Raw genomic sequence first — 121,896 nt, 5'->3', positions numbered from 1 at the left:
CAAGTAAGAGGAATTAAAGTATTTCACTTCACTTGCAAACTTTTTGGTGCAGTTGATTTGTATCTCTGTGGGTCTGGGGGGCAAAAAGGACCATTCCTTCCTCGCACACTTCCAGAATGAAGCTGCTTGCACAGGAGATGGAAGCCATCATAGACCCAGCAGAGCACGTTATTGTAGAACTGAAAAAAGATGAATGAGTCCAATGCTATGAAATCAGGAAGGTTCAATGACATTGTTTGTGTGAAATGGAAGACTATGTTTAATTATATTCATGCCAGGGTGATGAACCGATTATGAGGGAAGCTTACAAGACAGTTCTGCCAGGCAAATATGAGGACTTTGGCAAGTCATTTAGTCAGCATTGTCCTCACCTGTCTAAAGGAAGCAATATCCTAGTGTCTCAAAGACACAGTGAACTACTTGACTTATATGTTAATACTTGACATGCTCTGAAACTATAATGTGCTTATTACCATAACCTTTAAACAGATATTTTATTAAACATGTTTTTAAATAGTGCCGTTTAGAGGATGGAATTAGCAAGCAAAGTTGAAAAGCAAAGTCAAAACACAATGAACAGCACACACTGGTTATTCCTTGAGGCTGCTTGTGTTTTAAAGACCCCCTCTCAGAGCTGCTCAGTACTTCCCACTGAACACGACAGTGTCCGCTGGTGATTGACACTCAGCCATTACACAGTGCAGTTTTGTCAGCAGGAACTCAACAAAAAAGCAAAGCTGAACAACTTTGGATAAGTGTGCACTCCTGAAAATGGCCATAATTTACTCAAGCCTCTTCCATTGATACTGATAGGGGTAACATTTTAAGATAAGCCTGCAGAAAAAAACTGTAATTTTCATTTTTTTTTTTTAACTTGTTTCTTTCCCTACTGCTTTTGTGGGAAGAGGAAGCCCCAGGCATCTGACTGCAAGCCCTCAGTCACCCAGTGACTCTGACCTACAGAGCATAATACAGAGCAATCACACCTCAGTGGGGTAGCTATTCAGAGACATTTGAGCCTATACAGGTGAACTGGGTTCCTTGCTTTTTGGGGTTATGATTTTTGTTTTTCTTTTCATCTCTGAATTCCTCAATCTGGACCACATTTTTTGTCTTCTCTTTATTTCATCTTTATAATTTCATGTCCTCTTTGCCTTTGTCTCTCCCCTCCCCTCCAAGGGTTCATCAGTCACCCTTAGCAGCCCAAGCTGGGAAAGGAAAGCTACTTCAAGGTCACTGTGTGAAAAGTTCTAATGCTTTTCAGTGAAAGGGAAAGGAAAAGCGGCTGCAAGTGGCTTCCTGTTTCTACTCATTGTTTAGGGAAATTCCTTAGGAAGGAAGGAGAAAGTACGCATGGGGAGAAGGCTGTATGGCCAGAGGAAGGAGGAAGGGCCATACACAAATGGCAGTCCATAAAGATAATATCCCACAAGGAGAAAAGAAACTTATTGGCATGCTAATAGATGAGCCCAAGTTGGAGAGAGATGAAGGAGACAGGTGCAGTTCTCCAGAGACAAGTAGTTCCCTTGAGGCCAATCAACCATGAAAGAGGCTGGCCATCTTTGACAGATACCACAGAAGGGAAGTAGGGGATCTGCTACAATAAATCCAAAATGTGTTTCCTCATGGATTTTCTCTGTGGTGTTGGAGGAGCAGGCTGCAGGTAGTAGCTGCTCCTCAGCTCAGCCCTGACACGATCACTTGAGCTACCCTGTGCTTCTCCTCATGCTATTCAGGTGGGTAGACAGAGGGAAAAGAATTTTTGCCATGGAAGCAACTTTGTAATGTGCTTCCCCTTCCTCCTCTGCTTTCCTCCCAGCTTGTAGGTTAGTGATCTGCAAATGAGATGCTGACACCAAAGGAGCAAAGGCAGAAGAAGAGCTGACTGCATCCCACCACCAGGCGCAGCATCTGTCTACTAGCACAGGCTTGAGAAGCAAGTCCGTTACCTGATCTCTAGAACTGCTGCTGTCACCCATCCCTCTCAATAGCAATTCCTGCCATTAACCTTAGGTTTACATGCACTATTTTTATTCCATATTTAAAACAAAACTATGCTAAACACATATTCATTCATATTCAGCCCTAACTGAAGGCTGGATTAAGATGCGCACACCCAAGGGTAAAGCTAAGTTACTACATACTATTTCTTGTTAGCAGAGTATTTTGTAACTCTGGTATCCCTAGGTTTAGGATTTTTGTTTTCTTTGACTATGTGGGCACAGGAGAGGCAAGGGAAGTGTCACATTTTTTATTTTTATATTGTTTACAAACTACAGACTTGCAATAGAGCCTTTATATATCATCTTTCAGAACACATTTTGAGTACTGTTGCTGTTGAAATATTAGGTTTCAGTATCTATCCACCTACAGTCACTTACAATGACACTACTGTTCTAGGTACTGTACTAGCACAGAATAAAAGATGACCTCTATCTCCAAGAATGTATAATCTACAGATTACACATAGAATTACACAAATCTTTTCAAATATATATTCTTATATTATTGTTGGAGAATTTAGATAGAAATCTTTTTCCTCAAGTGAGATTCCTATAGGTGTCTACAGCACAACAGTGCCATTAAGAGGAAACTGTTAACAGAATACACTGATTTTTTTTTTAATGTAAATATTCATGCACAGCCATAGAAAATACAGATTATTTTTGTCACAGAGGGAAACAATGTGAGGGATTAATAGTGTGGACATTCTTGAACTTTCATTTCCTCTTGAGTACTGTGATGTTTGCTTTCCAATTTTAAAGCATCCCTACAGCAACAAGCCTCTCATTTTTAATTATCAATTCCCCACAAAGCCATAGAGGTAAAACATATCCGAGTCAAACAATACCACCCAACAACCCTATTGCACTGTATTGCAGGGAGTCTATGGAGAGATTGCAACACAACAAGAGAGCTAAAAAAAGACAACCCTGGAACCTGAGATAAGGAAGCACTGAGAAAAACAGCAGCCACAAGTTCTCATGGGATGAGGCTTGGCTGACGCTAGAGCAAGAAATACATGAAAGAAACAAGTGAACCGCACCCATGAAGTGACAGCTTCTGTTCAGTGATAAAGACCTAGATAGGCTCTTGCAAGCTGGGTCTCTGCCTTGGTTATTTACACCATTCAAATAGGAAAACCTCCTAATACATAAATAAGAAGTCTGAAATCAAGTGGTTGGTGATCATCTATTCAACCTTCTGTATAGACTTAAAAAACAGTACACCAACCACATTCTGCAAGGAAAATTTAACCTGGGATAAAACCAGTTTCTGACTGAAAGGTTATTAATAAGCATATTAGTGCAAGGTGATGGACACAGTTAAAACATAAAATTTTCAGTCCTGGTATCTTTGCCCCACCAGTACTTTTGGTGGTAAGGCAAAAGGATCTTGCCATCTCAAGTTTGTATTTGCTTATGTATCAATTTGACTCAGTCAAAACTAGCAATACATAAAAAGTAAAACATAATAATACAATTCAATACAACTATAATCTGTGCTGTTCCTCTAACTGATGCACTGGGGCTCTATAGACACAGCATGAATCAAATCCTTATTTCAGATTATTTCCCTTATCATTTCAACATCACCAAGTACACAAATGAAACACCCTGATCTCTCTTTAAGCCAGCAGTGTACTGTAAAGTCAACTGTGCACTGGTACTCAGCAGACCATTCACACCTTCCATAGCTTTAAGGGCTAAATGACTCCATTTTAGTGAAGTTGTCATTATCAGCAAGAACTTATGCTTAGATATATTCCTGTAGATCCACACTGGTCTGCTGATGCCTAGCGAAGTTGAAAGTAATCTGAACTTTGTTGGAGAGGCCTTAAAAGACTCTTCAGTGATGAAAGGAATTTACTTGTATTAGGCATTCAGAGGGGTGGGTCACACACTTATTTGTTCCTATGCTAACGAACACATACAGTAACACACCAACTGCTTTATCTCTCCAGACAGATAGTTACAGTCTGGATTCAGCTCTGCTCCTACCTTTCTTTTGCCTGAACCACCTGACCATCCATATATAAACCCCTTAGCCATCCACATATTTTTGTTTTGAACCAGTGCTAGGTATACTGGAGTAAGTCTCAGCTGTGTTTTAGCTTCATTTGGTATCTCTGCCCTATACAGGGAAGAGGTGGGGATTTTTTTTAAGCAGAGACCTACAGTTCCTTGCCCACTGTTTCACTGCAGAGAGCAGGAGAGCTCTTGCTCAAATATAAGAGAGAATGACCAAGAATCCTGGCACACAGAACTGTGTGGATGTCCAGCCGTACAACCATAAGAAAAGTCACAAGAGATGAGATGCACTTATAAGAGAGTGGGAGCCCTAGGAAATTAAATTAAATCTAAAAAAAACTGTTTAGATCCAGCTCCATGCACTGAGGCTTCCTGTACAGCATAAACATACCTTTCTCTGGATATGGCTAGGTAAACTGCCACTCTTACCTCCAGGAAAACTAAACTCAGGAATTAAAGGTTTTGGACACTTACTCTTGATAGCCCCATCTGTCTGCTGGATCATGCAGTAAAATTAGAGTACTGACTATGTTACAGGGTGAAACTAAAAAGCAAAACAGCATTTGAAAACAAGCCCTTAAAGTACAAAAAAGTAGTGTGATTAGTAGACATGGTACAAAAAATGATGAGAACTGCAAGATGGGCAGCATTATAAGGATGACATGATTTAGTATGGAGATTAATGCCTTCTAAATAGGACAGGATTGAAAGTCAATACTTCAGTTTATTGATTTTGGCAATGATTTGTGTATCTTACATCTTTCAACAGTATGAATGAAACACTATATGGATTTACTGATGAAAAGCAGGCTTTTTGTTTGTAATTTGAAAATTAATAAAAATAATATAAGCAAACTGAAAATAAGGCAAAAATTTAATGCTCTTCTCACAGTTCATCAAGGCAAGTTTTAGGCCCAGAAACTAAGGAAAACCATGAACCATAAATACTATTTACGACGGATCTGGTTTTAAACAAGGCAAGGGAAAGATAGAAATATGACATTCAGCAATCACACCTTTGAAATTTAAACCTTAAAGAACACTATCATGTTTTTGTTCATTTTAGGCTATATTTGAAAGTTTCAAATGTTTTCTCTTTAAAGACCCAACTAGCAAAATACATTACTTCTATAGGTACATACAATGCATGCTTAAAAATTAATCAGTTTAATTCTTCACTGTGTATTGTGTTTATGGCCCAACCATGATACTGTCCTCATGCAATGCCCAGTATTAATTCTAATCTCAGACTGCTCTCTACTGGTAATAAATTATGTTAAAACTCATTAATATCTACAAAACCAGAGACATGTAAAGAACTGCAACTGTCATCTATCATATCTTCAAATCAGTGCAGGAATGAAAGCCTTAAGAAGGTAGCATGAATTTGAAATTAAAAGTAAAATGCAAATGCTTAAACTAAGGCTTTATATTGACGCATGATGGCCTTATTGCTGCTCACACTGAATGTAATACCAAAAGCATGCAGCTGTCCCTGAGTATTTAAGAGGGGCCTTGTCTTTTGAGCAAATAATTCTTTCTGCACTCAACCAGGATGGGACTTGCAAGAACAAAACATGTTGGCTGCAAGTGGAGAACACAGACAATTTGGTTCTTGTGCTACTTCAGCTTTTCTTGACAGCCAGAGATGTCTGTGAAAGAACTTGAACTTGTTCTTAAATTTTACTTCTTTTTTTTTTAATTACAACTACTGGGTACAACATGAGCTATTGATTTCTTCTCACAGTTTCATACGTTAACAAATTGTCCCATAATACCGGAAAGCACCAGTCTAAGGCTCTAATGTTCTTCAACAACTGCCCAGACTTCGATCTACTTCTTGATAGATTCATAACGTACCTTCTGTATTGCTCTCCCACAACTTTTTTTGCTAAGACGTTTAATTAACCATTTTTAACCCTGGCGCATATATTAATATTTTGTTTTGTTGATCCTCGAGGTCTGACTCTATTGCGATCATTAAAATAAGCCAAAATGTAGAATAAAAAAAAAAAAAGGAAGAAAAAGCAGAGAAAGCAGGTCACAGAAAGTCCCACAAAAACTGGGTTAGAATACAAGTACTGGCTGATTTGGTGCCTCCCGCTGTGTCAAATAAATAAAAAAAGTGCGATAATTGCTTGCAAACATATGGATCCCAAGAAAAAAACCTGAAAACTCTTGTTGGTCTGGAGAGTTTAAAAGCACTTCTCATCATGGGATCTTACTTCCGTTGAATTGAATTGGATTCAATTCATTTCATAGTCTAGGAAGAATTTTAATGAACTAAATCAGAGTTGCTTCATGAATCTGAAATAATTTGGACAGCGTTTGGGACCTTCTTAAGTTGTGAGAACCTACCCCACACACCACAGCGTTATGTGACACAACCCTTTCCAGCAATAGCATTAGCAGGATTATCCCAGAGATGCCCCCCTACAGCCAACGGTCTCAATAGCTGTGCTAGAGGACCCCTGCTCAGGTGGATGCTTTACCCCACAGTGCTACTCTTAGCTGTGTGCAGGGAATCAAAATCAAGGCTGGATCTTACTATGGAGTTGAACTGCACTTCCTAAACGGAAAGGGGCTTCATCTTTCTGGTCACTGAATTTCAGAGGACTGATAAACACCAGCTATCACCCTGTTGAAGCAGCTGATTTCAAAACAGTTCTTTTCTCTGGTGTCATTGTAAGAATTTGATGATTATTTCCAATTTCATAGACAAAGCAAGACTCTGAACTGTTCAGGAAACATGGCAATATAGAACATGCATCTCAGCATTGAGTTACACAGTAACCCATCACAATACCAATGAAGAAGAACACACTGGTGGAAAATTAAACCCCAAACCCCAGATATTGCTCCAATCACCAGCCAAACAACTCGGGTTGGAAAATTTACTGCCCAATTATTATGTGACCAGTTATTGGATACAATTGACGAATATTTCCTCCACTTTCCTTTGCTGCAGAGTTGGCACTGCTCTTCTGCCTTTTGGAAGAACTGGAGCTCTTGCCAGACTGCTTGGCACTACTCTAATTGACAATTTTAGGGCAGTAAATTAGCAGGGTTTTTCATGTTGTTTTACTTCTAATTTTAATCAGACATACAGCCGCTTGGCACACAAAGCCACACACTCTTCCATGCAAGTTCACAGTGCCTCCATAAAAATACGCTCATTGAAATGTAACTTAACTTTAAAAGAGTCACACAAAAGCAATGTGCTGACTAAATATGCTAGTACGGTGCATTGAGAGACTGTGAATTCCAATTTCAGCCATGCCAGTCATTTGGCATTAAAATATGCACCAGCTGTGAGTGTTTGGATCTCGATAAGTCAGAGTGTGCTGGAAAGCTGACAAGATACTGCTGTGAAAATGTTTCCAGCCTCTAATCTCTGCTGTCTCCTCTTTTTCATATTTTGCTACCCATGTTGGTGTATAATGCAGGGAGAAATAAATGCAAAATCCAAGGAAGATGTGCATGGGGTTACACCAAGTATTTATAGAACTTGTGAGATAGTGCTGCCACTCACACAGCTCTGGACTCTTCTTTGAGGAGGTGTTTCTGGTCAACCTTTCTAAATTGCTAATTTATTTTCCTGATATGAGGAAGAGCTCTGTATTGGTAAAACTCGGAGATGTAACACTAGGAAAGGGAGGGATAGTGGGAGTGAAATCCACAGAGAGCCCTTCAAATTGGGACACTAGCTGCTGTCAAAGTTGCTGAGAAATGAGTCTCAATGAGGAATTATTTTTGAACTGATTTATCAGTAGAGCATATCACTCTAAACTCCGTTTTGAGCAAATATTTCTTTCCCTTCTCTATTATTTATTCATATCCACATTAAATCTCACACACATGCTGACAGATTCTAACCTGCTGAGGAGGGCAAAGCTCTATGCTTCCCATCTGTTCTACTCAGCCAGCAAGATGCTCCAGATCTTATCCTGCCTTTCTAGAAGGAAAAGCTTCCTCCCTTGTTGCAACCATCTTCCCAGCCACACAACAGGGGTAAGGGAAAGGTGGGGAAGGCTGTAACTTCACTTCAGAGCCTGAACCTTTTGTAGCAGAAAGCTGAAGAAGGACTGCTTAAAAGCAATAAGCCACTGCTTAGTTTGCAGCAGTGCTGCCTGCTCTGAGATTGAGCTCAGTACTCTGTAGCAGGTAACCACTCCATTATCCTCCTCACTTCTCTGCTAGTTTCAAGGAATACAGAAAAGGACAATACACAGAACCTGAGCAGGCTGGCAGAACACACAAAACATTCAGTCTAACCCCAGTTTCCCCCCCTCCGTTGCTTTGCAAGTAACAGGCACAAAGGAAAGGTGAGGGCTGGTGAGTAAAGGGATAGAACAGCAATGCCATGGCTGAGGACAGCCCTGCTCCACCTGTGGGAGAAGGACAACCTGCAGTAGGGCAGGGGGCTGATGTAGGATCTATAGGACTGCTCCATGCCAATTTAACACATTCGAATTCTTTACTACCAAGACAAGTCTTGAAAGCTGGCAGGATTCTGGCTTCAGCTGAAGGATGGTTTAGTAACATAAAGACCTCATAAAGTCTCTAGCCTGGGGAGAATTTCATCCGTCAAAGTGAGGCAGAGAATATCAGAATCACGCATTTATCCAAATGTGCAACAACATTCCCCCCTCTGGAGCCATCCCTTGTTATTTCCATGAATGCAGCTTCAGGTAGGGAGCACCCCCTCCACCCCCCATGTACACACACTCATGCTATTTAATATCAATTAATATTTTATCAAAATTGTGAGCAGGACACTAATTACAGAACCAGGCATTAAAGAAGACCTGCTACACTAGATCCTTTTTCCCCAAATGAGGTCCGCAGGGGAATAATGTAAATTAAGGTATATGCACAAAAAATCTGAGCCAGCCAAAGTAGTGTTTTATAATCCAAATATCATTCCAGAAATGCAAAGGTCACTATACATAAAACTGGGCAAAACTGAAAAGAAGTCATTTGATAAATCAAATACATGAGGTTCCACCCCCCCCTTACTGTAGGAGGTAAGAAAAGCCTTATGGCCAATGTCTGAAAGTAAAAAAGCCATCAGGTGCAACAGTTACATCCAGAGGAGTTTCCTGTTTCGAGTCAAGCTCACTGCAGGGAAAACAGAGCAAACTAATTATGGTGTAAATCCACAATGAATGATGCAGAAATAGTATGCAATGTAAACAATAATTTGGAAATTCCCAGTTTATGTCAGCACTGATCTGTTTTATACACTCTAGAAGTGTAACTCAGAAAAGATACTATTGTACTAATGAGACTTCTACTTTTTAATCAAAGAATAAATTAAAGCATTTCCAAAAGCATGCCAGCCTCATTAATTAGTTCCATTAAAATGTAAAAGATGAGTACATACACTTGCCTCACTTTGGGCTTGCATCTCTTTACCTTAAATATCCTATCATGTATTATTACAGGCTTGGCTAGAAATAACATCTATTATTTATATTCCTTGACACCTCTCATTAGAAGATCCTGCATTCAACTGTTTACAATTTATCTCAATTGTAACTATTTGGGCTGATATTTTCTCAGTGGGCATCTTAGAGAATTTCAGCCAAAGCTTTTCTGCTTTTGCCAAAAACGAGGTGAGGGAAGATAAAGTATTTTAGGATTTTATTAAAAATTCTAGCAACTACTTCTTGAACATTAAAACCCCCAAATTAATCCATTCCAGAAAATACATTTTGAAAAGATTTGACATCTAAGAGAAGGCTACTTCATCCTGTCCCTATTAAAATCCATCAGTGGTTAGGAGGTTATAATCCATTCCGTTTTTCACAAACCAATTTATGCAAAGGTGGATGAAGTCTTTGATCTTCATTCCTTGACTGCACCAAATTAAAAGCAGGAAAGAATGAGGGTGGGGATACTGCTGACTGCCCACTCAGGAACAACTCTTACTATAGGCTCCCTCTTTTACAAGGTTAGAAGCTCCATTTGCTTGTGGCAAAGCTCATATTTCCCCATGCAGGGGATGACAGAGCACTGGGTAGCTTCTCCTAGCTGAAGTGAAGGAGATCTCTTTGGATTTAGCCATTTCAGCACTTTGAATCAACTGATACCTCCAGTAGATATTAGGATAATGCCTCAGGACAGAATCACTATATATTCAGTTCTCTCTTTCAGAAGCTAGACAGTCACTCAAACCAAACACCTATATGCTATTTTCTGAAATGTCTTTGGATGGCCATCACTCAAAAATGAGGAAATGCTAAATTTAAGCTTGTCTCTGCAGCAGTAAGTCATTCCTCTTTTTGTAGGAATTATCTTAGTCTATTTTCCCCATAGGGCCAATTTCATCCAGTGAACAGCAGGAATCACATTCACTAAATGAGCAACAATTCAATAATTTCTCCTTCTGTCACTATTCATTACTGGTCTAGAGCCTTATTTTTTGCATACTATTTAGACCAACTTCTAAACCCACTACTGTTTCTGTGTTTGCCAGTGCAGTATCAGACCATTTCCAAGACAGTTATTGACTTACTTTCAGTTTCCCTGTGAGATATAGTGGTTTAATATTCTCATTTAGTAGTGGAAAACTAAGGCAGAGTCTTATTTTGTGTGGGGCATAATTTGAAGGAAGAGTTCTAAAGTAAAAGCCAAATGAGTACAGGGGGAAAGAAAGCCCTATATGTTTAACTACTGATGACACTCACAAACTGGAGAATCGAATCCACATCTAACACCACATTTCTACACACAACTAATTGAATCTGCAAAGACGTGTGCCCTCTTATCTGAAAACACAAGATGCCAATAACACTTGTGCACCAAGGCTAAAAGTCTGGTTTGCAAAACTTTACCAGCTTGTGAGGACACATGCTCACTTGTAGCAATGAAACGTATTGATGTTACTAAGAGGCAGTGTTGCACAAGATCTACTACAGCCTGATAGACAGTGGTCTGCCAGCAAACATGCATGGGGCAATTTACCAACCAAGCCCTCAGCTAAGCTCCCACCCAAATGGGCACTGGAGTGGTTTGGTCAAAACACTGAGCAACTTGTTCTAGCTCTATCTGCACATTCTAATTCAAGTCATTTTTGAAGGCTGCCCTGGCTGTTAGGACAAGTCTTGCTGCAGCTCCAGAGCCCCTCCTGGCCCATGTAGAAGCACATGCTGCAGGCAGGGCTGGAGCAGCTGTGCTTTTCATGAGAGGCAATTCCATTAAAGTAACAGCTGTGAACAGAGCAAGAATTTGCTTTACTGTGACTCTATTTTCTGTGATTTTATCTACTTATCTTTACTGAATAAAGCAATTTCAGTCTGATTTTATTGTCTCATCGGTCAGACTTAACAGGTGTCCCAGTTGCAAGAGTTACCAGTAGATGTGCATTTCCTCTGAAACGGCAGGAACGAGTTCAGACCTGTTTGCTTCTATATTAAACAAAGGGATTCTTTAGAAAGGAAGAATCAACAAACAAATGCTTGCTTATTACAGCATTAGCATTAAACATTAATCAAGAGGCATGGCAAACCCAGGCCATTGTTATTGTAAATGTAGAAAGTGTATAAAAACGGAATTTCTCAGAGCGAGCATATAAAACTCTCTCCTTGTGATACTAAGCCCTAGTCTGTGTGGGCTGACAGTACCACCACATTTACTGCATACTGACAGCTGAATTAAGAAGTGTAACACTACGATACAGAGGTGTCAAGATTGCTGAAATTAATACTGGGATGTGTGGTGTTTAGCTTGTTGACTCAGCTGACTTAGGTGTGTTAGAGAAGCAGTATCATATGACAGCAGAGGCACTGCAATTTAACATAAAGTAAAGCTATTTCATTTTGGAAAGATTTCTGTTGCTTTCTTAAAAAATGTATATTTTATACTAGACTTTTAGCTGAAGATAACAGTTTCCTGCACAGGCATATGTCTGTTATTACAGACGGGGAAAATGCAGCAGAGATGGAGCTACTCAGAAGGAGAGCAGCCAAGTGAATGATTGAGGATTCTGAATTATGATGATCTACCCCCATTCCCCTGCTCTAACCAAGAGACAGTAAGCCTTAGAAGACAAAGGCTTTTTACTGTTGCAGTAAGTGGTATCCGTTCACAGCTCCTCCTTGTCACTGAGCTGAACAAGAAGATGACAAAGAACAAGGCTATAAGAATAGATTCCAGAACCACCTTTATTGAGAGCATATGCCTTCTGCTTGTTATTATGCACCAGAGCTAATGACAGCACTCCCATTAGCCGCTCAAGGACACACCAAGTCATTGTGCAAGTTCTGTACTCAGGGTCTCCATGGAACAGGATTCAACTGGAGCAACTAAGAAAATGTTGCATGACAGCAAGCCTTTAGGGATGTGCTCTGCTACCATCAGACTGTTGTACCACGCTTACTAAAGGGAAATTGGGAGAAATTTTGAAGAACTGGAACCAGTCTGCAAAACTGCCACTCTTCTTTCTTACTACATGGAGAAGACACATTTCACTAAAAAACCTCTTAGAATTGCCTCTGAAAAACATCCTTCTGTCATTCTCATTTTCTAAGATGAACTTGAGTCAAGAATGTAACCATCTAAGGAAAAGATGAGTAGGGCTTGCTCCCACAGAAATTAGGGGGCTACACAGCCTGATCAGGTATGTCAGGAATGTCAACACAGATTTGTTAAACACAGACACATTAACACAGGATGGTTTTTCAGTTAATCTGACGTGAAGAAGATAAGCAATTAATTACTTGTTTCTGCTTTATACAGCTAAATACATTATACCATTATACCTTTCTATCTATCTATGGCTAGTTTTACATATCCCTACCTATATTTAGGTTCGGCTTGGATTTTACTTCTTGGTTGAAAAATATTTCACTGAGCTACCAGTTACAGCAAAAGGAAAATTACCAAAAAACCTCAAACATCTGAGGCAGCCACGTGTTTAAGCCCATCAGAACATGCATACAGATACTTATTTGCCAGGCTCTGCAACGTTCACATTATGGTTTTAAGGTCGACAGTCATTACAGTCATGTTACCTGAACATCTTGCTTTTTACTAAAGTTTCCATGCACAAGCAATATTAACATCTGTTTCAAGGATCTCTGCTGGAAATGTAGCTTCACACAGCCAAATTGCCTATGCTTCCACTGAGGAAATGGCTATTTATTTTATGCAGCCATCTGGGCTCTAAATAGTATGTTTTGTCATTTGTGGTCTTGTTTTCCAGCATTTCTTGTATGAAATTTGATTCCTTCATAACTTATTTCTTCTGTAAATTACTTTTTTTTTTTTTTTTGTAATCAAACTTGTGAATGAATGTTTCATAAGACACAACATCAGTTCCAATTCATAAATATTTTGGATCCAGAGCCAAACCCTAATCGCAACAGTTTTGATGGCCCGTGTTTATTTTATGTGGAATCATATGTAAAAATAATCTTTACAAAACCCTCTCCCAGTCAGATGAATGACATATATTGTTACAGAATTTAACATTTCAGGATGATGCTGGTCAAGTTGTTCGCAAGCTTTGAACATAGAACCTTAGTTCCCACCTTTTTAAACAAAGGGACTGATAGTAACAACTAACTGCAGAAATAGGTATTAACAAACCTCTAACTACAGTTTACTATTTTTGCTTGGATTATGATAGAAATGCAAATACTTTCCCTCCTCAGATTTCCTCTTAATTGATTTCAGTCTGAATGCTACATGTCACAATCCAGAAAGTATCAGGTATCTTGGAAGGCCACTTAATGGAAATGAGAAATCCTAAAACACAGATGAGAACAGTTGACTTTCCCAATCCCTGCTTGCTGTAGTCACAACCTGGTTTGTGTTACATCACAGAGCTCACTGACACCAGGGAACCAAGAACAGGACTTTGGGCATCCTCAAATCTACACAGATACTCACCAAACATTGGGAGGAACACAAATTACACCACAAACAAAGAGACTATAGGGAAGCACATGGCTAAGATAGACAATATAAGCTCATTCAGTTTACTTTCCTTCTCCTAGTCTAGTCACCAAGCAGAACAAGCAGCCTGTTCTCTCCCCTCTTCACCAGCTATGCTATATCCACTCCTATAAATCCTAAACACAGGTTTCAGACCTCAGAAGATAGAGAAGAGCATACTGCTATCAACTCCCTAGAATTGATAGGTTTGTTCCACTTACCTTGACCATCACTTTATATTTCTTGTCTTCTTTAAAACCTCTGCATAATCCATACTGCTTCTACTCTCCTATCTTGTTTACCTTCTTTTCACTCAGGTGCAGGTGGCCTAATCATCAGGTTCATCATCTTCACCTGGATCAGCCCCTAAATGGTAAATGGCTGCTGGCAAATGTTTTCCATGCAGCAATTTCAGTCTCCACCCCCCAGCTATTTCTGCAAACCTCTTCTTTTAAGAAAACTTTCACGTAACCAATATACCTTCAAAGACAAGGTACCAAGGATTAATACAGAAAACCCAAAGTGTGTTATATTCAAACAGAATGCAACAAGGAAGAATACACTGAGTAACTTAAGATTATACTTGGTATCCAGAAATTCCACAGAAGTCCTTAATTCAGTACCGGCCTTCTCTGAAGCTGTCATGGGGTTTCTTTTTCTACAAAGCACCACTCAAAGTGTACTCTTCTAACATATCAAACTACAACCAGGATGGAAGGAAAAGGCTACCACAAACCCAGGGAAATGTATTAATAATAGCTTTGCCTTACACTGCTGCCAACAGGTCCACAGCATTTGTAAAGAGACAATCAAATCTGAGACAGAACCCTTTTCAGCTGGTTGTCTGAACTAATCAAGAAATAATTCTTTCCTCTGAGGCTAAACTCAGATAGACCGGCAGGATTCTCCCCTTGCTCAGTAGAAGTAAATATGAGTAAAACAGGTCTGAGGAGCTTTGCCACTTTAGAAATCTTGGCTGTAGAGGAAGCTCTACCTCCCTTCAATTTAGCCTGTGACATAAGCCACAGGTCTCTTAAGTGCCTCAGTCCTCTCATTTAACTGGAGTCATTTTGCTCAGGAAGGTGACAGCTAGGAGGAGGTTAGTGTTCAGTGAGCATCTGCGTAGATGATCTAGTTCACACACTAGAAGACAATTAACAGCTAGGTGCAATGTGAAAGGCACTAGTTGGAGATATATATGACACCTGGTTCAGGCAAATGCTATTCCCATTCACTGGGAAGCATGAGCAAATTCTCCCTAAAATAAAGTAGTGGAGAAGCAAAGACAAGACTCTGTAGCTGACTGCATATGTAATTTGAGGCCAGGACTAGAAAACACCTTCCCTACCCTGTAATGCTGAGTAAAACCAAATTTTATTACCAGTTATAGGGGCGTATTAAAGCAGTCTGACCACATGACATACTAAAAATAATGATGGTCTACCCCTCTTATTCACAATAGTCATTGCATTGCTATCTCTAAAACAGGCTTAATAACAGGGTGGAGATTGAACAAGAAAGAAAAATTTGTATACCTGTCTCACCAGTTACTGTTTCCTATATGACCAGGATACTGATGTGCAGAGAACTGGGTAATGGAGAGAGAATGAAAGTGCAGAAGGTCATGCTTAAACAAGAGGGGACTGAGGTCTGTGCTTACGCTATGCAAAAGCAGCAGTTTCCTAAGTAGGGTAAATGCATTCAACGTGGTACAAAAGAAAAAAAAAAGAAGAAAATATTTTCCATAACATTCATTTTCATACCATTCATAAAATAAAAAAAATAACTAAACCCAGTGTTTATTCCATTATTATTTCATCCTTTGTAAGTTTTTATTTTTGTGTATGTTTTATTATGAAGGGGGCATATAGGGATGCTGGGGATGGACTCTTCATTAGGGACTGTAGTGATAGGACAAGGGGTAATGGGTTAAAACTTAAACAGGGGAAGTTTAGATTGGATATAAGGAGGAAATTCTTTCCTGTTAGGGTGGTGAGGCACTGGAATAGGTCGTCCAGGGAGGTTGTGAATGCTTCATCCCTGGCAGTGTTCAAGGCCAGGTTGGATGAGGCCTTCGGTAATATGGTTTAGAGTGAGGTGTCCCTGCCCATGGCAGGGAGGTTGGAACTTGATGATCTTAAGGTCCTTTCCAACCCTAACCATTCTATGATTCTATGATTCTATTCTATGATTCTAAGGTACATAATATATTAGTACAGGAGGAGGGGCACATGCACAAAAATATACAGATAGGGGCACATGATAAAAAAGTCTGGAAACCCAAAGGACTGGTCCTGTAGGTAGCACATCATCAGCTCTAAAAGTAGAAGTAGTGCTGAAACAGCAAAACAGATAGAACTGATAGATGTTAGAGTAACTTCTACTTGCACTACTAGCACTAGGACCTGAACATCCTGCCCTGAACATCAGCCCGTACGGAGATCACAGTAAAATGGACAACTCTCTGGATGATAAAAATACAACCACAAAACAAGGAAAACTCAGTTTCTTGTTATGCCTCTTGCTGCCATTCCAAATAATTGCATAAATCTGAGATTCATGCTGTAATGACTCTAACCTGTCAAGATGAGCTACAGATGATGTTTTAAACTTTCCACAGTATTTCATGCAGACTTTGCAAATTCTAAGTATTTCACAGCATGAAGCAAAGAGAAAACCAATTGCTCTGAGAAAAAAATTTGTTGAAGAATATGAAAATTGTTGCAGTTGATTATACTTTGGGTTTATCCCTGCATTCTTACAGGTGTATATTGCCTAATTGATAGACCATAACAGTTCATTTAGAGCTGTTAGATGTATTACATAAATATGTGGTTAAGAGCTCTTTAATGCACACCAGTGTCACTGCAGGCCGTATCAGCTGCTTTGGAGCTGTCAGCCTAGTTTGTCACAATCTATTTTAGTCTGAACAAAATCTCAACTACTGCATAGTTGCAAATGCACAATTTAAGCTGATTGTTTGGTGCCATAGCTGAGCACTGTTTGAGCATGGGAGGTGAAATACTGGAGCAACTAGGAAGAACAGGCATCACTATCATCAGACAAATCACAAGGGACTCAAATTCAAAATTAATAACGGAGATGCTTGCCATGTGTTTGAGAATGAGAGAGGATGGAAGACATTATTTCTCTGTTTAGCTCCGTACTCAGCTACCTTAAAAATGTATGAGGGATCATTAATGCTACATTTATAGTTAAAAAGCAAAATTTGCTTGTTATCCCACCTTCCCAGCTCAACTGCCTGCTGCCAGAATGCTGGGAAAAGGGGTGCAGCCCAGCTCATCCATTGCAGCAACAAGTTTGGATTTAACCAGCACATTGAGAGCTTCCAGCACAGGAACTCAGTAGAGAGTGATGCCACCTTCTCCTGTCTCTTGGCCTTTTAGCACATAACATTAACTCTCCTCTGCTCCGTAAAGACAGACAAGTGGTTGAGAAGGTCAGATATAGGCACATACTTTTACAGGTAAGAAATGTATGGAGTTCAGGAAGTAAATTTCAACTGTTTTAAAATGTGGGCAAAAGCTAATATAAATGCTCAGAAACCCAGCTGTCTGTCTCTACCAGTCTTTCTGCTCAGAATGTGATTCTCTGTAATCATGTCAAAGAGACTTTTGCTAAGCACGGAGGGAAAAGTGGCTTCCCTTGGCGAGGGGAGGAAAATGCCTGTTGCTGCAAGCTATCCATCATCTTAAAGAAGTCCAAGATGTACTAAAGCTCCCTAAATTTTTATTCCTCATAGAACCAGATAAGACCAGTGTTTTCTTGACAGGCACTCCTCCCATGTCAAAATCTACTTACCAGTACAGTTTTGCAGACATCCACCTGCCTGATAAGTTCGATAATAAATAAACACCCATTGTGTCTTTATAGGAAATTTTTCTTTTTCTTGCTGCTTTTTTCTTTTTCCTTGCACACTTGGGGAAAGATACCCCCCCCCCCGCTAGGAAACAGGCATTTTGAGATAAGACCTTAAAATTGATGATTTTGAAAGATTTCCCTATTGCCATGCTGTTCTGCTCCTGCATTCCTGTGGTGCCAACAGATGAAGTTGTAAGCCTGCTCGCCTCCCTGCATCTAATCCTGATACTACTCAGCAGCAGGGAAGGTGGGCAAATGTTCACTAGCAGTTGTTGGCAAAAAAACACAGCAGGATTTAAACTGGATGATGCCACTGCATGTGTAAAACAACCATGTGAGCAAATGCTTCTATACTAGCATCCTCAACCAGTAAAACAGAATTTGCTGTTAACCTTTTGCTTCCTAGCTAGCTGCACTGATGAGTTATGATTAACTGTAGTCATGCTTCATTTAAAAACCAAAACCAAAATAAATAAAACCACAACAAAACCAAAACAAGCTATTAATAAAAACATACAATAAATGCTTGCAGTAGCTGCTGCGACAGGCTTTCAGGTTGGTCATATGTGGTCACATATAACAAAAATAAATTGCAAAAGCCAAATGAAAGTAAGATGCTGTTGCGTTCTGGTAAAACGTTCCATGTCTCTTTCACAAGGTTATTTTTCCCATGATCTCCCTTCTCTTCCTTCCAGCTTGCACAGCCTGGTCTTTAGTTGAAATACCCCAGCCCCAGATGTTTCACGGTTTAAAGCATAGTTGTTTTATAGCATTCTAGGACTGTTATGAATGAGGAAGACCATAACAGTGATTTGCCATGCTTACCCACTATTTAAAGCTAGATCTCAATCACCTACTGTATCATCAAAATAACTGGTCAGCACCATCCCAATAACTGTTTTTTCCCCAGGCTCTCAGGTTTCCTTGCTTTTCATAACTGTTCATACAGACCATGAGAGCTCCCTCTCCTTCAAACTGAGCTCTATCATTCCTTAAAGCTATCAGTTTTGTATCTGAAAAAAACCCCTAGGAGTATCAGCTAACAATGCACCCGATGTTAGGAACAGGAATTAACTTTTTCCTGCCCTTCCTTGAAGAGCATGGGAAAAGATTCATCACATAGCCAATCACAGTTCTTACATGCTTAGCTACTGCAATTTGCAAGGACATGTTTATTTGAAGAAATTGCTTTTCAATAATACTTACCTGGAGCATTTAACTGAAGCAGGGCTCCCCTAACAGGAAATGTATGCAAGAGCATTTTGTAGGCATATTATCTCCCCAGATCTCCTAGCTGTCCAGTAAATCCTAAACACAGGATGCTTGTTATCTGTTCTCTTTTTGTTGGGTTAGTTCCTCCATCCTACATTTAGATCATGTGTATTAGTGCTGGATCAAGTACCTCAAATAAGAAAATGGTAAAAGCTTGGAGAGCCAGTAAAAAGCTTAACAGGAGGCTGTGCAGAAGTGCAGTGCTAAATGGCAGGCCAAGCAGATGCATCAATCAGAAAATTCCTTTTCTAAAAGTTCTTTTATCAGTTCACTTCAACTCAGCCGATGAGCTGCACTAGGTGGAATATTGAACAGCTCCAGCCTTACAGACTCAAAAATCATACACTTGAAAATCAGGGGGACAGGATGCAGCAGGATGATAACACTCGCAGCCACGCTCCCTCTTAGAGGGAAGCTTTTTGTAGAATTGCCATCATCCTCCCCACATTGTCTTAGTGCCAGCTGAAACTACCAAACCCACAAAGCTACCAGGATAGCAATGGTGGTGGATATTACAGAGACAGGGCTGCTGCAGAGTGAAGCTCTGTTCCACTTACCTGTACACAGAACACACACACACACGCTCAAAAGATTTATCCGCTTGGATGGGAGATATACATAGGATAGTGGATTCTGTGAAGAGGCAGTGTAGTAAGAAACATGTCTTTTGGGAAGGCACTTGGAAACGGTACAGTGGAATGCAGAAGGAGAGTACAGCTGTGGATGGTTTTTCACTTTCATCTAGCAAAAACATTTTTTATTTCTTCCATTTTTTTGTGATAACAAAAAAAGTTTTGGAGGACAAAGATCAGAAGCAAAACTGAGCTTGACAGAGCCAGTCGCTCCACTGGGACCTGGCAGGAGAGCATGAAACACTTTCTCCAGGGAGACTTTTGAATTTCATTTTAGCCGTGCATCCAAGCTTAGGTCGGCAAAGGATCAGAAGATCCTAAAGTTTCAAAATTGCATCCTTTACACAGAGACAAGCTGGGAAAATATTTGTTGAGCAATGAAGTACATTCCCCTTCTCTATCTGCACTATCTTGCATTGCATGAATCTCAGCTGGGTGAAATAGGCCTCAGAACTGAACCTCAAGCCTTCAAAAAACATGAGGCAAATCCCCAGTCACAGGGATTTTGCTTAAATACAAATCTGTATTTGGCTTTGGATTCTTGAGCTTTACGGTTCAAGTCTGTTCTCTCACTATAACTCTGAAGTTTGGGTTTCATTCTATTGTGTTTATTTTTCCAGTTCAATTCTCATGACTTTGAAAGCTTTCTAAAGGTCAGACCAAGGGAAGCACCAGATATTGCCACAAATGCCTGCAGTGCAATGCTAGCATTTCATATTGCTTTAAAGCTTTCCAAAACCACCTCTTAGTTTTACAGACTGTGGTTACAGGTGCGAGTGCAACAAACCCTTTGGCATTAGACATGGTGCAGGCTCCGGGTGGTGTGATGAAAGAGCTGTACTACTGCCGAAGCACTACCACAGCTCCTGTCTCTAGGGTAGCAGCATCCACTCTCAGACACAGCTATTCTGCATTGGGACAGGTTGTTTAGCCTTGTATTTATTTAATCTTTGCGAATATAAAGCGGGATGCTCCACTGAGGGCTCTTTTGTTTCAACGTGTTTCAGTTCAATAGGAGGGAGAACAGACCTAAAGCCACCAGCAATGGTTTTTATACTTTCAAGTCTTCTAAAGCCTTGTCATCATATGCTGTATTATGTTCTCTTTTTTCCTGAGTGACCATTGCTCTATTGTACACTATCTGCCTTTTTGTGACTTGATGAACCACATTGTAAAAGGTAGAAATCGGTAACACTCTCCTGAAACCAAAACCACTGAGGGAAAAAGATTTTCCTGCAGCACCATCTTGTGGTCTCTGATTTTAGTACTGAAGGTGTCTCTCCGTGGGACTGAGGGTGGAAGGTTTCTGCTTTGCTGACTTGGGAACTGCACCCAGCTGTGAGCAGCTTCTCTCAGTAGCCACAAAGGCACTGTGAGAAGCCTTATAAGAATGCTTGTGCCTTCTTGCAGCTAACCTGGGGCCCTAATTGAGATCTTTGAAGGGATGGAAAGGACAAAAGAAAACCGAGTTTGGCTCAGCAACATGCAGTTTGGTACAGAAGATACACACCAGCAGTTTAAGCACTGGGGAGACAACATGGGTAATGCCATGTTCAGATTGTTCTGTAGTATGCTAAAGTCCAGGATTAAAAAAAATAAACCAAATATTATGAAAGGGATCTGGATATTTAATAGTGGAAGCATGCAGCTGATCAAAACATCCACATTTATGTGAATCTTGGTACAGTTAGCATCACAAACAGGCCTGTGAATGAATATCTGTGATTTGATCCCAAGGTGATAAACTTGACCTGCAATCATAATGAAACAGCTACTATAGCATTTGAGGCACAGATAGCAGTTATTTATGCAATACACATGCTTGACAGCTGTTGATTCAAGGAACTGTATAGCTACTATAGAAATTAAAATTTAAAATCAGAGCTTTTGTCATCTCCAAATGAAAAGCAAGATTTCCAGCTTTTTAGAGTATCTTTACAACAAACCTGCTACATGGAAAAGGGACAGGGCCCAAGTCCATGCACAACGCTCTTGACTACTGTCTCACTAGGGGGGAATATAAACCCTCTCTTTTCCTTCTCCTCTTACAGTGCATATATTTTGCTTATGGTCATCGTGTTCTGGTGCTGCCAGATACAGTTATTGCAGATGCATTGATTGCTTACTGTTAAATACAGTTATCAGTATGCAGCCCTTTGTCAGAATGTTATGTGACACTGAAAGCAGTTGTGCTGTCAATGACATGGAAACAGAAGGAATTTATTACCCTCCAAATCAAAATCATGAAGCACCATATGAAAGACTTTCTCCAGAGCACAACTCTCTCCATAATCACTATCAGCCACGAGGATCTGTGTGGTTTGTTACATGCACATATCAGCTGTGACAGTGCCCCTAAATTCATGTAGCAGGAAGCTGGTTTTGTCTGTGTCAAAAATGTCTATATGCATACTTCACTATTCCTAAAAATAATATCAAAGAACAGTAAATACATATCGGACTTGGAAAGCAAACAAGAGCCCTATTCAGCTTCCATCATTCTGCTGCTCCACATTAAAAACATCATAATACATGTGCTTCCAAAATTATAACCAAATTATCTGTCATACTACTGTCAATGGTTGCAATATCAGGCTTTAAAGCTCCCGCATATAGCTATGTCTGATCATCAGTAAATACTCTGACAACTATGAGACTGCCCATGTGCATATTCCACCCATATGATGCTTGGATTTTAAGTGATGCTATTTTGGGGACTGATGAAGAGAAGAAACATGTATTTAATGGGGAATCCTGGAAGTACACAGAGCTTTGAAGAATCACTCATTTTATTTAAGCTCCAGCTTAGAAGCACAGCTCCATTCCTCCCAGTTGTAGCTCCTGGAAATGCCGCTACATGGAGTTCAGAGACCCAGAGAAAAATTACCAGTGATTGCATTATTATGGGCAATACTGATTTCAACTGACATTCTTTTAGATGCTCGTTTTTACTTTCCACTAATCTGCTGAGAACTGTTACATGTTTGCTTCTGTTATTTTTGTTACACTACAGGGAAACTGAGAGAAATTGCATTTGGAAACCACCTCCCTTGGGAGGCAGGCCATCCAAAGCTCACGAAGTCTTGAGGTGCAGTGATATACCACATGGAGAAACAGTGACAGAGAAAACACTAACAGTTTCCTTGAGTACTTTGTATTTTTGCCAGATGTATCTTTAAAGCAACTGCCCAACAATGGGATTCCCAAGTCCTCTGCAGCCTGGTAACGAATTAACCATTCTCCTCAGCAAGAGTAGCACTACTGTGCTATGGTGCCATCCAATCCAGATGAGTGAAACAGAGTAAGATTGCCACTTTCTACCAATTTAATCAATGACAACATTCTCTTAATCCAGATAATATTCTAAGACTGACTTCTAAATGGAAACAGGCAATTAACTGGTATTTTTATATCCCTCCACTGTGATGTTGTATCAATTAGACAAAATAGGCTTTATTATTCAAGATTGCACGAGCAGTTTTGCCTTTCAGTGTTATTAGCTTTTCTTGTACAGGAGATAAAGAATAGACATACAAGAACTAAAAATTAAGACCTTCTCTTGCAAAATCAATAGCATTATCAAGGGTTGACCACACTGTATTACTTTGATACTAAGCCAAAACATCTTTCCTAGGACAAACTCAAGTAATCCTGTTGTCCTGCTTGAGGTCTTCAAGATCAGGTGGATGTTCCTCTACAACAAAGTAGATAAAAACCCCTATTACTAAACATCATTGTAACTACATTTAGTGACATTTTACATTTTTGACAAAAAATACTCTTCCCAAAATATTTTCTTATTGTATAATGACCTCACTGACACTTTATTTCATTGTTGTCTTTAGTAGGCCACAGTTTGGCATGTTCATGTGAAGCAAATAACATTTCACATTCAGATTACATTTATTTCAGTAGTCAACTGGTTTTCAGCATTGAGGAAGAATGCCAAGATGCAGAGCTGTGCAAGTATGTTAGCTGTAAAACATCCCTATGTATACAGAAGGACAGATCTCTTACTGGCTGTAAATGGATCTGCATCTCCTCAATGTGGCGAAACTTTGCTTTTCCACTTTCTGATGCAACACAGTTTGCACATAGGAAAAGGAACATTGAAATGGCAAAGGACTCAAATCTAGGACTGTAATATTGCCCGTGGCTTGCTCTGCTGTCATTCATCATCCTGGGTCAGCAATCAATCAGTACTTCTCCCACAACACCAATTGAAGGTGGTCCCTGAGAAACAGTGCCTTTTGATAAAGTCTACTGGACTGGGAGGCAACAGGCATTTAGTAGTGCATACATTTAGTATTCTATACAGAACTGATAGAATAATCCTAAACTGAAAGAATGGAAGAAAACTCCAAGGTTAGCTTACATTTTTTTTGTTGCTGTTCTTATGGTCCTTATTTCTTAAGTCAATCTTGTAAAAGGCCATGAACATCTTCAGTATGTGCTCTTCCCTTCACAATTTTCTCTACTCTGCGGTTTGCCCATCGTAAACGATTGAGACATTGGCTGCAACATATTAAAACAGCTGAAATTGGCTGACTTCCAAAAAAGGAATTTAGAGGAGATCACTTAGATTTTAGCTGTGAAATCCTAGCTCAATGAAAAAACCCACAAACCTACAGTTGATTTCAGGGGCCATCACAAGATTTTACCTCTAGAACGTGGGCAGATTAAAGCTAGGGAAAAGCTTATTGAAATGCTTTTCCATCTCTTACATTTTCATCATGAATTTCAGCTCACCTTCCAATTCACATAGTGCAACCATGACCAGAAATTTCCCCAGTAACTAGTAAAGCAAATTCTATGATCTGATTCCCACAGCTGTACTAGGAATTCGGCCAAAGGAAATGAAGACTTCTCTAATTCTCATTCTTTTTTAAAAGATCTACATAACCTTATTCAAATACAGCATTAGTGAAGTGCACCTGCATTTTCCTAACCTTCAGTATCTTAACTGACCCACCATTGCATGCTAATGAAGACTAACACAACAGAAATAACTTAGTGTAGCACAGTTACAGACATAGCAAAAGCACCAGAGAGCCCAGCTCAAGAAAAGAGATGTTATGTTGACAGCACACAAGAGAAGCTGCCAATTTCAGGGAATGGGCACGTGCAGACTGCTTTCTGCACAAAAAATACCATTGGAAAGAGACAAATACACAGCTCATCAGTGTGGAATTAACAAAGCCTCACTAATCCAAGAAATTACTAGTGCTGATCAAGTCTGGCAAGGGGAGGAGTACTCCACTCTTGATCAATTTTAAGGGAATTCCATGCATCTACATGTTCTTAATCTGGCCATGTTATGGAATTACCTCTGCTGTCCTAGTCCTGGGCATCTCTTAACAAACAGCCAACAGCCACCCCTAACACAAGCGCCTGTAAAAGCTTTCCAGTTGCCAAGTTTGGCCTCTCTCCCTTCCTCTTTTTATACATATATATATGTGTGTGTATATATATATATATATACACACACATAAATGAGTATAGATAAAATTAATTTATAAAATATAAATTATATGTATATTTTATATTATTACATATACTTTAAATGTATATAATTCATATACATTTATATTAAAATTATGTATTTTATATAAATTTATATAAATATAAATACAGGACCCTATGGGAAACCTTGGAATTTGCTCTAGAAGAAGCACAGTGGAACTACTCAATTATCCCTCTTGTTTATTGATAACTCTAGAGAACAATTTTTACTTTTGTGTACATTCACTGCAGTACAGTTTGGCATCATATGTAGCACCCTCTCAACAAGGACTGTACAGCATTGAAGTTAAAAGAATTTCCACCCAGAGAGAAGGTTTGAGGCTCATTAAAGGAATGCTTTTCAAAGCCATATCCTCTATCAGTTGTCTCTAAAACTAGTAAAACTCAAAAGTTACACTCTTATAGGATTGGTCCTTTCCTCAAATTCAAATATATGGTGTTGCAAATTAAAACCATTCAGCATCTGGTTAATTACTGCATTGAAAAAAACAAAGCAAAAACCAAGTCATAGCTGAAAAAAACCCCACAGAAATGATCATTTAAACATTAATGTGAATTCTCTTAAAATGAACACATATTAATTCATTTTCCAGAAAATTTATGATAATTTCCTGTTAATTCTTTGCCTCCTGTTTTCAGAGTCACTGATGACTCAGTGCAGCTATATGTATGCTGAACATCAGCTGTTGAGCACAGTGTAAGATGTAATGTGGAGATTTTCACAGCAGGTTTTGTCTAAATGTGGAACTCCACAGCAAATAGCCATCTGCTAGTCAGCCACATTAGTAAAGTCTATGTGTGTGCGTGTATGTGTATGTGTATGCTCCCACACAGACTACTAATGTCTTAGCAAAAGTTTAACAGAAGAAAAAAAAAACTTTACAAAAAGGACATATTTATATAATAGTTTGTATAATATATGTCATATTTACCAAGCTACAGCATTAGTTATTCAATATCAACTACCACCTTAGAAAAATAAAGCACAGTTTCAGTTCAATAATTTTGATGATGTGGAGCTTACATTTTCCCATTATCATAACAACATATACACATGCCAAAACTCTTCACAACATCAAACACTTAACTGTTTGCATTGCATTCACAGGCTGTAATGTGCCCCATACATTAAAAAAAGATGCACTGCACATTAGAAGCATTAGAGATAGTTAATTTGCTTTTCTCCCAGGCATGCTCCCAGCTCAGCTCTCATACTCCTTTTAGGCCTACTACTTTGTTCATTCCTTCTGTGTCTTACTGCATAACTCTAGGTCTATTCCACAAAGACACATTCCTACTGACCGCTCTTTACAAACTGCTTTTCCAAATTCATTTATTCCCTGTTACCTTTCAGATAACTCATTCCTTGCGCATGTCACTTTGCAGAAGTGCCTTAGAAGGCAGTGGTTAAAGGACCATTGTTGCCTCCCTCCTCCCTATGATTTTTGAGGGCTAGGACATGTGGCAGAATGTTTTCTCACTTGTTTCTGTTTAAATGTACATTACAAAATGAAATTGACTTTTCCTCAAAACTTCCTTTTTTTTTTCCCTCCTTTTTCTTTCTTTTTTCTCTGTTGTTCTGGGTTTTCTTTACACTCAGGACACAGTGTCCTACAAACCTATTTTGGTTTGAATAGGTTGGGCTGCATGCAGTGTTCTGAGCTGCCCAACAGCTTGATTTGCTCTTAAGTCTCATTTGCCACCTTTTTTTGCCCACACCTGCCAGTTGCTGGAGTTGCTTTCAAACAGAGGAAAACGGAAAACAACTTCCACTAACACAGATGGATATACTAGCCTTTGGTGGGGAACAGGGGCAGAAAGTGGTGGAAAATACAGGAGAGTCAAGGGAGCAAAAGCCAAGTCTTCCATACCTCAGGATATTGGCCTTCATGGTTTACATGCAACTTCTCAAGCCAAGGAAGTAAGACTAAGTACAATTCCTTTATAACTGGGTCTTCAGAAAGAGTACTGGGGCAGTAACAAGCTTTTTTTCTTAAGCCTAACTGATGCTGTTTCATGTAGCTTCAAAATCAAAGGACTCACTTATGTTTGCACATTAGTTTCTTGCCTTTTTCCCCCAGTCTTTTCTCCCCAGCTTCAAATATGTCTGTTATCCATATTTTCTGTGTTTAGCAGCAGTACATTAGAAATTTGATCTGGTTGTGCTCTCATGCTTACCATTTCTGCAAAATGGCACAGCAACAGAGTGGTAGACACCCCATAATTACAAATCCTCCTGCCACAAGCACAATCAGTCGAAATGTCAGTAGCATATCTGTAGAGTCAGCAGAGGTTTGCATTAGATGCGAATCATTCCATTTATACTGGATGTGAATCATTCCAATATATACCAGATACATATTGAGGTATAGATGACAGAGATTAACCTCTAAAACAGACATGCATATATCTCAGCTAACAACACAATGAAAAAAAGCAGATCTTAGAAATGAACTCAGGTGAGAAAGATCAAGTCTCAAATTTGACATGCATTTGAACAGCCCAAGTTTGCTTAGTTTCAGAAGCAACTGGGTTTTCAGTGAGCCCCAGGCATAGGGGTGGGGGGATAACACAGTCCTTTAGAAACTTCTTTGCATCCTTAGGAACAGAGACAAAATCATGCAAATGAATGCTATCTACCTACTTCAGTTCACAACTTTTGCAGCATTTTCTTAAAGCATTTTATTCCTAGTGAAATTCAAGACAAAACTCCCAGATAAGAACCATTTGAGTACATAGCCTGTGACCATCTTACAGAAACACAAGTGCCATGAGTTTAGTATCTGCTAAGCACTTCTGTTTTGTCAACAGATTGCTAGAGACAAACAGCATGTGCTCCCAGGGCAGTAAATGTCTGTATTTTCTTTGGACATATGTTGTACATCCAGGAGCACTCTAGTAACTAATTAATCTATGAGCAAATAATTCTGTAAAATAGTCAGCCCTTGATATTTATGCCCAAACAATAAAAGCTTAACTGGAATGAGGAATCACAACTGAATAAGCATGTTTAATTTTAACATATGCTTGAGCATGTGCCCTTCAAATGAGCAGAAGCACTGTAATTTTCACTGTACAGCTTTCCTTCTTGCTATAGTGCAGCCCCTGGGAAACCTGTTGCAACTGACCCTGCTTGAGTAGGGAGGATTGGCCTGTATGTTCTTGAGAGGTCCCTTCAACACCAATAATTCTGTGCATAATAAAGAGCCTCTAACTTCCTTGTATTTTTCAGTTTTTTGAAGCAACTTCACTGTGAAAAGCAACTTTCTCTACCAAAGCTGTATAAACAGGAAAAATGTTAAGATTTAATACAACCCTTTCAGTGAAGCAGAGACTACCACAGTTATGTGCAAAGGCAGCACATACAAAAAAGTTTGCTGCATTCTTTCACCTGAGAGAGAAGAAAATCCATGTAGACCAAACCTATGCTCAAATTAAAAAAAAACAAGGTAAAATACTATGTTCAGGCTAGAATTTGAGAACCGAGCCACAAAAAGGGTTAGCTATTAAGAGATTTCTGCAGATCTTGTTGATAAACCTTCTTCCTGAAGCAAGGTTACCAACAAAATGAGGTCAAATTGTGCCTTTGCCTAACCAGGTCTTGAAAACTCTCCAACAATGGAGACTCCAGCACCTTTCTGATTACTTCTGATTGTTCTAGAGTTGCACTACTTTCCTGAAGAATTTTTTCCCCCACCTAATGTCCAAGCTAAATTTCCCAAAAATCAATTAGTGCTAATTCCCACTTGTTTTATTATCTGGTTCTACCAAGCATTTGTGGCTTGCTCATCTTAGAAACTGCCCTCCTAAACAGGCTTCAGTACCTATTAAGCAACCAATTAGCCTCCTCTTCCCCAAATTAAATACATCCAATTTCCCCACCTTTTCTTGATAGCATTTTCACAGAGCCACTACTACTTTGGATTAATCCCCCCTTTCCACAAATAAAGTCTTCATTCTTTATAACATATTTTACTAGGTTTATTTGTATCACATTCTTTGATTGTGCTGGGGTTAACAAGATATCCAGATAATTCTTTGAATCAATTATTTTCTGTCTTAATATACATACTCAGAAACAAATGCAAGCTTACTCTTACATTGAAGAGAGTGGTGACATGAAAAACTTAAGGGAGGAATAGAAATGAAAATCACATTGTCTGACCAGAAGCACCATTTGGCTATGAGGTAGTTACCTACAGAAATATACTTACTGTCTTTAAATGGCGTATAACAAATTGGTTCATAGCTGGTTTGGAAAGGACAACATTTATTTTCCAAGCATTTAGTTGTGTTAAGGCCCACTCCTACATGACAAGGAATTAAGGTTTGTCCTTCTCTGTGACGGCATGCTTTAAAGAAAAAGAAATAATATGTAAGATCTCTATTCTAGGAACAATGCTCAGAGGGAAGTTAGCATTTTAAAGTCCCTAGTATGTTTTCATAAGACAAATCTGCCTGAAAAAAAAAGTATAATTGATTTTCATGTATGCTCTTTCCCCAAAACTAATCTTTATATTAAATTTAACAGGAAAGCTAAAATGTCCTCCAAAATCTTCTGTAATTTGCTTTTCTTCTTATGAAACATTTACAAAACCCAATCTAACCATCGTTGTACAGGTTTTTTGCATTTAGGTTTGCAAAATCAATGGGAAAGACAATTTTCTGAGAGGACTGTTTAATTAAAAAAGAAAACAAATTTAATATTTATTATTTTTTTAAGGTTCCAGCAAACATACGATACATTGCAGCAAACCATCTCTGTTTGGCACTATTTGCATGTTTCTGCAGGCACCTGAAAAATCAGCTTGTAGGACCAAATGCCCAAGATATTCAATCAGTTACTGATGGTCTCAAACCTATCATCCTGTATAGCAGATGGTTTTTCACTCTCCCAGCCTCTGCCTTTACTACTTGGGTGGTGTGGCTGGAGCACTTGCTGGTGAAGACCAGTGCAAAAAAAGTCATTGAGTACCTTAGCCTTCCCTGTGTCCCAAATAATCACATCTCCCATTTCCTCCTGGAGAGGGCCCACGTTTTCCCCACATCTTCCTTTCATCTGTAGAAGCTTTTCTCGTTGCCTTTGACAGCCCTGGCAGATTTAATTCTGTCAGGGCTTCAGCTTTCCTAACCCGATCCCTGGCTGACTGGACAGTTTCTCTATACTCTTCCCAGGCTACCTTAGTTTCACCCTCTGTAGGCTTCCCTTCTGTGCTGCAGTTTGTCCAGGAGCTCCTCGTTTACCCATGCAGGCCTCCTAGTATTCCATCCCACAACCTCCTTTGTTAGTATGCATCACTCCTGAGCTTAGAGGCAATCCTTGAATATTAACCAGCTTTCTCAAGCCCCTTGTCCCTTACCAGGGCTTTATCCCATGGTACTCTACCACACAGATCCCTTAAGAGACCCAAGTCTGATCTCCTGAAGACCAGTTTAGACAGCTTGCTATGCACCCTCCTTACCACTGTGAAGATCTCAAACTCCACCATATCTCCACTTCTCCTTTCTATCTGTGATCCAATTACAAATCTTGCCATTTTTGTACATGCCAAACCACTTCCCTATTTGAAGATATCTTTCTTATTGATATTAGCAAATCAGCATTGCATTTTCTGTCTCAATTTTATGAAATAATTAGTTCTTGGCATTTAACTTCAGTAGTCCAGTCTAAGCTAACGGCACTGGATCCTTCCCTAGCCAACAGTGAGTGCCATGGTGCGGAATCCTTCTCTCATTTAGGATGTGCCAAATTGCTCTTTTTGTCCTATGTGTATGTGGGAAGACTAGAGAAGTAGTTTAGATCAAAGGTGGATCCTACAGCAAACTGTACAACATTTCTAGTGCAATTACATCACTGACAAAGAAGGGATTTGTAGGAGGGTAGTAAAGCAGCAGAAGCAAAATTTCATTGCTCCAAAGGACCATGTAACAATACCATTTTGAAGAATCTAGTGAGTTTTACAGTATCAGACTGGGGGTTTTAAAAACATTAAATGCTGCCAAGTAGGAGCGGGAGGATGAACTAGAAGCAAGACACAAGAAAGGGAAAGGGACAAGAGAAACAATGCTGCAGTGATGAAGTGACACTTACTCACTGGCCTGAAGAATCTTAAGAAAGGCTCAAATGCATCTTTCAGTTTCGTAAGTACAGGGGGTGCCACTTCATTTTTTTCTAACACATGCTGAGGTAGTGGTGCAAAGCCTGAAAGCTCATAATGATTAGCTCATTACCATCAAAATATCCATAATTAATTAAATGCAATGACATTTTCATACTCATTATCTTTCATTATGAAGGCATTTATAGTCATTATAAATCATTGACTACAGAAGGCTAGCAAGGTTAAGCATAGATGTCTTTTTGTTGCATTCACTTCTATGACTTCAAATTGCTTCATGAACCACAATGAGTAAAGAACTAAAGCTATGAAACTTTAATTAAAGAATCCATTCAGATAGGAACTGTCAAAGTAAAAAGCCTTACTGTTCACATACAAGGTGCAGGTTACATGAAAACCATATTGTATCTGTAGAAGTATTTCTCTTACATAGGCAAGCAGAGATTTTAGCCTTTGCTTTAAAGATCATTCCCCAGTTGAAACACAAAACACTGGGAAAGGTAGCTTTATCAGATACAGCCAAACATGCTTCTATACCAACATCTTGTTTCAGACAGTAATCTACAACATTTAGGTAAGAGCAAAACATCCCTGAATATAGAGGTACCGGAGTATTTTCCCAAACCCTAGTGATTCGTGGCTCTGGGATGTCTCAATTGCCTTTTATTTTTACTTAAATAAAAAAAAGGCCTCAGTAAACCTTGCTGCCTCACTATCTCTTTTTCATTAAACCAAAAGTGCAAATCACAGTGGGACTCCACTGGCAATCAACCATTGCACAATGAGGGAAAAAGAAACCAAGAAACCCAGTATTCCTATTTGCTTGCCTTTTTTTTTCTCCTCGCTATGAGAAACTTACACCATCACAACTTTAATAGATTTCAGTTATGAAGTTTACTGAAAGCCATTTCATGGTTTTATAGCTCCCGCGAACAGAAGCAAGATCATGGCCTAACTAAAAACTAAAGGTGTTGAACAACTTCAGTCTTTTGGATTATTTTTCAGCTAGCAGCATCAGGAGCATGAATTCTCTGTCCTGGGGCACAAATTGCCTCTGCTGTGCCATACAAAACTCCCTTGGGGAAAAAAAAAGGCATCAGAATAGGAAGAATTTAATGTATGTCAAATAGAGAATCTGAAACCTGATATAACAGAAATGTGACCAGCAAAGTTCACACTAACAATTATGTCACAGTCCCCCTGTAATCAAGAGAGAAGAACAGAAAATTTTAAAGATTTTGTAAGGATTTCTCAGGAAGTTTGTAAGATATCACACAATCAGTTAGGTAAGAATTATGTGAAAATATTACCACGGTGGTCCTGCACATGACTCTGAGTTTAAAGTGATAAAAGTCCCACACACAGGTTTGACGGAACACTGCCAATCAGCTTCAGCTGCACCACATACTTATGAATCACATTTATATCTATATTATAGCTCACACATAAACTCACCCCATGAAAACATTTCGCTTTGCAGCAACCAAGAGCCTTTCACCAAGATCTGAAAAGGTAGTCTCTGAAGTCTGGTTTCTCAATGCATAAAGGATCAAATGCAAGCTTAATGTGTGGGCTGATCCTTTACACACACGTCACAGGACCAAATTTAGCTTCTGGTGTGAGCGCAATTTATCAGCCCAAAATCTTTGCTAACTCTTTCAAGCCACCTGATGCAGTAAGCAAATACATCAAAACCCAACAGATTGAAAGAACACCCTTAACTGTATGAGAGAGATAAAAAAAGAAAAAGGGGGAAAACCCAGAAGAACCTATAATCAAAGGTAAAATAAAAGGAAGATAAACTGCCAGGGATCAAAAAAGCAGCATGTGTTGCTCATACAGATAAACAAAGAGGGAAACAGACACTGTAGTTGGGGAAAAGCATGCTTTGTTGTATTTAAATGTCAGGACTGATCAATCCCATCTGGAGTAATTAACTGTCTAATATTTTTCAGTATTTTCCAATCATTACCAAAAGAAGAAGATAGTAAACTTCTTGCTGCTAAAATTAGTTGCTGGTTCTGTGAAAATGCATTTCCCCTTGCAATACTCACTTGAATTGATGCTAGAAAGCAGTATCAGTACCATATAGTTCCATGCTAGACGGGTGCAAATGAACAGCATTACTGCAATAAAACCAACAGTAATAATGAGGCTATGCATTAAAAAAAACACTATTGCTCTTGTTACTCATGGATTAGATCATGCCAGCAGACTGCTGTACAGAGCAGGACTCCCTTCTTTTGTACTAAGGAGGCTAAACCCAGTTAAATCTTTTTTTTGCAAAAAGTGATTTTAAAGAAATTACTCGCAAGAGCTTAAAGGAAACATCCAGTTAGGAGACAGCAGCCAAAAAACCCTCTCTCTGAAATGTCTGAGAGATAGACACCTAGCACCCTAAAAAGATCAATTTCAGCTAAAAATTTTAATTCAAGTTTTATGAACAGAATCAAAATTGAAGAAGTAAGAATTGTTAGAAGCTTACAACTGAATTCTAGTTTAGCTTGTTGAAATAACAATTAGAAATCAGAACATATGAGATTCTCTGGATAAGAGTTTATAAAGGTGGTTCAAAATGATATTATGGATAAAAACTTTTAGAAATTCCCAGTATATGCACAGTAATTTAACAGCAGCTTTAAACTCTGTTTTTGGTTTTTTACCTCCAACCAACCCCCAAAGATTGCTTTGCCAGATGCTATATTCCACTTTGCCTGCTGCTCCTGTTGTTACCTCTAGAAAGATCTTTTTATCATTATCACGTGTATTTAGTTAAGACAGTTTAAACCTAGAGATTATTTTGCTAGGACTGGTGAAGGAGAACAACCCCCCTTTCCAAAGTGCTACACAAGGAAAAAGATGACATTTTACAAAGGTATTAGTCTTTAAGGGGTCTGATTCCTCTCACTCCTGCTAAATGAGGAAAGCTTTCCTGCCATTAGAAGGCACCTGCTCTCCAAAGCAAGATACAGACATGCTCTGTCCCACAGAGCAACTTTGCTTTGGTAGGTAAATGTGAAATTATTTCTTAAGAGGACAAAAATCATGTTTGCCAAGATACCTATTAATGTCTAATGCCATACAGGACAACACCTCATGGGAGAAATAAAATGAGATAAAGAAACAATTCCAGTTTTCCGCATTACATACTCCTTTTGCTGTCGCCTCTGCTACTCTTGGAACAGGAAGACTACAGCTATCCAGAATACAACTACAGACTTGTTTCACACAACATGGAATCAAAGCTCATCACAATGAGCTCCCTGTTGCTATGACGCAGCTCAGAATCAACAGTACCAATGTGATAAATGCATCAACAGCCAGGCCAGAAGAAAGCTGCACACGCAGTCTGAAATAAATCAGTCCCCCTTCCTTCCCAAGACAGTTACGTCTCTTAATCTTTTAATTCACTAAATTTAAACCAAATTTATGCTACTACCAATCACATTTCAGTGCGCAAACACTACACAGTTGCAGGCTAGGCAGTAGATACCTCAGGACATCAAAATACACTCACTCCTCAGAACAAGATTTGGTTAAGAGATCTTAAGTTAGCTTCCCAATAATTTATTAAACATGAATTAATCAGGTAATGGGATCACCCCACAGATTCACCAAGTATCGGCGCATCCTAACACAAAGCTGTAATATTTCAGTTTCTTTTCTGGAGGCTCTTTGCACAGACTAGGCACAAGGTTTTACAAATACAGAAACCTAAAGTGAACTCAGATGCCCTAAAAATCAGCAGTTCTCCTAGAACTACCTAGAACAACTTCTGTTTCAGAAAAGAAGTATCCTATAAGAGCCATCTGATCTGGTAAGAAACCTTGACCAAAAGCTATGTTTTTGCTATGCATTCACTATATATTCACATGTAAATGTTGTGGTTGGTTGTTTTTTTCTTTGAATAACAAATTTAAATGGCGATTCCTTTTAACCTAATTTGCATGCAGCATTAGCTCACCGATATAAGCAACAATGCAGTGTCCTCAATTTGTTTCATTCTATATGCAGACTAGACACAGCCACTCTCAACAGCACCAATAAGAAGATACTTAGAAATGTGCCTCGTATAGAACAAACATTCTTCATTTTCTGAAGCATATGATTTCACATGCAACTTAAGATCTTCCATATTGCTTCCTCTCTTGGAACACTGCATATAGTGTGATGCACTTCTGATACACAAATAATGGACTTTTCGGACTAACAAGACATCAAGAAAATTGCCCCCACATTGACCACTAAATTTTCTTTTTATTACCTTTTGGGCTGGTTACTCTCCTTGTTTTAACTCTACTCTATGCCTAAGGCTCAGCCTAAGTCCACTAGCCAAAAAAAAGAAAGCACATCAAGTAACCCAAATCTCCCTAAATGATTCTGTTACACCCTTTCTGCAGCAGAGTTGAGCTCCTGGTCCTTTATACGGACTATGTTAACGGGATTTTTTTTTTCTTTGCTTTAAATTAACTCCATGGGAAATTGGTTTCTTATATTCTGTGCAAAAAAAAATATTAAGAAAGTCTTGTTCTATTGAACCCTGAGCAGAAGCACAAACCAATCACCTATGGGTAAGTTCTTCCCAGTGAGGGTGGTGAGGCAGTGGCATAGGTTGCCCGGAGAAGCTATGGCTGCCCCATCAGTGGCAGCATTCAAGGCCAGGTTGGACAGGGCTTGGAGCAACCTGCTGCAGTGGAATTGTCCCTGCCTGTAGCAAGGGTTGGAACCAGATGAGCTTTATGGTCCCTTCCAACCCAACCCATTCTATGATTGCTGATGTTTTTTATTATCCACTTCCATACAGCACTCAAAGCACACAAAAATTACTACTTTGAAGTCTACTGCAAAGAAACTTTCAACAACATGAAGTGGCAACTATTTGTATTTATGGATTAGTAGAAATTATTTATCTTCACAAACTGCTCAAGATTGATGACCGCCATAATCATGAAAGCAGGACTGACACATGGGATACATTTTGAAAAACTGTTAAAAGCAGTAAAGAAGATCCATCCCTTGATGCACGCCAAAGATCCAGAGTCTGCTGCAGCAGACTCAAACTGTTGAAAATTAAAGAGGTATTGTAGTACCACACTTAAGCCTAGTCAAACTTTGGCAAGGAGAACTTTGCAGATTAAACTGGAATTTATTCAGACCACTAAAGAACTAACCCCACTGCTCACAACACGGGTAAAGCTGACTTACACTGTCAAGGAATTAAAAGTTCTAGTCACCCTGACTATTATGGATGTGAACACAGATGGAAAAGACATTGACTAGCATCACTTAGGATGAAAACCAAAGTACTGATCTTTAAAGTACCCACCAAAACTAGCATCACCATCTCCCCCCATCAGGTATTCAACTACAAATCTTACTGTTTCTGGAAATACACAGAATCTTTAAAAATACACAGGATAACAAAATTTGAGATCCACCTTTCCTCTTGCAGATTAATACCAAATGCCACTTACCATAATTATACAGCAGGGTTCCTGAAGTGACTGAAGAACTCTCATTGGAACCTAATTAATCTATTGCCTTTTAATGTCAACACTGGAGGGTTCTGCAGGGAAACATACTGTAGTTCAGGAAAGCAAGTCATCTTTCACAGTAAGTCCTCCCACAAAGAACACATAGCCCATGCTCAGTGTCATACAGTGCTTAATTTTGTTTCTGGATTGTTGAAAACAAGCATGGTGTACAGTACTTAATATTATAGACACAAATGGCTGAAAAAGCCGATACAGAGATAAGTAATTTAAATAACTTCTGTATTCAAGAAACTAAACTTAGTTGCTTCTTGAGCTCATGAACGTTCAGAGATTTTTAATCTGTGTTCCAAAGAAGCTGTACACAAACATTATTTCTTTTCCCCCTTGCTAAGGTTTTATACCAACTCTGAAAAATCTTAACTTCCCACCTTCATTAACAAAAACACATTTAGTACAGAAAGAAAACACAAACTTCCTGTTTTTTAAGCATTTGTTAATTTATAGGCTTTGAGCTTAACCCTATTGAATTTAGACTTCGGCATCATCCACAAATACCTCTCACTCTTTTGAAAGTACTTTATTTAAAAAATAATTTTAATTCATTAGACCATACTTTATAAGTTACCAATAGGATGAACCTGAACTTAAGCATCAGACATTCGTTGCACTTTCAAGTTTTGTAACAACATGACTTTTCAAAATAAGATTGTACATTTAGATTCACAGTTTAATTTGTTGAAATTTCGTAACATTTAAAACCACTGCAATATGAATTGAAAGGGATACATGTTAAGCACACAAATACTGAAGGTCATAACCCCAAAATGCACTTGAAAATGGAATGCAGCTAATGAGTCAGACTGGTTTAGTAACTTCACATTTTAACCTAGTTAGCACCTTAGTGAACTCAACCACTGAATGTGAGAAATACAGTGCACGTAGTGTGACAACTCAATAGGTACTGTACCATTTTATAATGAGATTGTGTTTTCTTGAGCATTATGTGCCATAGTTTTAAAAACTGGTAATATTTTAAAAGTCTTCTGAAATGTGTAAACAAACAATGGCTGCCATTAAAATCTAAATAAAGGAATACTTTTTTTCCTACTTTCTGTAAGTTGAGATTTTTAAAAGCAATCATTTATAAGGATTGCATCAACATCAGTTAGCAGAGGAAGATCAAACTTTATTGAAACTGCTTGCATACAAAATATATTGCACTATAACCAAACAAATGTCAACATAAAATCCGATCTGTTGTAGCTAATATGTACAGAGAATATTGCCCAAGAGCAGTTACATTACAAGGTCAATCTACCTTGGTTAATTATCTACAGTATTTTAAACCAAACAGCTTACAGATGATGTGTGCAAGGTACCAATTTCTGTTTTCAAATACTATACATTCCCAAAATAAATAACTAGAAATCAACATTAATGTTTGGCAATACTTTTTAAGACATTTTTATATTTGTTAAATCATGTGCAGTTCGTTGCCATTTTTAGTATGCTCACCTGTATGCAAGAAAAAAAAAGAATGAAAAAAGCAAAGAAACAAAACTCACAAAATACATCAGATCAAGTTTGTACAAGTCTGTACATAAACAGCGGCTCTCCTTCTGGAGCAATCTGAATAAAAATGGATTAAAATGAAGGTCCTTATACAGTTTTGCTCAGTAAGTCAATTTATGATCCAAAATAAAAGAAAGCACAGCTTCCTCCACCACTTCCCAGGTGTACAACTGTACTTTGGATCAAATACCATGACTCCTTAGAATGGGCTGGTAATTCAGACCTTGTACCTCAAAATATGATGAATTTTTTTTCTACCTCCAGTATCTCCAACTACTGTATCTGTACTTTCCAGGGCATTCATTACATATGGTCATTTTCTTCCTACCTCTCCTGAGATGGCCCCTGAACTAAAATAAGCAATTCAAAAAAAATCTGGGAGGATGAAAAACATCAGTGCTTTAAACTGGTCATCTGGCCAAATAGCAGGCACACATTACTAGCTTGTGAACACATTACGCTTGTTCCCTCAGTAACAACGAGTTTTTTCTTATTTTTATTTTTTTTAGTTTTCCACAATGGAAAGGGTTTTTTTTATTATATTTTATTAAAAAAAAAAAAAAAGAAAAAAAGAAAAAACCTCCTGTACTGCCTACAAAGGAAAAAAATTACAACCTTTTTTCACTATTTGCCAAATCTTCAGTGCAAAATAAATTTCCTATTCTTATAACTGCCTAACTCAATGTTTATGTAAGGAAAAATTATGGAAAGCATGCACTTGTCTATAAAGTACTAACGTCTGACAAGGATTGCTACATATATTTTACATTTAGTGTTACCAACTCATCTTCCCTGATTTCTGCATTCAAATATAATATTCCTACCTGCCAAGATATAAAAAAGGCACAGATCATACAACTTTTTTTGCTAATGAAAATGACAATTGTTACATCACACATATTTCAGGGTCCACTAAAATATTGAAAAAGGTGGACCAGAATGTGAACTGACACAGGACATAAAACGACATAGCATTTCATGAAGAAACTGTAAGTTAGATTGAAAACAGAAGCCAATTTGATTACTGCAAACACTATTTATTCTGAAAATTGAAATTGAGCAGTGAATTTGACCCGATGTGTTAAAACAGTACAACTGAACAGAAAGTTTACCAATGCACAGCTCAGTATTTTTAAAACAAACAAAAAAGAATCTTTCATTGTTTGAACTGCAATATGTACTTGAAAGCGATTTTCAGAAATTCAGATATTTTTTATGCAAATATTTGAATAACTTCTTATTCTGAAAAGAACTGCATACTGTTGATGTTAAAAAAGGCTAACAGAGAACATATGTTCATTTCATGCCCTGCGCCATCTTGCCTACTATTTGTCTTTGGCCTAACAAGTTTCTCTAACATGGAATAGGAATTACTGAAACAGTATAGGAAACGTGACTTCAGGATTCTGCAGTTTAGGGGACGCCATTCACCAGCGGCTGTTGACCATCTGCGCTGTCCGTTTTCTCTTTCTTCTGATTACGTTCTTTACCCGTGCGCAGCCGACTACCTTCATTGGAGGTATTCTGTAATGTTTTAGTGTGGACACTCCTTTCATTATTGCAGTCAATTCTGATCTGGAACAAGTTAGAGTTACATAAAGCCCCCTCTTCCTTTCATCTATCCCTTCTGCATTTGCTACCTGAGCAGCCTGGGAGCAGCACTATTCATTAGTCAAGAGGCATAAATAGTGGTGCGCTCTTATGGCTATGCTGAATGTATCCAGCTGAAACAGAGAGTACATCAATTCTCTGCTCAAAACTGCCACATACTTCACCTAAACAAAACCCCCCCCAAAACGTCCTGTCTACCTTGCCTTGGGATCTAAAATTCTTTTCCCCAGTGCATCTGTGCAAGATGATGAATTAACAGCAGATGAACTTGCTACTTGTCCTATACTTTTTTCTGGGGAGACAAAAACACCACAAAGTGTAAAAAAAACACCCAAACACAACAAAACCCCCAAAACCAAAACCGTAGAAAAGCTGCCATTAAACAATACTAACACCCCCCCCACAAAAAATAAGTGAATCTGCTCAGCCACCTTATGAATCTGAAATTTAATCCACCCCAAAAAACTCCTGCAGCCTTTTTAAAGTGGTTGTAAAAAAATTCAAAAGAATATTTTGAAAGCAAAATTTTTATGTTTGGAAAGGGGAGTAAGCCTTAATTCCTTATTCTCCACTGTCTACTGCAATCATAAGTTCATTACTGATTAGCTATAAATGTTGTGTGACCATAAAAATTTTCTTTTGGCATATTAATTGTTTGCATTTCAGGCACATATTCAGGTACTACACCTTCAGGCTCAGCACTCCCACTTGGAAAATTAAGCATTTGGTCACTTGTTTAATTTTTTTATCTCCTCCTTTTTTAAACCAGCTTTCTAAAACCAAACCAAAAGTCATCTCCACCTCCCTTTGGAACCATGACTTCCGGTACCACATAGAAGGTAGCAGCTTAACAGTTACTCATTATTTCTTCCTCCCAAAATAACTCATCCTATGGAGTAAAAAATGGTAGGTTTGTACACACTATCACTGAAGCAAGAACAGTTTCCATGTGGGGAAACTTTAAATATATACATAAAATATCAGCCTGAATAAACATATGCAACAAAACATACTTGAATAAAAATACATAGAAGTATCTTCATAAAAGGCTGTAAAATATTTGTCTATAAAATATTTCAATGTATGACTTAAACAGATACTTAATGTGCTTTTAACTTACTTTCTGGACTGTATAGCCTTCGCTTGCAAATGTTTTATTTAGTAGCAAAGGTAATTTCTGAAATTTAATCTTTCTTACTCTTCAGATTCTGGCTATAACACACTCCCACTTTATATAAAGCATTAAGAATTCTCCTTCCTCAGGTATACAGGCAACATAAAAACACAAAACACAAAGAAATAAAAGCTAAAACCAAAATGCTAGCACGAACAAAGACTGAAATCAAACCGGCTCGTAAATCCTTAGGACTCCATCTGAGTTCTAAACTGAAGAGCTAAGATCACACCACAAGGTTGCATCTTTACACAGCTTGATATGCTGAAATTCCTACATGTAAGTTACAAAAATGACACAGAACTCTTGTAGATCTGATCAGGGAATTAGGGAATAAGGAACCACAAGGCTACTGTGTCAGCTACGTCTTTGAAGATTCTAACACCAGCATAGGACACATGCATTTTTTTTTTTTTACACTGCACATACCCAATAAGAGAAGAATTACCTCAAGCGATCCATCTGTGGTTCTCCCTTTTGCATCTCTGGAGTTACGCTGACGGTTATCCGATCGTGACTGTTCATCATTTCCTGTAAGAAGAATTAACTTACTAAGTTGCTTGACAAGGGTGTATCTTATTCTACTTAAGATTTATGCAAGCATAATATGGAATGACTTTAAAATTTTCACCCTAAGGAGCATTAAATATTCTTAACATAACAGTTCTGAAACTATGGGTCAAGAACCATTACAAAAATGTTCTCAGGTGTAATGGAAGTAGACAAATCCAAGTGTTTAAAACCACCACAGTGTAAAAGAGACTATCTACTGACCTCTCAAAATCGTTAACCACAGAAAAGAACACAGTCAATTTCAGTAAGATTTAACACGTTCACGTATTTTCTAACAGCTTCTTTGCTCTCCCAATTCCACATTACCCTTTTTTTTTAGAAAATGTCTTACTGAAAAAAAAACATTTCAAGAAATAAGCAGAGTTGTAGACAATCTTTGAGCAAATAAGTGTAATAAATTTTCACATTATGTAATGTATGTATTTAGCTTACTTATTCTCATATCTTACTTTTGCATGATGCTTTCCACTGAACACAAATTACAAACTTATGCAATCCTTTTGCATGAAAATCAAATACAAGATGATTGGAATACAGACAGATGAACTAATAAGACATTAGAAAAATGTTTTATATGCCCACTGACAAGCTACCACTCAGTTTCTTGACCTCTATGTGTGATGGCACAGCCCACAAACTTGGACAAGATGCGTATTAGGAAAGCAAAAGATTAAGAATGCTATCCAAATTTATATTTGGAAGAGAAGTTTTACATAATCCATAAAGAAACACTGGTATGGAAAGCCCCCTCAGCAATTCTGCATATGACACCAAACTGGGGGAAGTCGTTTAATACACAGAAGGTGAGGGCCACTAATCACAAGGACCTCAACAAGCTGAAGGAATCAGTTGACAGAAGACTCGTTAGCTTTAAAGATGAATCCCAAGTCCCATAGCTTCAACAAGATAACCCCAGGCAACAGCATACACTGTGGACTGACTGTATGCAGTAGCTCCACAAAAAAGGAGCTGTCCTGGCGGACAACTTGAGTAAGGTAAGAGCATGCTGTTGCAACAATGACAGCCAACTAATGGATTGTGTTAAGAGTGTGGCCAGAAGATCAAAAGAGGTTATTTCCCTCTGCAACCATTCAACACATCTGAAACTAAATACTCAATTTAAGAAACTGACAAAGTGGTGAGAAATCGAAGCAGCCACTGGGACAGAGCAAACAACAAAACAGAAGTAACTTTGCGTATAGATTCCAACACTGACCTCTTCTTCAAAATGAGGTCTACATTTACCTTTGAATCCTCCGCGCCCCCTCCCTCCTTGCCCTCTTGCACCACCTCCACGTCTCCGTCCATCTCCTCTACGAAGGTAGTTGTCTCTCTCTTCTTCTGCTGGGGCTGCTGACCAATCACTAAGTTCATCTCTGTGATCAGATTCTGTTTCAGAAGCATTTGATGCTTCAGAATTAGTTCCTATCAAGAGGATAAAAAAAATCCAAACATGCCAGTGTAGCTTAGCATGAAAATACTAGAGTCGATTGACAAAAGTATGTATTTAAATACTTTTTTTTTGTTAAATACACGATTCTGAGATTTTTTTGCCTCCCAACCTCTGTAACACAGATAACACAGAAATTTGTGTAACACATATAACTTTGAAAAATCAAGACAGATATAAGTAAAAGAAGTGTGTTTAAGGTTAAATAATTTTGCGCCATGTTTATAGTTACTTTGTGTTATAAGCCTATCAATACATTATTGATCTGTATTAAGTCTTGTAAAGCATAAGGCTAATAGCCTAGACTTAGTCATATTTCTAAAACCTAGTTCTGAATACAACCTGTCCTGTCTGCCCTCACCACAATTCCTCTATCAAAAGTTCCATCATGAAAACAGGCTGTAACACATTACAAAAGCAGAAAACAAACTCAGAATGCTAGAAATGTAACAAATCCAAAGTAAATGGCCTTTACAGTTTTTCCAGTTAATAGATCACCTTCATTCATAAAAACTGGGTCTTTACTAAAATTCATGCCCCCGCCCCCCCGTTATTAGCCAGGTGAGCTCTCATCTTCTAAAAATAGCAAAATGGCTTCAGCAAAGACATTAATTTTATTATGTAGCTGTCTTATTAAGCTCATGCCTCAGGCCTTTCAGTCAGGACAAACACCAGCTGACCTACGTTACAGACAGCAGTAATCTGTGACCATCTGTCAGACTGGACTGAGAGCAGTCCCGAGGAAAAAGACTTGAGGTGATTGACGAGAAGCTCAGTATGAGCTGGCAATACGTGCCTGCAGCTCAGAAAGCCAACAGTATGCTGGGCTGCATCAAAAAAAAAAAAAAAAAAAAAAAAAGAGGGAAGTAACGCTCTCCCTCTACTCCACTCTCATTAGACCCCACCTGTAGTACTGTGTGCAGTTGTGGTGCCTCCAACATAAGAAGGGCATGGACCTACTTGAACAATTCCAGAGGCCACAAAAATGATCGAGGTGCACCTCTGCTACGGAGACAGGCTGAGAGAGAGCTGTGTTTGGTCATTCTGGAGAGAAGGCAGCTCCAGGGAGACATTACAACAGCCTCCCTGTACCTAAAGGAGGCCCTAGAGGAAAACTGGAGAGGGACTTTTGACAAGGGAGAATGGCTTTAAACTGACAGTGTAGATTTAGATCAAGTATTAGGAAGAAGGTCTTTACTCTGAGGGTGGTGTGGCCCTGGCAGAGGTTGCCTGGAAAAACTGTGGCTGCCCCATCCACTGCAATGCTCAAGCTCCAAGCTGGACAGGGCTTGGAGCAATCTGGTCTAGTGGAAGGTGTCCCTGCCCATGGCAGGCATTTGCAATTTGTCCTCGGTTCAGCAGTAGCAGTCTTTTTTTTCCTTCTTCCTACCTTGTGCAGGGCTGTGTTTTTGATTTTCAGCCTGAGAACACTGATAACACTAATGTTTTCAGTTATTGCTAAGTAATGTTTACTCTGACCAAGGTGAGCTTTAAAGGTCCTTTCCAACCCAAATCATTCTATTATTCAGTATTAAGTGAACTTGTTTTTAACAGCTCTGTTTCCAAGTTCAGTCTTTTTTCAAGAATTCAGAAGTCCAATAGGCTGCTTTTAAAACTGTCAGTGTATTTCCAGTTACCTACCTGAAGCATAACCTGGACCACGTCTGCTATGTCCCCTGTTTCTGTAAGGTCGACTACCACGTCCAAGTCCTGGACCATCATCAGCCATGTACCCTTTTTCCTTATCTGTACGATTTGGTAGTGGCCTAGAAGTAGCTCCAATCTGTCGAAGCTGCTCATCAATTTGCAATCTTTCCAAACGCAGCTGGTCCACTTCCTACACAAACACAAGCATAGCAAGTCATGTGTAACCACTACTTAATCATCTAAATATGCAGACATGCAGTTCTCAAAGAGCACTTATATGTTGCAATGATCTACTGAATACATCAGCAGCTTGGCTTTGAGAATAACCAGTTCATGGAAAAAAACCAACCCAACAAAACAAACCAAAGCAACCCACAACTTTCAAATGTTCAAATGTTTTGCTACCAATATAACTGGCAAAGTCAGCAAGTTTAGGCTTGTTTATAATAGATCTATCAAGAAATATCACTTAGATTTCAGGAGATACAGTTAACTAGACTTCAGTATAAAATTTATGGAATTTTTAGGCTTAAGTTAAACATTCTTCAACCAGAGAAATGGACACACCTATTTCTGAAGACAGTAGTATCATCCATTTATAGCACTCTATCCATGGCATAATTTAAACTTCATAGATTTCAACACAAGCTTCTTAGATTGTTGCACGCAACAAATATAACAGTTATTAAACAATTAAGATGTAGTACTGCTGTTTAATAAAAAGGGCTAGAGGCTACACTGCTGTTAAACTCTACTGAATTATAATAAATAATTAGCAATACTAGTGATGTGAGGAAGCATAGAGAGGCAAAGTGCTTTAATTCTGCCATAGAAGAACAGCCAGCACACAAAATTGTTCCCACTCACAACTAGTAAAGGAAATAAACACAAACAACAATCATTCAGTTACACATATTCAGAAAGTATTCTTCTCAGTTTGAGATGCTGTCTAGCTAACACCAAAAAGTGGCAACCTCTTTTTTTTTTTTTCCCTTAGCTATTTATGGAATTTTCAATGAGATGTTAGAAGGGACCTCTCAAGGTCACATAGTCCAGCCAGGACTTTGACAACATCCCGTGGCACTCAGGGCTGCATCTCATCAGCCCCTGCTGGTGTATATCCCTTCTTGTGTTTTTAATCTAGATGTTCCCTAACTCAATCCTCCTTTAGTAAGTATGCCTTCATTAGTCCAGACCCTCCCATTGATTTAAGGGGCCTGCTATTCTGCAGGATAAATTTTAACAATTAAAAAAAGGACAAGGTACTGAATGCCATTCTTTGTAACCAAGTTCCCTACTCCGTTCAGCAGCAGGCCCGGGTTTTCTCTAATCTCTCTTTCGCTGCCAATATACCTGAAGAAGCCCTTCCTTTTGCCCTTCACATCCCTTGCCATATTCAACTCTAGAGGGACTTAGACTTTCCCAAACTCATCCCTGCAAATTCAGATTGTATCTTTATGTTTCTCCCAGGTCACCTGCCCTTTCTTCCACTTCTTGTATGCTTCCTTTTTATATATGAATTTTGCCACAAGCTCCCTGATCTTCCATGCAGGCCTCCTGTTACTTCTGTGTGACTGCCAGCATATCAAGATGGACTATTCTTGAACTTGGGAGGTGGTGCTCCTTTAAATATCAGCTAGTTCTCCTGGGCCTGTTTTCTTTCCAGGAATGTGTGTCATATGATTCTTCCAAGCAGATCCCTGAACAGGTCAGTCTACTACCCTGAAATCTGGAGCTGTGATCCTGGTATTAGTTTTTATCCTTCCTCTCAGAATCTCATTACATTAAGAGTTGCTCCAGCCGAGTCTGCTTTATTCTTTCACAGAAAAAAACCCGACCAATTTGATATTGATGCCTTATTCTGTATCTTTTACAAAAGGTTTCTTTAATAAACTTTGCTTGGAGTCAGTTCCACTTCCTGTCAGTGAGCTAGAGGATATAATTCTGAAACTGAACCATAGGGCAACAGCCCACTGAGATGATTAACATTCTGTGTGTGTATATATGTTAAGTGAGATTAGAATGCCAAGATAAAAACCTCTGAAATCACAATCTATTCTCCAGTTGTTATACAGACTGATGAACACTGTTATATCTGCCTTTCTGTTCAGAAAGCTTACAAGGACAATACTAAGACAAAGTGACCCTAACTGACAATGAAATGAAGAACCTCAAAAAAAAAATTAATAATAAAAAATGCTGGGCTATTAAGCACTTTCCACTCATGTCATTGCCCATCTAAATACTGACTCATATGCAAGTATTCATTTACAGCAGCCAAAGAAATTAAATCAGAAATATCTTCTGAAATAATAATGAGCATGCAAGAAATGTGCTTGATATTCAATAACAGTTTTCATGTGGTCCTTCTGGGCCTCCACTACCCAATAGCTGCAGAGTTGCTTTGTATCTTCTCCGAAACACAGATAAATCCAAGGACTTTGCAAGCAGGATGAAAAGGTATAGTTATTGAGCAGGAAACAAAAGTAATTTCTTCTTCTAGCTGCTCTGGTATCTGTTGTGAAAAGTTTCCTTTAGCTATGTATAGAAAGTTTAGCATTCTGAAAGATTCAATTACAGCTACTGCACAGACAGGACATGTATCAAGTTCATGGTCTGGAGGTTTCAAAAGAAATGAAAGAATATATTTAAAAGAACTCCAAGTAGTCCCTACTATTACCATCTGGCCCTGCCATCAAAGATTGGATACCTGGCCATAATAACTATAATCAAAAGTAACTGTAAGCAGTAATGTGGAATATTTTTTGCTCCCTACACAAAAGACAAGTACTGCCAACTACTGGAGAAGTGATAAAGCCAAGAGGCAAACAGCTTATAAAGCTTAATTGCCTCTAAAAACATCCACAGGTATGAAATGTCAATTAACTACAGAAAAAGAAATACAGGGTTTTCAAATAAAATGCCCACTGTACACACGATCTCCGCATAGAACTCTGCTTGCTTTGCAGTTGCATGAGAATTTAACTATTCCTTGTATATGAAGTTGTCAGCAGTTTTAGATAGATTTATTTTTTCATATTCCATTTCGCATTCTGAAAAAAAAACCTGTTTCCCCCATACTGCACATAAATTATTCTTTTATTAAAAGGTGACTTCTACAGGAAGCCTTTTACAGTGAAAACCTGCTGAGTCTTAAACAGATTTGGTCATCATCTTGTTACCATATTAAGCATTGATAGAAAAAGTTCAGTGGCAAAGAAGTATCATTTTCCTCACCTTTAAATAATTAAGGTGATAATCCAGAAGAACAGTTGCATTAGTGATGCTATCCTTGGTTCCCACAAACACAAACGGTACCATTCCCTAAAACACAGCAACAGCAGCCTTATGGTTATTAAGCGTCAAAAATAGATGAGAACCTAACACTACTATAAAACTTGAAGACAATTTTTACAACACGGATAAGCATAAATGAAAATAAACGAGGCGACAGTATATTTAAATTTCAATGTTGGCTCGATAATGTAAATTAATTCCCTTTATGCAAAGAGCTTTTTTTTAAATATGAAAGCTTAGATCATATGCATTACAATGCCAAAAATTCTAACAAATTTTAAGAGAGTCAATTCAAAAGATTTCAGGTTTCCTCCCTTCAGAATTAATACCACCTTTGTTGATCACACTCCCTCTCTCTCATACCAGGTTCTTTCAGTCTATGTCAGTAAAGAAACCTTTGATTTTTTTAAAAAGCAAAATCAAATTAATACCAATCCTTCTTGAAGATATCTCAGTTTGTAAAAGGCAAACAAAAAATATTTAAGAAAGAGTTAGTACTTCAGATAGCAATTACTAAGTTTCATTTCTTTTACCTTTCAAGCATTTTGTACAGCTAGAAATTCTAATGCTCAAAACTGACACTTGCCAAGATACATACCTAAAAGGGCACCCCTAAGTGCAGAAAACAACTTTAACAGATACAAGGATAATTTCCAAACCAAAACTCCCAACACTAAAATAGGTCTGTGCGGCCTTTCAGAGGTGTGACTGCAGCCCACATGGACTCAGTGAGCCAGCTTCAAACTACTCGATTCTTGTACCAGCTGCACCCTCACCATGCCAGTATAAGCTTCACTGTGGACTGCAAAAGTCAACCTGAAAGCCTCATAAACACAGCTGCTGAATCCTACAGCCTTGCAGACCCAGAGCTTAGCTACAGCTACTGAATTCACTTAAATTTTGTTTTGGTATTTCATCATGACCTCTAAAGACACCTTTAATCTTAACTGTACATATACCCTTGACAGGACTGCATTTCAAAGGAAAGTTAATTATCAAGAGTGGATTAAGACACAAACATCTTAAAAAAATAAAATAAATGCACAGTATGCTGATGTTCCCCAAGAGTGGCACATCTGTAATTTCACTCCTTTTCTCCCCTCTTCCTTTTACATACAAAACACTTGCTAGATCTCACACATCTGCATTAAATAACAAAGAAAAAAACAAACCATTATGCAGTCCTATAATCCTAAGAAACCTCAACAGTAACATTCATGAACATCATAAACACTTTTGGCCACAGGCATTGCTGATTGAAATGTTTTATTATCTGGGGAAATTTAAGTTTTATAAATATTTAATACAACCTGATAAACAGCAATTAAATTACTACTGAACTGGCATTAACTAGTACGTAGAATCAATTTTTACAAGATCACAAGACTATTGACTGGAAAAGGGATTTAAGGAAATGGCATCCAGCAGTGGATTCTAGGTATAGCAATGCCAACTATGAAGAATATGAGCTGGTAACAAAGTCAATCAATTTTAGCCATAGAAAAGCATCTAAGTGCTTATTTGTTGAACTTCATTTCTGTCATGAAAGTGAAGAACCAATCTTCAACCTGGTCTCAGTGGTGAATGCTGAACAGACCTTACAGGAATAAGAAATAAAAATGTATACTACTCTAACAAGCAGTACCTATCATTTTAAAAAGATGAAAAGCCTAAGGAGCCTGTTTATGGGGATTATTTGGGGATATATGGGATTTATGAAATTGCACCTGAAATTTATGGGTAGCATTCAAAAATCTCAGTCATATGAAAAAGAAACTGTATTAAAATTTCAAACTTAACTACTGTTCTTTGTTTTTTTGGAAAGAAGAGCTGCTAATATCAAAGTTCACACATGGGAGGATTAATGCACATTTATTTCAAATATGAAATACAAATAAACTTACAAGAACTAATTCTTAACTGCCAAGATTTGATCTCAGGTTTCTGTGTTGCTCCTGGCATGACACAACTAACATGTGAAGCCATAACAAGCAATGCCAGTGTTAGCAATGTCATTAACAGGGAAAACAGAGGTATGAATGCAGAACTTGGCAGGTAAAAAAAAAGCGCCTTTCGAGTTTATCTTTAAAAGCAGAGTTTTGGATTGAAGAACATCAAATCATAAGCTATTTCAAGCCTGAAGAAAATAAGAAAACCTAACATACTAACTGAAGCCATGACTATTTGTTCTTTTACCCTTCTATTACTCTGTATACAAACACATTAAAGTGTTGAAAGTTTTGGCCTGCAGCAATAATAGCACCCTCTTGCTTATTAAGTTAGCTCAAGAATTTTATGCTGCAAAAATTTATCATCAGTAATTAAATATGACATAGCAGTGAATCCTTTAAACCTAAGTATTGACCATTTTATTTTTTCAAATAGATGTGAAAAAAGTAGTAAAAAACCACCCCCAAAACCTAATTGCTTAGCCATCATTTACAGAAAGATGGAAATTCTGGGTCTTCCATAAGTTTTACAGTGATAAAAGAGTAAGTAAATAAGCAAGAACATAAGGGTTCTAGAAAAGCATATCATGTCTTATTCGAAGTGGCACAGGCTTCTTATTTGGTACATATTTAGATTTCCAGGTAAAATAAAGACAACTCAGTTTTCTTTAAGCACATTTCACATTTGAAAATACAAGAAATCTTTTTGCATTGAGATATTAATAGCTTCATGCATGAATCTCTCCTTGCAAACCTTCAACCTTTCCCCTCAACACAGCTCAACATAGAAGTGCCTCCAGTTACCAAGTTCAAGACTTCATAAGCTGACAGCCCTCCTGTGCAAACCTGGAGCTTCACATTGATCATGCTTGACTTTATTTCAGGTTAAATTTTTATAGGCTACTGTAAATTCAGACAGTACTTTTAAAAAAATAGGGGTTTATACATAATGCACAAGCTTATCATTACATTACTAATAAATTAAAGCAGGTAAAAATCTTAAGAGACCAAGCTCAAAACAATGAGTGAAAACACTAAGTTCCTACATACTGATTTATAGGTTAACAAGCCCTGGCAAAGTGTCGCTGCTTCTAACTGGAATAAGATGAAATCTCTAAGAAGATGCATCAACCAAAATATTTCAGAAAGCGTTTTTCAGAAACAGGTAACGACCCAAATTTATATAAAAATGCCCCTCAATATTAATAAGGAAATATAGATTCCATCAGAAACCACACATTAATCAAAACTTTATCTTATTACTATGAAAGCACAAGGAAGAATTAATTTTATCACTGCATAGACTATAACAACCAATGAACACCTACAGAAATCACATTAACTGAAAAACATACCTCTTCTTGTGGAATATTTTTATCATTTTCAGCCTCAATTCTCACTCTTACAACACCAGATTTGTCCACTATCTCCTGAATCAGTTTTCCGTTTTTTCCTATTACTTTTCCTACAGGGAAAAAAAAACAACAACAAACATATAAAACATTACACGTTTAAAGTTTTCCCTGCAAACCTGAGAGTATCACTGTTCTCTAAGTAAATAAGAGTAATGAGTACCAGTACAAGAACTTGTTAAAAATGACTTAATACTCCACAACAAATATTTAGTTAACGAGCCATGAACTGAAACGCCCAAGTTCGTGGTGTTAACTTTGGTAATGTTCCAAAGCAACCACCGCAGCATACATGACGAGAGCTACTTTATTATGAAAGTTTAAATGGGTATATTTTGTCTCTTTTCAAAGCTCTTGTAGGAGGAAAAAAGGAAATTCAACCATAAATGCCTTACCTTTGTATATAACTGAAATCAGGTGTCTTGATTATAAAAATATTAAGTATCTTACATAATTTGGTTTTGCTTTGGTAGGTTTAAAGTAACTTTAGTGATTTACAAATAAACATTGCTGACTGCACTTAAAAAAAAAAATCACAACCCAAAATCCATCAAATCCAAAGCCCCTTTTACAATCACAGAATCAACTAGGTTGTCAAAGATCTTTAAGTGCAATCATCACTCCAGGACTAAACCATGTCATCAACTGTGCTTACATTTGCTGTAACTACCTTTTGGGTAGAGAACAAAGCAAAACTCAGTTCGTTCACAAAAATTTTAGCTGAATCGGGTGAAGTTTTCTGATACTACTGAAGATACTGACTGAGCCAGATGTAAAATTTTCTTCTCTGAAACTGAACTTTTTTTACAGGTATTTCAAGTAGTTTACGATTCATTAAAAAGTCAAAGTAAAAAAGTGGAAATACATTATATTCTAATGCCAGTAATGCATACATTTATCATAGGAACTAGATATTCTAATTTGAGACAATGAAAACGAAAACTTTAGTAATCTCCAACCTCAGAAAAATACCTTGCTGCTCGACAACTCACAGGAAAACCGAGCTCTTGGAAGTAATGAGGAAGCGCCATATCATAGAACCATAGCATGAAAGAAAAGTACTTGAGAACCATGTAAATGATGTTTTTCCATGTGGGAGAAATAAATTTTTAATTAAAACAAAACTGCTGAGAACTTGCAACATAATCTTTTCCATAGCCACATCACTGAAATAAAGGCAAAAACATACTGAGTGAACAACTGCTGTTGTTTTTGTGATACAATTAATCCACAAAGATAAATTAAAACCTACTTTTAATCACATGGGACATTGTTCCTATTGCTGAAAACTAAATAAATTTTAATTTTGTGTTCCAATTTTTCTACCATGAATTTTTAAAACTTATTTTGTAGAAAACATGACAAAAAGATGGCAAGAATGTTCTTCATTGATGATAAAGGCTGGTCTGAGACTCAAAAACTTCTTCCAAGTACTTTATTCCATTACACTTGGCTGTCAAATGTAAAAGTAGCTTTCTAAGAAATATAAAAAAAGCATTCGTAGTGATTTTAAATAAATAAATAAATAAAACCAGAAGAAAATCCTGCATAGGTTTTAGTTAGCATTCGACAACATACATAAAATCTTAAAAAAATCATAGAATAGTAGAATCATAGAATAGTTAGGGTTGGAAAGGACCTTAAGATCATCAAGTTCCAACCCCCCTGCCATGGGCAGGGACACCTCGCTCTAAACCATATTATCCAAGGCCTCATCCAACCTGGCCTTGAACACTGCCAGGGATGCGAATGTTCTCAGCCTACGTTTGAGGTTATTAATTTCCATGCAGCCTTTAAAAAAGGCTGCATCTTGGGTAGTGGTTTTGTTTATTTTGTTTTGGGTTTTTTTTGTTGTTGTTGTTGTTTGGTTTTAAATGTTTTCAAGAATAATTAAGTAGAAAAAAACAGATGCATTCTCTTTATACAAAGATTCAGCTTATCAATACTGTATTAAAAGAAAAAAAGGCTTCTGCCTTTTTAAAGCAAATTATTAGTTTTCTGGTTAATTATTAGGAGTTTAAAAAAGCAAATTATCTAACATAGTTTATTTTGGATCTAACATATGGTTCAGCCAGTTTCATATTCTAAAGGACCCAGGCCAAGAAGCATAGTTCTAACGAAACAGAAATAAATGCAAAGTTCTAAACAGAAACCGAAGAAATTAAAACCTCTAGTTAAGTAGAAATAAGTTGCCATCGTTATTTTATCACTAGTACCATCAGGAGGGAGTGAAGAAAGGAAAAATACTGATTTTAAATCAGCTTCAGAACTGAGGTGATCCAGAATGTATTATTAAAATACAAGACTGAAGACTCATCTGCTGTACAGTCGAACTAATATGTGGACATCTTCGGAGGAAGTAATTTAATTCTCTGGCTCAATGCAGAAGCTTTTCTACCTGGTATTTAAACATCATCACATTGCTTCTAGTTCAACATATCCCTGAACTGCAAATCAGAAGGTAATTTCTTACAGTGTACTGAAGGGAAATGTGTCCGTAAGAACTCTGCATGAAGCTGGAAAAAAAAGCAACAGAGTCCGATACCCCAAAACTTCGTACAACCAAGAACCTTCTCACAACGAGAAGGTCTTCAAACTTGTAACCTGCCACCATTCCAAAAGAAGAAAAACCAGTTCTCAGAAAGCATTTTTTCCTACTATCACACAGCCTCCAGAATTGACATACCCACTAAATTTCTTGGAACTTGTATGACGTCTTCAGCAAATTCAAGGTAACTTCTTGCCTTTTTCACTGCATCTTGATCCTAAAATAGACAGATGTATGACAGAAACAAGATCCATTTGCCCAAACGTGTTTTTTTTTTGTTTGTTTTGGGTTTTTCTGAAGAGCTAAAGAAGGTAACTTACCTCTCCATAAATATGGAATGTACAAGTATCCTCATCAAGATCAATGGCAGTTACTCCAGGGACTTTTCTGGCTTGCTGAATATTAGCACCATGAGTGCCAATGGCTAGACCCATTAGGTCTTCACGTACAACAAACTGTTCATGAAATCGTGATGCAAGTTGTCTAGAACTCTGATGAAAAAGATAATGTTAGCTTACTTTAACTTTTAGTAAACTGGAGAGAAAAATCAACATAAATTTAGAGCGAATTCTTTTATCAGGTATTTAACCTAGTTTTATTTTCATCAATCCTTTAATGGCACTTATTTTCACTTCGAGAGCACTGAAGTTTCTTCTTCACAAGTCCTAATATCACCTTTTCAACATTAACATAAGGCTAGCTTCCAGCTGCACTGACACCTCTGTATTTTGAATTGCCACAGAATTTCTACAGGTTTTAAGTGTTACTAGGTAAGACAGCATTCATGTAAATTAATAAAATAGTAGCTGTGCTAATTATTCAAGCAAACATAATGATCTTTGAAAAAAAAAAAAAAACAACCAACAACAAAAAAACCAACCCTGAACCCATTTCAACAGGTAGTGGGAAACATCAGTAACTCAACCACTGGACACAAAAACTATATAAAAAACATAGCAACTATGGGTATTTACTGCATTTAAAAAATAAAATGAAGAATCCATGCCTATGCAAGACAAAACAAATTTACAGTGTAACTGCAATAGTACTTTAATTTAGAGAACAGGTATATTAAGAATTTCATCCAGGAATCACACTTGTACCAAGACAGAAGGGTTAATCTGGGAATTTAAGATTGTCAGATAATAGATTACCAGAGTTAGAAATTCAATAGCAAGTAAACCAGAAAAAGTATTTTATAAAAAGATAAAAAAAAAAGATTTAAAAACAAAGCTCTGTTATCTTTCTAGAGCAAAGATCTACAATCCTATACATGATTCTGCATCACAGTCAAAGCTTTAACTACTGTGAAGACATACACAAGCACACATTAAATTAGTAGTTTCACCTCAACAATGAAATCCAACAGAGGTTGGGTAAACATCAGGAAAGTGCCCACAATAAGCCCTACTCTGTCCCAGCTAAACTGCTACTGTTACCTGACCTACTCCTGCTTAAAGTTTTTGATAAACATCCTGTGCTAAAACACAGTCACAGAGAACTGGCTACAGAGGATAACAGTGCAAGTACCCAAGTGTCATGAAATGCTTCATATAGACAGAGATCTCTATCAAGTACTTTATTAACTAGATTACAGACAACTCACAGATCCACATTCTAATAGATCTCAATCTAATAGATTTGGATTGGCATCCAAATGCCAATTTACCAGGTGATATCTGCTATAGACTGCACACATGCAAGTGGAGAACAGGCTGATCAAGTCGATGATTGGTTAACACTGTCATCTACAATATGTAGAAAAGATGAAGCTACATCATCACTGGGGACTTCGGCTGTGACAGTCAACCTGTAGTTATATTACTTATAGAAAAGCTAATATTTTAGTGCAAGTTATGCAGTACTACAAGATAGGTCTTTAAACATAAGAAATAAATTACTCTGCTTACCTCCAATAAATTAGCTACAAACAACTATGCAAATAATGTATCCCTACCAACTTAGAGACCAGGACTGAACTTCGTTTAAATAGAATAAAATACAAACCAGAATGCAAAAGTACACTTGTAAATTCAAGCTTTTTATAGCATGTCAAAAAACCCCCCCCACAATTAAGTCACACCTACTGGCAAACAAAAAACAATTTGTTATTTTACTTGATACTCAAAGCCATGTTTGAAAACCATGGAAGTCAGGCTAATATGCAGAAAAGAAGGTACAAGATACACCACAAATGGAAATAAAGAAGAAAACCAATCAAACAAAAAGAAGCTGGTCTAGCAATTATGGCCCAAAAAGGTAAAGCTGCTAGAAGGAAAAAAAAAAAAATTAAAAAAAAGGCAGACATAAAAAAAAGGCAGTATTAAACACAGAAAACAGACTGATGGAAACAATGAACTATTAATAATAATGCAGTAAAGCCCTAAGCATTCACGAAGTATGTCCTCTGCAGATGGGCATATGCTGCCTGTTTGTATGTCAGTGTCTCAAAGAAATCATGAAGCATGATTTTTACTACCTGAAGCTTTGCAGGTTTGGTTGAAATCGATTATGTATTTATTATAAGTACAGGAAACAAATGCCAACATGAAAGATAGCCAGCCAACTTCTGTCATGCGAATTATAACCATATATATCTCACAACCTTCACATAAGTACTGCTCAGGTAGAAACTGAAGTCCAATAATGGTTTTATAGTGAGAAACAAATCAAGTTCTTGAGTCCTTCACAGGAGCAAAAAGGTTCATCCTTACAATGACAGCAAGAATCAAAGATTAGTTTGGGAAACGAATCAATGACAACAGCTGTTGGTGCATGCATTTGTGGGGGCATGTAAAGAGAATTAGCTCTAAGGAGACTGTTGCTCTTCCCACCCCCAAAATAACACTTTGCACTTCAAGAGGTAAACTACCCACACAATTGTCAGTTCTGGAGGAAGACAGAAGAATGGATTGCTGAAGAGCTACAGTGGAGTGTTCAAAAAGAAACACTGATGAGAAGAAACTGCTCCTTTCTTGGTCTTGAGAAAAATCAAGACCAGATCAAACTTGAATTACAGCTCTGGAATATAGAAATCAACAGACTAAAAAGAGAAAAAAGAGAGCTTCATGTAACAATGAGTGCACTTATTGCATACAAGAGGCCTGAACTACTACACCACATCCCACTTCAAGCTAGGACCAAACAGAGGTAACCCTTGGGGTGTAGGGGTGGGGAATGAAACCTGGTTTTGAAGTAACAGAACTGCTGCACACCCATGTAAAACAATTACAGTAGTTCAAGCAAGTACTTCTAGTTCTTGACACTGAACCTAAAAAGAAGTTTTCAGAAATGCTATTTTTTCTGATTTGTAGATGGGAGAAAAACCATGAAGAAATGTTAATTCTACTGTATAAAGATCCCCTTATTTCCTAGCCTACACTTTTTCTTTCTTTTTTTTCCCATGGACAAGTATGAGTCAAGCTCCTTGCCAGTCAACACCCACTCTCCAGTCACAGGAATATCAGAAGCTGTATCTGCTGTAAGATGATTTCCTAACATTTTATCTATAGACAAACCCATGCCTTCGAACATCCTACCAACATCAGTCTTACCCCTTCCATCGTCCATTTTCACTGTGTCATTCTGCAAGACCCAGTCCTAGTCCCTCTCAGTATCGTGTCATATTCACTCCCACCCATTCTTACAAATGGTAATGCAAAGCTACCAAACATATGCCACTCTTCATGCAACAATGGCTAACTATTTTATGCGTCAAACTATTGAAGACATACATGTGTATGTGTGTGTATATATATACACGCATCTCTTGCATATATATGTATTTGTATTTAATCCCCCCACAAAACCCTGCCAAATAAAATGGGAATGGATAAAAATGAGTCTTTTTAAGAACAAGCCCTTTAACAAAAAACAACTTCATTAGATTCCATCTTCATCTGCCTGTTTTTAGCACCAAGAATAGTTATCAGTACATAATTACTTTCATCCTAAGGCAAGTCCTAACAGCTAAGAAATGCACAAGTTTTTTTTTTTGGGGGGGGGGTAACTCAAAATACTTTAAGAAAAATAAGCAACATACCTCCAGCTGCTTGCTTGCTTCTTCATTTCTCAGGATCAGGGATAACTTGGTACGAAGACTTCGAAAGTGCATATCAATCAGCATATTTGCCCGCTTTGTTGTTACATCATTGATTGACTAAATTATTAGTAAGAAGAAAGAAAACACAGATATTTACACTGAAGTTTTCAAACAAACCACTACCAATAATATGGCTAGACACTGGTACTTACCAAAATAATAAGCTGGTGGTTTTCAGAATCATATGTTACAGAAAAAGCTCCAACTGCCTTTTTGAAGTCCTTATGTGCAGACTCTTTGGCACACCTAGAAATGTTAATACAAAGCTAAAAATAATAACCACTGCATTTATGGTTCACAGCCAGAAAGATTAATTTATTAATACGAAGAATATAAACATATCCTGTTCTTTTTTAGTGCAGGTATTATTCTATTGTCATTTTACTAATTTTTCTTTCATTTGTTTCCACAAGTAGGATTAGAAATATTTCTGAAATTTTCACCGTGTTTAACTATGAAATGCCAAACCAGTTAAGCAAGACTACCCTAAAAAGCTTTAACTGTTAAAATCACCCAGTCCAAAATTCCAAATACACCATTAATCAGAATGATGTGTGACTTCACTGTAACCACTTCAGCAATCTAATGCTATGTCTTGCTTCTCCAGACTTCTGTCCACTTGCTACTTAGTGAACTTGATTACAATGACATTAACTTTAGAATCTTAGTTTAAACTGAATTCATAGCCTGTTACTCGTTGAGGCAATAGGTGTACCTCAAATCAGAAAGTGATATGAAGGTAAAAAGTGGGAGTCAGTATTAATCCGAGTTTTAGAGCTATATTTATAAGAGAACAACATTCCGGGTTCTACAAGAAAACCACCTGTTTCTATATCTTACTTTGGGAGGTTTGATTATTTTACAATATTCCCACAGCCATCATCAAAATGCATTATGCCTTACAATATAAGATAGTATTTTCTTTTGTTATTAAATATCAACTTGCACAGACTGCCAAATACTCTGTCAATGAGAGTAACCACTTAAAATTAATAAAGTTGACAAAGAATGGATGCAGATTAATCTATGAACATCACTAAAGAGCTGGAAGAATAAAAATCTTAACCTGTACTGCACACAACCCTTAAAACCTTGAAGAAAGTATTTCCTCTCCAGGGCTCTTTGAAAATCATCCTCTCAATTTCTGAATTATGAGCATGTCCACATTTGTGTTTTCTACAGTCTTATGTGAAAGTTTTAAAAACTAATTTAGAGCAGTAAAAAGCTTTTTTTTTTTTTTTTTCCTTCCTGTCTCAGGCTCGAGAAGTTACCTTAAATAAATCTTAAGTAAGTTATAAAGAATTACAGATACTTACATCTGCCTTAAATCTTCTGGAACTGCCAACTTGATTTTATGAAAAGTATCTTTTGTTGCAGGTTTATTGGGGTTCACAGATCTCAAACGCTCAATTGTGACAATTTCATTGTAGGTAGCATCACAGGCTGCATATTCTATTACGTAGAACTGATATAAAAACAATAAAATCATCCAAGCCACACATTTTACGGCAAGAGCAAGTATTACACTATTAAGTACAAGGCCCTTTTGTTAACTAAGTCAATTTTGAACTTTTCAGGTTGAGGTTAATAGTAATTACAACAGCCCTAATCAAGAAACTCTTTGAAAATGAAGAGGGGCAAGTTTAAAACACCAGGCCCATAAATACTTAGAAAATAAGATAAAGTGTAAATAAGTATAAAATAGATATACATATGCATATTCCTACCTCACCCTTTATCATTCTCACTTTAGCCAACCACCAACAGCAGGGTTCTTTTTCATTTGCCCTGGAATAAACCTAAACAAAATAAATAGATTACGTATCTGTAGCATTTTTAGAAGACACTGCAAAAGCTGACATTAATACAATCAGGAGCTCTGCTATAGGAACAAAATCCAGCAAAATATATTGGTACATAACATCTCTAATCTAAGTACTACTTAGCAAGCACCTAACAGCTGAAATGTCTACTGCAAATACAGGTAGTATATAGTTATGTATATAAGATTGTATAAATGAAGAATATTGTGCCCAGTAACTAATTGGCATTAGTTACTTCAGTCTTGCATACAGTCAGGGGAAAAAAAATAAATCAGCCTTTTGTATCTGTTAATTCTTAATCAACAATATTTCTAATTGTTATAAGTCTGATGAGGTCCCAAGAGTGGGTGAAAGTGCAAGGACACATCCACACTTCTTCAGCACATGTATGTGGCAGACCCACTCTAAAGAAGTTTAGCCTTTTCCTTAACTTTCAAATAAAAATTAACTTTAAACAGTGTGCAAACAAATTGTAAACCTTTTAAAGTAATTACATGAATTAACTTCATTTTGTAAAATAAGGAAGTTTCAGGAATGTGCTGCATGAAAGCCAGTCCTTTACGTACAAGTAAGTATTCACATATTCACATGTATTTTCATATTTTACATACACACGCCTGTAATACAAATTATCTCATTCAGCTTGAAATTTTGGTAATAGAGGCTTTACTGACTTATAGCTGAAGAACTGCAGCATGGCCTCTATTTCTAGACTAATTTGGTTCTGATAAAGAACTGATCTGTAATCAAGCCCTAATCATGTTTGTAAACCAGCACAGAGGTCACAGCACATGGAATTCCACAATGGCTGTAGGTCAAAATCTTTTTGTTGACATGCTTGACATTGTGTTTTATGTAGTACTTGGAACCAAAAAAGGTGACATCACATAACATGGAAGCAAACCTTTCTCTGGCCTGGGTGACATTTTTCACCTAGTGTTCTCTCACTTCCCAGCACAAATTTTGTAAAAGGATCAAACATACCTCTACTTCATCACTTTCATTTATGTCTTTATTATAGCCCGCAGGTGGTGGAAACCTCACATCATGGAATGGTATTTGTCTCTCTGGTTGCCAGCTACAAATAAAAATACAGTGAATGGCCTTTAACATTTTCACCTTCTTTGTAAACAGAAATTAAGCATTTTCAATTCATTCATTTTATGTTTTTAGATTTTGTTGCATTTGTGTGCATATATGTATTAAAGTTCCAATGCATATATGAGGAAAAATGCATCAAAAGTACCATTATGTACCTTAAGTGAATTCTTCATGCTACCTACACTGTTATGAAACCTGCCAGCAGCAGTTTTTACTCTATTTACATTTATAGGTTTAACCTCAACATAGGTTAAAAACCATTTCCTAACACATTTGGGCACTTCCTTCAAAACAAGCCTGTTTCTTCTTTTTTTTCCTGGACCTACTATATGCTTTGAAAACTTGATCATGATTCAGCCTGAACAGAGTATTCGTTTTCAGTTTCTTTGACACAGACTGCATAAAATGAGCATAACAAGAAAAGATTATTTTTAAAGAAAACAGAATATAATTTCCCAACTACAACAGATGATGCTATAATAAAGAACTCGCAACAAAAAGTGGACAGCAATGTATTCTTTCCTTCCTGAGGGAAATGAAGCCTGAACTAAATGGTATAATGGAAGGTTGACTTTTTATGCCCTGGAATGATGAGAAAGGAACATAATTTCATTTCTAACTTAGACAACAGGTATTTATTATCACTTAACTATAGAAGAAATTCTGTAACAACAAACCCCATTATATCTAAAATAAGACATTAACATGAGAGAGGCAGTCATGTACCACTGCTGGTTTATTTGCACATGGGTTGTCTTCATGTAAATTCAATAATACGCCTATTGTGCCAACATAACCCATGTGACTATATTTTGCACCTAAACATATTTGAATTATTAAAAGCAGTTATACAGAAATGTAACAACATAGTAAATATCAAACATTAATTCTAAAACATGCTAGCAGCAAGCTTAGATTATCTAAAATATACTACTTTACATTATTAAGTTACATTTGGGTTAATTAAATGCAAGGTCAATACTCTAACATTTATAGGTATAACAGAAGCAATACACTTACTTGTTTTCAAATGCAACTGTTATGGAATCTTCATGCACATCCTTTACAAATGCCTGTGTAGAAAAAAAGGTATAATTATGGTAGGCTTACAGATACTTAAAAAAATTAAACCTGCACAACACCTCCCTTTTACAGATACTGATTAAACAAATTTTAAGTATGCTTTCAAGTCAGCCTTTTAAATTTTGCAACAGACTTACATAAAACTGATGGCTGGTAACTACCTTGGTTTCATGACTGCCAGCGTACTGACTGGCTGAACTCAGGACACTGACAGAACATCTGAGCTACACATACATCCTTCCTACTATTTACAAGTAATGAGAAAAAAAGGTTAAAATGATTGACTCTGTATAAGTACTTTAAAAAAAAGTGCACATTAAAAATCCTGTCTTTACCTCAAAGTAAATTTGAACATCACACTAACAAAATTCCCTATTTCCATTCCACACAGCCATTTTACCAGCAGCTTTCCCCTCATTACTTCATCACACTTCCACTTCCGCAGTGCACAAACTTCAGATAAATGCCCTGCAGCCTTCCCTCACTTTTCTTCTGGGGGATGGATAGAATTGTGCCAAGTCTCCCATGCAACCAAAGTGGATACAAAACTAATTCAATACCAAGAAGGCTTTTCCTGCCTTACGTTCCCACCTGACGCTTAACCAATTTTCAGCTTTGAGCCCAAAATGTCATCCCCCCTCACCCCTTTACAGAACAGCAAGATCAACACCCAAAAATCTTCAGGATTTATCAATGAAAATATTTTTTGCAGCCTCAAATAACAGAGGTCACAGGGAAACCGGGGATTAAAAGATTTGTTTGGGTGGGGTTTTCTGTTTCTTTAAAAAAAAAAAAAAATGCCCATGAAGTTCTAAAACAGATAAAAATTGAAGTACTAAATATTCCACCAGTATTTGTCCATCTGTAGTATATCCTTGCAATACAGGTAGATAAAAGCCCATGAGCAAGACTGAGTATAAAAGGTTTGTTCTACCAATGGAGATCTATCTCAACAGATTGAAAAATTCTGAGTAAATTGAAACCAGTTTTGCAATAGCTACTGCTTCTGAAGAAGCATTAGTTAATGAACTGTGGAACACTTATCTCTCCTTACATTTCAAGTTTCCAAGTCAGTAACAGCTCTTATATCTTCCAGGAAGTTAACAGTTTCTTTCTTGTACAGAATCTAAACAAAAGGTTTTAAAAATTCTTTTGGTATTTTTCCTTTATAAAGTACTACAACATATTTCCTGAGTTGCAGCAGTATCTTGGTATCAAAGGAAAGTAATACTTGATGACATACAGAGCTCCCAAGAACTGGTCATACTAAAGTTCAGCAGTAGTTGTAGATGTGTCATTACTCAAAGACATTCATCACAAGAAGTGCAAAGCTAGTTAATAATCCCAAAACAACTAATGCCACCTTGAAGTCAAAGCAAAGCCACAACGACAATAGCAAAACATGGTTTTATACGTTGCTGACCTCTCAATACTGTAAGAATAAGGTGACTGGAAAGTTTATTACTGCTAGCAACCAAAGGAGATTTGAAACACTCTTTAACAGTATTTACATACTTGCATATTTCAAAATCCCAAGATATTCCCTTCCAAGAGGATTACAAACATAGCTGCTATTTTAACTGACATGATACAAAACAGATTTAAGACCACATCTTGGGATGATGATGATAGTAGTGCAGAAATGCTATTTACATGAAAAGGCAACAGAGCTCCCAGTTGATCATTACAGTTACTGAACACCTAATGTTTCATATTGCTGTGTGTTCCATAATCAGAACCAGATACCCACTTGACAAGTACTATGGAAGTCCTGACTCATTTCACAACATTACACACATCACCTGCAAAGGCTCCACCCACATTTCTTCCAGTGTTTGCCATGTGCAACTCTGAAGCACCTATCCTTACAGAGGTAGCAGAAATTGATTCCTTTAATATCTCAAAAGCACTATAATCACTACTAAGTATTTGGATGACTCCTTCATGCTAAAGACTGGAAAAGGATAGGACTTTGTATTATTAGTAACACTGGAGGCATGCAAAAGCAGAGACTATTTTATAAAGTAAATCCAATAGAAATGACACCAAGAAGGAACACTTCATGGCCTTAAAGAAAACAGGTAAAATTAACACAAAACCATGCCCTGAGAAAGACTTTGACACATTTTCTCATGAATTTTCTCACAGTCATAAAACAGAAAAAAAACAACAAACCCCAACCCCCCCCCAAAAAACAACAAAAAACCCCACAACCAAATAAAAAACAACACTTCTGCTATGAAAGATCTGTAAATACTATAGAAAATGACAGAAAAATACACCAAGTCATCTTGAGTAGAATCCTAGTGAATACAGCAATATAAGTACCTAGTGGTAATAATACCAAAACTTACCATTACTAAGTAAACTAGATGATGATACAAATAAATGTAAGTTATCAAGTTAAAGACTAGCCTAAAACCTGTAAAAAGTCTAATACTTATGTTATCTGGAAAAAGTGAAGTTTGGGACACATTGCTAGATGAAAAGAGTATTGAACTACGTTCTCTTTAAAATGGGTCTTCAACATTGCTTTGGTCACAACACAGAAACCTGAAGGATCCTGAACCAGGAACATTAAGGATGGCTGCTGACCATACACAGGTAGCATCAATACAGACATTGCTAGAGAAAATTATAAAACTGCCATAATTCCTTTATGACAAGTTCAGAACACTCAATCACAGAAACAGATGGAGTACCTGGTATTCACTCCAGCCTGGCCAAAAAAGTTGATGTCATAACACTGCTGTTTGCCTTTTATAATTTCCAGTCAAAATAATGAAAAAAAAAAAAAAAAATCATTGTAATGAGTTTTTAATTAACTACAAAGTGAATGATGCATTGCCAGATAACTGATTTCCAGTGTGCAATATATACAATACTTCTGCCTACCTCCATGTGAGTATTACACTTCAAAAACAATAACCAGCCAAATATACTAATAGCCTAAATATTTGGCTGTCTAGCCCAATCTACCCATAGAAAGGCAGCTTTCCTGGTCCTCCAGCTTCTTGTGACACAGAAGAATGTCAGAGATACTTAACACATCAGTTTGTCATATTCTGCGTCATAGCAGCATGTCAATTTTCCTCCAGCATAAATATATGTAGAAAGTAAAACATATTTGGCCTCAAAAGTGTACATATATATTGTTGTGAAGTACAAATAAAAAATGTTTTGAAACATTTATAAGCTTTCATTAAAAAAATAATACTTAACAATTAATGCCTTTGGAAAACCAAAATATAATTTTATCAAAACTTCTGTTTTCTTTATTCTGTAATACGTGTAAAATTATATATAATGCTAAAAAGAAATGAGACTTTTAACACCATAAGCCAAATGCACAGACATAGGACAAGGCAGCCCTTGTGTCAGTAAAGCCAAAGAAGTGGTACTGATTTCACACAGAATTATGAAAAGTACAACAAGCATTTACAGGTCATTTCTGAAACAAGAGTATAAGATATGCTTGAAAATTCAAACATTAAAGTGCATATATGCGAGCTCGAAATGCACACACAAAAAGGGACAGAACACTGGCTATGGTGAATTTGAAATAGGTGATATGATTCTATAAAAACATTAAAGCATAGATGAGAAGTATTAAAAACACAGTGAAACTAAATGGAAGTAAAATGAGGGAACGGGACAGTGAAAGGTGACAGCAGCTATCACTATCACTAATAGCAGAGACACCAAACAAGAGTACACAAAAAGAAATCAGAATCTGTGACAAAAAAACTTTGCTTGCACTTCTGTGAACAGAAGTGCATCTTGCAATGGCTAAGGTTATTCTCCTTCACTAGTGGGGGGGGGAATAATAATAAAAAAAAAAAATCACATGCTGTAATTTTTCTAAATTTGACTTTCAAATAAGCCATTAACTTCTCTCTCCATGCTTCAGGAATAAGTAAAAAGTTTACAATACAGCACTGAAATGGCATGTCATTTCTCAAACACAGGATCATTCACATTCTAAGAAGGCTTACATGCTGAAGATACAGGCTCAATTTTACAAGTTGTCTGATACAGTAAGAATTTCTGGAAACACCAGTATACTTGTTTGGGTTTTTTTTTGTGCTAAACAGAATGACAGATACTTCAAAGGAACAAATAAAGGCCCTACCTGCCATGAATTTTGCTGCTTTAGTCTGCTCACATCAGATGTGAGCATTGTCTACCATTTTAATAAAGGAACATAATTAACTGTAAGAAGTGAAGGTAGAGAAAATACGCTTTTTAAAATTTAAAAAATGCTGATGCAAATGTGCATTTACTGTTAGTGTGAAAGTTATGTTACATTTCATACCTGTTGGAAGGAGAAAGTCAAAAGGGAACTTGTGGCTAATCAAATCTGAGAAAGGCAGGCCATAGAAAGAAACCAAACAGAGAAGGAAGAAAGAGTCACAGAAGGGTAACGGAACAAGGGTACAGGCTATCATCCTCAGAGGATTGAGCTTGTGAACGGAGAAAGAAACTGGAGATACTTTTGTAGGTCTGTATGGAAAAGTGAAAGGAAAGAAAAAAAAAATGATACGGAATACAACAGGAGTCCAAAGGAACTGTAGTCAGCAGCAAGACCTGAAGTAATAACAAACTACAGAAAATTAATGATTTTGTCAAACGTTTCTACTGTGAGAACATACAGATATCAACAGCAAACATCACTCCAACCTATCTGCGCCATGAACAGGATGATTTCCATTATTTAGCAGAGGATACAAGAGAGAATCACTCCCAGACTGGAAAAGAAAAATCAGTCCCCTGCTGTAACAGTATCTAGCATGCCCCCTTTTCCAGGGAAATATCTAAAACTAGTTATGGAAAGATGAGACAAAGGACTGTCTATTAGTCCTCTGAGAATGACGCAAGAACTTCCAAAACCAATTTACTACACCTGTGTAAGAAAAGATGTGAAAATATATGCCCAAATAGTGCACATCTTCAAGATTTAGCTACTTGTGAGCTGCAAAAAGGCAGTTCCCTCTCCGCAGGATTCACATTTGGTGGTTTGCTGGATCTTCTTAAAATAAATAAGGGAATCTACCCCTTTCCTTCCAAGGATTCTGGGCCCAGCAACATATGAAATCATGACTAAGCATCTCTAGGTACTAGATTGTCCATTATCCCTGAATCATGCTCACTGACTGCACTGCACTTACCATGGAATAATTCATCTTAGGCAATGAGAAAAAAAAGTCATGAAAATCCAATACATTCACCAAGAGATATTTTAATTCCATTCAGAAAGAACTAGCCTCCACTACAGCAATCACACCAACACACTCCAGTACTCTGTGAAATGTAGTGCACCTGACCAGTATGACATTTTAATTCAACCCTTACATCCTCAAGCCATCTCCTAAGTTTTGTGTGGAACATGATCCCTCTAGTTGTACCTCTGAATGTGCTCTGGATCAGGTCCCACAAGTAACACAAGCAGAGAAAAGACTGTTTTATTACTCTCAGTAGGGCTTAAGTGACAACTAGGCACCAGTTTTGTACTGTCAAGATCAAGATGCTGCTGGGAACACTCAAAACCAAAACTATAAGCGCTTACAGACTTGCATTTATAAAGCTCCCAAACAGAGCTACAAGGAGGATACAAAAACCTCAAGTGGTGACTGAGTGCCTACTTTGGCCACTTAGTCCCTTCATGACTCCAGCAAGCTCATACTCCTTCGCCCTCCATGTCTTAATATCAAGATAGATGCATGTTTTTCCAAAACATTTACATAGTCTGATGAAAATCTTGAGAATTATTCTAAACAAAAAAAAATTATCACGACTTATCTGCAAACCATGAGATTGAATAAATAAATTGTTTTGCTTTTGGCCTGTTTGCAGTGTTACTGTCGTAAAACATTTCTCACATGACTGCTTAAACTTTTTAACTTAAAAAAATTAAATCACCTCATAATTAAATCCACACTTGACATCGTCACACACACCTCTTGTTAAGCCAGGTCAACCAATTCATTTTATAAACAAATTCCCCATCCTCAAGATGGGCATAGAACTCCCAAGAAAATATTTCAATAAATTATTTAATAGCAGAGTGGATACTCGGACACCACGATGAAAAAAAAAATTGTACTCAATACTCACGTAAATCAGGCTAGACAAAAATTTCTGATTTATACTGAGCAATCTTGCAGGAAGGTTAAAAAAAAAAAAAACACAACCCAAACAAACAAGAAACACCAAAAAACTCCAAAATTTCTTTAATTAAAAAAATAAAATCATGTTTAAATTTCTTAAAGTTAAAAGGCAAACGTAATATGCAACTTGGAAGCAACATCTGTGTTAAAACCTGGATATACTAAATCATAATTAATGAAAAAGCTCCCATGAACATATCTTCAAATGACATTTTCACCTACACCACAACCAGAAATGTTGGCATGTTACAAATGTGCAGGACCCCAAGATGTCAAAACTGAAATTTAACCAAAAAAGTTACTGAAGCTTTCAACTCTTGTGGGTTTCCTTGATAAAATTTTTTACTATAAAATGCACAATTTTTATCATCTATTTTGCGTGATTGCATAAGTACTCCCATATAATTTGATACAAACTTCATTATAAGTTCTCTTGTGCAACCTTTTTATGCCTTCTGTTGCTGAGCAAACACTTTGTCTTCAATAATATAGAAATGATTTTTTACAGTCCTAAACAATTTAATACCAAGAAACAATATATAGATCTAGAACTCCGGCCACAACACTGCAAACCCACAGGATGCTTATTTACCATATTTACAGACCTGCTTCAGACATACATTAAAAAAAAAGAAAAAATTATTTTCAGAAAAGGTATTATCACATGTATTTTAAGAATAAGCTTTCAAGAGGTACTGTTTTCTCCAAAGCACTGTAAACTGTTGGAACTGTATCATTTGGATCCCAACATGTCTTACCACCCTAACATCAGAGTGTGAAATTCTACCTGTTACTTCATTGCTAACATAAATATTGGATGCCGCACAATAGCTAGGCCCAATTTTTAAAGTACCAGGAACATTTAAACTCTGGTAGACTTGCAGAAACCAATCCATGACTATTTCTGGTACGTCCATAACATGTCAATAACAGTAGGCCCAAACAAACTGTGTCCAAGTTTTATTTTCCTGTGAACAGGGTAAACCCACAAATCATACCCTATCAATACACTGATGACTAGAACCCAACTCATGCAAAGCCACATGAATACTACACAGTATTAATAAAAATATTAAGCACCCAGCATATACGGTAAAGGTTCAGTGATGGCTTTATTCAGGACCAGCAACAAGGGCTTGGGAAGAAACGTGGAATGCCATTAGTTTCAGTAAGAACATTTCATAATTAAATGTATTTAGCAACTCAGCACATATACATGTTTGATCAAGCAAGGTTCTATTTAATATCAGTAGGCAGTACCCTCTGCCATGGCACTACACGGAGGAATCCACGACAGCGTCTTATCATGAACATGTACTTAACAAGCCTCCCCCCCTTCCCCCACCTTAAACGCCGTGCACTAGCAGTGCAGCTCTTCTGAAAACCTAAGAGAAAGACTTTCCTTAAGTAGCGACAAAAGCTGAGGATTTAGCAATTAATGCCCCATGCCCAGGCCTGATCCTCGCTTCAGCGTCAAGGAGGCGGCTGCCCAGGGCTCTCCTAGCCTCCCGTCGCACACCGGCGGCGCCAGGGCCTCCCCTTCCCACAATAGGGGGAAGGCCCAAGGCCTTCTCAGCCGCCGGGGCCCGCTCTCATCTTCCCTCTCTCCCTCCTCATCAGGCCTCAAGCTCCTCCAGCCCTGGCGCGGCGGCTACCCTCGGCTCCTCTTACCCCAGAGGCCCGCCTCCCTCCCCAGACATGGAGAGGACCCAGCCGAGGCCTCCACCCCTGCCCTACTCTTCCTCCTCCTCCTCCTCTCCTTCCTGCCCCGGGGCCTCCGCTTTCCCTCAGAGCGGGGAGGAGGAGGAGGAGCCGCCACCGCCGCCGCCTCCTCCTCCTCCTCCCGTCCCAGGCCCCACTCCCTCCCCTGAGGCCCAGCCCGACCCAGCCGCGAGCACCCGGTACCTTGTAGAAGGCCCCGTTGGAGCCCCGCACCTCCACCACCAGCTCCTCCATGTTGTGCCGCGGCGCCTCGGTGCGGGAGACCCAGGCCCGGCGTCTCCTCCCTTCCCTTTCTCTCGGCGCAGGAGGGGGAAGAGCAGCAAGAGGAGGAGGGGTGTGTGTGTGCGGGCGGGTGAGGGGAAGGGGATCTCGGTTCACCGCGAGCGCGAGGGGGTGTGGCTGGCGGGGGGCGGAGGGAAGGCCGCGGCGGGGGGGGTGTGGAGGGGACGCTCCGCTCGGCAGCGCCGCCGCTGCTCCTCGGCCGCCCGGAAATGAAACCGAAACGGTTACCGGGGTGGGGGGGGAGCCCGTTTCGAATGTAAACGCTTGGTCCGAGTCACGTGACGGGCCGCCGAGGAAGAGGGTGGGTTGGTGGAGGGGGAGAGGGGCGGGGCGGAAGAGCCGGCCCCGGGCAACACACACCGCTCGCTCACCGCCTAACGGCCGGCTCGTGCGCAGCCGCAAGGAGCAACGGGCGGCCGAGCCCGGCAGCTGCGGCGCTCCTGAGTGACTCTCTGGCGGACCAATCAGAGCTCGGAATGCACCCGGCGGGCGGGGCGGGGCGCGGCCTGCAGCACCCTGCGGCAGACCCTTGCGAAGGGGATGGTGTCGTTTGTCTGTAAAGCGGCTAGGCCGGAGGGCTGGTTTTGCGCCCATTGGGTGAACGAACGGGGCCGGGAAATGGTGTTTGGGAGCCTTGGTGTTGCCGGGACCCAGGGAGAGGCGGCAGGAATGATGGGGCTAAGAGAGCGTTGGAGCTGCCGGGATGGTTAGGATGAGGCCGCGGCCTGTAGGGAGCTAGCTCAGGTCGCTGAGGGGCGCTGCAATGGATGGCCGCCATGGCAGGGGCAGAAGGCCCAACCGTGCAGTGATGTCTGCCTGTGTTATGGTCAGGAGTGAAGAATAAAGTGTGAGTTGCTGTGGCAGTTAATGGGTTCTGCACTGGCATGTGGTCTGGCTGTGTGGTCGAGGCTGCTAAACACCTCACAGGATGCCATCATACAAGATGAACAGACCTGTTGGCCTTGAAGGCTGATAGGCTCATCCCTCTGCTTCTCCATGTGAGAGTTAAGCTTTGTTCAAGAAGATCACCATGTAACACTTACTATTTTAGCTACAGTTAAAACACTCAGGGACATTTTAACTCCTGAACTTTCATGACAGCAAAGCATAAGATACAGCATGTGTGGTTCACTGTAGAGCCTGGTGGTGAATGTTTTAAAGTGCTGTACCCGTGATGGAGCATTTACAACTGGAAGTATACCGTAACAAAAGCTGCTTATTCAGCCTGTCATTAGACCTGCAAAAACATTAACACTATCTTCCTATGTGCTGGGTTTTTTTTTCAACCAACTACAAAAGAAAAAGGTTGAAAAAAAACCCCAAACCCAACCCAGTTCTACTGTTACTTCAAAAATCACAGCATATTGCCATGGCTGTGATTTCTCCAAATAAGTGTGTGATGCTCTCCGTATGTAAATCATGGGGTGAAATTCCACATCTACTGATGAATTTTCAAAACTCTTGAAATCAGTAAGCCCATGATTTCATATTCTTTTTTTTTATATCGTGCTTCAAACATTGCATATTAGTGTTTCTCGGTATGCCGCATTTTACAGTTAAGCTATGAAACGGTGTATGGTATTGTTAGCCACCTGAACTTTACCTTTCTGTTTATTTTCTTAATGTGTGACAGATTTCAGAGAGTTGCCTGTGGCAATCCCTGTATACTATGTGGTCACCTGCTTATTTTGATGTTTACTGTATTGCATTCACAGCATTAAAGTAAATTTACTGGTATGACTGCTATGTAGTGTACCTTGAAGGGAAGGTGTTCGATTCTCTTTTCATCAGATGTGGATATGCTTTTCAGCAAATTCTTGAGTACAATGAAGGGTCAATTCAATCTAGTGATTCAGATGATGGCCAGCTGTGCTCACAGAACAGGCAGTCACAGGGTTGGCTTGCTTGGGGGTGGCAGAGGGTCCAAGAGGACCTAAGAAGGAAAAAATTAAAGATGAGCAATGACCCAAGATTTGTTTATTAATAAAATCATACTGGGGATGAGATTTTACAGTCTCCATAGAGAAGTTCAGCTTTGCACCTCCCTTCTAAAGTCACCTCTCTTGTGATTTGTTCATGTTAGAAATACTTCTTTTAAAACTAGAAATTGTACAAATGGTTCGAATCAAAATTTCAGCAGTCTACCAGGAGAAATGCTGCCCAACTCTAAAAGTTAGCTGAAGTTGTTCTGTTTCAGTTTGTTCTGATTTTTCTTTATGGATTCATCATTTGTCATGATAATTCTCTTGTTAATGAAATTGGTTGCTGTCACACAGCCAGGTTATCTCTGAGCAGACAGAATATAAAAGTGTCTAATTTAGCTCTGACTTCCAGTAGTGATTTTACCACTTCCCCTAAGCTAAAAGCTGCTATACTGTATAATCTGCCCTAATGCTTAACTTAAATTTTCCTTGCTGTTGCTTAAATTCAACATTTTTTGTTTTGTCCTGACCAGTGAATGCTCTAATCCTTTTCTACTTAATGAGGAAATTTACATATTTCCAGAGCACACTTTCTAGTTTTTCCGCTGATTGACTTTTAACCTTTTTTCTTATTTTCCAGATTACTTACTGGTTTTGCTATTTTAATTTGAACTATCTTCAGAGTGACCTGTCCATCCTTTCTGAAATGTGTTTGCAAATTAACTAGTTCTTACGTAGACTTAGAGTAAGCTAAGTCCTAGTAAATGTTTATGTGTTTCAAATGCATGAGCTAGATCCTAGTAAATATGACTGTATTTCAAATGCAATGACACTATAAAAATACACGTCAGTAATTCCATTAGTGTCTTTAACATTAAAGGTAAAATGTTTCTTAATTTAAATGTTAGACTTTGTTTCTTATTTATAATTTTAGTGTTCACTCACACTGTGCAGTGGCTGTAGGATTATAGTAAAACCAAAATTCCCCAGCCCTGTACTCCCCCCCCAGATTCTTTCATATTCCAAAACAATCTCAACTCACCTGTTCCAAGTCTTGCTCTGCTTCTGTTTCTTACTCAGATCTACACTACTTCGTGTTTTGCAGACAAAACGGAAGGTATTTCAGGCACTCTGTATTTGGACACCTCGTATCATCACTAAAATAAATTAAAAAAAAAAAAAAGCCAACACACTGTTTTGACTTTTATTCAGTGATAGACTTACTCAAATGCTTTCTTAAATATTTGTAGAGAATATAAGAAAAAGGTCTCCTCCCATCTTTTCCTCATTAGGAAAGTTGAAGGACAGAAAGCTAAGTTAAAATTACTTCTGAGAGCATATCATAGTCCTGTATCCTGATCAGCGGCACCACTTTAGCTGATACTGTTTCCTTAGGATTTGTATCTCAAGTATTCCAGTTCTTTGTCTGGTGGTCTTCACCAGGAAATGCTAGCTTGGATTCAGTACATTGAAGGAGTTAAACATCTAAAATGTAGCCATCAACACCAGCCTTTCAGAACAGTAGCAATAATCAGAGCTTTTCCCCTCTGTGTACTGAATTGCTTATGAATTGATTTGTGAAAGACCCTTCATATAGCCACTAGGGTTAGAGTGACAGAAGCAAGCGAGTATTTTTCCTCACCTGGTGCTATTTACCTGAAGGCTTGGTCAGGGACTACAAATAAGAGTTATTCAGGAAGCATTCTTTTTTAAAGATGTTAATCCAGTTAACTATTGAAGACTCTCAACATAATGTTATACAATTCTCCTTATTTACACACCCATTTTGGCCTTCATCTAAATCTTGCCGAGGTTCACAGAGATTCTAATTCAACCTTTCAAATGTTTTCCTGCTGCATCACTTCAAACAGGAGCCTTTCCTGGATGACTTATTTTCCCCTACATCTCAGCATGCCATACAGATGATACTTAGACTTCTGCACTTCTATCCAAGCCTGGCAGTCCCAATGTATGTATCTCATTTCTGATACTGTATTTGATACTGAGAAAAAAAGACTTTGCTTTCATCTGAGATACATAGGATTGGAGTTATTTCAATTAGACCAAACAATTCAGACTGTCGCCTTGTTAGTTTATAGCGGTAGCCAAAAGTTTCAAAAGGTAGGAGACTCTCACACTAGTTTAAAAGTGGTCAGATGCGTGTTTCTTGTTGGTTTACAATACAGTCTCGATAAAGTGCCTTTCAGTAATCTAGCTGAAACGGTAATGTTATAATAACCTGGTCAGCAATGGGAAGAAGCAGTTACAATCAATAGAAATATAAAGATGAAAAACTTCTTAGCCAAGGCTGCTTAATGAGTGATCAATAATAGCTCAAGGTTGAATATAACCAAAGTATTGCAGTTTTATTAGCTCGTCCTTGACTAAAGTAATGCCCAGAAATTCCATATATCCAAATCAGGATGAAGAACAGAAGGTATTTTCAGAACTTGTGAAGAGAAGCTGAATAAATGAGGAAAGATTTGCAAGTGTTACTGTGTGTGTACAAGAAATCAGATTATGCTGTGCCTGTTCATTCAGTTCTTTGAAAAGTTAATGTGAACTTTATCTGGGAGCCCGGATAAAATACACGAAAAGGTAGTGTTCACATGGAGAGGCAATTAAAGTACAACCATTACACAAGGACAAAGCCAAATACTGTTAAATGATTGAAACTAAAAATCCTTCATTACATGTATTGGGCTGTTGGGTAATCTTTGACCTTGTAAAAATATATTAGTAAGAAGATTCAACTAATTTCTGTGATTTTTCTGTCATCATTACTTAAGTGATACTTGGTTTGACTCGACTGTTGCTTCTGCAAGTCACTAATCTTCCTCCAAATGTATAGTTTTTTGTGTAGTAAATTCAGAATAGATAAGCATCCAAGGTTCATTTTGTCACAGATTCTACTTTACTGTAGATACATGTTTCCACTGATGGTTTTCAGTTTCTACTGTATACTGTGTCTTTGTGACCTGAATGTAGAAGGAAGCCTGAGGGATTTAAATCTACTTCGTGCGTGCAGCGGAGAAGCTTCCCAGTTTCACAGAGAAGAGTCAAAGGAGTAAACACTGACATCTAAACTTCATAAAATTATTAAACATTGTAACTTGCAAAAATAGAATCTTCTAAAAAATATGTATTTTTAAAATAGTGCCTACTATCATGCTGTAGCTCAGTTTGGTCATCCAAAAATCAGCTATCATTGTCATTCAACTCACCTGTGAAACAGTTGTCTTGGCGGGTAATGTTTTTCTTACTTACTCCATGTTATGTTTATGTTATTTGCTGAAATAGTCTCATTTAAAACTAATAGTTATTTGTGCATTCTTCTAGACCAGTATCTGTATATTGTCACTCTGCAACTCTGAGTAGCATGTTTACTTTCTTCTTTTTGAATATCAGGAGTGAATTTAAAAACATGCTATGTAGCATTCTGCTGACTAATTACCCGGTTTCATCCCCTACAGATTGTCAGTTTCTATCCATTTCTCTTGTAATCCCACAAATGTGTTTATTAGTATATTAAGCCTGCATGTTACTTCATCTGCAGAAGTATACTGGCATTGTAAACAGTCTGTGTTATAGACACTCATGTTCATGTGTAAAAGTATATGTTAGTTTCTTCAGCTAATTCTGGTTTTATTAATCATTAACCAAATCACATTTGAGATGAAAATGAAAAGAGTTCTTGGATTAAGTGGGTCTTGAAAATGAATGAATGAAAACAAAAACCAATTACAGAATTGTTGGAGTACAGCTGGTTAGAATGCAGTGCAAGAGAAGTGTTCTGTTCTTTTCATGTGGCCAGACAGTATTAATAACAGTAAATGTAGAGATCCCTATAGTATGCATACTGGACGGCATTGTATGACTCCTGTATGGCAATCTGTACAGTAGCCCTCATTTCAGTTAAGTGAGTTTTAGTATGAACTCATAGCACTTAATTAATAGTTTATATCTCTGGAAGCTGTAGACCTTAATGTTCTGTGGTCTTCATGAGTATATTGATGATGTCTTTAAGAACAGATTGGTGCATTAGGAGTTAACTCACCCGGCTTGGTGTTGGTTCATAGACTTACGAGTTATATCCAAAAGTTACTGTTGTCAAAATAGCTGTGCTGCAGTTGATTGTCCTGAGAGTGGGGGAAGTACAGCCCTGTATTTCAGTGGCCACAACTGGAACCTTAGATGACAATTCAGATGACAGCTATGCTGTAGACATCTACACTTAGATGAATTTCACATTATGAGCCTTTACTAACCTTCTCCTGTATACTTGTCAAATGGCAGCATTCATCAGCATCAATGCCAAAGATGGAACTTGTGAGTTTATTAGGGCCTACATTTCTAGTCAATCTAGAACATAAAGTAATTTGTACAATAGATAAACATTTCTAGAATACTTCACATCTAATTCTCTAACACAGAAGGCAAGCGTATTTTCTAGCACCCATGTTAATCAACTGAACATTAGGTAATGATTTTAGCAGTGCATTCATTTTATTGTTTGTATGAGCAGGCCATAACAATAGTTTTCGGAGAGTGTTTTGAAGGTTGGATTTGCCTCTGGAATGGTTTTAATCAAACTTTTTTTTTTCCTGTAATTTTTTTTTGATGCTTTATAGTTTTTAGTAACTGCTTTGAATCAAGTCCATAGGTATGTATAGCATGCCAAAAATAGATTATTCTCAAGCCTTGATTACAATTACCACTTTGGATTTCTGTATCACTTACTACTTAAGTGGTTTACAAGCAATTATAGACTAAGTCTTCCAGAGTCTCTTGGAAGGAGCATTTTCTGCCCCACTTTACAGAGAGAAAAGTAGCATCAGAGAGGATCAGATCCTGGTCCACAACGTTCTGAACACCCACTTCCATGAAGTGCAGGAAGGAGGCTGCTCTGCTGGTAATCTGGCCTTGTAGCCAAGTTGGTGAGGTTTATATAGTTGGAGAAGCAAAAAGAGGCAGAGGAGCCTGGATATGAGTACATGGAATGGGGAAGGGAATGTATGCAATAAAGTAGATAGGTACGTGGTTAATCATTATGGATGGAGAGCTGAAACAGGCTCTGCAGTGCATACACGTGGCTGTTGTACAAAAGTTGGACAATACCAATTTAAACACTGTTGAACATGAGGAGAGATGAGGAGTGGCCATGAGGGTAGATGAGGAGTAGCTGTGAGGGAGGATCATGAGGGGAGAGGATGGTCTGCCATGAGGGAAGATCATGAGGGGAAAGAAGGGGCAGCCATGAGAGAAGATCTTGAGGGGAGAGGAGGGGCAGCCATGAGGGGAGATCATGAGGGGAGATGACGGGTGGCCATGAGGGGTGAAGGGCAGTCGTGAGGTGAGGTTGTGAGGGGAGAGGAGGTGTGGCCATGAAGGGTAAAAAGTGGTTGTGAGGGGAGAGGAAGGGCGGCCATGAGGGAAGATCATGAGGGGAGAGGAGTAGTGGCCATGAGCCAATGATAAGGGGAGAGAAAGGTCAGCCATGGGATGTGAGAGTTGGGCAATGAGGGATGAGGGGCAGTCATGAGGAGAGATCATGAGGGAAGATCATGAGTGGAGAGCATGGGCAGCCATGGGGTGTGAGAGGCAGCCATGAGGGGATAGGTGCAGCAACCATACAGTGTGGGCCACTATGAGGGGCAGATGAGAGGCGGCTATGAGAGGGCATCATGAAGGGCAGCCATAAGGGAAGATCTTGAGGGAAGATTAGTTTGCCCTTAGTGATCTGGTTTAGAGGTGGGCTTGGCAGTCCTGGGGCAATGGTTGGACTTAGTGATCTTAAAGGTCTTTCGCAGCCTAGTTGATTCTATGATTCTATGATGCTTCAATATTGAACCTAGTTCAGAGATTTATGAAGGTTGGTTGCTGCCTCTTTGGAACATAATTCAGTTTTAACTGAGATTAATCTGAAAATGTCACATGACTCTTCCCAATCCATAGCAGAATTCCCAGTGATGTCAGGCAGCAGTAGGTCTGTATTTCAAAGGCTATACATGCTAGTAGATTTAAATGGCCATAACGTTATTTGTATTTACCTTGATGGGGACTGCTATGGAAGTATGATGTGAAATGTCATAATTGTGACAGACTAGAATATTTAACTTCCTACTACGAGCATAAATAACTTGAGAAGATTTGTTATTTTCCACTGAATTCTCATACAAAATAACACTGTAATCTTATATGTGGCAATAGGTGAAAAGTGTGGGGGAAAAAAAACCACCAAAAAAGCCAATAAAGGAAACTGTAATATAGCTCTGCTTTTGGAATTTGGGACTTATTTTTATTTTATTTTTATTTTTTTTCAGCTAGCAGAACTGACAATTTCATCTCTAGGATTAATGTTTTATCCTTTACAAGTTGAAAAACAGTCTTTGACATACCATTCATAGGTTTATATCCTGAACGCATTTGGCATAGCTATACTTTTACCTTTCTTTCTTTTCCCTTGGGTTTCAAAAATCCCTTAATATTAACTTGCATTTTCTGTAGCTTCACAAACTGCAGAAAACAATACTTGAAATCAGATCAGTTTAAGAGTGCCTGAACACTGCAAAGGTTTTAGGTGCAATAATGAAGTTTTACCACGAGAGGACCCCCAAAGACAATTTGGTAGCGTGCAAAACGAGTTGGTACAAATTTGTCTTCAGAATACTGATGTGTGCCATATATTTAACTTTGCTTTAAAATAGTTTATACATTTCACTGTAATTTTGAAAGAAAACATGATATTAGCTCCTTAAACACTGAATACAGGCTATATTAGGGCTAATAACATTTCACATAAACCCAGGAACCCTATTTGAACCAAATTAAACACTAACAGCATACTATGCATGTTGTTGTTATTCTTCTTAGTAGTAAATTTAAACAATTACAAAAGAATATTTTTATTATTGATAAATGGAGTTTAATTTTGAAAACTGTCTTGTATACCATGGTCTAGATTGTTCTTCCATTACTTTAATCCACCCAGAAGACTATGAAACACTTGCAGCATGTGCCTTGAATCCTGAAGTTCCCTTATGGACCTTTTAACAAGATTATACTTATTCTACTTCAATAGTCCTGTTCCTTTCAGCTTAGAGTTCTTTTTCATTTTCACAGACTTTCAAAGAAAATCACATGTACTGAAAGTGTGAGGTTGTGCTCTCTTGGATTATAATGAAAAGTCAACTAAATGGTCTCATTCTACGGGAAGGACTTCAGTGCTGTACTCTTTACTCTTTAAAAAAGGTCCACTTCAGTAATGTTTTGCTGAACCAAACTAAACGAGATTTTCAGCAAAACTATCATGATATTAAACAGAAGGCTGCTAAAGGAACATCCCCTCTAATCTCACAAAAAAAAACCCAACACAACAACCAAAACACAAAACCCCCAAAAGTGAGTATGAAACAAGGAATGGAACTTATTCAACAAACTACCTTTTAATAGCAAATGAGAAAAGTCTATCCTTTCAAAACAGGAAAATCAAGGTCATAACTTTAGAAAGGTAGTCTACTTAGTGTTCAGAAAATCATAAATCAGGACACTTAAGTGAATAAAAATATGTGTAAAAATGAGCTTTAGTAACCCATTAGAGTGGTGTGGTTTTGACTACAGAAGATCAGAAAAGTATATGGTATAAAGTGAAGGCCCTGGCTTTATAGATAGGCAAACCCAGATTTTCCCATTACTCTGTAGAAGAAACAAGAAGTACAAGTACCTTACAGTGGCTCAACCAGATATAATTCCACAGAAATTGGCAATTAATTATGATTATTCCTACTATTCTGTAGGAAGTTGTGCAATCACTTCAGCTCATGTAACAATCAAAGGCTATAGGCCTGTGTTCAACACAAGCACCACTCAAGTATTCTTAAAACCAGTATAAACTTGCTTTATTGAAGTGTCATAGAGAACATTCTCCTCAAGTCTCTTAATCTAGGTGTGAAAATATTGATGATATATCTTTGATCTTAGATTTGAATAATTTTTGAGTTTTGATATATCATTACTACAATAATGTCTGCTTTTATTCACAAAGATACATGTAGGTAGATTATCCAGTATTAATCAGTACTCCATCAATAGCAAAGCACCTGAAAGACTAACATAAATCTCATGCAGATGTATCATCATGTTAATAGGAAGCCAGGTTCTTATATGTGTAAATATCAGTTAAGTATTTGACTCCACTGGCTGTTTATCTGCCACTATGTAAAATATCAGACAGCAAGCAGAAGCACTGCTGGACCTAATTTAATGCAATTAAAATTATTTACTTTATAAATGAAGGTATTGTACCTGAACAGAATTCTGCCCAAAAATTATATGCTACATTCACCAATAAAAAAATATAAATTAACTTCAGTGCTATTTTGTTTCTGTATTTACATATTCTACTGTAGGCAAAAGCTTGTGTGTATGTTTTGTTTTTGAAAATACATTTTGAAAGGCTTTTGCTTCACCCATCTATGTGACAGGGATTCAACATGATGGATACAACATGGTGTCTGTTCCCCCACCCACACCCCACCCTAAACATAAAAAAAATAATCATGAGACTAAATAGATGATTTTGTGGTCTTTTAGCTTGTAATTACCATATGTCTTAGCTAAACTCATTTGTCTCCCTGCTTTATACAGCTTCTTCTTTTGTTAACATTATTGTCAAAACATCTAGTCCTGTACTAAGTTAGATTAGCAATTCACACCTTTATAAAAGATCTGGCACAGCTCCAGTGTTTTGATGTCAGACATAATTATTGATTTGCATTTTAAAGAGGTGTCATTCACTCAATGCATCATTTTTCCTTTTGTACATGTAACATTTTTCAGAAGACATGTAAAGAAGTGTAAATTTATTTTGTGAGTGCTGTCTGAGTCTGTTGGAACAAGACATTGCTGAATCTGGGAGCTGATGGAAGAAATGTTTCAACTGTGGCAGGAAAGTTACAGATTTCAGTGAGTGAAAGACATGTTTATTCTAGCAGAGATGTTGCGCCTCTGCACCAGTTGTAGGTGGCTGTTTCTCTGTGGGTTGCCTGGGAGCGTAGGCTACTTGGCATCACCTAGTCTGCATGCAAAACAACAGCTTGGATTGGTGACGTGTAAAAAGTCATCACTAGGAATCACATGTTGTTTTCTCAATTTGTATGATAAACTAAACCATACCACAAATACTGGGGTCCTGTGGCAAGGTTTGTTTTGGTGAAGTGCTCTGCTGAACAGAAGTACCCCAGAGCTTTGCTATTGCCTTTGGTGAGGTCAAGATTCTTCCTGACATCTACCACTTCAGTCTTCAGGATCTAAGTTGCACAGCTATGAACAGAGTTGCCCCGCATGACCTCCTGACATGCCTTCAAACCTATATTATTCTATGACTCTGCGAGGGTGCTGTAATTCTGCATTTCAAGCATGTTCAGATATTCGTGCTATTTGATGAAACAAGAAGTGATGTCCATGTGGTCAGTTTTCATGAAATATTGAAATACCACATCTGTGGTTAAAAATAAAGCTTAAGAGGCAATATTTTTCTTTACTGACTCTTTTAGTGCCTTGTTAGAGCTTAGCTGCTGCAGAGTGCATTGAGGCAGATCTCTCAGTTGGAAATTATGTCCCAGAAAGGTTGTGATGTGGACACAGGCTTCATAGGGATGTCAGGTATTGCCAAAAGGTAGCTGATGAATGTGAGGGGTAAAATAACAGAAGACATAGTTAATCAACAGCTGAGGAAAAAAACATCTCCAAATAAAATGAAAATGTCTCTGAAATTACTGTGTAACATTTCCCAGGAAGAGACAAGCATTATCAGTCAGAATCACAAGAGACCAATTGTTCTTGTATGACATTATGATGATAGGCATCTTAAACCCTGAAGGAATTTGTCTTAATACAGTAGTGTGGCAGTTTCATGTGAAGCAGCTTCGACTAGTGTAAACAGAAATTATTGTACCAATTCATATGAAGAGAAATGTTTCTACAGTAAACTGTAAAGGCTATCAATGGCTTAAGTTCTGTCACTCTTGAAAGAGAAGAAAATAAAGCTAGTTACAGCTTTAGGCCCATTGGAAACCCATTATACTTTTTCCAACAGCTGAAGGAAGAACAGGACTGTGGTTACCTGAGGAGAGAAGATGGGACAGTATTGCTGTTCAGGTAATTTCTCAACTATTCATTTTTGATTGGACAAAAATAAATCCCAGCTCTGGCCTGAAGCCTTGGGGAAGATGACTCTATTATCAAAATGCTAATAAGAGTTTTGCAGAGAAGACAGGTAGAAGAATTAAGAACTCCTACTCTGGATGGTACAATTGAGAGGAGGATGGAAGGCAAAAGAGGAGATGTCACTGAACCAGATGAAAATGTGATCCTGGACATGAAAAGAACTACTTACTGGTGTGCAAGTGGCTTTATGAGCCAACAGTATGCTGGTGGTGAAGCTGGATGAATTGAAAAAGCCATGGTGCACACCAAAAGGGTTTTTTAGCAGAGCCTGTTCCGGTAGGATGAGGGGCAATGATTTTAGACTAAAAGAAGGGAGATTCAGGCTGGATGTGAGGAAAAAGTCTTTTACAATGAGGGTAGTGAAACACTGGCGCAGGTTACCCAGGGAGCTGGTGGATGTGCTATCCCTGGAGACATTCAAGGCCAGGCTGAATGTGGTTTTCAGTAACCTGATGTAGTTGAAGACGTCCCTGCTCATTGCAGGGGGATTGGACTAGATGACCTTTGAAGGTTCCTTCCAACCCGAACTGTTCTATGGTTCTATGATTCTATAAAAAGAGCAGTGGCATAAAGCCTGTTCCCACCTTCTCCCTGACCTCTGTCCTGCAAGAGTGTGTGGGAGGACAGAATGAAAAGCCACCAAGTATGATCCTGGTGAAGGGCAGGAAGGGTGTGGGCCAGCTATGTAGCACATCATCTTTCTCTTTTATCTCTGAGGTATATCATAATAGGTCAGCAACCTTAATTAAAGCACTCCAGTAAGACAATACCAAGTAAGAATTATTCCTATTACAGTCAATAATGGTTTTATTTGTTACCTGAATAGCAACAGCGTAGACCCAAAAATGCTCTGTGAATGAAACAAGTCTATCAAATCTCAGCAATGCTTGTATATATATATAGTAATTAATTATTGCTGATATGTTCACTTGATTTGATTTTAGCTTTGACAGCTTCCCAACATGAAAAAGACTTATTAAAATAAGTTATTCAGAGATGACTAATGAGAAAAAGGTGATTGAGAGGCATATGTGCCCCTGTGGATAGCAACATTGTACATCACAAGAGAGCAAAAATTCTCTGAGGAGAAAAGTGAGGATCTATGTTCAAATAAAAATTATTTAGGGCATTAGGAGGACAAATAAGGAACTATAACTGAGGTATCTCTTTTCAAGTCCGTTTTCAGTCTAAATTAAGTAAACAGTTAAGGTAATGACATCCTTCTTGGTCAGGCCACCAGTAAGAGACTTTGCTCTCATAGAGCCTAAAGCACATGCTCCAAATATGCAAGGCATTCAAGACTCTCAGCAATTAAAGATCTTATTTGGTTTCTACACACATGAAGGCAAATTTCCCAACGACTCTGATGAAAACTAGAAAGGCTCTGAGAAAACAAGTAGTAAAATACTCCAACTTTACCACATAAAAGAACAGAACTTAGCCTGTTTGGGAATGAAGGAGGGGTATTTGAGATTACTTATTTTATTAGTATCTGAATCTATATAGATAGAAGAAAGTCAACGTGGTCTTTGTCAGTAGCTGTTGTTAGTGGTATATATGTTAATAAAAGTCTGAACTCCCTGAAAACTTTACCTGATCTATGTCAAATTAATCACAATTAAGATTTTATCCAAGCTGAGTAAATACAGCAATGTGCCTCTCAAAACATGCAGCCTTGGTTCCTAACTAATACTCTCGGTCCCTTGAAAAATGATTGCTTATCTGATGACACTCTTAATGAAAGAATAATAGGTACTCACTTTTAACTCTCCAGGTGCTATACAGAAGTCTATCAAATGGTTTCCTGGGAAATTTGTATTTTGTTACAGTTTTTTGCTACCTCCTAGAACTGCTTGCTTGATCAGTTTTCCTTGTGCAAAGCAAAAAATTTAGCTAGAAAACAGGATTAGATTTTCTTTTTTTGGTCAGTACCATAAAACAGAACAGTTTGCATTAGTCAGTTTTTCCCTTATCACACCGTAGTTTCGGATGCACCACAGTACAAAAACATTGGTTTTCCTATCTTGCTGTTAAAGCCTGTTATTAACAAGTGATTATTTAATTTATTTTTCCTTTTTTCCCCTAAAATATGGCATGATCTTTCTAGTCTTTCATTCACATGAAACAAAGTAATTATAACTTCTCTGGAAGCAACGCTGAAGGTATTTTCTCTCCTTTGACAGGCTAGAGGTGATTGATGCTTGGAGGTTTGAGAATTTTTTTAGAAATTAGATTAATATATGGATTTTTGGTCACTTTACCACTGTAAGCTTTGATAATAGAAGCTAAACACAGGGTTTTATCCCTGTTAGAACTAAGAAATGTAAAACAGTATATTTCCTTTTATTAGAGTTTGGCTTCTGAACCACAGGCTATAATAATAACAATAAGTGGGGTAATTTTGTAAGTGTTATCTGTAGGAAATGTAATAAAAGAGCTACAAGAGGAAATGTGTTTGGAATTATCTTATTGAAAACATTATTCAGTACATCAGAGATCAGAAACAATAACTTCTTGTTTCCTGTGATAAAAATGTGCTAATAAGAATGCTTATATTAATAGCACTGCTGCAGTCAGCATGAATTGTTGGGGTTTAACATATGCTGAAAAGCCCAACTTTCTTAGACTAGTTGTGTTAGATTTTGATGTTAAAAAAATAATTAAGACTCCTTTTTATCCTAAGATTGCATTGCAGGTCATTTTGAATGCCATGAAGCTTGAGATTTCACTTCACAGACTACATCCATACCTGGGACTGTTTTATTTAAAGAGCAATGTTGGTTGATATATTTGATCCTACCTTAAGGCTTAAGTCTGCAATCATTCCTGTGAAGTACATAGGAGACTGGGTTGGAAAAGAATTATAGGGTGTGGGTGATGGTCCTTTGCTGTGCTGATAACACCAAAATCTGTTTTATTGCACCAGATACCAACTTCGTTCTCTGAGTACATGGTTGAGTTAGTGGCTTAGAAAAGAGGAAGATGACCTTATGATAAAACAACAAGCCTGCTTGGTAGGAAGAATGTAAAAATCAGGAAAAAGAAAGAAATTATAAGAAGAAATAGAAATAATCAAGACTGAACTGAGTCTAGACAACTGCAAGAATATGAACTTTTCAGCAAATACATCAAGATTAAAATACTGACTTAAGTTGATCTCTTTGTCAGGTTCTTGTTTTCTGCTGCTTTCTTTAGCCTACCATTCCATATTTACTTTTTCTATTAAATCTATTTCAGACATCTTTGAACTTTACTTGCAAATGTATTGCCTTTATTTTCTCTTTTGTTCTTTCAGTTGTCTAGCAACCAGCTTCTCAGTGACTTTCACTGCAGTTTCCTCTTGTCACATTTGCTGCACTGGATAGAGCCTAGAGTGAGAGCTCACTTGATTGGCATGGTACAGTTAGAGTAGTTGGTTTGTCCTTGCGCCAAACCATTGACAGTATGAATAGGCAAAATAGTTTTAGAGAAAGGGTATAAGGTGTAAGAAGTGTAAGGTACATGATTTCAACATTTACAAATTTATGCTATAACATGAAAAGAAGGAGTTCTGAGTATGACTGTTAAATTAAATAGAAAGTGAAAAAAACAAAGCTGCTAAAGGAGGCAGATGATAGAAAACCTATTTATCACTTTTCACAGTTGTAGAACATAAAAGCTTTCACAGAACAAGGCATGCATGAAGAGACTTTGAGGCTGAGCATGGTGCTTGTGGAAACCATTGAGTAGAAGCAGGGTATTTAATCAGAAAATACAAATGAAAGCAACAAAACCTACAAACCCCCTTAATGCTTTCCACATAGCTGTCAGTATTCAGTAAGATGGTATTCAGTGTTTTCCAAACAGGACATATTATAGGGACATTGTTAGGCTAATGCCTGTGTCTTGAAGTTTGTAACCAATACTGAAGTCAAGTTTGAGACATGGGGAGTCAAAGTTTTAAGGTGCTGTGAACTCCTCAGACTCCACCTTCAGACAATTATGGGCAGTGTCTCAAAGAGTACAGCATAGGCAGGTTAGTTTGAGCAGTCCAAGACTGTAGGAGCCATTTCTGAGCATGATAGAGAATTTCTCACAAGTAAAAATACACTGGAAAGCTAGGGCTAGACCTCCTCTACTGTTACTGTTTCATCACATAGCTGTAAGATCTCCCCCTGCCCTATATTAGAGGTGTATGACACCATGTTTGCATGGAATCAGAGATATATAAGCTAAAAACTCCTCAGCTCATATGTGGTAGGTAGGAAAACACATGCATTGTAAGCATTCTGATCCACCATATCAAATAAACAATTTGCTTAAAGTATAGTTGAAGCTGCTTGAAGTTAAAACATAAAGGCTGTCATTGAGTACTGCAGGTTGCAGGTAGTATAGTAGTACAACATAGCAGGTAGCAAGGGTGACAGCAACACTGGTCTTGTTCCTAAATGGTGCTGTAGATTTGAAGCCAAGAAGTAGCATAACAATTTAAGAAGTCTGTTAGATACTGTGTTTGTGAAAACCAAAATTTAAAAATAACTACTCAGAGCATCAGCTTTTTTCTTGGGCTGAGTGACATGTTTTGACATTTTGTCTTAATACAGAAAGAGGAAAAAGCTGACTAAAGAGTTCCTATTGACCTATAATGCAGAGATGTTTCAGGCACTAAATGGCTCACTTACCTGCACTCCAAAATACCTTCTACTGCATAAAATGCTGAGCATGTCCTAGAAGGCAGAAAGTAGAAATGTATTCAGAAGTACAAAGTTAAATAGGTCTACGGATTGACTACCACACCATGTGTGCAGCTCTGTTTCCCAAGGCAGTAGGTAGTAAGGGAATTGTGGACTTCAGGGTGCTCCACACTAAGGACATTTATCCAACTTTATGTCCATGGTTTTATGCATACTAATTGTATATCATCCTAAATTTCTTTCTGGCTTTTCCTACCTCTTTCCAAGGAAAGAAAGCTAAAGCTATTAATTTTAAACACTGTGCATTTTACTTCTTACCAATCATTCACCGAAGGGCTAGGTGATCATTGAAAAGATCTTCCTTCTAATCCATTTGTAATACCAGCAGACACCCCTAGTATTCAGACACCCCTAGAATTCAGACAGACTCTTAGTTTAATATAATTAATCCTTACATTTGTTACAATAGTTATTTACATTAATCATAATTGTCTCCTAACATAACTACACACATAGATGTGTGAAGAGAGCACCAAAAATCAACTGTGTGGTTTTCTCTTTTACTGTACACTTCCCTCTACTCTGCTTCCAAAGCCACTATTATTCACAGCAAATTGATTTTTATGTAAACATGTGCCAGAAGCAAGCAGCGATTTCTGTTCTTTACGCTCCCCACCCCCAGCCAATTTTGACATTCGTCAGTTCAAAATTGCGCCTTATGGGGGTGCTGTGCCACCTAGAATAAATTGCATTGCATTACACTGTGAAAGGCCTCTATGGATCAGAATAATATAGTGACACATATGTGAAGACATATCCTTTCCCTCCCCCCTTTCAGCATACTCTGTTCCTTTATTTCCCAGAGGATCCTAAGAGCAGCTCTACAACTGAGTTTCTTTTCTGCCAAAGAAATCTTCAAATACAAAATAGGTTTTTCTTTCCAGAATAAAGTAACACCTTTCTACGTGTAGCTGAAAAACTTCCTCAGCTGAAAGAAAGAAAAATGTTAAAGAAACAATCTTTTCTAAATCATACCAGGATAAATAGCTTTATCATATTTCAGAGAAGTTACTAATGATTTACATCTGCTTGTGTGAATAATATCCAGCTTGACAAGATAAAGAGCCAAAAGCTAACTTTGATGGTACCTATTTAGGACATTATTTGAAGTCTTTTCCCATCTTTTTCCAAGTAACCTACAGTATTCTTCTGTTCTTGTGATAATTCATAAGCAGTAACAATTCCTATGACACTTTACATCTTCAAAGCACTAAAATTAATGATTATTAATTAGAGATTATTATGATTATTAATTGTTCTTAATTAGAGTCTTAAGAATATCTGTGTAACTTACAGGTCATCCTCCTGTTATAAAGGAAAAGATGCAGATATGCTGTGAACCTTAAACCTGAGAGTAGATTAACTAATGATGATATTTATCCCTTTATATATATATATATATATATGTGCCAGTCATGAGTGTACTCATGCTTAAAGCTGAAAAGCTTTATCGAATTGGGAACTATATTTTTTTGCTTCAAGAAATCTGCAGTAAAGTCTTGGTCTGTTCTGTTGCTTGAATCCTTCCAGTTGTCTTAAAATCTTACTGCTTGAGGCTGAACTTTCAGTGTCCAGAGTGAATTCATTACAAGTCTCAAAAAAGTAATTTAGATGCTTTGGAACAGTAAACCAGCAAGTTTTGTGGTTAGAGGGAAATGAGTTTGTATAAGGGTTTATACAACTGTCACTCTTTTTTTTTTTTTTTTTTTTTTATTGCTTGCTGCTAACCTTAGACTGATTGAGGAAAAGAAGTTCCAGGGTTGATACGTAGTTAAGACGTCCTTTTGAAGCTAGGAAGAGAAGCCTACACTTCATTCAAAGGATGATCATTAGCACTTCCTAGGATTTTAAATAGGGAATAGTATCTTGCTGCTTCTATCATGTCACAAGGGCTTCCTTTACATTCTGCCTCACCAGCGTGAGAGAGAAAAGATGCTGTTTTCAGGCTGCTAATGTGACAGGAAGTAAATATCTTACTCAAAGTAACAGAGCAAAGTCTTGAAATTCCTCAACTTCTCTGAGAAAAAACCCCACAAACCAAAAAACCCCCACAAACCAAAATCTACAGCCCAAATAATGCATCAAGATGCACTTTGGCATTGGAAAAGCTTATTAAAACAAGAAGTTAAAATAAAAATTCAGATGTAATCAGTAGACACATTGAAGTTGGGTTCGCAAGGAAAATCAGCAGGACCTGGGAATCTTTGAAGGCAGGACAGAGATTCTAAACTCACATTGGCCTGAATCTGTTAGTCCATGCAATGTAGCATATTGCTGGGTAGGTATAATGTCTCAGCCTGAAAGCAGGAAAGCCACATATGAACTGATAGTCCACCTCCAAGTCAGGTTCTCCTGGTCCTTTGCCTTTCTAAGCACCTGCTTCCGAGGGCTGCACACATAAAACCATTATCAAGATATCTTAAAACACACTCAGGAATCAAGCATGGATGAAACACTATTTTTTTAATATCTCATCCCTGGCTGTAAATTTCTTTCTGCAGCAGAGACAGTGGTTTTCTTATCAAACTGCAGCAATTTGCAAACCTGGCTCCAGTAGCAAGGCCACAGACCCACAGCCACTGAGTCACAGCCAGGCTCAGGATGAGGATGGGGTCTGTAAGCACCTGAGCAAGCTGGCAGCAAAGCTTGCAGGAACTGCAGTTGTGGCAAAGGCCTTTGTTCATAGTTCCCTATTTATGATTTGCAATAATAAGACTGCCTTGCTGGCAGTTAAAATTTATTACATATATACATATGTATTTCAAACTAATAAAAAAAGGACAAATGTGGCAAAATTAGTCTGAAAATTCAAATATTCTTGGGACTTCATTATATATGTATTTGGTTCTGTTCAATGCCCTTCAGGACTTCTTAACTCCCAGATTCTTCCCCTAGTATCTTCCTCTAATTTAGGTTCAGTTTTAAATGAAAAACCATATTTTGTAATGAAAAAATTAATTTAGAAAATGTAAGAGTGAAGCAATTTACGTTCTTCAAATAAATAATTTTGACAATGTGATATTAGCACAAACTGGAAAATGCTTTTGTTCATTTTCCAGGCAGAATTATTTACCTAGCTTAATTGGAATTTGTAAGTCATTTTGTTCCCTCAAAATCCAGTATCACAGGATCACAAGGTAGTTTGGGTTGGAAGGGATCTCTGGAATTTGTCTACTCCAACCTTTTGATGCAAGCATGGTCAGTTGTAGGGTCAAACCGTGCAGACTGAAACCAGTCAAACCTGAGATCAGGTTACTCAATTTCAGTGTATTTACTCTTTATCAAGAAATAAACTTACCTGATACCACTGAGTTCTCAATCTAAATTTTCAGCATAGACAAGCCAAAGAGTATCTCTAAATGGAGAGCTGTGTTAAGGATCAGTTCTAAGACAACAGGCAGGATTTAACCCATGCTGTGCAACCAGTGCCCAGCCTTTTAAATTGTCTTTTCCCTGTGCTGGGTTATGGATTCCTCTCTACAGACCAGTCTAGTCCATGGACTGTGTTAGCTCTGAGCTTTTATCATTTCCAGTGTATGATGTGTAACTATCAGCTGAGTCTGAAGAGTCTTACTACTTTCATAACCACCAAATATTACTGAGAAAATAAGAATAAAATCACATCTACTTCTTAGGCTTTAAACTTTCTGGATTTTGAGTGCCTGTTGTAGCTCTCTGCAATGTACTTTAATGGGAGAAAATAATTTTCTGGCTTTGTTAAATGCTGTAGAAGTTAAATGTCCTTCAAAACCTGCCTTTTTTTTCTTTTTTTTTTTTGATACTGGGTGCTACTTTTACTACACACCAGCAGATTTATTAAAAAGTTGTTAAGAGAAACACCACTGCAATAGTGAACACTTTGTAAAAGCAACAAAATGCCTTTCCCGTAAGGCATACTCATGCCTTTTAGGAAACAGTTTATTTTTCCGTGGTTTTTCTTCAGTTGGGCCTGGGTCACTTTGTGGGTATCACACTATATATCTCATTTTTCTGTAGACCCTAGTCCTTGTTTTCTTCAAGTAATTCTGTTGGACACTGATTCTACTATGACATTTCCTTTATGGTCTCAAGTGCACGTTGTTTTGGAGCAATCTAGATTCAGGCGTCTAGCAAGCTTTCTATTTCTTCCCCCAATCCCAAAGAGCTAATTCAGCTGTATAAATTAATGTATTGCGTGATTCGGTGGCGCAACAGGAGCTCAGTTCAGGGATCAGCCCTCATGTACTTTGCAGCTAGTTCTATGGGAATTTTGATTGGTGCAGAACACCCCAGAGAAGCAATTAAATAGCTCAGGAAAAAACACTGTTAGAACAGGAGTGAAAGAGATGGGAATCCATATCACCCAATGCTGTGATTTTTTATTTTGGGCCTCATTGATACTACTGCCAAAGTAAAAACATTGTTGCAGAGCAGAATTTAAATAGGGTGGTTGTGGAAGTAGAAAAAAAGATACCCTGAAAAGAGAATGATTGCAAATAAGTATTAGTAAGTCTCGATCGGTGGTTACTGGTTTCCCAAAAAAGCAGAAGAATGATCATAATTATAAAGTCACACACAAGACCACAGAAGCTTGCAAAAATTCCCATGGAAGCACATGGATTTTATCTGGGGAAAATCTGCGACCTTTTTGAGAAACACTGCTGTAAATTAAAGATTTTTTTTTCCTAGAAGTAAAAAATCTCCCTTTGCTCCATTGCAAATTTATCACTTCTGCAATAAAACTGAGAAAGTCTGGGGAAAATGTATCAGTGTTTCTTTGTATCTCAAAGAGCAATGTTCACAAGCCTCTCTTATTCACTTATTTTCTGATCATGATTCATCATAAAATAATATCTTGTGCTTATGCCAAACTTGGTATAAACACAAAAGAGTCTGCATTTAGCATTTCTAAAAAAGCCCATAGAAAATACATATCACTGGAAGCCTTCGTGAGAGATCAAGCAGCAAAGTCAGACATCAGAACAGAAGAGGTGTGTTTTCAGGGGTGGGCTGTACTGGTTAGTGGTTCTTACCACTTCTACTTATTACTAGATGAACTCCAGCCAAATAATTGCACCATGAGTTCTGCTTTTAAGCTTTTGAAAATCAACAACTTGATGTAGCCCCTTGTGGCAGTAAACCTTTAAAAGATGCCAAACACAGATAATCGACTGTTACATTAGACAGGCTCTCCCATACTAACCATTCCTTAAGGCTTCCAAAAAGATGGACTAATAAATTTATTAAGTGTCCCCACGACAACTGTCTCATTTCCCTGGTATATGTGGATATTTCAAAGTTGGAATTCTCTCAGATGAAAAGAGTTGTCTGTCTTTGTTGGAAGTCGCCACTTCAGCGGAAGGACAGTAGAAAGGGAGGAGAGACACTGTGAGTAGCAGCTATTCATATGGCAAGTCTCTCAGACTGAGTTATTTTCCTTCAGATAAGGGGAGTTCAGTACACCACTTGCATTTTAAGTACCACATATTCCACTAGACATATGATTCCTGAGTAGTTTCATAGGTAAAAAGATCAGGCTCATTTCTTCCTCTGCTACCAGTGCAGGTTGTGTATTGTTGAGTTTCAGTTCTGCAAGCACATCCTTGACTTTACAACCTTGAGCAATCCAAAACCAATCAAGACAACTGGCCACAGGAACAGAGTTCAGCAATTGTAGAAGTGTTGCTAGGCTGAGACCTAAGTCCAAGTTTTCATGTAACTGACTAAATAAGTCTAATATTGCTCTTCAACAGTGAGCAAACAGAAGATTCTTGAGAGCCCGGTGAGGTGTGTTGGTGGGTTGTGATGTGTTGATGTTATGATGCATGACTTTGGAAACCATTCTCTTTTGCTCAGCATGCATCAACTGCACTTGTTCAGGTTTTAGACTCTGGAAAATATTTCAAGGCTGTTCTGCAACTGTCACGGAGGGTGAGGCAAGACAACACTTGCCTTCCTCCAAATACTGTGTGTGCATGTCAGTCAGGCTCCTGTCTGGGACTAGACCACATCTTCCCTGCCCTGCTCTTTCTGCAGATTTCCAGTTCATGTGCATATTACAGTGCAAGTCCTCGGTCTTTTTGGTTAGTGAGAGGCACAGAGCTCACAATATTTCACCTCTCATTCCTGCAGCAAGCTGTTTTCCAATAAATAAATTAGGTGCCATAGCAAATAAATGGCATTTAAGGAGGAAGAAAAGGAAAATTAAAATTTAGATCAGCTTGAAAGAGATTTGGATTACAATATCGGCATATCAATAAAGTTTTGGCTTTTGTAGTTTGTTTAAAAAAGTTGATTCATACATGAAAGTTTAATGAAGTGTCAAAACCATCCAAAACAAGAACTGTCAGGCCAAACAGTTAATTTAATTTAACCAGAAACTCCTTTCATCATGCCCCAAGTTAGTTATTTGCATAGATCTGATTTCTTTATTTATAGAGATTTGTGTTCTTACAGCTCCTTCAGATTCTGTATTATCTTAATTATATACATTATATAAATAAAAATCAGCCTATCTGTATCTTGTCTGACTTTATTTAATCAGCAATTTAGGGACTGTTCAATATTAAGATACAATCAAGCTAACTCTGCTCATGCTAATAGTTCCTAATCTCTGGAGAACTTGCTGACATGAAATCTGCATTTCTGTGTTTATATATTTAGTCTTCATAAGGGGAAAATCTTTTGCAGTGAAGCAGATGGCAGGAGATACTGTGAAATTTACCACTGAACAAAGTGCATGAACATTTCATCATCAAAACTTTGAGAAGAAAATAGCTTTTAATAGGGTAGAAAGTTCTGGGAAAAAGAAACAACCACCAAAGAAAATAATATCTGAGGTAAGAGGCTGACAAACAAGACAGAGCAATTTCTCCCTTGTCTTTGGCAATAAATCTGTGTGTGTGTGCTGTGACTGCTGAAGACACAGGAAAATTTGTTTTCTAGTAACTTGAGAAAAACCTCCAAAAATACAAGGAAGAGTTTTAAATAACTGGAAAAAAGTAAGTGCAAAACTGACTGGTTTTCAGAGGAAAAGCATGCTCTCCTTGTTTAAGGAGACAAGCTGTCTCAGAACTTGGGAAGGCTGTTTTAGCAAAGCTATTTGCTAGGCTCAGGGCTTTAGCAGTCAGGATGCTCGCATCTTTTCCTGGGGTTTTCTGTAAGGAGATGATTTTTAAATGCTCCACATATTTGCTCTGTTAAGAACAGCATCAAAACCCAGTTGTAGAGCTGACTGTGAGTAATCAGAAGAAGCTGCAGTGTACTGACATAATAGGCTCCCCTTGGCTTGTCCTTCCTCATAACAGTCTGCCATCTCTCATCCCCATCAAAGCTGATATGTCTGAGTTTCTTACTCTGGCACAAATAAAGAAAAGTAATCCAGGCGAGAGCTGTCATAGTCCTGGATGGCTACAGCCAACTCATTGCTGAACAGGAAAGGGCAGCCTTACCAGTTACAACCCTGTGGTTGGAGTCTGCATCACTGTGAACTTAATGAACAATTCTACACTTAGCCTCTGGTCTTTAAATTGCCTAGAAAATTGATATGGATTTTGGAGGTCTTGATTCAGGGTCATCTTATAGAATCATAGAATACCTCAAGTTGGAAGGAACTCATAAGGATCACTGAGTCCAACCTCCTGCTACTTGCAGGAGATGCTATTCCTTTGGACATTGCAGCTTCTAGAAGAGCAGTGAGAGGTACCTGGCATGCCCCAGGTTGAGGCCCAAGGCCATTGCCATAAGTACAAGTCAGGCCATGGTGCTGTGGTGGAGTTTGTCCCCGAGGTGGCTTTGGCACAGACAGAGCAGTGGCTGCACAGCTGGGATGGTGGACAGTGACTGTTGGGCACAGCCAGACCTGTTGAAGCAGCAGCAGCACCCTGCACGCTGGCCAGCACACTGGCTGCTGTGCTGCGCCAGAAGGGAGGGGGCCAGAGGATGGAGCTTCTCCTTGCATTTGTGGGAGCAGCAGGACGCGCAGATATAGCAACACATCTGTCTCTGGCAGCTGCCTTGGCAAGTCGCTTGGGTGGCAGAGGTGTGTGAGTTCTGTGTTGGACCTGCTCTGAACAGACCACTCTCCTTCTTGGAAGTCTGGAATGTCTGGTTTTCTTTTCCAGTAGCATGTGTGCTACTCTGTGTCTGGTAAGAATCCTGGTGGCAAATCCATTAATTTTAAAATGGTACTTTAACAGTATCAAGGAACAATCCCTAAAATAAAAATACTAAGATCTGCATGTAAAAAAATCGTTATTACAATATCATAGTAAATTATAAGGATGCAAGTTTTTTTTTTAATTATGTCTTAATATTTTCAGCCCTGTTATAACTACAGTAAAACTTGCATGAAAACATCACATGGTTAAACACAGTGTGAGTGAGGTGCTGGTGAATTGGAGAAACAGAAAGTTTTAGTTGATGTTGGTCTGAATATCCCATTTAGCTTTGTGACTTTTGATATCTCTTCTAGTAATTATAAGCTTTATTATTGGTTGAAAAACAGTGTGTAGGTTTGTGGGTGTGCATAGTCATAAATTCAAGTATATGATGCAGAATTTCTTCATTTTAAAGCACTAAAGCAAAATGCTTCAATGGATATGTGCGAGCTCAATTCTAATCCAGACACAACACAATATTTTCCATCATCCTTTTATCCTTGTAACCTGCCTTCAAGTTTAAAATCAACCTTCAGATTCCCCTGGATCTACATACAGAGCTTTATTCACATTGCTTACCTCAGCCAAGAAATAATTCTAAACCAGAATGTGTGAGACAGCTGGGTTCATAGAACAGGTATGAACAGGTATCATCAGGTTTAACAAGAGGCTGAAGAGGGAAAGACCAACGTGACACAGATAATTAGCATTTTCTTTTGCAAGACCCATGTCCTCACACTCCAGTTAATCCAAGAAGGAGCTTACTGCTCTAAGATTTTCCCATCAGTAGATCATTTTTGCATAGTTGCACAGTGGTGCAGGGTGTTTGCTATGCATGCTAAGTCTGCCCTGATGAGCCCTGCAGATGTGGCCAGGGCAGAGGTGCTGAGGGTCAGGAATGAGTTGTGCTGCCAGAGCTGCACTCACAACTCTCTGTATTCAGGGCACGTGTTTATGTCATGTTCCCTCCTGCCACGGCATTTTGGTTTTCTTAACTAAAGCAGTACATTCAGCTATCAAAGGTAAAGGGTGAAGGCAAAGAAAAGGCCAGGAAGTTCCGATGTTTAATGAACTTTTCATCAGGCATATACCGCTTCTCATGTAAACTGAGTATGTTGAGAAATCCCATGGAATTCAGACCAGACAGTGCGTGGGCTAAATCTTTGAGCAGGTAAGTAAGCAAAAGGCTTATTTGGTTATCAGATCCAGTCCCTTGTTATTGTGGGCAATCCTATTCTATAATTCAATTCATAAACTGAGGTATGATTCACAACAATTTTGTTGTGAAAAATGAGATGGGGGAGGACTAGCATATTCTAAATTTTTGTGTTTGGCATGAAGGATGCAAGAAAGGATGATGATCACCACTATTCTTTCCTCCACAAAAAACGTGCATGAAGTAGGAGGCTATTGCTTACCAGTGTAGACTAAGAAACTGAAGAATAATGATACATCACTATGACATAGGGTATTGCTTACCCTGGTTCCCTGTTTCTCCCCTGTACTGGGTAGAAGAATGCAAGAGGTATTTTTCTAAAGCAAAAGGTTAATTACTGGGGTTTGAGCAGTGTAAGGATCTTCAGTTCCATGAGGCTGAAATGCCTGCTTTCTGCATTTTCCCTTGCATCCATGCTGAACAATCAGGACATTCGGTCTTTTGCAGTATAAGAGAACTCAGTAACTATGTTATTTGTACATTCTGTCTTCTCTGAGAATACAGCTGCAAGATGGTGTCTAGATTACAAAAAATGTTTATTATTATACTGATTATGTTGGACACTGAGACATAAGCTCCCAACATGAGCAGGTGATCTGACTGAAGAGTGAGAGCAATATTGGCTACTGTTTCAGTTCTTGCTTTTTCATCATGAGGTGATTCCCATGGCTGTGGCTGGGTAGAGCCATAGGCTATCCCATGTCACCAAAAGTTATATCACTATGAAAGAAATGATTACAGCTCCCATGTATGTGTCTGTCCAGCTAGCCTGGTGACAACCAAGCAGCCAAGACCCTTCAGCAGAGCCTTTATCGTGTGACATGGCTGCCAGATTAAGTAGCCACTGCCCATCTGCTCCAGGCATCTGGCACTAAAGCTGCTGTTTCAGTGACTTCTCATATGTACACATCGAGGGAGATGAGATGATGCTTGTACAGGCTGCAACACATGGTCTCAGTGTGGCATACACATCCCTACAGTACACTCACTTTTTGCAGAGGTTTAGTATACCACCCACTTCTCCTAACTCTTCCTTCAACTTGGTTTTACACAGGATTGGAGCAGCCCACATAAGGTTTTGTTGTTCCTCTTCTGAGGGGAGCATTTTGCTTATACTTGGATATTTATAGGAAAGTTATTGACCCTGTTATTATCATGCAAAAAAAAAAAAAAAATTAGAAAGCCAAACTGGTCTGTATAAATATTCAGCAGGAGACCTGCCTATGATTGATAGTTCTACATGTAACATATGTAGGTGGTTTTGCTTTATATTTCCTAACAGCATAAACAGAATATTGCAGGTACTGCATGTTATGTTAGTATATAGCTAATACAGCAACCTCTATGCAAGAGCCAAATGACATGCAGAGACTAGACTTGACGTACATTTGTCAAACCTGGGAAACAGAAAACGAACTTCAAGTTTTTGAACAAACTGTACTTGTCTAAAGTGGGATCTTTTCTATCTCGTTCTATCATATCTCCTTAATAACCCCCTGTAATAAAAGTTAATAATGAGGGACATTAAGATTAAATTTACTTAGCTAAAAAAATGATAATGTGGAATTGCTATGAATCCCAAAGACTAAATTTAAGCGCATTAACAATTAACACCCTACCCCCAACCTGTGAATAACCACTGAAGTTTGATTGTCAGAACTGGCTTTGTGACAATCCATGGGACTGCAGTGGCTGGGTGCGAGTGTGGTTAAAACAAGCTCATCGTGGAACTACAGAAGATTAGTTTCTTCTGTTTCATCCTAGAGCCCAGTGGCTTAGAGTAACAGCATGTGTGTAAGCAACAAACTTTAGATCTTCAAAGGCTGTGGAATCCTCCTCATAGAAGGCTCCAGAGCTTCACTGCTTTTATCAGTCTAAGAAAATCACCCTGCTTAGTCTGTGGGTTAGATCGAACTTTTATCCAGAAATGAACTGGTTCAATAGCATTTAAAATGAATAATGAAAGTATCTTCCCAGTCAAAAAGGAAAGCAGTAGGTTTTGTTTCTCATAAATGCATAGTAGCTGATCATTAGCTTCATCCTTCTCTGAGGTGTGCCAGTTTTGTGATGAGAGATCCATGAGAATGCCTGATAACTGGCAGATGATTTGTGGCTGCTGTTACAAGCATGTGTCAATTAAATACAAGGTTTGTTTGTAATGCCAAGGCACTAATCCTACTTGCTTTATTAATTAAATGGAATTACACAAGTCAAAAATAAGCAAGATTTGTCTGTTGCACAGCAGCAGTTCCTGTTGCCTACATGAGAACTCCTATGGGAGACCTATTCTGCTTTCATTACACTCAGAGCATTGGACTGACTTCTATACAGAAGTGAGCCTGTGACTACGGTACTTTCCCATGCTTCAGGCAGGTCTCATCTCTGATTAGAGACCCTATGTCCTGGATCTCATATGTGAAGTTAAAGTGAAGTAAAATAAAGTGAAGTAAAATAAAGTAAAGTAAAATAAAAGTAAAGTAAAATAAAAGTAAAGTAAAGTAAAATAAAAGTAAAGTAAAAGTAAAGTCAAGTAAGTCAAATCAAGTCGAGTAAAATTATGCAAGGGCGTAATGTGTTGACCTTTGGCAACCTTTGTCCTTGCTGTGAGTAGCTGCTAAGGAATTCCTCAAGAAGATACTGATTTGTTGTGGCAGTGTGTGCAGTCAAATAGTGGCCAGTGATGGCTTTGTTACAGCTTGACCTGGAAGGGAAGAGAGTCCAAGCCTTGCTCTGAATCTTTTCAAAACACAGTGCCAGAGGAACCAGGTCCAAACGTGGTAGTTCTCACACATGATTGCATGTGATGAGAATCACCCTTGCTCAAAGGAAAATGAATGCTTCCCTTTTTCTAGTATCCAACTTGTCAAATTAAAATACTTGTTAAGCACCAGCCTCTGCTGTTTACACAAACTCTTGCATAAATGCGCCACATTACTTATCTGAACAGTCGCCCTGCAGCAGGTGCTTTCAGGGCTGTCATCACGCTGGGAGGAGGTAACAATCATTAACAAGTGCAGCAGAAGTGCTTGTGGTGTCCAGATGTTCTTTCTCTAGGCTCAAGCATTAGGGACTGGGTGAGCTATCCATAAGTTATACTAAGATTTCTCAGTTTTAGATTTGGCAGCTTTTACTGTTTATTTTTCTCTTACATTCTCTTGTAGCATATAAACTAAGCAGTGTTTTCAGGTAATAGAGACACTTGGGAAAACTAGTATTAACAAAATCTATTTTTCTGTGTAAAGTATTTGGCAGAAAATGACAAGCTTTCAAGTGCTTTTTACTTTTTTTAATGCTTTTGGCTGTTATTAGTGAGGTTAAAAAAATCTCTAGTGTGAACAATTGGCTGTTCACCCAGCATAAAATGACTACGGTTGTATTAGCTCCTGCCCTTAGGGAACACTGCAAAGTCGTGGTAAATATCACAGGCATTCTGGCAAGTGCAAGGAAAAAGAGAAGGCAAAAATTATAGAGAAGGATTTTGCCCAAAGATAAGTTTGAAACTCCTATAATGGGAGGTACTTTTGCTTTCTTCCCCAGACTGCTGACACAAATGATACCGAAACACTGAGGACTTTATGCTATCTCTCTGCTGCGAGTCTGGGAAAAATCCAGCAGTTTCATTTCCAACTTGTTTCCCAGCTAAGTGCAATCTAACAGTTTTCTATTGTATTTAGGAAGTATTTTTAATTGGATGAAAACCAGAAAACCCAAGTGATGAATGGCTATGAAATGAACACATCCTTTCCTTGTGTACTGGATCCCTGAACTTCAGCATTTGTGCCTTTTAGCACTGCCCTTTCCATCTTTGGTGCCCTGCTCCACCAGGGGGTTGGCAGAATGGAGACCTGGGGTGGAGATTGTTCTCCACAGGGGTTTACAGCACATGGAGTAATTTTTGGACAATAGGAAGTACCAGAGAGATGCATGGAAAAGCCTATAATTAGCTTACATGCCGCAGAACTTAAAGGCTGAACTATATGTGTAGACAAATAGTTTGACCTCCTTTCATTTGAGTATGCGTTCGTTCAGTGGTAGGCCTAACTATTTCAGGTATTCCTCAGGTTAAGGGATGTCTGCAGTGGCAGCTCCTACATCCAGGATAGTGTCCTTGCCACAAAGTGATATTTTGGATGAAAAACTCCATTCCTATTGAAGCTTCCATTCTCAGGAAAGAAAGAACTATAGCTGGAAAACCCTAGAGGTAGCTAAGTTCCCTGGTGTTCAGGGAATGTGTCTGGGATCATTTGTTAGAAGACTTAGCATGCAGATATCCCAGTGATGAGGGAGCAAAGCCCAAATCTTTCTGACCAAGTTCTGAGATCGTTTCTCCTCCCAAATCCTTGACTCTCTTGTACCCAAGCTGCCTTCAATTCTGTTACTCAGCCTGCAAGTAGCAGCAGACTGAAAAGAGCAGCTGTAGGACTCACCAACCAAATACTCATCCACTTCCATGACCCACAGGGTCAAAGTTATGTCCAACGTAGACTTAGGAAAGGAAGTCACATTAAAAAAAAAGAAATTCAAAGGACTAGTCATGGTCTTGCTTTTGTTTGATGTCTAGAACTTTCAGTAGGATTTAGGAACCCAGCATGACATGAGCCCCTGTCTGTTTAAAGTGATTTTCATCAAATCCATTTCTGATATTTTTCATCAGAGCATATATATTGCTTTCTTAATATACTGTACTGCACCCTTCCCCTAATGAGCAGTACTTACTGCTGAGCAATCAAAGGCAGGCAGAGTAACCTTTTCACCCATCTGTCTTGAAGAAACCTCTTTGTGTATTTTAATAACTGGATGTGTTTATTAACATTGTGAGATATTCCATTGGTATACACAAAAGAGAAACATCAGCCAACAGTTAATGAAGCCATTATGAGCCATGGTTTATGAATCCTCCTCAGATCTGACTTAACATGTAGCAGGAATTAAATGAAACAATCCAGCTTCTTTCAAGGACTTCTTCATGGCACACCTTGATTACATATTCCAGCTCTTCAATTTATGTTTGTTCAATATAATCAAACAATTGTTTCTAAGGCAGATGAAAAAATGCTATTGAGTCAATTCAGCAGGATGTTTGGACTAAAAACTGGTTGTTGTGTGTTAACCCATTCAGTAGGCAGCTCAACTCCACACCGCCAGGATGGAGGAGAGAAGTGGAAAGAGAAAACTCTGGGTGAAGATAAAAACAGTTTAATCAGTAAAGGAAAAGCTGCATGTACAAGCAAAACAAGACAAGGAATTTATTCACAGCTTCCTATGGACAGGCAGGTATTCAGCCATCCCCAAGACAGCGGGGCTCCATTGCATGTAACTTGGGAAGGTAAACACTCTAACTCAAGATGTATCCCCAATTTTACATTCTGAGCATGATGCCACACAGTATGGAATGTCCCTCTGGTCAGCTGGGGTTGTTGGCAGAGTGGTGTGAGAAACAGAAAACAGAAAAGGTCTTGGATGTTGTTCAGCAATAGCCAAAACATTAGTGTGTTACCGACACTGTTTTGGTCACAGGTACAAAACAGAGCGTCCCATCAGCTGCTATGAAGAAAATTAACTCCATCCCAGCCAAAACCAGTTAACATTTCATTGCCAATTCAGAAAGTTAAAATAATTTCTCAACCTGCAGATTTTTTTATGTGCATGGATAATTTCTAATCTGTTGCTTATAGGATGTTTTAATAACTGTATGACAGCTGTTCAAAGCCAATGTTAACAGTAGAGGGAAATCATTATACATTACCTCAAGACTATTTTATAGTTTAATATGTTTTATAAATGGTGACAGATGTAAATGGCTGCTCTGTTTCACTGCAGGAAGCAGTGACCCAGACAGACTGGCACAGGATGATGATCCCTTTGTGCTATTTCCAGTTGGCAAATGGTTTCTCTTTTGTACTTCTTACTGTATTTACCCTTCATTTTTCTAGATTATCTCTTCTTAAAAACTACAGTTGAATTTCAAGGGGCACATGTTCTTAACATATTTCACAGACTACTTTCCTAATTGGGAAAGTGCTCTGGAACATTAACTCCACTTGTAAGATTTTACATTACCATGCTTGAAGCACTTAGACCCATTCCCATGGCATATTGGTCGACATTAGTCTGGTATATCACCAGTTCTAAAGTTTCTCTTCAGGATGTAGGAGATTTAAGCCATCTGTGTATGTGCGTTTCCTCTCCCTCCCAGTATTTTTTTTTTAACCCAAGAGCAAATTTCAGCTAAATCTGGCAGAGGAAGACAGGCCCATATAATCATATTGCCACAGGTTTTGTCAGAGGACTAAATAGAAAAGATGGGTCACAGAACTGGTGAAAGAGAAAATCTGCAGTATGATTATTATTAGACAACAGAGAATCAACATGAGCAGCTATCAATACCCCCATTGCATAAAAATGTTTTAAAACTAATATTGATGTTGGTGTCTGAGAAGACTGTATTAAGTGTATAATAAAGTCCATGTCCATAGGACACCATGTCTCAGTATTTCAAATATGTCTTTCTTTATTTTGCAATTAAATATCAGACTGAAAGTGGAGGACAGTTGTCTGTCTTAATGACTTGTCTGCATGGCCATGATGTCTTTATTTCTGGATGATATGGAGGCAATAACATAACTATTTGTGAGTCAAATTCTGTAATTGGCATTGAACAAGTTAAAACTGTAGAGCTGTCTGCTGGGTTTGATTCCTGACTCATTGGGCATTTACATTTTTTAGGATCAGCTTTGGCATCAGATTGCAATGTCAATGTTTTCTGCTAATGGACACAAAAGCTATGTGACTTGGAAATCTCCAGTAACAAAGATCCTACCAGCTATCCCTAGTGTTGGCCCACACAGCTGGGTGGCTTGTCCTGTAGCCATACATCTCCTCTCAGAGGGAGCTTAAAAGAACATGGTTAGAGCAACTGCGGAACTTGGGGAATACTTGTGAGGTGCAACTGTGGGGTCTAGGTGTAAAATACAGAAAAGCAGAACACTGAAACTCAGGAGTTAGTGCAGTGTCTGAACATGTTGGCAGAACTATGAGGTCTCTTCAGAGTCAGATCTTAGGTTTACTAACATCTATATCCACCATCTTCTGATACCTGAAGTAAAGCCCTGCATCCTGGCAGCCGGACCGGGCCTTGCAAACTTGCATATTAGAAGTAAAACCTTGATGAACATTGGAGCATGACTAATTCAACAAAAGAATCTCACCCACTTTTAGGTACCTGTTGGTTTTCTGCCTACATGTTTACGCCAATGCTGCCACTAATAAAATTACTGTTAGCTTTGTAAATCTGCTTTGCTCTCTATTGCATATGTTTTGGGAATATCCGATAATTCAGCACATCAAAGAAAAATGTTATTTATTGAGAACAAACAATTTGAGGTGCTACACTGCCATGAGACCTCCTTTCCCAGATTTCTCTGTTTATTATAGGCGTTTTAAATCCATAATTGAGCAGCAAGAAGGTGGGTGGGTATTTTGCAACTTACTTACTCTTGACCAAGATGTTCATCCTTACCAACTGAAATAATTCTGTTCCCTCCTAACCTCTAATTTGAGAAGCTAGGAGAAATTGCACCTTTTAACAGCCCTTTTTATTCACATGAAGTTGAGCAAAGTCCACAAAGCTTTCAGTGAACTACAGATTACTGAGCCCACCACAGGGCTCTTATTTGAGTTTCAGCACACAGTTGAGTGCTTTGCTGGATGGGTGTCTGTATTTCAAACCCAGGGCTATTCTGGGTAGAGAGGTTATGGGGCAATTCCTCTTTACTGTCTCTAGTGATCTTAACAGAATGAAGAAATCTGTCACACAAAGAAGGTTCCTAGGATTAAATTATTTTGTGTGAGGTTAGAACATTGCCTACAATTTAATGAAAATAATATTTTTGTTTTTCCTTGGAAGTGTTCACAAGTGAATCTCTTCCAAAACATGTAGCATTAAGCTAGACACTCTCTGCAAGGAGCTGTATACAGTGCTGCTGCATTCTGGTGCGCTAAGCTTCTTATCTTGCTTGCTGGTTGTCAGCCTGTTTCACAGTGCTGTACACATCTTACCAAAGGACCTTATACACTCACAAGTTGGGAGTGAAAGGATGGGCCAACCTATACCTATGCATGCTTACACGGGGAATCTGTTCTCATTTGCATCATTATAACTTTGCCCATTATGACTAGAGCACTTGTTTACCTGGAGAAACTGTATTGTGAAAGGAACTTACACTTCTAGCTCTGTGAATGCGTCATTACTATAAAATGCCAATTTCCTCTTAGGTTTGTTGTCTTGAGCTTGGAAAAGAAAGCTGTCACTGTATAACTACACACATGAGCAAGCACTGTTGTTTGAAAGCATCTGACCAAGGGTCAGGGAAGACTTCTAAATCCTGTGTTGTCACAGGCACATACCTGCACAATTCACTCTCCTCACTAGTCACGCAGTTTCTCATTATCTCTTACATGCCCATTAATGTAGAATAATATTTTCAGTCCAGTCAGTTAGAAATGGTACTGTTGGAAGCAAAGCAATGATTTTTAAGAAAGAATTAAACACTGGCAAGTAGCCCTCTAGAATGTGATAGCTGGTTTAATGTGAGGTGTCCCTGCCCATAGCAGGAGGGTTGGAACTAGATGATCTTAAGGTCCTTTCCAACCCTGACTATTCTATGATTCTATGATTCTATGGTGTTTGTGGGCAGTATTTATAAGAAATGTTAGTCCAACATAGTGTAGTAAAACAAACAAACAAACAAATCTAAAATCCTGATAAGGGATTCCACTAATACATTTAAGTGCAGAAATCCAGTTTTCCTGATACATAGTCACTGTACCTCTCATTATACTTAGTGCGTGTATATATATATATATAAGCAGACTTTCACCACCCCAGAAATCACATGTATTCCCTGTCAAATAGCATTTAATGTTTCAGGTGAAAAGTTGGGCCAGAAGTGACATGTTACTCATTGAAATGAAGGACATGTCACATACAATTTCCTCCTCAAGTGAGGCTGAGTCACTCTGCCCCACTGTCGGGCATGTGAGATGTGTCAATAGCAGTGGTTCCTATTTCGTGCACAACATCTGTTTGTAGCTCACTGGTTAGATTAGCAAGTCCCAATATTATCCCTGCCAGCTGTCTTAATGTGCTGTTTCAAACTGCTGTTAAAACATGAGGTTAACTATAATATGGAACATGTCATGGGCCATGATTATTTGGCTTTGCTCATCTGAACCTTTGACATTGTGTGGGATTCCTTGCCGTGGCTTGCTCTGGTTCTGCTGCTGTGTCTCAAGTAGGTTATTTTCAGAATAAGGGAAGAATGTGTTAATAGTCTTGCTGCCTTAACATGAACAGATGTGAAAACTGGCATGATGCTGGGATGAGGCATATAAAAAAATAGAAATTTGCATCAAACTTTGGCTCAGCAATAATTCTGGGAGTGTAATTTTAATCTACTCTAATTAGGCTAATTTCTATGACTACTGATTTTTCAGCATATCTCTAAAGAACCATAGTTAGGAAAACAGTAGCAGAACTTGCAGTTGTCACAGCAGATGCAGTGCCAGTCCATCTAAACAGGGAAATTGGTAGATTCAGAATTTTATACCACTTCTTGAGTAAAAAGATTATGGGATAAACAGCAACTATACTGACATAAACTCTTGCATTATTTTTGTCCTTTATGAGAAGAAGCCAAGGATTATCCTTAGATATAAGCAGGATATAACACTTTTTCAGCATCATTCTATATGTAGATCAATTGCCTGTGTTTTAGGCCAATAGGCCTAATAGGCTAAAGTTCCATCTAGAATAGGAATTTCCCCATCTTTGTTCTCCACTGCTAGATAGAAATGCAGTTCAAGATTTTGTAGTTTTTTTGAGTCCTGGGTAAGAGCTCCATGAAGAAATCTCACATATGAAATTTTCTTTCCCTGCTCCCAGACAGGGTTTGCCCCATGAAAGCAAAGGGGCACTGCATGGTGGATATGTTACTGGGATGGACTGGGAAACATTTTGTACGTTTTGTAGACTCTTCCAGAGAGAATGATGGGTATATTTAATAAATCCTCAAAAAACATAAATAAATAAAAATGATAATCTGAACTGCCTGAAATATTAAAGAACAATGATAAATAAATTACAACATTTTCAATTTGGGTCCCTTTATGAAACATGTTATTAAAATGGCTGTAACTGTATTCTGACTCAAGAACTGGTTGATGGGTTTAATCTATAATTTAATTTGCCTCAGAAAAACATAGCAATGAAAAGGGTTGGTCAATGTCACATGATAGTCAATGAATGCTACTGATGAAGCCAATTCTTTACTGTTACATATATCACTGTAAAACTGGTGAATTCCTTAATTTATATTACCCCTGATTTACACAATCACAAATGAAGCGATATTAGACCTTCTAATTTCTCTTCCTGCCCTTGCTCAGAACACCCACACATTTCATTTGAGGTTACCTTGAGCAAGGATTGAAAAGAAACCCCCAGAGTTTGGCCAAGGAAATAAATGTCATCTGGGAATATAAGTGAGAAGACAGGATGAAGTGTCAACTGGGAATTATGCAGAACAGAAGGAATGCAGAAAGCAAAACAAAGTTAAAATTTAATTAGTGTATTTTAATATTGTTGTCTTTTTATATTTTAAAGGCATAATATAAAAATAAATATGACAAAGGGATAAATGCATCTGGCATAATTAGCATGAAAATTACATCTGTTTTCTGGATATTGCTTTGTCTGCATTATAAATGGCATGTAGATACAGTAGGAAGTGAAATATCTCAGAATATTAAATTCTTCTAAGATAGTGCCATGGGGGCCTTAATGTCTTCTTTTATTCCTGACTAATTTATTGTTCTTGTGTTGTCAGCCATAAGCCTTCCACAAAAATGTACTCTCTATCTGTAAGCTCTGCCAATTTCTAGCACACTGTCTACAGTGACAGCTAGCACGGGGTGACAGTTCTATACTGACTGGAAATAAAAACCCTGTAAGAAGTTGAGATAGTGCTCATTCATTTACTTTATGAGGTATCCAGCAGAGATTCCTACACTGCAAATTGGAACAACTCAACCTTTTTTAATGAGATCTGTTGGAGTTCCTGGCAACCTGAGTTTTGATACAAACCTTAAAAGAAGATTTGGTATTCTGAATTATATTTGGTTATCATCCACTGACCCAAATCTGGGTAGCTGAGCGTTACCCAAGTGTTTCACTGTCCAAGGTAGTGTGTAGAGGCATGATTTCAGAAACAGCTATTTAACACCAGAAACAGTTATTCATCTTCAATAGCAACTCTGATGAAGATCAAAATCTAAGGGTCTGTTTTTGTTTTAGAAATGCTCTGCCCAAACCTATCTGTTAGAAGACCCTGCACATGGCACTTTGCTTGCTAACTTGGGATCTTATCTACATCATTTCAGCCAAAGCAAGAACCTCTGAGTACAGCAAAGTTTATATCACCTGCCTCAGAGCCACAAATTCCGTTATCTTCTATTATGAAATAACTTATTCTGAGGAACTGATCTCCTCAAACTCCATTTAAGTGTGTTTGGAGAGGTTATTCTTCCTTTATCCAAAGCTGGTGGGGAAAACTGTGGAGTTGTCAGATGCATGGATCTACTGTGTCCCATCGGCTTTTAGCCAACCAGATGAGGTGGGCTTTTTTGATTCACAGACTATAACAGAGACATGTGGGGACATTTTCCTTCCCCAAACACCAGCATAAGTGAGTGTACTTCTTTTAAGAAAAGAGGAACATATATTACTGAAAATGGTTACTAAAAATAGCATCCAAAGTAATAAAACCAGTAGAAGAGGGGAAAAGTACTTTATGAAAAAAGTTTGAAAGGGATTTACCTGAAAATTTTAGTGACAAGATTTTTTAGAGGTCAGCTGGTGCTATTACTTTGCTAACTATCAAAAAAAGAAAAAGAGAAATGTGTGAGGAAAACATTTTTCTCCATTGAAATGCAAAGAAAAAAAAATGACATATTTGCTGCAAAAATGAATGGTATTCTAAATGTTTTTCTGGCAAAAGTTGGTTTATTTGGAAAAGTTTCAGTAAGTGAAAATTCAAAATAGATATGTACTAGAAATGGACTAGGAATTTTGAAATTAGAAATACTGCAGGTTTTGATAAATGACAGTTTGTCAATAGTACAGTGTCTGAAATAGGAAGGATTAAATTATATGCACTGAAAAGTCCTTTTTCAAAAGCTTTTGATTTAACCACGGTATTTCTTGGATTTGGTTGTTACTTAGGAACTTTATAGTTGATTATACCCTATAAATTGTAATCAAGGAACTAAACTAAAATTGCCAGGCAAAGAAAAAGAAAATGTCTATGTAGGACCTTTTTCTTCCATAGTGCCTTAATAGCTGAAAGGTTGAACACATTACTCTTAAGCTGAAATAAACTCATTCAGCAGGAGTCAAATCTCATCTTGAAAGATGTGGTGCTGAAGACCAATCAGATATTTGCAAGAATGTCTCATCATCATATATATTGGTCTCATGCCATATTCCTTCACGACAGATAATTTTCATAACAAGTGCTACCCTGTCCAAAATCATGTGTGGTTTGTAGCGGAGTAGAATTTGTGTAATGGAGTTTTCTACATTCCTGTCCTCATATTTCACCTTATTATTTATGTTCTCAATATAATCGAAGCTAAATGTCTGCAAAAGCTCTCTGGTTCTAGTTGCTCTATAGAGCTAATAAAGCCTTTCACCCCAAAATCTTACATACTGGTGTCTTTTCTGATGATCAGTTTCAAATATAGATATTTTCTAAATTTGAAAAAAAACCCTTTAGAAATCTGCATCTGTGATATCATAAGATCCTACACAATAACTCCAGAAGGAACCTTGAGAAGTCATTGAATCCATCTCTTCTCCCTTAGGCAGAATGAACTATACCTAAAGAATTGTCAAGAGTAATTTGTCATTCTAGGCTGTTTTTAAAAACCTGAAATGATGGTAAGTCTCCAACCTTACAGTCTAATCCCATTCTTAATATTCTTACCATTGCAACATTTTTCTTATGTTCAAGTTAAATATTCTCTATAACATTTTAATTCCATTATTTGTCCTATGAACAGTGGGCAAGAATAAAATGGAATCTTTTCCAGCCATCTCTGTCCGAGGGTCTTCTAGCTCTCAGCAGTCTTCTGAGAACTCTAAAGAAATTTTACTCAATGAATGCTGATGTCATAGTGTTAGATTTGCAACATGATATCTAGACACCCTAGATAATTAACATTGTACTTGTTAATAAGATGCAAGGAGTCATGTGGAGATGAGAAGCTATTGTATTTTTTAAAGACTAGACTAGAGTAGCTTGTCTATGCAAATTATAGTGGATTAGTTACTTTGTGGATTCCTGCCGTTCCTACATTATGGCACTAATCTTGCTGCAGAGACATCTTGTGTTCTCTTGGGGACTTGCAGCACAGACTCCTTTGAAGCACCTCCATCCATGACTAGCATTTGCTGGATGAACAGCTGTGCAAGCCAGGGGTCAGATTTTCAAGTTTTACAGTTAATGTCATCGGTTGACATCTACTCTGTTAAGCCAGAACTAAGTAATATGGTGGAAATTGCTTTTGAAATACCAGCACTACTATCAGGATGTAACTTTGGCTTAGCACAGTGTCATGGTTTCCTTCTTGGTACATCTGACTAACATACCTACTCACTGTAAGAATACTCAATGTGAGACCTCAGAGAGCTCATTTGGTGCAAAAAAAAAAAACCCAAAAATTTGAACTCATAATTTTTAAGAAATTAAGCTGGATAATGAAATTATAATGTTGATATTATTATCCTCCAACACCATAATTTTAAAATTCAACATAAAGTGTACTCAAAATTGTTGCATGGAACATAAACCCAAAATGCTGTGATACAGGAAACATTTAGACAGGCACATAAGCTTTTAAAAAAGTTGCCAGCCATAAGAACAAAGCTTTTATTCATTCAAAGGGTAAGTCAGCCAGAGTAATCTTTATACATTAATATTGTTGGGTGCACATTGTGCTAAAGAGAACGGAGTCATCACAGAAGGCTGAGCACAGTAAACCAGAGAATGATCAGGCTTGAGAGAAAATGCTGTAGCATTTTAACAATTTAGCATGGATTCTTTATGAGGCCAAAATGCTAAATGAATTAGTAGGCTTTTATACAAATGTTAAACCAGGAACAAAGACTGAGATGAGAAGCATCTATGTACCAATATTACATACAAATTTCATTCTGCTCTCTGAAGTCTTACTTGTTGTGTCATACTGAATACCTACATCATCCTTAAATAACGGAAGAGAGCATTTCCAACTGAAACTTGTGCTCATCAACAAGAATAAAGTTTTATAGCACAATACTGCGTCCAGTCTCATTCTTTTAAAGGAAAACAGTGAGTAATCCTTGCTCAAATGATATAGCCTACAATTTCCTTGGGAAGAGCATTTTACAGGCAACTATTATTTTCTTGTCAGGAATTTGCATGCCACTTTCAAATGTGATGTTCAGTCTTGAAACACCTTTTACATACTTGCCTGGCTTTGTGACTTTCCTAGCTCATCCTTTATCTCAACTACCTATGTGTAACCCTTGCCTGTCCCTCTCCTATCCCCTGATTTGTATTAGAAACGTGTGACTTCTTAAGGTGCAGGAACTGGACCTAATAAAATGGTCCCCAGTTGCAGAGCCCATTGCTGTTATGGTAAGGTAGAAGTGGAAGCTGTGTACAGTGGAAGCAAGTGCATGGCTGCCATGTGTTTGGATGTTTACTGATAAACTGTTGTCCAAATAAACAGCCATGAATATCAGTCTGTGCAACATCTGAGAGTCAATCTAGTGCCTACCTGCAGATGTGGCAGCTGTGCATGCAGATAGCTATAGGGACACGGCAAGCTCCACTGTGAAAATAGTGTTCTGGTTCTGGTAGTGACAGGCAATCAGATGGAAAAGAATGTGTATGTTCCCCTCCCTCTCCCCCTCCCCCCCAAAAAGATCCTTAATTTACAGCCCATACTCTTGAAAACCAACCTACAGGGTGACAGCAGGTTACCAACACTCATATTTGAAATGGGAGTACGAGCATCAGTCACCTACAGGTGAGAGAGAAAGTGTGAGAGACAAAAATAAGATGAACATCCTTTCAGTGGGTCCAAGGACAGGATCTGCCATACTCCTCATTCCCATCCTGATGGGCACTTAACAGGATCAAATCCTCTTAGTGCCTCTGCCAAATTTAGGAATGCCATCCAGAGGGACCTTGATGCACTTGTGAGGTGGGCTGATGCCAACCTTATGAAGTTTAACCATGACAAGTGAAAGGTCCTACACCTGGGTCGGAGCAATCCCAGACACAGCTACAGGTTGGGCAAAGAGGAGATTCAGAGCAGCCCTGCGGAGAAGGACTTGGGGGTGCTGGTTGATGAGAAAATGAACATGAGCCGGCTTCAGTGTGCGCTTGCAGCCCAGAAAGCCAACCATATCCTGGGCTGCATCAAAAGGAGAGTGACCAGGAGGTCGAAGGAGGTGATCCTGCCCCTTTATTCTGCTCTTGTGAGACCTCACTTGGAGTATTGTGTGCAGTTCTGGTGTCCTCAACATAAAATGGACATGAAACTCTTGGAACAAGTCCAGAGGAGGACACGAGGATGATCAGGGGACTGGAGCACCTCCTGTATGAAGACAGCCTGAGAAAGTTGGGACTGTTCAGCCTGGAGAAGAGAAGGCTGCGTGGAGACCTCATAGCAGCCTTCCAGTATCTGAAGGGGGCCTATAGGGATGCTGGGGAGGGACTCTTCATTAGGGACTGTAGTGACAGGACAAGGGGTAACGGGTTAAAACTTAAACAGGGGAAGTTTAGATTGGATATAAGGAAGAAGTTCTTTACATAAGGGTGGTGAGGCACTGGAATGGGTTTCCCAGGGAAGTTGTGAATGCTCCATCCCTAGCAGTGTTCAAGATCAGGCTGGACAAAGCCTCAGGTGAGATGGTTTTAGTGTGAGGTGTCCCTGCCCATGGCAGGGGGGTTGGAACTAGATGATCTTAAGGTCCTTTCCAACCCTAACTATTCTATGATTCTATGATTAAATGGTAGTGCTTTGGGTACAGCTTGAAGTAATGTGGTTGAGAGCACAGAAGCTTCTGCTTTGGTTGACAGTTCTCTTCCTGCTTTGTAACAGCAGACTGCTCTCCAGCTCCTTGATGCATTAAAAGTAAGCAGCCCAAATTATAATTGGCTACCTAATTTTGTATTGAAAGGATAGTATGAAGATAGGCTGAGAAAGTTGGGGCTGTTCAGCCTGGAGAAGAGAAGGCTGCATGGAGACCTCATAGCAGCCTTCCAGTGTCTGAAGGGGGGTAATAAGGATGCTGGGGAGGGACTATTCATTAGGGACTGTAGTGATAAGACAAGGGGTAATGGGTTAAAACTTACACAGGGGAAGTTTAGATTGGATATAAGGAAGAAGTTCTTTACTGTGAGGGTGGTGAGGCATTGGAATGGGTTGCCCAGGGAAGCTGTGAATGCTCCATCCCTGGTGGTGTTCAAAGCCAGGTTGGACAGAGCCTTGGGTGACATGGTTTAGTGTGAGGTGTCCCTGCCCGTGGCAGGGGGTTGGAACTTGATGATCTTTAGGTCCTTTCCAATCCTAACTATTCTATGATTCTATGTATTCTGTACAGTTCTGGTGTCCTCAACATAAGAAGGACATGAATCTGTTGGAACAAGTCCAGAGGAGGGCCATGAGAATGATCAGGGGACTGGAGCACCTCCCGTATGAAGATTGGCTGAGAAAGTTGGGACTGTTCAGCCTGGAGAAGAGAAGGCTGCGTAGAGACCTCAGAGCAGCCTTCCAGTATCTGAAGGGGGCATATAGGGATGCTGGGGATGGACTCTTCATTAGGGACTGTAGTGATAAGACAAGGGGTAATGGGTTAAAACTTAAACAGGGGAAGTTTAGATTGGATATAAGGAGGAAATTCTTTCCTGTTAGGGTGGTGAGGCACTGGAATAGGTTGTCCAGGGAGGTTGTGAATGCTCCATCCCTGGCAGTGTTCAAGGCCAGGTTGGAAGAGGCCTTGGGTAATATGGTTTAGAGTGAGGTGTCCCTGCCCATGGCAGGGGGGTTGGAACTAGATGATCTTAAGGTCCTTTCCAACCCTAACTATTCTATGATTCTATGTGTCACTTTGGAATACCAAATTTCTTCTTGGTTTACAAATTGAGTCAATGGTAAGACTTAACTGTCTCTGAGGAGTAACTCTGAGGTCCCCAGTGAGGTATGGAGGGAAGCCAGCACCAGCCAGAGGTAACCACCAACATCTCCAGGGAAATGTTCCCTTTGGGCATGTCCGAGCACCCACACAGGGAGTGTGTGAAGACTGTCAGGGCACATTTAGGGACGACTGTTCTGGATATGGCAGCACACTGCAGCTCTAATCCTTGCTCCAGTTACCCTTGAAGACTGAGCTCCCTCAATTCCCTCTAAAAACACTCTTTCCATGCACTGTGCATGCCAGGGAAGGCATCAGAGCAGAAGGTGCCAGTGAAACGCAGCTTTCCTCCCTAATTGCTGACATGCTGACTTTTTTTCCCCAAACATAAGCTCTGAGTGCAATTTGAGACACTTTCTTGCAGAAACAACATCATAATGGTTGAAGCCCTAGTTGGCAAATTTTCTAAGGATTTTTGTTTTGTAAATAAGTATTTCCTCCTGCTTCTTGAGCACTTGATTGTAAATCTAATCCTAGGTTTCTTTCTGTCAGTTAAGATCACTGGTATAGTCCATCATACAGAAAGATATGTATGCCAAGGAGCACATATAGAAAGTGTTTCAAGTTGCACAGGTTTGTGGAGCTGATTGCAGTACATAAAGAAAAGATAGAAGAGGATGTTTTGACTTCAATCACTGTGACAGCAGTCAGATACAAAATCTAACTTCAGTGGTGTAGCCTACAGTAAACAAAGAGATTCACTGAGAATCTGACATCTATTTTTTTAAGAACCCTTTTCAAAGACACGATTACTCAGATACGTGAAGGTCTATTTCAACCTCATGTTTTCATTTCAAAGACATTGGCAGCAGAAGGTGATGGCTTTGACAGGGATGTGTGCAATGCATAACTATCTGTAATAATTAACCTTTCCGTTTCAAAACATCTCAGCAACTATAGAGGAAATACCATTAAAAGAAAGGAGGGATATGCCTGTGGCTGCATCTTCAATGAAAATACCCCTGCCTTCCAGTCCCCCATACCTGATTACTTGTGGTTGCCAGAATATCTTTGGTATTTTTCAGAATTCTAGAGCTCCTTCGTAGGGGGGTTGACATCATTGGTGCTGACCTGTTTGGCACACATAACAATTGGAGAACATGGTTGAAAAATATGATAGCTTCTTAAAAGCAAATAATACTCAGACAAGAAATAGTTTGCTTTTTTGCCTGTAGAAAATAATGTTTGCCAGAATGCACAGCAATTAGTGGAGGGTACTGCTGTGGGTTTGCTGTGTAACATTTGCTTCTTTAAAGAAGTTTTAACCATGTGCTCTCTCTTACTGTTTTTTCATAGTGAAGCTTCTGTTTGTCACATGAAATCCATCCAAGAGCTTAGCTCCCCATGACCAGAAGAGCAGGACCCAAGCTGATTAATTCTGCTTATGCAAAATACTCTCTCAGACTGAAGCTCTGATTCAGGAAAATATGTGAGTGGCTGAGTGAGACACTGCTATTCCCTTAAACCCACACTTCCCAGAGAGGTAATTATTCAAAGAAGAGGTGTTAAGAGTACCAGTCACACTGTCATTGCTTCTGAAGCCAGAGCTATAGAAGAGGATAAGGGAAGAACACACAAATGCAGTGAGGAGGTATTTTCAGCTCTTATCAACAGAATAGCAAACCTAAAAGGCTTTAGGGATATTCCAGGTTTAGCAGCTGCCATCCCCTGTGCCCCAGGTGCCATACGAACCACAGGACAAACGCCTGCCCTTGCCCAAGAGATGATGTCCTGGGTGCGAGGGAGGCAGGGCTGCCGATGGGCAGTCAGGGCTCAGGGAAGCACCTACTAATAAGTAGGTCCTTCAGCTTTGCAGCCCAGCTGATGCAGAATTAACTGAAAGTTCATATGTGGAGCAGAGTGGAAAAGGCTCTTCTGGCTACAGCTCTGCCTGTATGGGAGATTGGAATTTGGGTATCTGCAGGAACAGTGGTGAGGAGTCCTCTCTAGTTCAGGGCAGAGATTGTTTCCTGTCTTCCCCTTGCAAGCCTTGGGTGCTTGGGTTAATGGAAAGTTGAATATGAGTTAAGAGTGCACTGGCAGCCAAAAGAATCAATGGTTCTATGTTTCTGTGCAGTTTCCCTGCACAAAGACAGCATTTCTTACTTCCCTAGACATTTATGAGATATTCCATAGCCCCATGATCTTTTGTGCCTATCTCTTCTTTTATGACTCTCTGCTCATGCATCAGTCTTCCTTTGTGGACATTATAGAAAAATCATTAGCCTCTCATGCCACAGAAACCCAGTCTTGTCACACCACCAGGAAAGGCATGCATGCAACAAACAGACAAACACACAAACAAATCAGCTGTGTAATCTTCAAAATAACCTCTTCTTCCAAAGGCAATCTAGAGAAGAAAAATTCAAACATTAAAAATGCATAGAGGGATAGAGGGATGAAAGAAGCTCACACTTGATAAAATTTCATATTTATGTGAGTTGAACCATATATATTTAGATTTCTGCAACTTGCCTTTTCATTTGATAGGCTAAAACAGAATCTGCTGCATGACGATGTTATACAAATATGGAGAATAAAGAATTTTGCAATAATAATAGCAAAAGAAAAACACTTAACTGTATCTTTTTTAAGCCCAGCTCCCCTCATTTTCTTTTGGTTGTGTCAAGTTATAAGAAAAGATCATTCTGAGGTGGGCTGCTATTAGTCTATTAAGGAATACATACCTAAATGCACCCAGCAAAAACATAGAAGGTGAAAATGGCCCAGTTACAATACATTTTTAATTTAGTTTTCAAAGGGTTCCAAGCCTTCAGTTGCATTTGTTTTAATAGCAATGGGAAGAGACTTGCTCAGGCTGAGTACTGTTTTCTTTCAAAGGGAACTGGACTCATAAAGGGACCAAGCCTGAAGTTCCAGATGCAGGATTGCTGCTTCCCTGTGGAAATTATTTATTGCATACTTTTTCTCTTCTTCAAGGAACAGAATGACATTTCATTCTCCTCTGGGAGTGGTAGAGACAAAACGTTTAAAAGTGACTGAAATGACCAAAGTGTTTTCAGATGATACTTTACAGTAGCAAACTTCGCTGGAAATTACAGCTGTTGCCTCCGGGTGAGTTTCTGATCGTCACACAACGAAATCTGCAGATGGGTCATAGAGCCTTTAATTGCCTGCTTCCTCAGGCTGATCCTGGAGGACTCGGATACAAGAGAGAAGTTGCGCATTGCCAGTTCATGAGCCTCCCGGGAATGGCACTAATTACAGAGCTTCACTGCGTTGCATGTATAGATTTTTGTTAGTTTCTCCATATGAAAAAGGTGCAGGCAGTTAGTGATTGCTTTACACAACCAGAATGAATCCCAATGAGAAATCTCCTTTTCAGCAGAGAGGTGGTTTCCACGTATGCAGAGCTAAGGCATCAGCTAAAGAAAGTATTAGCTTAACTTCCTTTAGTTGCCCTTTAGACACCTGTGGTGTTAATTCAAAGGAATGAGAGGCCAGTGGCACAAGAAAGAATTACATGATCATGCCCATGGTAAAGCCGGTTTCATAGAGCTGACATAGGGAAGCAAAATGCCATTTATATGATCCCTTATATCGGGTTCCCACATGCAGAATTGTCTGGTGCTAGCCTGCAAGTCCAACTGGGGGGAACTCATGTTCCTCTTACCCATCCCTTTTCCAAAACCTATAGAAAAGAACCTATATATATTGTATAGGAAAAAAACATTCTTCATACTGAGAAAGAGCAGGACCAGAGTTTTCTCTAAAAATCCCTGCCAGGTTGATGGTGTGAATCCTGATTTACAATCCTGCCACCTACGTCTTTTTGTTGCAGGTGACTGACATACATATCACTCAAAAGGGAGAAGCAGCAATATATTTTATTGAGGTAAAATAATAATTTGACAGAGTTCAATAAAATAAATGGAATTTAACAAAGTTTAACGGTGGTTTGCCAAGGTTCACTAAGTTTGATGGCAGGGTTTACCTTATTAATTGCTCCATGGAAGAAACATACTAAGGAAAAATGAGTTAGAATGATTCACACAGACACTGGAAAGGGTAAGGAAGACCCCCCCCCAAGTGGACCCCCTTGCTTTGTAAACTCCTTTTGGAGCATCATAGGTGTGGCTTAGTCCAGTCTTAGTCTCAGATTTGGGCAATGGTGTATGTTTAATGGAATTATCTACACGGACTTTATAATAATTAAAAATGAGTATGTACATGGATTAGTAATGTTTCATTAGTATTAATTCAGCATGCTATCAGTCACCAAAGATCTGCCCTTCGTAAAAGGTATCTTTTGCCTTGAGGAGCAACCTTGAGAGGTGTCCGCTCAAGGGGAGATCACCAGTATACAGCCATGCTACCTAGCAGGGAAGAAGGCTCACTTAGGCTGTCATATTTATGGGATAAACTGGTTGACTTGTAGGCAAATTGCATGAAATGGGAAAGGTATGCATGAGAATACTTGTATCCACACCTTTCTCTGATCCTTGATAAATGAGTCTTGGAAAAACCACCCACTATCCATGTGCTAATCCCACAATGGTATTCCAACCTCATATGCCCTTATGCTTACTGTGTCACCAGTGCTCTCTGTGGCTTCTCAGAGAACAGGTAGGAACCAGTGGAGTTCTTGGCCTGGCTATGGCTAAGGGCTTTATCCCCTTTGGGCCATGTACCAAACTACCACTAGTTTGGTTATGGGGTTAAGTGCATCTGTCACAGTTGGCTCTGCTTATCTTGAGCATGTTTGTAGAACTCAAATGTAATCTACAATGTAGGTATCTAAGAGAGAGCTAAGCACTGCCAGAGGATGACTCCAGTTTTAACTAGAATAGAGTGAAGATTTGTGATATGTTCTGTTTCTTCTAACAGAAACTTAAAATCAGGCTGAAAAGAGGGAAGGGAAAAGGCAGGTTGATGGAGGCAATTAAACTCAAGTCTACTAGAATGCTGTGCATGGTACAAACATGTATACTGATGGTACACTGGGCTCTCCCTTTTTGTCTGACTTCTCTGTGCTTAACTCAGCTTGAATAAAAATTTGGGAATGGGCTATCAGCTTCCATGCACTTTCCAGAGGCAGACATAAGACCTCCAAAATGGGGAAAACCACAGGAAAATATCATGTAAATTCAGTGTCATGTAGCTCTTTACCCCCAGGAAATCTTAGCCATATTTTCTAAGAAAAATCAGCACAAATTTAACACAATTCACACTGCATTTCCTCAAGAAGTAGAGGACTGAAAAAACACAGAGTCTGCAGTACATGCTAGTCCCTCTGCAGTACTTCACAGTGTGGCAGAAAAACCTTCATTATGTCTGCTCATAGTACATTACTTCCCTGGCCTCCTATTCCTCATCTAAACTGGGCATTAAATTCACACTGATTTCATCAGCAGAAGAAGGAAGAAAACAAGTATAAAAATGTCAGAAATGTTACAATATGCTTAATTTAATTGGATTTTCTGTTCTGAATCAAGAGAATGAAAGAAACATTAAACAGAACATGCCCAAATGGTAAGGCAGCATGAGCGACACCATCTGTCACAATATTTCTCTAGTTATTTTTAATCTCTTACATAGTTAAAATTATGTTTTCTTAGTGAGACTCATTATTGTAGAACATTTATCTATTATAAACAGGAGCTAAAGTATTCGTTATCCCCAGGATTTATTAGTAAGAATAAATGACCAGAAGAGAGATAGCTGTGCATATTTCATGCTCTGCACTGGACAGTATTTGATAGAAATGTCAGAACTGTCATATTAGATCATACTTGAAAGTCTAGTAAGTTTGTTACCCTTCGTTTGTTACCCTTGTTGGGCTCAGCACCATGTATGTAAGGGAAAGATCGTGATAAAATATCTTACAGAACAAACAGTTTTGGAGGAAGATTCTTCTGAAACCCTAAGTGGTTGCAAATGACCTGAATTCAGAGAGCACAAAACATCTTTTTACCCCTCTTGTGTGTTTGTTAGTTCTTAAAGCAGTTAAAATCCCACTGAATTCTGGACTCAAACACTTACAGTCTGACCATCGTCATAGTAATGAAGGGGTTAACAGAAGGGGCTTGAGTAGACGGACAGAGGATACCTCAATGACTCCTGCACTGGGAGGCCATCACTAGGGAACTGTAGGCATTTGTGGTCAGACTGTGAAAAGCAGCCTCTTCACATGAACGGTCAGGAGACATATTAGAGCAGACATTTAGCTGGGGTATATCAGCAGAGCTCCACTGACGTCAGGGATTTGTACCAACTGAGCATCTGATCTGCTATATGCACATGCACACACAGTTTCAAATTGTACATGTCTCTGTTGTGAAAATTACCAAAGAACAAAAAGCAAATAAAAAGACTTCTTGAGAAAAGCACTTATGGATTAAAGTACACGTAAAGAGCAGTTTCTGTTAATAAACTTGGTTAAATTCAGTCTCCTTAACTCTTGAAATTTCTCTGGATTTTCCGTCAAATTCCTCATTTCTGTATATTCTGGTTTTGTTTTTAGTTCATCTAATGAAGATGCTTTTTGACAAACACACAAGCTAGGAAGCCAAATGTCAACAGCAATGAATGTTGTTTGAGCTGCAGTTTAGCGGGTGCATACCTATAAACATCCATTCTAGTAATCCTGGGCTGTTAATCCTTGTAAAATAGATGATGTGCTGAATGCAGAGCAGCTGGCCTTGTGGCTCAGTGACCAATATTGTCTCTATTTGACATATGCTGGCTAGTCCATGCAGTGGCAGTGCTGGCACAGCTTCTGTTCAAGCTAGTTAATTTAAGCTCTGTCCTCAGCATTACCATGCTCATGTAATGGGATCCATGCCTGGGCAGAGTTCCTCTATGTCGGTGGGATGCCACTGGGGTTTAAGCATTCAGGGCTTGGGGGTGGGATATTTAAGAATGCCAGATGCCTGATTATAAAATGCTATAATTTGATGGGCTGCAGCAATTCCAGTGTTGCAAAGTCTTGTGTTTTTGTCATGAAGCTTATACTCTTTGATGTTTTACTCCAAGCTTCCGCATCTGAAAAGTGGGGTTATGGCCAAACTGTTAGCATTTAGACACTTATTTTTAAAGGTTATTTTGTTGCTCCCTAGCTGCGAAGAAAAGCTCATGTTTGTGACACTAAAGATTCTGTTAGAATCTCCTGGTTTGTGCATAGTTGATACAGCCTATATATAATCCCTGCATAAATACATTGCTGATGCTGTGCAGGATGAAACACCTCCTACTGGTAGTGATTGCTTTTATCCCTAAGGAAGGCAGTGGTAGCTAAGGATGTGAGTTGTTCTATGCTGTGCTGAGTCATGTGTCAGGGCTGGCATAAAAATGTTAAAGTACTAAGATCCTTTATAAAGTTTATCAATAGAAATTGGCCACAACTTGAACTCCTGCTCTCTTAAACGGACAGTGCTGGAGAGATGGAAATAAAAGTATTGGGAATTTGGCCAAATATATATAGGAAGAGGCTACTCTTTGTTTTAAAAGCATGAGAGAGTGTATCGAAATGCTTGAGCTGTAATGGAAGAGAGGCAAATGTCTCTTCCAACCCTGTTACTCAGTTTCCATGTTTATCCCAGCAGGAAGGGGAGAACGCAGCCAAGGCAGCCATCCCATCACATCTCAACCTGCTCGTTAGGAGCACCCTGCTCAAACCAGCCCCCCTCTGTCTCTCCTTAGCTGTCCAAGGAAAGGCCAAAGGTCACCTAAGACCAGATTTATTCAGTCCTTTGTGATCTAGGCAGCAGTAAACCTGTGGGTGAATTAACACTAGATCCATTTTCTTGATAAAATTATTTTACATCTCTTCAAACATCTACTGCTCAAAGCCAGGCAGACACAAATTTGATTTAAGCTCTGTAGGCAGGTGTGCCATAGCATTCAGAAAGATGGGAAGTAGCTGAAATGGTCTGAAAAGGTCTGAAACACAGAGGGCCGGTGGCTGAGCCAGTGGGCTAAGGCTT

At 38.5% G+C, this 121,896-nt stretch overlaps 2 protein-coding genes and 1 long non-coding RNA gene across 5 annotated transcripts; 1 reads left to right on the top strand and 2 right to left on the bottom strand.

The window, feature by feature from the left end:
* Positions 1 to 23,974: 23,974 nt before the first annotated feature.
* On the bottom strand, positions 23,975 to 34,570 carry FMR1NB (FMR1 neighbor). The gene is made up of 6 exons (XM_061356773.1): positions 34,552 to 34,570; positions 33,456 to 33,527; positions 31,374 to 31,484; positions 29,497 to 29,634; positions 27,461 to 27,557; positions 23,975 to 24,274 (listed from the first exon to the last, which is right to left on the bottom strand). The coding sequence occupies exons 2-6, from the start codon at positions 33,523 to 33,525 to the stop codon at positions 24,175 to 24,177; spliced, it is 516 nt and encodes a 171-aa protein (XP_061212757.1). The 5' UTR covers positions 33,526 to 33,527; positions 34,552 to 34,570; the 3' UTR covers positions 23,975 to 24,174.
* A 2,887-nt stretch (positions 34,571 to 37,457) lies between these two features.
* FMR1 (fragile X messenger ribonucleoprotein 1) lies at positions 37,458 to 70,544 on the bottom strand. 3 transcript variants are annotated; one of them, XM_061356770.1, is made up of 15 exons: positions 70,311 to 70,544; positions 62,176 to 62,228; positions 61,039 to 61,132; positions 59,959 to 60,030; positions 59,548 to 59,696; positions 58,384 to 58,477; positions 58,172 to 58,288; positions 54,450 to 54,620; positions 54,268 to 54,346; positions 51,525 to 51,634; positions 48,161 to 48,247; positions 44,918 to 45,113; positions 43,072 to 43,251; positions 41,702 to 41,784; positions 37,458 to 40,043 (listed from the first exon to the last, which is right to left on the bottom strand). In XM_061356770.1, the coding sequence occupies exons 1-15, from the start codon at positions 70,359 to 70,361 to the stop codon at positions 39,882 to 39,884; spliced, it is 1,698 nt and encodes a 565-aa protein (XP_061212754.1). In that variant the 5' UTR covers positions 70,362 to 70,544; the 3' UTR covers positions 37,458 to 39,881. The 3 variants fall into 3 exon arrangements, with proteins under 3 accessions (XP_061212754.1, XP_061212755.1, XP_061212756.1); XM_061356771.1 differs by having other exon boundaries at positions 37,458 to 39,992; positions 70,311 to 70,543; XM_061356772.1 differs by having other exon boundaries at positions 39,919 to 40,038.
* A 2,040-nt stretch (positions 70,545 to 72,584) lies between these two features.
* Positions 72,585 to 73,233, top strand: LOC133214105 (uncharacterized). Its single transcript, XR_009725987.1, has 2 exons — positions 72,585 to 73,085; positions 73,126 to 73,233. It is a non-coding gene; the product is annotated as an uncharacterized LOC133214105 (long non-coding RNA).
* Positions 73,234 to 121,896: the final 48,663 nt, after the last annotated feature.

Source organism: Neopsephotus bourkii, unplaced genomic scaffold, assembly GCF_033783945.1.
Source record: "Neopsephotus bourkii isolate Nb327-2 ecotype Australia unplaced genomic scaffold, CSIRO-AGI_Nbou_v1 NB_867, whole genome shotgun sequence".
Lineage (NCBI taxonomy): Eukaryota > Metazoa > Chordata > Aves > Psittaciformes > Psittacidae > Neopsephotus > Neopsephotus bourkii.
This window is presented reverse-complemented; position numbering and strand designations above follow the sequence as displayed.

Coding starts and splice junctions, on each gene's coding strand:
- FMR1NB (XM_061356773.1), bottom strand. CDS start 33,525: ATGCTGTTCATTTGCACCCGTCTAGCATGGAACTATATGGTACTGATA. Junction 29,635..31,373: donor AAGATTCTTCAGGCCAGTGA/GTAAGTGTCACT, acceptor TTTTCTTTAAAG/CATGCCGTCACAGAGAAGGA. Junction 27,558..29,496: donor TTATACGCCATTTAAAGACA/GTAAGTATATTT, acceptor CTGACTCTACAG/ATATGCTACTGACATTTCGA.
- FMR1 (XM_061356770.1), bottom strand. CDS start 70,361: ATGGAGGAGCTGGTGGTGGAGGTGCGGGGCTCCAACGGGGCCTTCTAC. Junction 62,229..70,310: donor CCAACGGGGCCTTCTACAAG/GTACCGGGTGCT, acceptor TTTTCTACACAG/GCATTTGTAAAGGATGTGCA. Junction 51,635..54,267: donor AGTTCCAAGAAATTTAGTGG/GTATGTCAATTC, acceptor TTTTCCCTGTAG/GAAAAGTAATAGGAAAAAAC.